The 111,545-nt window shown below is 37.3% G+C and overlaps 4 protein-coding genes and 1 long non-coding RNA gene across 13 annotated transcripts; 2 read left to right on the forward strand and 3 right to left on the reverse strand.

The window, feature by feature from the left end:
- Nucleotides 1–5,593: 5,593 nt before the first annotated feature.
- On the reverse strand, nt 5,594–14,395 carry gprc5c (G protein-coupled receptor, class C, group 5, member C). 5 transcript variants are annotated; one of them, XM_082152346.1, is made up of 6 exons: nt 14,265–14,395; nt 14,077–14,143; nt 11,282–12,334; nt 8,230–8,324; nt 7,912–8,034; nt 5,594–6,264 (listed from the first exon to the last, which is right to left on the reverse strand). In XM_082152346.1, the coding sequence occupies exons 3-6, from the start codon at nt 12,321–12,323 to the stop codon at nt 6,238–6,240; spliced, it is 1,287 nt and encodes a 428-aa protein (XP_082008472.1). In that variant the 5' UTR covers nt 12,324–12,334; nt 14,077–14,143; nt 14,265–14,395; the 3' UTR covers nt 5,594–6,237. The 5 variants fall into 5 exon arrangements, with proteins under 5 accessions (XP_082008472.1, XP_082008474.1, XP_082008473.1 ...); XM_082152348.1 differs by adding an exon at nt 7,274–7,317 and having other exon boundaries at nt 14,077–14,334; XM_082152347.1 differs by lacking the exon at nt 14,077–14,143 and having other exon boundaries at nt 14,265–14,387.
- A 144-nt stretch (nt 14,396–14,539) lies between these two features.
- On the forward strand, nt 14,540–45,599 carry btbd17a (BTB (POZ) domain containing 17a). Of its 4 annotated transcripts, none has more exons than XM_082152343.1 (4): nt 14,540–14,672; nt 16,436–16,882; nt 40,946–41,228; nt 43,377–45,599. In XM_082152343.1, the coding sequence occupies exons 3-4, from the start codon at nt 41,149–41,151 to the stop codon at nt 44,461–44,463; spliced, it is 1,167 nt and encodes a 388-aa protein (XP_082008469.1). In that variant the 5' UTR covers nt 14,540–14,672; nt 16,436–16,882; nt 40,946–41,148; the 3' UTR covers nt 44,464–45,599. The 4 variants fall into 4 exon arrangements, 3 of the variants coding, with proteins under 3 accessions (XP_082008469.1, XP_082008470.1, XP_082008468.1); XM_082152344.1 differs by lacking the exon at nt 14,540–14,672 and having other exon boundaries at nt 14,716–16,568; nt 16,660–16,882; XM_082152342.1 differs by lacking the exons at nt 14,540–14,672; nt 16,436–16,882 and adding an exon at nt 36,489–39,053.
- Nucleotides 17,915–32,402, reverse strand: gpr142 (G protein-coupled receptor 142). The gene is made up of 3 exons (XM_082152350.1): nt 31,414–32,402; nt 23,420–23,567; nt 17,915–20,616 (listed from the first exon to the last, which is right to left on the reverse strand). The coding sequence occupies exons 2-3, from the start codon at nt 23,550–23,552 to the stop codon at nt 19,664–19,666; spliced, it is 1,086 nt and encodes a 361-aa protein (XP_082008476.1). The 5' UTR covers nt 23,553–23,567; nt 31,414–32,402; the 3' UTR covers nt 17,915–19,663.
- A 1,021-nt stretch (nt 45,600–46,620) lies between the features above and the next one.
- map2k6 (mitogen-activated protein kinase kinase 6) lies at nt 46,621–75,027 on the forward strand. Of its 2 annotated transcripts, none has more exons than XM_082151654.1 (12): nt 46,621–47,272; nt 63,830–63,893; nt 64,122–64,170; nt 65,204–65,317; nt 66,123–66,242; nt 66,524–66,640; nt 68,247–68,298; nt 68,393–68,520; nt 70,016–70,093; nt 70,967–71,106; nt 72,720–72,765; nt 73,271–75,027. In XM_082151654.1, the coding sequence occupies exons 1-12, from the start codon at nt 47,185–47,187 to the stop codon at nt 73,346–73,348; spliced, it is 1,074 nt and encodes a 357-aa protein (XP_082007780.1). In that variant the 5' UTR covers nt 46,621–47,184; the 3' UTR covers nt 73,349–75,027. The 2 variants fall into 2 exon arrangements, with proteins under 2 accessions (XP_082007780.1, XP_082007781.1); XM_082151655.1 differs by lacking the exon at nt 46,621–47,272 and adding an exon at nt 63,393–63,576.
- Nucleotides 75,028–76,532: 1,505 nt separating this feature from the next.
- On the reverse strand, nt 76,533–78,384 carry LOC309485074. Its single transcript, XR_014201045.1, has 2 exons — nt 77,060–78,384; nt 76,533–76,800 (listed from the first exon to the last, which is right to left on the reverse strand). It is a non-coding gene; the product is annotated as an uncharacterized lncRNA (long non-coding RNA).
- Between the last annotated feature and the right edge of the window lie 33,161 nt (nt 78,385–111,545).

The raw sequence follows: 111,545 nt of genomic DNA on the forward strand, positions 1-111,545 counted from the left end.
CATGTCTGATTCACTCCCAGTAACATAAATTACAGTGAATTCTAAACAGGTGTCCTTGTTTACAGAAGAAAACATTGCATGATGCTACCTGTTAGTGTTTTTAGGTCATTTGTATGGGTGACAAAGTGTGTTTGTTGGCTGACAACCTTTAGTGTAATGGAATAATGGCTTGATTTGTAACATGTATGAAGCGTTTTGGTAGTTTTAGTACATTTTGAATGTGAAATGAACTGCTGTGCCGAGCTGAAAGTTGGTTAGGAGAACTGGGTGAAGTTTTGAAAAAGTGTATTGAGAAATGTGTCCTACGATTGTAAAAAAAAAACCTGTAAAATGTTCATATTGGTTCATATAAATTTTTTATACGAAAATATTGTTCTTGCCACAAGAACACCATTCATGTAATTTTATATATACACACACACACACACACACACACACACACACACACACACACACACACACACACACACACACACACACACACACACACACACACACACACACACACACACACCATTGTATATAAACGCGATATATCGTGAAGGAATATTATCATATTTTCATTTCAACAACTATAACTACATAAATATTTTTAAGAAATTTCCTTTTGGGTATATATTACAGTAACAGGAGTTAAACAGAGGTATCTGTCAAATAATTTTAAGCGAATGTCATTCAGGCATTCACAATATATAAGTACACAATATAAGAACACAAACGGCACCATTTGTTACCCGTAAGTAGTACTCAAAGCGATGATGTCATGAAAGATCAAGTAAACATCGTGGAACTACAGTTCAGCTCAACTTGTGCGCACGTCTGTTTTTATCATCTTTATTAACAAAGTTCTGTCCTTTACTCTTTTAGGACTAATTCACTTGCTGATGTAAGACAACACACTGGACAAACACCTGGAATCCTCTGGGACTCTCTTTCTTGTGCATTGCATCCTGTTTCACTGCCTAGTCATTACGCTTTCTGCCACCCACACACACGTCCACATGTGTCAACAGTTCTTTAGCAATTCTAAGAAGTTGAAAATTGTCTGCACAATTGTGTGCACTGTAAGTGTGTTATTTATAGCTCTCCACACCCCACTTGAACACACAGTAGGACCGTTATACAGCACACACCTCTGTTATACTGAGATATTTTCTTATGAATTGGATCTTTTTGTACTGCCTTTTGTTCAAATACTGCATGTTGGAGTTTTTTACTTGCTTTGTTTATGGTTTTGTTGCGTGTTTGCATTGTGTCTCTCACTGGAGGTGTTAGAGAGCGAGAGCAGAATCCAAAGGCGGGTTTGGATGAGTGTGTGTGAGGGTCCTTCAGATGTCCTTGGCTTCCAAACCTGTAGAGGAACATTAACCTGCTTTCACACAGGTCCAGCTTTGTCCAGCTCACACAAAGACGTCACTGTTCCTCTCTTTTCCTGACAGGCTCACTGAGACGGTCACAGAATGACACCTTTGTGACAGGCTGCGCTGCTTTTCTATCTTGTCCAACAGCGGAATGAAATGAACATGGATAGTGCTATTGATGTATATATCCCTTTTGCAAATATATTAAACTATATAAAAAAGACATTGACTTTTCTGGGAAAGCACTTTTTGTAAAGTCATGATTTGCTATTTAGAGTGTAAGCTAATGAAGTTACTGCTAATAGTTGTGCAGCAGCTTTCTGTGTTGTGAGGCTGTTGTGTGTAATGAAAAGTCACGACTGACAAGATACAACAAATTGAATCCCAGCAGGGATCCCGCAAGGGCAACAAGACAAACAATACATGGAGTCATGAGAACGGTCCAATTAAGACCAAAGCCAGTCAACTCTTGTGGGAATTTCGGTATTCTCTCTAAAATCGGTTTGAGGCACTTCTTTCCAGAGACAAATAATCTGATTTATAGGGCACATGATGTTTCTTTTTTCTTTTGTTCTTTCACTGTAAAAGTTGACTCATCAACATAAGTTAAGCAATTTTCAACTTTTTTAATAAGTTATATAAGATTCAACTTATTTTTTAAAGTCAGTTTAATGTATTTTAAGTTGAAATAACTTAAACATCCAAGGTGATTGTACTTAAAAAATTATTTTATTTTTTTACAGTGAATTGCTACTTATTTTTCAACAAATCAATAAAAGAGATGCTCAAAATTCAGAAAAAGTAGTTTGTATACCTCAGAAGTTCAAATGAATTATTTGTGCTCATTTTTATGTGGTTTGTTTCACAACAAATTTTGGTTCACAGTTATTGTTCAAATTTTATTTGCCATAAATTAGCCTTTTAACTGTCAGAGTCCCAGTGGGTATACTTTAAAACCTTTTAATTGGTTCTATTTTTATGATATCAAATTCAAATTTGTAACACATTTTGGTTAGACATATGCATTTAGAAGGTAAGCTATACCGAGTGAATATTTTCATCTCATGCAGACTTTAGGTGTGATTTTTAAAGCCCTTAAATGAGTATTGGACAATTTAAGATACTTTTTCAATGCAACACATATGTCCAGTCAGCACATACATTCAGCTAATGTTGACCAGAGACTAATTTAGCAGTAGCTGCTGACATAAATATCACTTTAAAAACACTTACAAATACAGTGTAACAGCTTCTATTCATCTATGTTCTTTCAGCTTGAAGGCAGCACTTTATAAATGAGTCACTGGGTGTGTTTGATGAACTGTGAGGTGAACGGGAGTTTGCAGATGTATTAGTTCTGGTTTACTGAGTTTGTATGTTTTCCAACAATTGCTTTAACTATAACGTCAAAGACACTTTGCAAACATTACATGCCCAGTGAGGTTACATTTTAAGCCTTTGATTTTCTATAGGCCTATCGTTTGAACCTTATGCGCAACAAAAAATGACAAAGGGTCAGTCTTTTGAAGTTCTGTGGTAAAGAATGAAGATTGTATAATACAGAATATAAGAATTGTTTTAATGGGTGAGTCAGAATAAGCACTGTGGTGACGCCATAAACCAGATAACTCATGGATCTCTGTAAAAAGTTTCAGCTTCAGCTGGAGTTTAGTTCAAGTTTATACAGAAAATGCCCTGAAGTGAGGATTTCAGCCATTAAAAAAAAAAAAAAAAAAAAAAAATTTCCCATAATGAATGGTTTTGTTGTTTGTGCAACATTATGAAAACGAAAAAGTTGCCCATTGCTCATTACAGGCAAATAATATATCACCCTTTTATGTTACACAGCTATTCAAGGTTGATCATTTGATACCACACAGTTTACATGTACAACTAAATTCTGATAGGTCATAATTTGAGTAGGCTGTCATATTAAAGTGCTGGCCTGCGGCCTGTACCATGAAGCCGGTTTAGGTGGCTAGGTAGCAGTTCATTACCATAAATTATGCTTCATGGCTAACCTGCTCTGGGGCAGGTTATGATCAAGAGATGATTATCTGATTATCACGTCCTGGTTATTGGAATGAACTCTTAACCAGAAAATAGATTTTCTTATCGACAAATTACGTGCATCTAAGCTTTGACAGTCTTAAAGATGTCTGACTCTGACAGGTGGCAAATTGAAATCAACTTGTCTTGTGAAATGCTTGCTGCCAAATTGCGAACAAGTTTACATAAGATACATTACATAATTTAGCCAAATGGGTGAAAATGAGGAAAACTGATAGGTCCACAACACCTACTCGTTCATTTAATGTGTCAAATGTCTTTTTGGAATCGAATAACAAACAGCTGCAAACATCATAGCTATATTCAATGTCATTGGAGAAAAGATGCTTGTGTCTCAAGGACATGTTTGTATGTCTGCTTTCTCCTTAAATACCCAGCACATTGTGCTCTCAATGTGAGGAGAAAATGCTTATCATATTACTTATAGATTCAGCATCTAGATTTTACCGGCAGCGCTTAACATTTGATACACGGTCAGGACGGGCTGCAGGGAACACATCCAAGAAGGCAGCCGGGGTGAACTTGTCTACACCGATGAAGGTTATCGGAGACAGTCGAGAAAGTGCAGACGCATCCTAAATCATATTTTATACCATAAAACCGAGAAGGTAGTTTGTATTTTTATTGGGAATTTAGCTTGGGTGGATCCTGTTATCTCGAATGAAATGTAAGACAGATGCTGGTGAATTGTTGAATATGATGAACAGGATGTTCAACAGAATTTACTCATTCCAAACCTGTATATTAGACTGTGAGATGACGTTTTGAACAACACTGAGGTCTAAAGAAATTGGACCCCATTGACTTTCATTGTTTGGAGGCAGATATGCATTGATAACCTCACTGTATAATATAATTTGGTGGTACATTTGCATACATGAAAATGTAGTGGCACATTTGCGTAGGTGAATGTTTATTTCGTGGTACACCTGCGTATAGGTGAATATTTACTGGAATATAAAACCTCTGATAATATGCATAGGAGAATATTTACTTGAATATAAAACCTCTGATAATATGCATAGGAGAATATTTACTGGAATATAAAACCTCTGATAATATGCATAGGAGAATATTTACTGGAATAGAAAGCTATATATGCAAAAACTTTAGCTACTGCTGACTCTTTATGTAGCTGCGATTAATGACCAGTCTGTGAAGCTTGATTTGAAACCTCATTTTTTGAAAAGTCTGCATTACTGGACGAGGGAGTCACCCAAAGCTACACTCAATTGATCAGCATTGCTTCCCAAAAAACAACCTGATATTTTATACACCTGCACATACTACAAAGTCTGTTCTTTTTTATTGTTATGACGTAATGCGTGGCGCGTCGCAGACCAGCACAAGACGAACAATTGTGGTTAAAAAGTATATACATTTTTATTTATTTTTAGAAAATGACTGATCGTTTCGCTAGATAAGACCTTATTCCTCAGCTGGGATCGAGCAGAGCCCTTTGAAACACTTCAGAGCCCTTTGAAACGGCATTGATTTGAACTTTAACATTCTGGTTGCCGTTGAAGTCCATTGTGTGGAGAAAAATCCTGAAATGTTTTCCTCAAAAAACTTAATTTATTTTCCACTGAAGAAAGAAAGACATGAACATCTTGGATGGCACTGGGGTGAGTAAATTATCAGGAAATTTTCATTTTGAGGTGAACTCATCCTTTAACTCTTTAACTCTGTTTGCATCATTGAATCATTATTTTCCTGTTTATCACCGTAAAGCTGCTTTGAAACAATACGTATTGCATAAAGCGATATATAAATAAAGGTGACATTGGTCATTTGTACATAGATAATACAGTAATGATACCAAAAAAAAAACAAACAAAAAAAAAGTGTGAACTTGAACTATATCTTCCATGCTTTGGTCATGTGTTGCTGTAATGGCCACCTTAAACAACCCTCCATCTGGAATCCTAACTCAGGCTGACATATTGAGAAACTTATCAGCAGCATCTATGTAAATGTAATGACTGGTTAGGGTTTAGAGAATTTTCCATTCAACTAACTTCCCTTTGGAAAGTTATCCCAATGATGTCCCTGTGACCAGGTCATATGCACAATCAGTCTCACAATGACATTTCAGAATTTCAAAAATGTAGTTTTTCACATGGTAAGCCGTTTGCAACTACAGCAAGATGAGTCAATAAATATCCTTTCAAACTGAATTTCCCATTCAGTGAAATTTTAATATTTACTGTACATTAATCAACAGAACCATTACAAAGATATTCCGCTCAGATCGAGTGTAATGCTACTTTGTACATTGACAATAAATACAAAGGTGGGAAAATAATAAATGTGTCATTAGTCCGGTTGCTGCACCCAAAATCATTATGATTGCACATTATTAATATTTTATATATGTAAATTAGGGTTTATGCATATGTATGGTGTCCAATATTTACAGCATGTCAGAATTCCATATACAGGATGAGAGGCAGAAAACCAGCACACATTTATTTTACAGTCCTTTGCTCATCTGTGCTTTCTTAGTAAACACAGGTAGCATTGCAGTAGTCTATACAATCATTGGTACAACTTTTTTTAATTTTTTATAATGTGTCCCATGCACAAACAAGCCATACTGTACAATTCCACGTCTTCAACGGCTCAATCAGGTTGAGATAACCCAACACATTGTCTTTCAGTAGAGCAAACCATCAAAATGTTGCTCAGTTACTCTGGGTTCAGACAAGTTGGTCTATGCAGTCGACCACATCGATGGAAAGAAAAACAAAATCACGAATCTTAATTTAGAAACACCAGGGGGGAAAAAACAGCTGGCTTGAGCAGATCACTGGGGTCTTCTGTTGAAATTTCCCTACAGAGAGAAATAGAGGTAGCATTAGATTACATTTCTGGGATCAACATGAAAATATTCATTTAATATTTTAATGTTACATTTTAAAAAATTAAATAAAAATAAAGTACATCTAAGAAACAAATACAAATAATATAATTTAAGTGTAAGGTTCATTTTAACAGTGATTTTTTGACAGAAAGAGAAAATAGCAATAGACCTTAATCAGGCTAGCGCCATATTTAAGTTTTAATAGGAATGAAAACAAGGCTGTGAGGGATAGAAGAACAGTGCGTTCAATGGATTGTACCGTTGTTTGACAACATACATTGTTCAGCTGACAAAATGCCTTTCCAAAAATAAAACTTTTAGTAGACAAAAGGGGCTATTTTACACAACAACATTTTCAACTGAAAACTTTTTGGCTGTTCATTTACACAACAAATGCGGTTTGGGGGCATAAAAAAACGCATACTTTTGAAATTGGTTTTCAAAGTGCAAGTTTTTGAAACCGATACAGTTATCGCCTCCATGTAAACAACAAAAATGCGAATTTGTGAAAATGGTGACATGTTCAGTCTATAGGCGTGCAGTGTTTCTTAAAGTGACATCGCCAACTACTGGCCTGGCATGAATAACACAGCGTTTTAGTCATTTTCGTGGAACCGTGTGAATGGGATCATTTTGAAAACGTTGTTGTCTGTATGCGAAAAAACAAACAAAGGAAAAACTTTTCCATTTTTAGTACATCGTTGTCATGTAAACATACCCGAAAACTCCATAAAACAGTTTTGAAAGTTGTGAGTTGTAAAAATTGTATGATCTAGGACCTTTAGTGCTTGCCATAGTAAAGACTATGGGCAAGGCTATCCTTCACAGCCTTGTTTGCATCCATGTTAAATTCAATATGGCGACTAACCAGACCAAGGTCTATACGAGAATACACAGATGCCTCGTGAAAGAGGTGAGAAAAATGGTAATTAAATGATTTTAAAAAAGAAAAGAAAAAAGGAAAAGCCAGAAAACATACAGTTCAGTTTAATAGATTTGATTTCTTCATCCACCCCCTCATACCTTCATAAAAAAATGAAAATGATTATAATTAACACAAACAAACACAAACAAAAAATTCTTAAAATGGCCTTTAAATTCCTCCATCCCAGACAGAAGGCTACAGTCACTAAGTGCATTCTAGGAATGAAAGCAGATCTTGAAAGAATGACTGACAAGACAGAAAGAGAAGAATTCCCCACGGACATGTGTGATTGAGAGAGACGATAAAGTGCGAGGCAAGACCCAGAAATTTGAGAAGAAAGTTCAAGTTGAAGGATGTTCTGAATGGGTGATTATGAGCTTCAATATCAAACCATTTAAAAATCCATAATTTTAATGGTTTAACAGCTTGACAAACTGATGTTAACAGGCCACAAAAACATCCTTCAATTGAGTTTGCCACATATGAATGGTACATATAATAGTTTTTATTTGTATTTATATATAGCCTACACTTTAAAGTCAATCGGATTAGTAGAAACAGAAAAAAATTCTGTTCAATTGTCAGTAGGTTAATATGCATGCATGTTGAAAAAGGCAGATGAATGTGAAAGGGCGACAGACTGGAGAGACCCAAAGCAAACAAACACAGCACTACTAATGCGCCCCACGTACATTTGAATATTTTTGTCTCATATCATCAAGTTGTGTTGAGGGGCTGGTGTGACCGCTTTGGTCTCTGGGTGGAGTGCCTACGGACGCTCGTGGAATTATATTGTTATACGATTCCCCCTGTGGCTAAAGCCGAAAACACAGTCCAAATAGAAATGGCAGGTGAACATACAAATGCACAAAAACAGATCTACGACATTGAAAGAAGATGTGGACTTTTGTATTTGTAGCTCTCTTTTATTTTTTGTTTGTGTGAACAGGGACCACGAGACTCGGTGGTTGTATGCATAGTCAAATCAGTAGTAAAATATGTGCACTCACATTCCCCACTCCTTTGGTGATGATGGCCAGTTCTGTCGGCTGATATATACTTCGGTGTTGGCCGTTATAGCCGCCGTATGGGGACACAGGATTACCTGAGAACACAATATTTAAAGATGTTAAATGTTTGGACTTGAATACACCCTTTCATGACATGCCTTATACAAATACTTCAGGAGACAAAAATGGCAAAGCTGCTATATGCAATAAAGGTGAACAGATCCCCCAGAATATAAGTATAATAGTTTATTTCACATTTGTTATGACTGATGTTGAAATGACACTCTTTAGAATATCTATTTAGCATATTTGTGTAATATCTGAATTTACACTACTGTTCGGGGTCAGTATGTTTTTTCTTTATGAATACTTTTATTTAGCAAGGATGAATTAAACTGACCAAAAACGTTATAATGTTACTAAATATTTCAACTAAATGCTATTCTTTTGGGTCTCTAGAAAAATACTAAGCAGCACAACAGTTTTCAACATTGACATAATAATCATAAATGCACCAAATCAGCATATTAGAATGATTTCTGAAGGATCATGTGAGACTGAAGACTGGAGTAATGATGCTTTGCCATCACAGGCATAAATTACATTTTAAAATCTATTCAAGTATAAAGAAGTTATTTTATATTGTAATAATATTGCATTGTTTAATTGATACATTTTTGATCAAATAGCCTTGGAGTGTATGAGTGTATTTGTGTATATATATATATATATATATATATATATATATATATAGATATAGATATAGATTATAGACTTTTTATATTATGTAGAATTTAAACACACTTTATTCACTTATTTTGGAGGACAAGCACAATAATAAAATAATGTTATGTTTTAATACCCTCGAGATATATGCCTTTCTTTTATAACCTCTGAACAAATATGTCAAGTTACCTCAAACACCAGACTTGTGGATTAGTATGACGCACTATGGTTTGATAAGGTTGCCCCGGTGCAGTGGGGCAGAAATGTCCTCTCGCTCTGTGAAATACTGATGATGATACTATTGCCACACCTCAGTCTCCGTGGAGACATGCTAATGTAAACACATGCTTCAGGGTCTATGTGTTCTCATATTGACTCATGCCAGGGTGGGAGAGGTCTTCCATTTTGTTCTGGGTATTCATTTACTAGTGAGATATGACTCCTGAACTTTCCAAACACTCCCTGTCAATACAAACTGACGCATTCCTTTTACTTCACAAAACCACAAACGATATGCAAATATTGATGAACATGAGGAAATGTTATACCTATGGTACGTCATTGATAGATTATTGAATATACAGTATGCAACCGTTCTGTGTATCAGTTATTGGTTGAGTAAACACAGTTGGATATTGTTGATTTATAATAGAAAGGTTTGACACACAGCTCTGAATGCATGGGAACACTCAGCTACCTGTGGTTCAACTTCATGGACATCAAAGGGCAGAAAAGATATTTGCATGTTTGGCCAGAGGAAACAAGCAGGTGCAAAGACAAAGAGAGAACCCGTCAGAGAGTGAGAAGACAGACAGAGAGGAGGAGAAAGAGGAAGAGAGGACGGATGAACAGCATGTTCAGTGCGGTACCATCAGATATTAGACGGAGTGGATTCAAACATCAGCATATCAAATTCAGTGGTGTAAGCAGCAGTTATTGTGAAATTCAGTCCTGTTTCCAGCATGTGCGGCAGCTTTGTCCTCTCTCAAAGTCACACGTTCCCTCTTTTCTTAGTATGTCAACACACACAGACATATTGGGTTTCTGAATTATATAATTGGCAGGTAGAATTAGTTTAATTTGTCATCACTGCATGGAGCTTTTGAAACCGCATAAACTAGAGGTGTAAGGTTACATGCCTGTACACAACGTCAAAGAAGTTTCAGATCCATAAACAGTAATAATTCGAGTTGGGAATTGAGAATACATCCTTTAAAATACTCGGAATGATCAACGGGATGATTTCATGATGTTCGGCTTAACAATTCTAATACGTATTAGCGCCACCTTAGGCCTACGATATATGTGAAACCTGAACACAGACACTTTTAGCTTTAAAGGCCTGATTTCATATTTTTTCTTTGTTCTGAAATACGTCAGAACATAACCCATAATGCAACAAGTATACTTTACACTCTCAGTGCTTGTGGGTGTAAACGTTCAGTTACAGTCAGTTTTCTCATACATGCCAAATATAGTACATCCATGCTAATGCGTTGGTCTTGTTTACTGTATAGCTAGCTATCAGAATCCTTCTACCGAATTTAAACGGATTGCATCTGTCAAAAGCAAATTGCTATTAGAAACATTAAAGAATCTGATCACAGATAAAATCATTATAAATGTCGGTACTAAACGGTACTAAAGATTTCTATTTCAAATAAACACCACTTTAATTTTCTATTCATCAAAGAATCCTATCACAGTCTCCTCAAAAATATTAAGCAGCACAACTGTTTTCAACATAGATGATAAGAAATGTTACTTGAGCACCAAATCAGTATATTAGAATGATTTATGAAGGATCATGTGACGCTAAAGACTGAAGTAATGATGCTGTAAATACAGCTTTTTCATCACATGAATAAAATAACATTATATATTAAAATGTATTAAGAGTAAAAAATTATTTTAAATGTTACATTTATTACTTGCTTTTAACCCCGAAATTTTAAAATGGTAGTGTATACACATTTTAGCAGATGCAGATAGCCAATAACATTTTAAAGAATGGAAAAATACATAATATTTTACCTGATTACAGAACAAAAAACAAAACCTCAAATAAATATTATAAATAATAGTAAATAGATGTACAGTAGAACATTTTATATCTGACATAGGAAAAAGCCCTTATGTTATCTGGTTCCAATATCAGCCTAATCAACCGATGCTGATAAAAACACTAATATTTCCTGATAATGATATTATCACAGATATATTATGGATCCCTAATAAAAACTAGCTTGTAAAGTTTATTAACTTTAAAGCAAAGATGATAAAGTTAGGAGGAATACAAAGTAAAAGCTCAAAAGCTTGCATTTACCTGTGTGCTCATCCATTGAGAAGGCCTTATTCTCCATATATATACTCTGTGTGCTTTGTTCCTTCAGAATGTTCTCGTAACCTCTGCTGGGGTACAGATCTTCCTCAACAGCTGGATCTTCATCTACCTCACTCAGGCTGCACACCGCCGGCACATTGTGGAACAGCAGAAACACCCATGCATTTGACACCAGTGCTATAGCCAGTGTGGGGTCATCCCATGTTGGCCCACCATTCTTTGAGTTCCCATATACATACATGACAATCCATGCCACCCAGATGCCCACTGAGAACAGTCCTGTGACCAGGATGAGGGCTCCATCTTTGCGCCAACGCTTGTGCTTACCTGCTAATATGGGTAAGGATGCCACTATGACTGCCAAGAGTAGATTTAGAACATATATGAGCGCCATGACAAAATCCTGGTTTTCAATGTTACAGGGAATAGCAGTGGCAGGAGCAAGGGTTCCGGTAAAGTTAGTTGGGTATCGTACAATTGTAATAATTAGCCATTCTGTGTTGATGACAACTTCCACCAGCCAGAGTCCCAGAGCGCCCAAACACCAAACCCAACCTCTGGGCCCCGAGTTCCTCCTGACTAGTATGTTCAACCTCACGGCTTGCATGAGAAGGCACGAGAAGCAGCCGGCGAACAACACCCCGAACAGAAAGCGGCGTGACGCGCACGTGGCGAAGTTCTTCCCGACGATGAAGGCGAACGTGAGGGCGAACAGTCCAAACGTGAAGATCAGGAACACAACGTGAAGCCCCAACGAACTGCGCCAATTCCTGTCAGTGATAAAGGGAAGGCTGGCCAGCAGCACGATCAGAAGAATCAGGGAGGCCACCAAACCAGCAGCTGCAAATGCCTCCACTACAACACCCCAGACAGCACTCAGGTCACACAGATTGAAATACAAGGAGTCCACATTAGCGGCACAGCCCTTGGGGATCGAAGTCTGTGCCAGTGATCCAGGAAGAATGCATAGAGCAATGAGGAGCAGTGGATGCAAACGTGGGGATTTGGAGGTGAGGTGATCCATGATTTCCAGCACTTGAGATCAGACAAGAGAGAAAAGCAAGAATGAGCATGCAAGCATGAAGCAATTAAGAGTGACAACAAGATAGTGAGTGACATTGACTCAAAATCCTCCCCTTACATACCAAGGGAGGGAGTGACAACGTCAAAATCGTAATATCACAGCCATCTAAACGTCACTCACAGGCCCACCCTGGACATTAGGTCCTCTAAAGGTGTGGTCTCACTAGACTTTGAGCATGCAAAATTACATTAGACTTTGCAATGAATATAGACATCAGGATTATATAACTTATATGATGATTTAAGTAGCACCGCCATTCAAACTTTTGGGGTCAGTAAGAATGGTTTTAAAAGAAATTAACATTTTTACTCAGCAAGGACACATTCATTTGATCAAAAGTGACAGTGTAATAAAGACAAATAAAGACTGGAGTAATGATAGTGAAAATTCTGCTTTTCCATCACAGGAATAAATTATATTTTAAAATATATTACATTGGAAAACAATAATTTTAAATTGTAATAATATTTCACAATATTACTGTTTTTACTGTATTTTTGATCAAATAAATGCAGACTTGGCGAGCATAAGAGTCTTTTTTTACATTTTAAAAATAATACTGACTTTAAACTTTTGAATAGTAGTGTATATACAGTAAATTAGGGTATTTTCTAGTTATAGATTTGTTAAAATTCCAATTCTCGTACAGGGGTCCTGGAGGGCCACTGTCCTGCAGAGTTTAGCCCCAACTGGCCTCAACGCACCTGCCTGAAAGGTTTGTATGCTTAGTAAGACCTTGATTAGCTGGTTCAGGTGTGTTTAATTGGGGTTGGAGCTGAAATCTTCTGGGCAGTGGTCCTCCAGGAGCAGGATTAGACACCCCTGATCTAGTGTGACTGCACTTTATGAGCAGAGATGAATCATTAAGAGGAAGAATTTCCACACCTGGAGCTCATCCAGTCTGTTAATAATTTATTAGTCTTTTAAAGAATATTGATTTTTCTTAGTTCCACTTTAAAAACCTCAAAGTGAGTGATTCAGGTAGAGAAAAATGTAAAAAGCCAAATGGACCGGCCCTTACAGAAAAACCACACGAATTTCACATGTTAAAAACATAGTTTGTATTTGAAATACATGTATTACCAGAAACAAGTGTAACTGATCCACAGTATGATAAGAAACATATGCTAACAGACATCTCGAAAGGTTTAAATGCATTTTTGCTTTTTAGCATTTACCAATCCATGTTATTTAACGTACTACTCATTTTTGACATACAGCCGTTTGAACCAATCACATAATTCAATCATATCCAACGCACCAATCAGAGCGCCGCACAGTCAGGCACTCGTGTTTGTGACTGACTGGGCGTCTCACCCATAGGTCTCACCTGGAACAGGTGAACAAAGATTCTCTTCATTACTCAAAATAGATATAACGGGAGTATTTCAAAAATAATGATTCACTGAACTGATTCACATCCTTAACACCGTGGTAAAACTTTTTATTTTATTTTATTTTATTTTTTTAAACAACCCCCAAAACAAAACGTCTTTAAATAATCGTGATATTTTTACCAACACTTTTATAAACACAAAATATTCCCTTAGACTCCATGAAACTGATTGACGCCCAAAACAAATATCTAATTAATATCAATAAGCCACAAGAAATCACAAAAAAATCCAAACATATTGTAAAAGTGCATGCATGCATCACAAACATGCACAAGAAAATAATAAAATAAACTCACCTTTTGCAATCAGACGTAGATACTATGTCGTTTCTCTGACTCTCTTTGGTATATGAGCACAATTTACCTGTTCAAGCAAGTGCATGAAAATAAATAAGACATCGCGACGCCAAAATGTGCCAGAGAGCAGCGGTAAGGTATTAAACCCTGAAAAAACAATGTTCCCTTTGTATTCCAGGCAAACAAACCTTCAAAAAGCTTCAAGGATAGTCGAGGGCAAACACTCGGCGAGTTTTGATAGCTTTCAGCCGCTACTGATGTGACTCAAACTCTCAGTTTCACTTACGCGCGCGCACGCACACTCAATCTTGGGCGTCCCTCTCGAGCTCCCAGGACTCACCGTCGGGAACGCGCCTGTTTTCACTACCTGGAAAAACGGAGGGGGGAAAAAGAGGTATCGTAGAGTGAGCACTTTATGGTGGAGAGTAGGGAGTTTGTAAGCTTCATATAATAGAATATATCCATCCACCCATCCATCCATTTATCTATCTACACATTACAAGACTCGAGCCGTTACTAACTTTAGTAGCAGACTCTGGTAATTTGAGGCCTCAATGCTGCATAGCTTTGCTCTACCCCAACACCAGCCTACTCAGGTAAATCCAACAATGACTTTGTTTCTTTTTCTTTGGTTTCTTCTGGGCCTGAACACAGATGAAGGGACAATCTGAACTTTAAACATAATCGGGGCAAAATGAAGTCACAAATTATGTCTTGCCCATTTAAGTGTATGCCCAAACTCTTAAATTATGTGTTCAAAACACGTTGCTTCTGCGTAATATCGATAGTGATATTACAAATATATATTAATATTATCTACATTCCACATTTACAAGCAGAAAAGTAACAGGTTCAAAACTAAATCCTGTGGGATTTATATTTCTAAATGTGGGAGCACACTGCCACCTAGTGTAAAATTATTAGGCAATCATTATCTAGCCTTTATCCCCGTGCTTGCTTGACTATTACTCACATTTTCTTCTGATTAATCAGATTTATTTGATATCGGCCATATGCTTTGTGCAACATTTTTTTCTTATGTAATTCAGGACAGTCAGGACAGCATGCAAGCAACCTGGGGTCAAAAACCTTGCTCAAGGTCACATCATGATCCTCTTTCACTCTCCCTTATACGGTCTTAGATTTAAACCCTAATCTGCTTCTGGTGCTATTGTGTACTCAAAGTATAACCATATGGAGGACTTTGTCCATTTTTTTAAGATTACAATTACAATTAGAAAGCTAGCAGACTCATTGTTTCTTTTCCTGTCTTTTCCTGAATGTGTTCTCACTCACACAACAGGATATTGTAGTTATCGCACAGTGTGTTTTCTTTCCTAGTTTGACAGCAAAGATAAAAGAAAGAAAAAAAAGAAGAAATTCAAAGAAACCGTGCATCACATTTTCTGAATGTTTTAATCACTGAAATGCTACAGAGCTTCAGGCTTGAGTGCATTTATTTTTTAAAGGACTCAAGACACATAAATAGATCCTCATATCCATTTAATTTCCGATCAAAATGCAACAACAGTCTATCAGTGCACATATTCAATTACACAACCAAAGGAAAGCTTGTGCGTCACAATATAAAACATGAACAACAAATCAACTCCTTTAAGGGAAAGCATCATGCAAGCGCCACATGCAAATTTGTGGGGATATTTGTAGTTTAGAAGTTACGCCACATCATACAGAAACACGTTTAGTGATACAAATCGAAGTCATATTTCATATACGAAATGATTTTATGCCAAAATTATATCACTTGATGAAACAGGAAGGTAGGTCTCATGCGGCAGACATCACCAACAAAACAGTTCTCATTGCAACTTATTTGGAATCAACTCTTATTTATGTCATTAATTTATCTACCGTAGATCATTTCAAATCAAGTCAATCACAATCAGCACCTTTTCTTGATACATTCTTAGTTTTATGGAACACGATTTAGTGCACATTAATCAAAAGAAACAATCATCAAAATGTTTTGGAAAAATCTGTCATTCTTGCTTATGGGAATACAGATATTTTTGAGCCAATTTATTTAATCAGAATACACTGCTGTTTTTATATGTACACTAACCAGCCAAATTTGTTCCCTTGCAAATGACTGCAAACTCTGGCATAACACTCCCAATTTTCATAATCCAGTCAATTCCCAATGGAAAAAAAAATCCAACCACATAATTTTACATCCATTGTAAAATTATTTTGAAGTTGTGAATAAATGCTATTTTAGTCTTTGTACAGAATTTCACATTTTATTCAATTTGTTACTTTTTAAAACTATTTGTGAAATTTACTAGCATTTCTAAGTGTCAGTAGTTTCAAAGTAAATCCTACACCTTTTTTTCTTCAGTGTACAGGGTTGTGAATGTCATTCCATGTTTATCTGACCAGATAAAGTAGAAAAAGATACATAGCAAGGACAAAACCGTGATCTGCAGCTGCTTAAGACGCAACACATCTAAAGCTGACCTCAAACAGAGCAGGTGATTTATTGTCTTAAATATTCACTCTTTCTTGCGCTGTCAGCCGTCTGCTCATATTAAGGCTGTAACGATAGATGTGCTTTCTTCTCAGGCATCTGTGTTTGTGATGCAGCGGGAGACTTTTTTCAAAGAGACAACATCTGATAACATCTGCAGGGCCAGAGGCACCCTCTCACGATAGAGAAGGGAGAGAGAGAGAGCTAGAAAGAAAAAAGGAGAGAGAGAGAGAAACAGGATGCAACACTGGGTGCTGAGAAACACAAGTGCACTAAAAGGACAAGAGAAGAGTTCGTAACCAAAGCTCCAGATAACAAGTGAGTTTTCCCCCCAGACCAAACTAAAAACTTTCCTCTGAAATTTAACAGACTAATTAAATCCAAACTTTTAATGTACCTTTTAGCCAAGACTACACGTCATTAAATCATTATAATTAAAAAGACCTTCAAAACACAATTAGATAGAGCAGTGCTATCGTTTAAGTCAAGGGCTGATTTAATTGATTCATGCGGTCTCTCTTCCATCAGAAACTCAAATTAAACTTGCACAAAGTTAAAATACATTTGTGTAAGTGGAAACATCAAGACTTTGGTCATTGTATCACATTTTACTCTGCATTTAGATTGAGCTTGTATATCTAAATGAATCTGAATCTGTTCTCTTTAAGCACACACTGGCAAGTGCTGCACGATATCTGATCAGATAACAAATTACAGTCATTTAATCGATTCTGGTCCATTCTAACAAATTGAGATTATAGCTGTTGCTGCATGGGTACGTGCACAGAAGCTCAGGGCTGGCTTTATTCAGCAGACCTTGAGCTCCTCGGATCGGCGGTCTGTTTGTACAGTGGTGTCTTCACTCGTTGTGTTCCCACGTCGAAGCCCCCTTTTAAAGCCTCATCCAGTCGCCATGTAATGAATGCACAGCTAAGCCAGCAACTGCACTTTGCACACCAGGGTTAAAAATGTCAACCATCTTGTTCTGCTTCACTGGACTGGCTGTGAAAGGGTTGAACTTAGTCATGCAAAATAACCTTCAGCTGCAAGAAAGGTCTCGATCAGAACAGTATACGCAACCTTATGTACGTTGTCTTGTGTTTGATGAGAAAGTGAAATGCTTATCACATTTGTTTCTCATATGGAAAATTACTAAGTGTATAATGATTATGATGTCTTGATTGGATTTAATTTTTAAGATGGCTTCAAATCTAAAGCTACTTTATAGTACACCCTCAGGAAAAGGCAGTACCCTAAGGTACAAAAGTGAAAACTTACCCCTATATGGAACATATTTTTAACATTTAATAAATTAATGAGTGAGAATAAAAGAAAAGAGTGTTAATGAAACACTGTTGTAAAGAACTTCATTCATTTACAATATGAGCAACATTTATAAAAACACAATATATGACATATTTTTGCAATATCAAAATACAACATTTAAATGGAATAGTTCACCCAAAAATATAAAAAAAAACACGGACAAAATGTACTCATCCTTGTAAACCTGTATGAATTTCTTTATATTAAAAGTGAAATTTTGAAATGTCCGAATGTGTATTTTGATATTTGTAAACAAATTCAAAGAAACATAGAGCATTTTCATATAATGAATGAAATTCCATCCTTTTTCTCACACAAAGCTATATTATACGGCTTCAGACAACCTGGATTATACAGCATGAGTCATATGAAACAGGTTTATGATACTTTTATGTTGCTTTTTTTGTTTTGTTATTGTGGTGATCTCGATTCGTTTCATTATATGGAAAATAGTTTTCCTCCTACCTGAGTTTCACAAAAGAAAGTAAGTCATACAGTTTGGTAACACAACCCAAAGGTGTCTAAAAGATGACAGAATATTCATATTTCCACCTATTCCTTTGAAGGTTAACCATTAATGGAAAATGACAAGACATAATACTCATTTAATGAGCCAAATATCTTTGTTTCATAAATACTGTAGTAAGTTTACTTGTCCCCGCAGAGGACAGGACAATAAATAACACAGATATGCAGATCAGTGCAAAACACACTCTATTCTGGAATGGTTATTTCTTGATTTTTAGATGCCTAGATAGCAACATAGTGTCGGCCCAGATCCGGCCCACATCTGGTACTCATGGAATCCACATGCACCAGATGTGGCCCGGATCTGGGCCGACACCATGTTGCTGTCTGGGTGTGATGTCCTATAAAACTTACTTGTTTATCAGCAAGACAAAGTTAACATTATTGGGCTTTTGTTTAATGACCATAAACTAACAAGAGGTCAGATAGGACGATGAACAGTACCTGTGGTGCACATTAGCATGAATGGATGCTAGACTGTTTATCTGGATATGTTATTATGTGGGAAACAAGTCACTATTTTTTCTATTCTATTCTGACGCCAATCACGCAGCGTTACACACTAAAGGTGCGGTCACATATCGTTGCTCTGCAAAATTTCACCGACGAAATCCAGTCATTCCAATAAGAATTTGCATAATCAAGGTTTTTGCATAAGGTGAAAAAGTTACATACTGATTTCACTCGTATTCAAATTGATTGTGTGAATTTATAGTGCTGAAAACTGCTTGATTTGAAAGTGACTTTTCTATGAGCTGTGCTTCGTACATCTCTACACTATTGACCATAGAAAATTAACCTTTTTTTGCACTTATGTGACTGCACCTTTAACCTTTCAATCCACAAAAAACACAAATTAGAACTTGTTTCAAGTTAATTATAAGAACAAGACTGGGATTTAAAGGGATAGTTCACCCAAAAATGAAAATGCTGTAATAATTTACTAAAGTAAACTGCCATTCCAAACCTGTATGATTTTTTCATCTTCAGAACACAAAAAAAGATATTCCCAAAAATGTTTCAGTGTTTTTTTTTGTGCGTGTCAAAAATATGGACAAAAAAGATAAGTCATGAACACTCAGACAGCAACATAGTGTCGGCCCAGATCTGGCCCACATTTGGTACTCATGGAATCCACATGTACCAGATGTGGCCGGATCTGAGCCGACACTATGTTGCTGTCTGGGGGGTGAGTAAATGATGACAGAATTTTCATTTTTAAGTGAACTCTGCCTTTAAGCTAGACTACATCTTGATGTCTGCCCTTTTGGGAGAGAGAGGAGTGATCTCTCGCTGGGAACGTTTGGTGCTGGAAATAGAGGAGGTGGAGGCATTGGCTGCGTTGCGCTGGTGATGAAGGGGCCGGCGTGGGTGCAACGGTGCCCCCCGGAACAACAGGACATCCCTCACTGCCGCTTTAAAGGGCTTGCTGACAAAACAGTACAGAAAGAAATTCACAGCAGTGTTTAGCATGGCTAACATGTTGGCTAAGTCGTATGCTAGATGTACCCGCCAATCGTTGTGCACCGATGACACGTAAAGATGGTAGAGCACCACTCCAGTACGAGGCGCCCACAGTATAGCAAACACAGAAGTCACTGCTAAGAGCATCGCTGTGGATTTACCCAGCTTGCCTGGCAGTGCCAGCTGTTGCCCACTCTCGTCTTGGCACATCTGCTGCCGCTGTCTCTTCCGTAGCCTCCGAATGATCAAGGAGTTTAGCACGAGGAAGATGCAGCACGGAAGAAAGTAAATAATAGTCACGTGGGTCCAAACCAGGACGGTGTCCAAGTTGTTGGGCGCGTGGCTGACCCTCCACATGTCCGACCACCAGAAGAATGGCACGCCGGATGCCAGTGCCAAAGTAAACACCACCGCGATGATCCTCCGGGCCCGTGCCGGGTAGCTGATCTGTCGGTGGAGTAGTGGGTGGCACAAAGCAACGTAGCGGTCGACCGTGAGGGGTACGGTGGCCCATATGGATGCGTGATTGGCGGAAAACTCCATCATACTGACCGAGCGCAGCAGCAGCACGGGGACCTCTCGGTGAAACACGGCCGTTTCCAGCAGGAAGCCCACGAAGATGATGAACAACTGGCTGAGGATGTCCGAGCCGGTTAGAGCAAGAAGATACACGTAGAGGGCCTTCTGGGTACGAACTGCCAGCCGGTAAAGGGCCACCAATGTCAGGATGTTCACTGGGAAAAGGTGACAACTGGAATTAGAAACAAGAATTGAGGTAGACAAGGATGGACAAGGCATAAACAGTGAGGGAATGAGGCCAGAGAAGGGAGAAACAGAAGACGGAGATTGGAATCAAAGGCATGGAGGGAGTAGACACAGCAGGATTGATGGGAAGTAAAAGATTAGGGGTCATATTTACAGAACATGGCGGCCCTCTGAAACCTTTGCCCTGATTTTCCACAAAGAAGAGATTAAGCTCAAGTGGATATGTACTGCTTTTGCTTGTTGACAAGACAGGAGATAAATGTATTTTAAGGTTTTTATTTTTATTTTTAAGTACTAGAACTATTTATAGAAAAAAAAAACTCCATTAGCTGAAAAAATCTGATAAAAATCTGGAGAATTTAACTCAGAGATGGAACTGAATCAAATAAAATTAAAATACAATTTCTTCTTGTTCATGTTGTTCCAAACCTGTACGCTGTCATTTTTCCATCAAACTTTTCATACAGTTTAGTGACCATGTCATATCACACTAGAAAAGCATGATAAAAAAATACAAATACATAATGAGAGAATTTTTATTTAAGGTTAAAATTCTGTCATCATTTACTCACGCTCATGTCATTTCAAACCTATATGACTTTCAGTGGAACATTTTGAAAAATCTCTGTGTATTTTTACATCCATACAATGATGTTTTGGACCATTCAAAGTCTTTTTTTTTTGTGTCATACTGGTTTGGAACAACAAGAGGGTGAGTAAATAATGACAGAATTCTCATTTTTGGGTTAACTAGAGATCTCATATTATTGGCCATCTGGTAAATTTGAATTGGCTGTTGTGAATACTAAGCATCTGTCCGTGACCCTGATCTGGTTTTTAGTGGAACGGGAAGCTTTTAAATGAGTCGCTAATTAATTGTGATTCGTATATTGATCTATCACCTTTCTTGTCCTTAAGCAGCTCTCAGTCTGTTCTGGGATTGGTGTAGTAAAATGTTTGTGGATGCTTAATGATTTCTTGTCTAGTCTGATGTGTGTCTCACTGAATAAATCTACCATGTCCCTCCTCCATCAAACGACTCAAGGTGAAGAAGATCATCTTCCCATGTTCTACAAATTTGTATATTATAAATGGAACAATTTATGTGCCATGGTCAAAATTCAAATAAAATCTTATTTTAATCTTATCTTAATCTAAATACTACAGTTGGAGTTTGAATCAACTACGTATGCTGAATTGAATTTTGAATGACAGAAGTCAACATTTGAAGTGGATCAAAACCTTTCATCAAAGTTACACATGAATTTTGAACAATACCCGGTCTTGTCTTAGGACAACTTTAATGAACTTTTTTGATCCACTTCAAATGTTGACTACTGTAGAATGACAGGATTGGGGAATTTAGAAAAATGTAAGTTAAAAGAAATTAAAAAAAAAAGCTTAATCATGCTGTTTTGCTCAAATTTTAAGACGCTTAACTTAACCTCCCAGATCAATGAATTAACATTTAAATTACATTAATATATGTACATCAAATGCAAAGTCTTATTTTAAATGCTGCATAATTCATTCAGAAAAAAATTACGTTTTATTTCAAACCACTGCAGTGTCTTGGAATTTCATTCCATTCCATTCCATCATCCTTTCTTTAAATTAAATCAAAAATCGCATCTTGATTTTGACCTTGATTCTTAAAGGGATACTTCAGGATTTAGCATTAAGCTTTGTATTAGTAGAAAACCTGTAGTATTTTCGAATTACCGTGCTTTCCACCCTCATATCCCCTCGAGATGAGAGATTTATGTATTTTTTGTCTGGAAAAAATCCTCCGATGACGCAAAAATCGTCATTTTGCGTCATTGGTGGATTTTCTGGCCAGAGGCTAGAGACTACAGCCAGTAGGAGGGGCTGTCCCGCATGTTTTCAACCCGCCCATAGGAGGTGGGATCTCACTCACAGAATGTACACATACATGTAGTTTCAGCCGTCTTTCTTTGGAAGCTAAGCTAGCAGGCTCTTGTTCTGTGGAGAAAGCTGAGTAGTAGGGGTTACCATCCTCTTTTTCCCGGACATGTCCGGCCGTCGAGATCGTCCAAAATGTCCGGGATTCAGCTTTTGCTTTCTGCAGTCGCCATTCATTGTTTACAGGCACACCTTTTGATTCAATCTAACTGAATTCATTCCGATTGGTGAATCTGAATGTAGTGTTTACATGAACGCTAAATAAGTGATCGGTTGATGTGCGTTTTAACATTGCTAAGAAAATTCCCGCTCCTCCGTGAGAGATAGGAGACCGATGCGTCTCAGTAATGACGCCACCGGCCTCGCGCCCCTCAGCCTCGTCCTGCTCGCCACAGTAAATATGATGAATGGCGACTGTAGAACACAAAAGCCGAATCTCTGACATTTTGGGCGATCTCGATATCCCGGGCAAACTCGTCACGGAGACTCACTAGTAGCCTAACCTTGTTGTTTTCAACTGCTCTCTCTAACCGGTAGGCGTGGCTTGGGAGTGGCCTCGTGGAGCAGCGAAGCAAGTGCATTCTGGGAGTTGTTGTCTTTCATCCACATAAGCCAAAAATACATTTTCTGGCTTTTCTCAGTCTAGAAAGCTCCAAATTCAAACATTTCTTCACATTTCTTCTACATAAATGACCTATTTTAAATACACAGTCATATTTCCAGAGGTGAAGTATCCCTTTAACTTAAAACGCTTTCTCAATTCAATGTACTTCTCAATTTCTCAAAGGTGTACAAACCTTACTCTAACCAACCCTTATATATATAGGTATTAAAATGCACATCTCGTACCTGGCACTCCAACACACAACAGAGCACTGTAGTAGATGACAGGGATGTAAGCCAGCACACACTCTGACCTCTCCTGAGCGCTGCGCTCATCCTCCCGCTGGCCGGGCGCTGTGCCATTGTGCCAGTCAATCATGGCCTCCGAGTTCCTCTTTTGAAAGGAAAGAGAACAGGAAGGAAACCTTAAAACCTCTCTCTAGTGTCTGAAAATGACCTAAAACCTCTGTCACTTTGAGCAACAACTGAAACCACTGTGAAATGAACCTTTTTGTGTGCTGAACGTGTTTTGTCACAGAGTCTGCAGTGCAGAATAATGGAGCAGCATGGAATTTTACTATGCTCTGGTCCTCTCGCCGGGTCATTGTGCTAATGACAGAGACAGCTTGCCCTCATAGGTTAAAAACAGTCGATTAGAACAGATGGAATGAGTGCACAACACTCTTCCTCATTTACTTGTCTTATCTTTCCACTTCTGTGTTTAACTTTGATTACTCCCATAATTGCCCCCTAGGATGAGGCAATCAGCTCTGTGCCAAACATGTTTATTTGCTTTCAGACCCAGTGCAGAGAGCAGAAATGATAGCTTTGCTCTGTATATTTCCTTTTATTGCATGACATCATTGAGTTTTACGAACAACTTCCCTAATGTGCTTTGGTGTCTCTCCTGTAAAAAAAAACAAAAAACGGTGCATTTTGCCTTTGCATTGTTTTGTGTTGTCATTGGAATTGACCTGCAGTATATATAAAAGCCATTCATTTTTCCTTCTGGCAAACAATATGAGAGGGTTTATGTTGTGGAACATGATTGCCTGCTATGATGTTGCTGCTTCATCACCTGTCCTGCTTAGGTGGGCAAATTCACACTGTGGGTGAGAATTGGAGAAGGCAGGAATGATTGGTCTTCTGTCACATTATAATTACTTCTGTCACCTTATAATTACTTCTGTCTTTGCCCTATTGGGGATTTATGTGGAGACCAGAGTCTTTGTGATTGCCTTAGCAGTTCTGACTGAGCCCTTCTTTACCATTTTCAATTTCTTTCATTCATGTGCATTTATCATCATTTAATTTAGGAAAATCCGTAAAAATCTATGTTTTTTATATGACAGAATGGTGGTACTATGTTTTGGGGAAACATTTAATACCCATAGAAATTATTCAAAAGGGGTATAACCAGAGCCGATCAGCCCTATACGCACACTACGCAAGGTGCGTAGGGCCCCGCAAATTACTCAAGGCCCCGCCTCCCCCTCGTGTCAAAGCGCGTTAATCAATGTTTACTATATCGATGAGAAAATGAAGCGGAACTATCCTTCTGGTCACGAAAAGAGAGAGAAAAAAACACCATAAGAGTTCATTGCAGGAACAGTTATCAGGTAGACTTGTGACTCTCCTCTCAAAGTTTGATGTCAGCAAAGAACAGTAGGCTAAAGTTAAGTTGATGTGAGTTGATTTATTATGTTTAATAAACGACAAAGGACAACGGTGTTTGTTTATAAACTGCAGCTCGGAAAAGATAACCGCGTCGCGCGTTAACATGCGATCATATCATATGCACGTGCATGAAATGAAACGCACACTTTCCAGCAGAAACATCTGTTGTGAGTCCGGACCAGTACAATACGGGCGTGATGGCACTCCTCATTATAGTTTTAAAACAAGACGATGATTATCTAGTCGCTCAGTCAAGGTTTAGTTACAACTCTGCCCAAATGCAATATGGAAAGCAATGTATTGACATTGACTATTGATAGGCTCCATTGAATTTAAAATGTTGATTGGCTGGAGATTCTGGTCAATATGGATGCACATCCCTCAGTAAATAATAACCATCAAGAATCAAGAGTATCAAGAATTACTTTTATCATTTAAAACACAGTGACATGCTATGGCGCCATTTTAGCTTTTATTCATTCACAGGATAATTATGCATTTTTGATATCAATAATTAAATTTGTACTATTTAAAATGTGAATTCTTGATATTAAGAATGAACTTTTTACTTGTAACAATGTCTTCTGATATCAGGAATGACATTTTCACTACAACTAGTTAAAGGAGGGATTGTAGTGGGAACACTGGGGTGTCAGGTGTGACTGTGTGGCAATGGCAAATGGTTCATGGCTCACGGGTCAGGTATGAGGGCCCCTAAACAGAATTTTGCTTAGGGCCCCAGGGAGGTCAGGATCGGCTCTGGGTATAACCCATAAATACATTTTCACAAATATATGGTGTAAAAAATGCTTGAAACGGCTTTAAAAATATATTAAAACAACTGGTCATTGAAAGAAAATGTTGTTTCAATGTTGTTTATCCACTTTTGTTATTTCCTAATGATAACATGAAATAAATAAAAACTACCTCTGTCAGAAAGGGTAACAGAACTAAAAATGATTTGATAGTCTGGGACCAAATGATGTTTTTTAGTGAACTTATATTTCTATTAAAGTATAAATATTTTTAAGATAATACAACATTTTCTTACAATACCAGGGTTGAATGGTTGAGCTTGTCAAATGCAGACAATGGTATATTTGAGAAGTTTCACAATGCATTTCTGAATTAATAATGATCCAAAGATACTTTCAAAAAAGTTCACTTGTACGATCTCACTGGTGAAATGCAAGAAGGATCTTTTAATTTCCACTTCCATAGGAGCATAATCCCATTATTACACACAGTTATTATGTTGTGATGAGACTTTTATGGCTCTTTGTGACCCTTCACTCTATAGTTGTTTTGATACAGAAGCTGATAACTGATAAATCTTTAACTACAGGTGAGCGTGTGCTAGGCTACAGATGAGAGGTTTTCTCTTAAGTACTTTACTACTGATATTGTTCTCCCTTCTGAAAATATATCTACAAACAAATCATCGCTCATTTAAGAAATCCACAAGCAATGAGGAGGAGCATGTGTGTGTTTATATGGGTCTTTTTGATTGTGTTTATATGATATGCTGCTTGTTCTGTGAATCTGACTCTATGTAAAAATGTCAGGTTCACTGGCAGGACCAATATGTTTTTCCAGTAAAGCATGTGGTAACTGGACAGCAGTTGAGAAATCCCAAGTGATTATGATTAAAAAGCTGTTCAAATGCGCATTGCCTCTCTCGGAATGAGGGGGTGATGATTTTGGTGGTTTCAAGAATGTGATAAAATCCGATAAATATGGGTATCACACCATATTATTTTCTCTAGAGGTTTAGATTTTTATGGAGAGGAACCTTGTTCTCATGCATTAGACAGGCCTGTTAACGAAAGCCTGTAATATATCCATATTTCCTTGGGGAAATCTTTTGTGATTAGTATCCTCTTTCTCAAAGCCAACCCTCTTTATAAGAATAATTTTAAGGGCTGGGCAATATAACAAAAAAATTTTACTTCTTCAGCCTTTTGGCGATATCACTATTTATATAATTAAATGGTAAAGTCAATTTCAGTCAGGAACCATAATTCCTTTTTGCTATAATGTACGCGTCCTTATATGGATGGTACCGTCGTCCTTGAGCTCATATATATATAAAACCAAGTCTTGTTGGTCAAATATGGTAAAAATAGGAATGTTTCATATTTATTAGGGATATTTAATAATTTTCATTTAAATACACCAATATCTCAATAAACAACTATCCGTATTTACATATATTTTAATATATTTTACTATAATGAAATGTACACACATGGACTTGAATGAACATTTAAGTGATAATGCAAATGAATAATTGAATCAGAGTTTTGAATTGATTCATTAAATTAACATTTTAACTGATTCACATGAATGAATGAATGAATCTTTTGCAGCTGAAGTTTAAATAAGATACACTATTAAAGCATCTCTGTCTACACACACAAAAATATAGGTTCTTTATTTGCGTTTTTGGTTCCATGAAGAACCTTTGACATCCATTGAATCTTTCCAGTGCACCAAAGGTTCTTTATTGGAAAAAGGCTTTTAAAATGTTCTTCACACCAAGAAAAAAATGGTTCTTTTTAGAACTGGGGAACCCTTAAAGGGATAGTTCACTTTGAAATTAATTTTTGGTATGTTTTAGCTTACCTCAAGGGCATCCAAGATGTAGGCGTCTTTTTTTCCGCAGTAGTTTCAATTTTGATATTTTTAGGTCAAACCGTTCTTGTCTGTCAGTCATATAATGCAGGTCTATGGTCACTGTCTCAAAACACAAGCACAGAGTCCAAATTAAAACAATTCCCCGTCGTCCAAATTAAACAATTCCCCATCGTAAGTACACATTGATGGCCTAAGACACGAAACGAGCGGTTTGTGTGAGAAAACGAACAGTATTTATATCGTTTTGACCTCTTAAGGGCCTTTCACACAGGACGCGGTATGCGCGGCGCTGCGCTATAAAACCCATTCATCTCAATGGCTTGCGCCGCGCAAGGACGTTTTGTTGCTGCGTCGACCAAAGCGCAAGCGCAGCGGTGCGCATCATTGGCGAGCTCGCGCGCACGCCGCGGTCAAAGTTCAAAATAGTTCAACTTTTGCCGCTGCGCTCTGTGACGATTACCAGCGCGGCCAATACAATCGGGGGATCAAGCACGGAAATCAAAATGGATGAACGTCTAGTCTTGTGTGTGTCGGAATTTCATGAGCTGTACGATACAAGTTTGAGGTCGTATAGGGACATCGTCAGGAAAGCTGTATTCACAAATCAGTATTTTATGAGGATTTGATGCTCAAGAAACATTTATGATTATTATCACTGTTGAAAACCGTTATTTACATTTTTATTTCAGGATTCTTTTATGAATGGAAAGTTCAAAAGAACAGCATTTATCTGAAATAGAATCTTTTGTAACATAAATTTAGAATGGGACAGATACATGGTTTGCTGCTGACCGAAAGGAGGAACAACAGACGTAATAGAGCTCCCGCTAAAAGTTTTACTCCGCCTACGTCATAGCGCAGCGCAAATCGCGTTGTATCTGAAGGGCAACGCAGAACTCAGCGGCAAGCGCCGCGCATACCGCGTCCTGTGTGAAAGGCCCATTATACGCAGACATGTCCGAGTGATCTGATCTGACGTGTAAGCAGACTGATGCATAGATATATACACTAGATGTCGCCTTAAAGACATTCGTTCCAATGAACTGCCATAGACAAGGCGACATCTAGTGTGTATATATCTATGCACCAGTCTGCGTACACGTCAGATCAGATCACTCGGACATGTCTGCGTATAAGAGGTAAAAACGATATAAATACTGTTCGTTTTCTCACACAAACCGCTCGTTTCGTGTCTTAGGCCATCAATGTGTACTTACGATGGGGAATTGTTTAATTTGGACGACGGGGAATTGTTTTAATTTGGACTCTGTGCTTGTGTTTTGAGACCGTGACCATAGACCTGCATTATATGACTGACAGACAAGAACGGTTTGACCTAAAAATATCAAAATTGAAACTACTGCGGAAAAAAAGACACCTACATCTTGGATGCCCTTGAGGTAAGCTAAAACATACCAAAAATTAATTTCAAAGTGAACTATCCCTTTAATGGTTCTGCTTAGGGCTGTCAAAATAGCTCAAAAATGACGTTCGAATATTCCCTCTAAAAAACACACGAATATTCGAACTATTCGAACATCTGGTTGCGCATTTTGTCAATGACGCGCATTACATCAATAAGGACAAATTAATACAAAGAGATACATAACTACTTGTGTAGGTAGTTAATTTAAGTTTAAACATATTTGACAATGTATTACCAACACAAAACCAAGTAAATAAACTAATGGCCAAGACCGCAGACCTCAATCGCAGGCACTCTCTCCCTCTCTCGCCCTCGCGCTCTCTCTGCGCATAACAGTTTAAATTAACAACAACAATAAGCACATGTTGAGTGCTGATCAAAAGTTTTGTGCAAGCAATTTAAGGTCGCGACTCTTGTCCCAAATATAGCAGGCTTCATTCAGTGATTGAAACAAATTTATTAACATTAATTGAAGTTTTACAGTATAGAACCGACATTGAAAGCTCCGAGCGAGCTGTGCTGTGGTAAACATGGAACATTTCCGTTTAGGTTCATAAAAAATAAAGTGCTATTAAAAAAACATTCTTGGTGCTTGTATAAAAAAATTAAAAAATAATTGTCATTATGCCATGCTCATTTGGGTGCACATTTTCGAGATGTGACTTCATGTTGCTAGTGGTCGAATGGTATGCTAGCTGTATCTTACATAGCTTGCATACTACTTTATCTCGCGGCTCCACAATTTTACCTTCTACCGACCAAAATCCAAAGTACTTCCAGACATGGCTTTTTAGATTTTGGGGGGTTAAAATCACTTTCTCTGCTGCGGTCGAGTTGGGCTCTGCACTTTCTGCCATCTTCCATAAGTCAACTTTCAGCAGTGACGCTGTGCTAGACAGTGCGACTCGTGTGACCTGTCCCTGACGCCTCACGGCAGCGCACCCACTCGCAAAGCAGACAGCCGCGCCTCTGCTTCCGCGGGCGTGTTTTTCCATATTCGAAATTCACATTCGAATATTAATTTTTACGTTCGAATTTCTGCTTTTTAAAACTATTCGAATATATATTCGACTTTAGAATATTCGTTGACAGCCCTAGTTCTGCTATGGCATCACTGTGAAAAAACCCTTTGTAACCTTTCTTTTTAATGCTCTCAAGAGTCATAAGACAAGGTAGGATTGTGAAATTAGACACTCTATGACCAAATAAAAAATAATGCATTAAATCATGCTGATATTCACAATTAAAGAAATTAAATTGCTGGGATTTTTTACGTAAATCTGATCTGGCCTTGCACTGTTTCCTCATAAGCAATGAGAGCTTAATTCCAAGAACAGGGATTTCCAAAGTTCCCATCCAGAGACTACCAGTATAGGGTCTCAAAAAGATTCATATAACTTGTATAAGCTGTTTAAGCTCAAAGCATGACATTGCAGCTTATAGCATAGCCATGTTTTCCATCACTGCTCTAGTTCCCATTGCGTCCTGCCTATACCCACACACTCTATGTTTGTTCAAAGAATCAGCGCATCTGATTTGCAGACAATAATGAAAAACGTTTTTTTTTCTAAATACTGAACTGTGGCTCTATTTACATGTGAAATCACCTCATTTTGCTGAAGTATATAAATAGCCACTGTTGATGTACAGGGAGTCAAATGTGTAAGGTTTCAGATCTCTCTCCATGGACTTTCTCTCCGCTCTAATGAACACGCTCAATTATTCATATTCGCCTGGTACACCTGAGACAATAGTTATAAGCTCAAGGACAATGGTATAGCAATACCATCCATATCAGGGTATGCAGGGAAAAGAGTGTTTCATTGCTTAGGAATAGAGAAGATGAAGGATACAGAAACAGGGCTAAGGATGAGGGATGGAGAAACATTTCAACAGTCTTGAAATTCGCAGTTTTTTGATTACATAATAGCGCTCAAAAACAATCTTTATCTTATCAATAGCTATCTTTTTGAGTTATATATATGGATATCCTGAGAAAATATTAAGATGACAAAACACAAGAGGACACAACACGTCAAATAACTTGAGTTATGTGCAGAGCAAATCAGTTAACACTCGTTTTTTAAAAGCTGGCATTGTACTGGCAGTATATATATATAATATTGGTATATTGTATAAAAGACTTTGCATTATTTATGTACCAATCAAACAGTATTGTGTGACACTTTCATGCTAATTTGTCTCTGGCATCGTTTTAAAATATGATTGCACATGTTTAGCCTCTCACACGATCATACAAAGTAGCTGAAGATCTTTATTGCACTATACATTTTTTTTTTTTTTTTTTATACAGCAATATAAAAAAAATAAATAAAAAAAGTGCTCCACCTGTATTTACTATTTAATACAGCAAATACTTACTAACAATAACTGTAAATGCAATTGATGCTCTCTCCTCACTTAGATAAATTCACTTAGCACTCTCTTAAATAAAAATAAATAAAGATTCTCCTAAATAAAGGCTGATAGCTTTTCTTACCCTCACAAATGGCTGCAGGTCCCCATCCGTGGACTCTTAACACCCGATGCCCAGCCAGGCAGCCCTTGAGGAGGACAGCGAGGAAGACACACACATCACTGCAACCACACACTGAGTTCAGGAGGAGGTTATGGAAGGAGCTATAGAGAGAGATAGCGAGATAGACAGAAAGAGAGAGAGGGAGGGAGGGGTTAAGCAGGGCTGATTTCCACAGGGAGAATTTTGGTAAACGAGTGAAGCATTGAGACAGACATAAAGAGGTCCATCTTTCAGAGAGAGGTCAGTATAGCAGAGACACATGAGGAAGAGGGTGTATTGTTTTACACTGCAGCGATGCCTTTAGACCCATGGGAGCTCTTATCTGGTGTGTGTGTGTGTGATCTTTATAGGATTCCTCTGGCTGTGATGTAAATTTTACTTGAACTTAAAAATAGACTCTGTGGTCCTCTTTAAGCTTTTACCATTTGAATCAATATGTAGATTTGTACATTTACAGAAGTGAATGGCGCTTGCCTGCACAGAACTCACTGTCACGATGCTATAGGGTGTTCAGGGTGGTCTTTATGTGGGTGATGTGGTGTACTGGAAGGTTGACCCAGGAAAAAGTCATAAGAGTCCACTGTTCTGGTCTCTAAAATATGTAATAAATGGTTACACTTTATTTTAAGGTGTCTTTGTTACACTGTTATTATACATTTAAGTATTGAGTAATATTAAGTAACACATGTACTTACTATAGGGTTAGGATTAGGGTTTGGTCTGGTTTAGGATTCGTTGCATGTTGTTATGCATAATTTATAGTTATAACTATAGTAACTAATTATGTAACAATGACACTGTAAAATAAAGTGTTACCTAATAAATCTTTCAATGTAAGCTTTTGGGATAATTTATAAATTGTAAGTGTAATCACTTGGCAAACTCAAGCCCCTCAAATCTTAAAAACTATTTTATTTTAATATTATTTATATACAAATTTGGTATTTTGAACCAGCGTTTATTTTAAAAATTTTCCTTTTTTATAATTTTTTTCATTTTAGTTTCATTATTAACTTAGTGTGCTTTTGTCATTTTATTCTTTTTAGTTTTTTTATATTCTATTTAACTTTAATTTATATATATTTCAGTTTGAGTAATTTCAGCATCGACGTGTTTTATTTCAGTCAGTTGTCAAGACAACATTTCAAATTTTTTTCATCTTCAAAGTTTTTCATCTAATATTTGGGTAGCAATTTATTTTACATTCCTGTTTCGCATTAACCTATTTGTACTAATTGTAGTAATGACAATAACTAGGTATAACCCTGAACCTTCCCCTAAACCTTAACTTAACCCATGTAGTTACCTTACACTACATTGTAAAAAAATTATATGATTAAAAGGTTATGACAACATATGTTTTTACATTGCTCATCAAAATAAGTTAAGCAATTTAGTCAAATAAGTTATAGCCAAGATTCTCATTTGTTTAAGACCGTTTAATGTAATTTAAATTGAAATGACTTAAACATCCAAGTTGATAGTACTTTTTTTTACAGTGTACAGTACTGGAAGTGCACATAAAGTGAAAATAAAGAGTTAATAACACTGCTCACAAAGTAGTTTTTTTTTTTTTCATTTTTCATATGTACTAGTACCAACCATCAGCCAGAAACATCATGTCTCCAGATAGATGGAACAAAAAGTACATGTAAACCACCATCTGGACAAAGAAGGAGAGAAAGGGATGCACGGATGCTTTCTCTCTCTCTCTCTCTCTCTCTCTCTCTCTCTCTCTCTCTCTCTCTCTCTCTCTCTCTCTCTCTGGACTGGCCATGCAGAAAATGAGCTGAGTAAACTCTCTTTCATTGGTCATGGTGTCAGCAGTATGTATTAATATTGCATAGGTGTGATAATAGAGAACAATCTTTGCTATAAATATCTATATTTCTCAATATAAAGCTTGTTGATCACTACAGAATGTCCAAATTCTGAGAACATACACACACCTCTGGGGAAAAAGCCCCTTTTTATATTTCGAAATATCACAGAAAACAATGGAAAAACGAAATAATAATATCGGAGTTACTTTTTTTAAATACTGTTTTCCCATTGATTGACTGACAGCTCTCCATGTTCACTTGTTGAGAGAAATTGTGAGTAAGGGCAGAGGCGTTGTGTGTAAACATGATGGTTATTGTAGTTCTAGACTAAATGTGAGCAGGCATTTACTCATCTCATTTGCACAAAAGCAGATTCAGTATTCCTCAAAATGAATAAAAACGATATACTAAATATTACGTAAACCTGCAATCATTAAATATGTTAAAAAGCACAATGTATTTAATCTCACTTTATTAGCCATTGTCTTTGCCAAGTCTTTTGGTTATTAAAAAACAAACAAGCAAGCCCATCCCAGGTACGAAAAAGTAACACAAAAGTATAACACATTACTTTCCATAAATAGTACTAAGTATCAAAATTAGTCACTTTTTCAGGGAGTAGTGCAATACTAAAACATAGACCTTTTAAAAGTAACTTCCCCAGACGTGAAACTGCTTTTAGAACAAGAAAAAAATTTAGGACAGGAACTGATTTTGTCCATTGAGGATTGAATGGACAGGTTGTGTGAAGAGATGTTGCTAGTTATTTTAATTAAAGTTTACATGAAGCACATGAAAAAAAAAAAAACATTCACAATAAACACTGTATTCCATAAAAAATAATTGTCCATTTTGATCTCATGAGATGTAGGCTATATGATGTCAAAAGACAGCTATGGGAAGTGGTCAATCTCTGTGGCCTACAAAAATCTCAACTTCCAGCACAATGCGTAGGAGTGAGATACACTTTACACAAGAGCCAATAAACACTGCTGTGATGTAGAAAGGGGTTATGTCCACTTTGTCCACTCTGAACTGATTCCCTTTGCTTTAATGTACTCTTTTGAAGAGCGAAGAAGAAAAACTGTCAACACAAACTCATAAAGCACTTAAAGTGAACAGTCATTTGGTTCAATCTAAACACATTAATTCATAACAGCACGTAATGTGATTGCTGTGAGCGGGGGTTCACGGAGGCTAACATTATGAATGTGATTTTAATTACCTGTAATTTCTGAGGCATGTGGTGGAGATGAAGGGAGAGAAACAAGATAAAAGGAAAAACACATGAATAAGTGAGAGAGCTTTTTTGTGAGTAATTATGGATTATTAATGCTCTCTTTTGTCTGGATAACAACAGAAAATGCATTTCACGATGGGGAATACATTAACAATGAGTAGCCTAATACATTTGTATTTATTCATCTGTGTTAATGTTAATTACAAATACAACTTTTCATTGTTAGTATGCTTGCTCAGGTACATTAAATGATATAAATGCAACTTTTGATTTTTATAATATATTATTAAATGTTGAAATTAACATTAACCTAAGACTGATAACATACAAGTTATGTCAAAGGTGGACTGGACAATCAAAATAAAGTGCTACCTTAATAAATGCTTTCAAAATAAGTTGAACTGTTAAAAAAAGGAATCTTATAGTAAAGTGAACTCAAATTTCTATTTAATCAGGAGCATTTAGCATACACTGTAAACAATTTCTAACCTCCCAAATCAAAAATTTCAAGTGACCGATAACATCTAAATTTTTCAATTGGCCCAAGTGAAATTCTTGTTGCAATAGTCTGTTAACATTGGCTCAATGAGAAATAATACGTCAGACTTATTGAAAAATTTTGATGTTATCGGTCACTTGAAATTTTTGACTTGGGGATGTAATTTTTTTTTTATACAGTGTATAAGCATTTTAAGCATTTCGTTTGTAACAATACTGCCCTCTAGTGACATTATCCATTCAAGTTTAGTAAAATGAGTTGTTAATAACTCCTGACAGATTCCACAGAATGGCAACCTAATGTTAAACCAAAATAATTAACACAATTCAAAGGAAAATAAAAATGAAACCAATTTATTCATGTCAGAAACAACACAATATAGTTGAAATGCAGTAGAACAGATACATTGAGGTGCCAAGTGGGTCAAACTATTATTAGATATAGTGAGATAAATCGAATTAGGCTTGCTGGGTCACTGTATCACTGGTTTTGACATTGTCATCAACAATGATCAATATACCAGCAGGCTAACCATGGCTTTCTTTTTACTGAGTGGTTTAAATGTTGGAGTATAAATTATTCGTATAATAAACCAAGGGCTCTTTGGTCACATTTAAATGATGTCGTCAGTTGTCATTGCTCTAAACATGTACATCTAAAAAAAAGTTTAAAGGTATGATTTCTGCTGCTAAATAGTCAACATACATACTCCTACAGTGTGCACATTTGTCCAAGTTGTAAAAAACACACAAAGATTATTGTATGCTTTACAAGAAAATACTACTTCAGTATTTCTACTTAAAATTAGTGTGGACTTGATAATAATATGGCCTATATACTTGACAATGACTGCCTCTTTCACCTGAATATGAAAGCTTACTGCTTTATTACACTGTCTATGAGTCACTGTATCACTCATAGTTACTGTTCTAACACTCTACAATAATATTGACTGTTCCTAGGACAGGTCAACAATGAAACAATACACACATTTAGTAAGCCATAAGGTATAATCAGATGGTCATTATCAGATGACTGTACATTATCCTGCATTCTTAAAAAGAAATGAATAGTTTTATTCTGCAAAGGTGCATTAAATTGATCAAAAGTGACAGTAAGAGTAAGACTTTCCATTTATAAAAGAATCCCAAAAAAAGACTTGTGTAATGGTTGTTGAAAATTCAGCTTTTCCATCACAGGAATACATTACATTTTAAAATATATATAAAAAATAGAAAACATTTATTTTAAGTTATATAAATAATTTAATAATATTTCACAATATTAGTTACAATTTTTACTGTATTTTGATCAAACACACACACACACACACACACACACACACACACACACACACACACACACACACACACACACACACACACACACACACACACACATATATATACAGTATATATGCACATTAAGTGCTGAATAGGTTAAAATGAAGCACATGATTATAAATATGGGTATAAATGCTCTCTGTCATTGAATTGACTGCTGTCTTTTCAGGTCTGTTAAACTTTGACTGTGCATTGTCCTAGTTAAAATCAAATCAATTTTTATTTTCACTCAACCGAATGCCGTATGATGTAGCCTTAAGAGGAATCCATTCATCACTATCAGTCTAGATCAGGATCACAATCGGGGCTGATATAGCTTTAGGGTTTCTCCTAAGTAAATGATTTACTCAAATTTTACTCGGAAGTTCATCTCACACACGCACGGCACACATCCGTACACTTGCACAAACACACACATATCTGTTCCTGCTTTTGCCTTGTCACACAGCCAAGGTTCAGGCTCTCTCAGCACATTTCTCCCGCTCCTTTGACTGGCAGTAAACAAGTGACATAACCTCTAACTAGAGGACTCTGCAGGAGTGGATGTCCTTACACACAGCGAGAGAAATAGACTCCAATCCTTCTTTTGATCCTGAGTGTGGACAGCATGTAATAGAAACAACATGTTCAGTCTGGCTGAGTGACTGGCGCAATGCTTAACAGTAAAATACAGTGTACAAGGGTGTCACATACTTCTGGGAGCCATGTTTAGACAGTCCAGTTACAACTTCTCATACAAACCCTTAACCCTAATTAAACTTCATGTTTGTGCAACAGGCATGAATGATATCTCAAATTGAGCAGTTTGTTGTGCTAATCAAGTTATGCAATTTTAAAACAATAGCTCACCAAAAATTAAAAAATCTATCACTTACTCACTCCCAAACCTGTCCCTAACCTGTTTGAGTTTCTTTTGTCTGCAGAATACAACATTCATTTTAATTAATGTTTCAACAGTTTTTGTCCATGCAAAATGGAAGCTCGTTTCTACTACGGAATAAAAAATAAATAAGCTAATTGCGACTTTATATCTCAAAATTTGAACTTTATAACTGGCAATTCTAAATGTATTGCTATAACACAATTCGGAAGGAAAAAAAGTCAGAATTGCGAGTTGTACACTTGGAATTGTGAGACAAATAAAGAAATAAACTTATGTAAACGCGCAATTTTTCTCACAATTGCAAACTCACAATTCTGACATCTTGCAGTCTTTGAGAATTGTAAGATATAAACCCGCAATTACGAGAAATAAAGTCACAAATGCAACTAACTGAATTACCTTTTTTTTTTTTATTATTACGTGACGGAAACAAGCTTCCATAATACAATGAAACTCTTTCATTATGGGGTAAATGATGACCAAATTCTCATTTTGGGGCAAACTATCCATTTAACTTACATTTTTAGCTTCTATTGGAATCTTTGGCTCCATGAAGAACCTTTAACAGCAATGATACCTTTTCAATGAACAAAAGGTTCTTTATAGACCTTATGTAGGCCCACCCATTCGGTCTTCCGGTTTGTATTTCCACAGCATGAAGGTAAGATTTATGAATGAACCGAATTGTTATGACATCTGCTTCAAACATAATGCTCATGATAACTTTTCGTACATTCTCATATTTTACCTTTAGGGGCTCCGTAGTTTTCTCTAGTCAAGTATCACTGATTTTTTTTAATACTGCATAGACATATAACTTTTATTAAAAGCCCATCTTGCCAGTGGTCACCGTGATTTTGCCAAGTAAGACATATTTTGTTGATCCTGGAACAACATTCCTATCTGAAAATTTAGTCCTAAACCTAAACCTATACCAAAAGTTATCCCTAAAATCAGAGGGAAATTATTTCCCATATAACTACACTGAAGTAGAAGCACCTAACCCTGGTTGTAAGCCTAAACTTGACATAAATGTGTCCCTCAAATATGATTGGTTGATTGTAATGTTGTACCAGAATCAACAAAGATGTTGATTCAGGTACATGTTGTACTGATCACGTTCACCTCTTGGCCAGTAAGCAACCATAGTAACTCTCTGGCATCATAGAGGTGAATTATCTACAGGCAAGTAAGGTTTTATTTTTAAAAAATTAAAAATAAATCTAGTTCGACATAGTTCCTAAAAGCATGCATTAATTTATGCATGCATATTTGCATAAAAACACTTGCAACTCTCAGTCACAATTACAGTCCGTGATTAGAATTCCACGCTTGCTCTGCCCGAACAGCTGAGGCCTCCTCTGGATCTATGTCATACAACATTCAAAAAGAGAAAAGTCAAAATCAAAGCCGTTGTCATGGCAACTGGCGTTCCTGCCCACCAAAACGAACTCCCCACCCCCCACAGGTTCCACTGATCGATAGGATATTGTGAGGGTGGAACTAACCCAAAACAACCAGTAACCTACATACTAGTTATGCACCATAGTCTATATGCCTCATAAAGGGGGCCGACAGACCATCCATCATCTACTGAAGAGGAGGAGGAGGAGGAGGAAACAGAAGAAAGACAATTAAATCAAGGAAGAGTAAAGGGTTGAAAAGAGAAAGAAAACAGACGAAAATATAGAATAGAGACAGGAAAGAGAGAAAGACATCAAATCTACTATCGGATAAGAAAAGATGGCTTATTTGTTTGCCCTGCTCTTCTTGCTGTTGGTCACCGGGTCTCATGTGCAACCTGTCCATGGAGGTAAGGTGACTTCTCTTGCACTTTCTCCCAGACGTTCGGAAATAGCGTCAGAAGTATTGGATTTGTGGATGGAGGTATCCAGAACTCCGGGTTTCATCTGCTGGATGACAGAAAAGAAATAGTCTGGATTGAGAAATCTGCACTTTGCAAACTTGCATGTTAAGAGACATTTTTTAGCAATGATCAATTGATCAAGATCATGCTTTTTTTTATACGAGAAGGATGAAAGCATGTTTTAGCATGAAAAATAATATCCAATTATTTTCTATCAAATACAAAGACTTACCTAATCATGTCTGGCTAGTAAAAGACAATTCAATTGTTGTAATCTGATGAAAAAACCCGAAGCATTAGCGATTAAGACTTTCCTTTGATTTCTGTTATTATGTTGCATTACGAACCTGTTTTATGATTCATAATGGCTTGTATTTTATGTTGTAGCAAGTAATTGGAAACCAGGGCGCTATAATGCTTTGTTCACACGCACAACACAAACAAATGCACACACACAAATGGCTTATGGCATTTCTGAGAACTCTGCAATGACACCCGATCACAGCTGAAGTCGGATGATCATTTGAGGGTGCAGAGCATTCAACACATTCTTGTTTAAAAATACTAGTTCCCTTCTGGAAAAACAAGAAGGTTAAGACCGTTCTAGTATGTGAAAAATAAGCAATGGAAAAGAGGAAACGCTGCAAATTAACGCAGAAACATGCAAGTTCAAATTCTGAGGTGATGAGATGTGCCGAAAAATCTCATTTAAACTGGAAGGTTCTGAAAATGTAACATAAAAACAATTACATAAAAATAATGAATGTTTAAGATAATCAAATGAAATATATTTAAAGTATGTAATAAATTATATGATTTTATCATATAAATACTGTTCTTTTGAACTTTCTATTCATGAAAGAATATTTTAAAATGTATCACTGTTTCCACAAAAGAAATTAAGCTGCACTAATGGTTTGAACATTTTTAATAATAAAAATGTCCCGCTTGCACCAAATCAGCATTTCTGAAGGATCATGGGACACTAAAGACTGGAGTAATCGCTGTTAAAAAAAAATCATCTTTGCACTCACAGGAATACAGTAAATAAATATGTTAAAATGGAAAACAGTTATTTCAAATTGTAATAATATTTAACAATATTACTGTTTTTACTGTATTTTGATCAAATAGCCTGAATACAGATGCACATAAGAGAATTCTTTCAAAAACATTACAAATATTACGGGTGGAAAACTTTTTATGTGTTTTGGCCGTTCATTTACACGAAAAAGCCGTTTTGGGCCCTGAAAACGCAGACTTTTGAGAACGGGTTTTAAAGTGCACGTTTTTGAAAACAATACCGTTATCGTCTCTGTGTAAGCTACAAAAATGCAAATTTGTGAAAATGGTGATGTCATGCACTTGCATATTACATTACGCATTCAGTCTATAGGCGTGTGGTGTTTCTTTACAAAGTGACATCGCCAACTACTGGCCTGGAAGCATAACACAGCATTTATTTTTTAGATGTTTTCAGGGATCCGTGTGCACGGGACCGCTTTGACAATGTTGTCGTCTGTACGTAAAAAAACGCAAAGGAAATTTTTAACATCGTTGTCGTGTAAAAAAAAATTTGAGTTACACCTGTTCTCTGTTCTGTTTATGATCTCCCTTCTGCATTTAAGCCCTTAGTTTGCCTCTGTTCTTTGTCTTACGATAATATTATGTTGTACGCGTGTAGTGCTTATATGTTCCTGTTGTCTATTAAAAGTTATTTGATCCTCTATTCCGCGCCCTGTATCTCTCTCCCTTAGATTATCTAGACACGCACACTGTGACACCCATCACCAGTCACTGGACATGAATAATTCCACTTCTTCCCCGTCGCTCTGCAGGTTTGAGGGCAGAGAGACTGGAAGAAAGCACCACAGAAGTGATCAGTCACTCGCAGGGGCTGTTGGCACGGCTGGAGGGCCTTCTAGTGCTGGGGAATAACAGTGACATTTCCCTACGTGTGGAAACGGTGAATGCGGATGAGGTCAAGGTGATCCAAGCCCACACGCTGGTGCTTTCGCTGCAGAGTCGAGTGTTTGAAGAGATGCTGAGAAACCGAAATAGTAGCACGCTAGTGCTGCGAGAAACGGCAGAATGCACTGCTGTGTTCGATAAATTCATCAGGTGAGAAGCATTGAGTTAGAGAAAGTTGACATCTCCTTTTAAGCCAGGTCTCTCACTCTCATCTCATCCATCCATCCATCCATCCATCCATCCATCCATCCATCCATCCATCCATCCATCCATCCATCCATCCATCCATCCATCCATCCATCCATCCATCCATCCATCCATCCATCCATCCATCCATCCATCCATCCATCCATCCATCCATCCATCCATCCATCCATCCATCCATCCATCCATCCATCCATCCATCCATCCATCCATCCATCCATTCTAGCCTATCTATCCATCCATCTGTTTTATTTTTCTGTGGAACACAACACGAGAATTTTTTTAATTTGTTTTAGAACACAAAATGAGATTTTTTTTTTTTACCATATAACAAGACAATGACTGCCAAGCTTGAAAAAATAAAAATAAAAAATAAAAATAAAAATATATATATTTAACAACATTAAAAGAGCATTAAAATGTCTCTTTGTGTTTCAATAAAATAAAATAAAATATATTTTTTATATTATTATTATTATTATTATTATTTAGGTCAAACCGAAACTAGAAAAACTAGTAAAGCATCATAAACATAAGCATTTGAATTGGGTGAGACTTTATTTGGGTCTGAGACTTCATCAAACTGAGTTTATAGAACTGTAAAATTGACATTTTAGGGAAAAGCCTGCATTGCTGTATCATCCCAAAACATGTTAGGACATGACCAATTATGAGAACATTCCCATCCCACACATGTCCAAGCCTCTCTCTAATGGCCAATGGTGGAACTGCAATCTTCCTGCTGTCAGCAGCTTAGACCCAACAGGAGATAAGCTCAATGAAACACAACTGCAATATTTCAAAATGAACTTTCTGCTCTTATGTAAAGCACTTTATAATGAGAAGGGCCAAACGGGGCGAAGTTACAATGGTGAAGTGAAGCTAGCGTGAGAAGATGTTTTGGTTACAAGAGCACATGCCGCCTACACATTTATTTTAAATGAGCTGGAGTTTTTTTTTGTTTGGGGTATTATTTCCTTTATAGCGATCCAAAGGATAAGACAACAAAGATACAATCCCCAGCAAAAGAGGAAAACAAGGCAAATTTGTGTTGGAGACAGATGGACAGCATTAAACTACAATGGTAGAGATCAACAAGAGAAATGCATTATTATTATGGTTTATATTTTTATAATAGAACATGATCTTATTTTATCAGGCAACAATCCAGTTTGGCTCACAGAGCCAAAAGACGCCATAAATTAGATTGTTTTGCAAAATTGTGGAAAACAATTGTTTTGAAAAAAAAAAAAAAAAAAAAAATATATATATATATATATATATATGAAGAGTTCAGATGCAAAAGCCTCTAAATGCCATCTGAAATTTTCTTATAGAATGATCATTTTTATCAAGCTCGTACATTTAAATTAAATAATTTCACTCAAATGGCAATGAAGATGACCTATTAATTGTCATTTAAGTGAAATTACTGAACTTAAATATACAAGCGTGATAAAAATGATCATTCTATGAGAAAATTTCAGATGGCATTTAGAGGCTTTTGCATCTGAACTCTTCATATATATATATACATATGAATTGAATTGGACACACCCCACAGGAAGCTGTATTGGAATTCGAATAAGAATGACAGGAAGAAAAAATTGCAATTCAATCATTTTGAAAAAGCATGCATATTTATTCCCTGATACACAACACATACAGTTTTTCTCAACCAATATTTCTGAAAGCACAGCCAAAACAACTAATAAAACCAAAATGTTGTCAGCTTTAGCTTTATAAAATAATTTGTTAATAAAGATAATTTATTACATTTAAATGTATTAAATATTCTGCTATGCATATCTCCTTTTGTTTTCTATAATAACAAATACTTTCTTAAACCTACAGCCAAAACAACTACAGCCAAAATGTTCAACACAATGTTGTCAGCGAAGTTTAGAAAAATTAAAGTTACATATTAAATATGAAATAAAATTAAGGTTTAAAAAGTATGTAATACATATAGCAAATACATATAAATTACAATTACGATTCTGTTCCTTGTTCAATTCAAGCTGAGGCACTGCAGTGAAATGTAAAATTCCTATAAAACACAGTTTGATTCACACATTTTCTTGCGTTTTGCAGATATCTGTATTGCGGTGAACTCTCGTTGCAGTTGGACCAGGCCACACCACTGCACAGACTGGCTACCAAGTACGGCATCTCCGGCCTCCAGCAAGGACTGACCCAGTACATGAGCCAGAACCTGGCCAGCGATTCTCAGGGCGGTCACGTGGTGGGTTGGTACCAGTACGCCATGACGGTGGGCGACACCCCGCTGAGAGACAATTGCCTTCAGTTTTTGTCCTGGAATCTGTCATCGGTTCTTCAGAGTGCAGAATGGTCGTCGGTTAGTGTTGAACTGCTAATGACCTTCCTGAAGCGCTCTGATTTGGTATTGAAGAACGAGCTGGAGCTGTTTGAGGCGCTTGAAATCTGGATCACCAAGAATGACCCGGATAGCCTTACAGCAGAGAACGCCCTTCGCCTGGTGCGTTACGCCATGATCCCTCCACGCGAGCTCTTCCGCTTGCAGCGACAGTCGCCGGTCATGACGCGCTACCACGAGTCGGTGCGTGATCTTCTCTATCTGTCCTACCAGTTCCACTCAGCTTCACCCCTTCAGCTGGCCAAGTTCTTCGATATGAACTGCAGCCTCTTTGTGCCCCGTAACTATCTCTCGTCCATGTGGGGCTCTCAGTGGGCCATAAGCAACCCGGCACGGGACGACCGCAGCTCCAGTTTCCAGACCCAGTTGGGTCCGAGCGGATTTGACTCCAGTAAGCGGGTGACGTGGAACGCCCTGTTCTCGCCCCGCTGGCTCCCTCTCAGCATGCGGCCCATGTACACCGAGCAGGGCGCCATGCAGCCACCGCGGCCCGACGGAGGAAGTGGAATCGCCCGGCCTCGTATCATCATCACACCTGCTACTTCCAGCGCAGATTTTGCAGGTGTAAGCTTTCAAAAGACCGTGCTCATCTTTACAAAGCAGAAGGGCAAGCTTGTGGTGAGGCATATCTTCGGTTTCCACCAAAGCACAGAGGAGGTGGGGGACTTCCTGGCTGACGTTGACCTGCAGTATCGCACATCCGAGTACCTGGTGGATGGATCGCTGTACTTGCACATCATTGTAAAGCCTATTTACCAGACTCTCATAGCAACTAAGAACTAATGTGACAGGCACATAGGAGTAGGATACACATGCATGATTTAGAAGGTCTATACTTTTTTGAATGCGGGGAAGAAAACGTTTAATGTGATTAAGACTAATGAAGTGCATCTCCACTGTCCTTATAATGTATTGTAAGTTAGAGGTTTACTTCGGTGGAAAAGTGTCAAAAATAGTTCACACGTACGAAATTAAAAGGAAGGTTCAGTCAAAAAAGAAAATTCTTAATAATAAAAGTCATTATTTACTCACCCTCATGTCATTCCAAATCTGTATGACTTTCTTTCAATCAAACACAAAAGGAAACGTTTTGAAGAATGTTAACGCTGCTCTCTTATTCAATGAAAGTGGAAGAGGACCAGGAGCTGTCAAGCTCTATAAATGACAAAAATAGCATAAAACCACATTGAAAGCAGGTAATATGAGTACTGTGTGAAGAACTAATTGAATTGTAAGTTGGAAATTGTACCTTGTAGCTGTGGTCACCATTCACTGGCATTGAGAAGAGCGGCTTGGAAATTCTTATGAATATCTCTTTTCGCGTTTCACGAAAGAAAGGAAATACAAATGTTGTCAATTGTGACAGCATTTTGATTTTTTGACAAAAATATGAATTTCATATAGGCTGCGACACACTTTGTGTGCCAAAGATTACTCATATTACTCATTTTCAACTCAATTAGGCAGAAGCCCTAAATCATGCAAGTCTAATCATGTATAATCAACACAACATCCTTTGTCCAAACTGGACTCATTGGTCAAAGAAAGAGAAAATGAACAAAATCAAAATCAGATTGTTTTATTCAGCATTCATATTGTATATTGTAAATAATATTATTATGACTGAACATAATTTTGCCATAATAACATTATTTTTAACATTTAAATTTCCATGGTGCTACTGTAAATATAACGAGAAATATCACATCTCTTTCAAACCTGTAATGTCTTGAAATGTCACACGGTTGTTTAATATCTAAAATTCTTAGTTAGTTGTTTTTCTGTATTATCTTTATGCCCTGCACACTAACATTTTTTTTAGATCAGTTTCCTTGCATGTTGGGATCATGTGTATGTTCAGTAGGCTATTCACTCTCCTGTGCAGACCACACAATAAAATAATGATGCTTATTCATGAAGTTTGAGCCCATCATTGATTAGGGTAAAAGAAATAAGAGAAAGGCTTCAGACACATGGTCATGGTCTTCAGTTCTTAAGAGGGCACGCTTAAATGCACTTATCTGCAGAGATGTAGCCTATGTACACTTAAGGCTTTTCCCATCAAATTGAACTGAATAATCCTTATATATTATTCATATTATAAATTAACCATTTTAAATGAGTAAAACAACTATAGCTCAATAAAACATTTTGTTTAAATCTCAAACACAAATTTAAACATTTTCATTTTTTTTTTTTTATGAATACGAATCACATAAACGAATTGGTCAATTCCCTTGTTCTATTGAGATTTAGGCCTATACAAAATGTTTTATTAAGGTTTAGGGTTTTTTTTTGAACTCGTTTAAATTTTTTAATGAATAATATAATATGTAAGGATTATTCAATTTAATTTGATGGGATTTTACTATTAATTGAAATGCGTAAAAAAGTACAGTAGAGGGAAATTCTCAAGTAGGCCATCAACGACAACTGTAGTGACGGTTCTTTTTACTGAATCAACAACGATTAACGTAGTTCAATGAACAAAAGAACGACTCTAATGAGTCGGTTCTTTTAAGTGAATCAAAACCACTTCTGAATCAGGGGCGGTTATAAATTAATCTGTCGGAATCAAAATCAATCAAATAAAAGTTTATTTATAAAGCACCTTAAAAACCGGAGTGTACCAAAGTACTACAATTTTAAACGGATAAGACAAAATACAATATAATACAAATAAAGGAAGACTTTTTTCCTTCTTTTTTTGGAATTAATTGTGGTAAAAAAAAAAAAAAAAAAAATATATATAAGGAAGATATATATATATATATATATATATATATATATATATATATATATATATAAAGAAAAAATATATATAACGTATTACCACAATTAATGCCAAAAAAAAGAAGAAAAAAAAAGAATTGGATGAAATTGATTTTTAATTTGTAACATCTGAAATGTATTTCTTGTAGCGATTGTCCTAGGACAAAAAGTAGGCTACTGAAATAGTTTATAAATAAAATAATTACAATATGAACAAGAACTTGTGTTGAATTATTTACGATTCTTAACGAAAAAGAATTCGCCTACACTTGCATAATGAAGTAATTCATAATTCAATTCCTCAAGCACTTCACTGACACCCTGCTTATCTGTCTGAAATACCATATCTGTCTGTTAGCCTGAAAGAGTCACATTAGCATCTGGCCTGCTCCTCCTTTTTCCCCGGCGCACAACAATTACGTGCAAACTACCAGTCCCATGATCCCCGGCGTCGTCAGGCAGGAAGAGCGTGTGTTAGCAGGGGCTCACACTGATCCAAGTTAGGAGCTTTCAGCTGCTGGCCTTGGCCCATCATGTAAGTGCCTGCCGAGGTTTCGTTGCAGAGCGGTTGCAGAAATCTCCCCGTTTTCGTTGCGTGCAATTGAAAGGCCAGCATTTGCACGGAGAACAAGTTACCCGACGCCCAAAGGCTCCGAGTGCATGAAGATCGGGGCTTGTATTTTGCACCTTTGTTGCAAGCAAGCCCGCTTGAAGCCTCACTGCGAGGGATAGATGGAAGGAGGGAGCGACAAGGAAGGCAAAGTCTTTTGTGCGTCCCCTTCCCCCAACCCAAAAGGGGAGATGTCCGTGCCAAAAGGAGGTAGGTACTTTTTTTTTACTCAACCGAACCGTGCAAAACCTCGGAAATGCAGGCAGCGTTGCATGGCTTGCAAAGTGCACGGCTGCAGCTTCATCGTGGCCAATGCATTAAAAGTTTGATGGCTCGCGAGGGTCAGTTGCAATGCATGTTTTAATGATCTGCCCTTTTGCAGATTTACTGGGAAGGCGATGCTCTCCTTAGACACTCGCACAGGCGCTATTTGCATTCTTGTTCTACCACGATTACTAAAAGAAACGCCTTCTTTCCGCGTTGAGGAACTGCCTAGCCAGCAATGCAAAAGTGATTGTGCAACGACAGCGCTGTCCGCACCCGACTTATTCACGCGCACGAGGCGATTTTCTCTCGAACAATGTTCGATTGTGACGTCACGACGGCCTCGGTTTCGTTCTGCAGATTAGATTCGTTCGTACAACTTCTGTCGTTGATGCATGCGAGGTGCATTAGGTAACACGAAACTTTGGCCGACGGTTGAGTGTGCAAGTGCAATGGGGAAACAGGGACCTGACAGCCTGGTTACATGCCATGTTGAGCATGCAACAATTTTTATTAGTTGCGCGTAATGGAAAATTATTCGGACGCTCTGTCATGCAAGCTTTGTTCCAGTAGTAATGCATAGGTAGAGGCTGCAAAAATAAGGAGCTAAATATAGTTTTGTTGCTGCAATCAGTTTAAGGAACAGGGTTCAGATGTGCTACACAAGTCTCCATGCAAAAATATTCACAAACCCTCAAGCAAAATACTGTGGAAAAACAGCGCTTCCTATCTTAGAAGTGCACGATTACCTTTTACTTGCTTGTTGGACAGACGTTGTTGTAATTAAAGTCACACAATTTATAAAACGACTTGTTTAAACCAGTTCATGCACAATCATTAAATTCGTTTTATGCTAATTTAATGCATGCATTTAATCAGTTTTCCTCTTATAGCGCCATACTGCATGAATCTTTGCATTCTGCATCAGACTAAGCTCTTAAAATGACCCACCAAGTTTTGTGGCAGTCAACCATTGTTAAGCTTGTCTAGTAACTTCTGAAAATGACTGGCGTATTATTATGCAGTTGTCATTTGTTCAAAGAAATGGCATGAAAAAGTCGATTGTACCAAATGTAATTCAGACTTGTTTGCGTTTTTTTTCTTCTTCTTCCAAATTCAGAAAGGCAGAAAAATTCCCACGCAAAAGTAAATGGTGTTTACAGTGTATCTCTAGACCCAAGCCAAATTAATGTGTATAACAAAAACCTTCAGTATATAGAGCTCTATCGTACTGGTGCATGTTTCAAACTTTTCTACTATTTACATTTTGGAATGTGCACTCTGTTTTAAGGCAAAAAAAGGTATAATAATAATAATTCAGACAAAAACACACGTTTCCCAGCCCTGCACTTCTAGACCCCTTAATTACACTCCATGGAGCCTTTGCAACATATCTAATGTCCTTGCTCTTTTCACAGAAGCGCTGTATAGAGCCCGTGTGTGAGGTTTCTCACACCGTGGGCCGAATCGACGTACATGCACTAGCCCAAATTAAAGCTACGGCCAGCAGCTGTTAAACTGGGTCCATTCCGATCCATGCAGTGACCGCAGTCGAGAGGCAGATTGCAGCGCAGGAGCGTTTAAATTCTGTGAACAGAACACTCATGAATCATATATTAGTAGGCGTGGTTCAAGAATGTTTGATTCTGACGCCCTAATGAGGTGATTTTGGCAGCATTGAAAGAGCAGTAATTGTGTTGTTGTATAACAGTGACACACCTGAGGAACATTTGAGGAACTAAATCCTTATGAACCAACCCCTCCGTCATGCAAACAAACACTGCCTTTACCTGTGCAATGAGGAGCTGGAAGGGTTCAGGTAATGGATTGTGAAGGGCAATGTTTAAGGAATACTAGTTTATCTTAAATATATTGAATGGGGACTCTTTAAAGGGATATTTCACGCAAAAATGATTTACTCACCCTCATGCCCTTCCAAACCTTTGTGCAATTTTTTTCTTTTGTGTTCCCGAATATATTTCAGACCCCATTGTTTTGGACCCCATTGACCTTCATCGTCAGTGTCCTTCCATGCATATGCATGCTTTATACTTTTGTTATGAAGCATACGTGACACAGATTGCAGTTTTTTTTGTGTGCAAATACCTTAAAGGAGAAGTTCACTTTTAAAAAAACTTTTGCTGATAATTTACTCACCCCCATGTCATCCAAGATGTCCATGTCTTTCTTTCTTCAGTCGAAAAGAAATTAAGGTTTTTGATGAAAACATTCCAGGATTTTTTCACATATTATGGATTCCATTGGGACCCAAACGGTTCAAGGTCCAAATGACAGTTTCATTGCCGCTTCAAAGGGCTTTAAACGATACCAGACGATGAATAAGGGTCTTATCTAGCGAAACGATCGGTCATTTCAAAAATAAAATAAAAAGTTGACGTTTTATAAGCACAAATGTTCGGCTTGCTCTGTTCTGTGATGCGCGTTCGTGACGTCACGTAATACGCAATTACGTTGAAAAGGTCACGCTTGAAAAATTGAAGAAAATGTTCTTTTTGGCTTTTTAATATTAAAACACTCAGGATGCGCACACGAAATGGGCATTTTAAACGATAAACTGACACAAATACATTTGAAAATGTTTATATGGTCCTCCTTCCGCACATTTGTAAACACATCAAACTTGACCTTTTCAACGTAATTGCGTATTACGTGACGTCACGAACGCGCATCACAGAACAGAGCAAGGCGAACATTTGTGCTTATAAAACGTCAACTTTTTATTTTATTTTTGAAATGACCGATCGTTTCGCTAGATAAGACCCTTATTCATCGTCTGGTATCGTTTAAAGCCCTTTGAAGCGGCAATGAAACTGTCATTTGGACCTTGAACCGTTTGGGTCCCAATGGAATCCATAATATGTGGAAAAATCCTGGAATGTTTTCATCAAAAACCTTAATTTCTTTTCGACTGAAGAAAGAAAGACATGGACATCTTGGATGACATGGGGGTGAGTAAATTATCAGCAAAAGTTTTTTCAAAAGTGAACTTCTCCTTTAAAGGTGCATAGCTCAGAAGGAAAACTAAAAGTCTGATTGCAAAGCTGATTTGAAACAAACAGTAGTTTTAAGGGGATGCACGTCGTAAACGTTTTAAAAGTTGACCGCAGTTTTGGGTGGAAGCGATTTGTTGGAAGAGCAGTTCCAATTATGTCAGTGGGGGTCTATCTTCTGTTTTTTGGGCCCTGGTTCATTGAGTTTGCACTGGCTCCAGTGGTGCACACAGTGAATCGATGTCCCCTCCATGCGCAAGGCCTTGTTGCCGTCATGTGCAATTGTCACGTTTGTCATGCTAATAGACCACAGAGATACTAAATCCCCTATTTACGACTGCTCAATTGTTGGTGACCGTCCAGCCTTGCTGTGTTGTTTTGATGCAATAGTATGAGGATTGTTTCAAGCATTGTGTTGCTGATCCCCCTCAGACCTTTCACCTTACGGCTGTGTGTGTGGAGAGTACGGCCATGCCGTCCCGTCTCTCTCCAGAATGCTTTTGCATGAATGCATGCATGCATGCTGCAATTCAGGGCATGGAATCCACACTAGGTACGTGCATGCAAATCACAGCCTGCAAGCAGGCAGGTTTGCGTCCCACTCTCTACAGCTAAGTGTAAGCAATACATTGCATGCGTTTTATAAGCAGCTAAGCTGTGTTTAAAGGGGTAATGCCAAGCCTGGGAGTGTCCTACTGCTGAATTGCTTGGGAGTGACCAGTATGATGACTCTATTGGCTCTCTGGGAGGCCCTGTCTAGAGGCCCCTCTCTGTCTGTCGTTTTGTTTTCTCTCTCTCTCTCTGTCTCTCTCTCTCTCTCTCTCTCTCTCTCTCTCTCTCTCTCTCGTGGGATGTGAGCTATGCTCGGTCGCAAGAACTGCATTCTGACATTGATCCATCTTATTGCAGACTTCTGAATAATTGACCACTTTTAGGGTTTTCTCTTGAAGGCAGCCAGGGTGTCTCTTACCATAGCATTACCAACAGTGTTGCTTTCCAAGAAAGGACTGCATTTAGCTTATTGTGATCAGGGTGTGGAATGCATCTCTAAAAAAAGATGATGTCTACCTCCTTAGATGCCTCATATGGGGGCAATAGTGTAATTGTGTTTTAAAACCCCAAATTAATTTAATTCTTATTTAGATGGATGTCTTTATGAAACCATATTATCTATAAATCTATATTATAGTCCGTTTTTGCAGTAATATATGATGCAGTTAAAAATCAGATTTTTATAAATTCTTATTTAGGCCTACATATAAGAATACACTACTGTTCAAAAGTCTGTGGTCAGGACGTTTTTGTTTTTAAAACAAATTAATAGTGACGACGATAAATAATGTTGTAAAGTAGGCTATTTCTAGTTCAAAAACATTCTATTCATCAAAGAATCCTTAAAGAAACATTTCACCGTTTCCACAAAAATATTAATCAGCGCAACTGATTTCAACATTGATTATAAGAAATGTTTCTTTAGCAGAACAACAGCATATTAGAATGATTTCTGAAGGATCATGTGACGTAATGATGCTGAAAATTCAGCTTTGCCATCACAAGATAACTTTACATTTTAAACTATATTAAAATGGAAAACATTTATTTAAATCTTAATCATATTTAACAATATTACTATTTCCACTGTTTTTGATCAAATAAATGCATTATCAAAAATATGTAATATATAAAATATGATTGCTACAATTGATTCCTGCTATTCGTCGTTGTAGGACACTTTATTTATTTGATTTGTTTGAAATTTGTGTTCTCGTCTATATTTTTTAGAGAATGTGTGCAGAAATGTCTTTCACTATGAATGAATAAACTGTGTACAATACCGACAGAAATGAAGTTCCTGGTGATGATGCTATTATAGAGAGTGATTACATCATGTATCCTTATTTAAAAAAAGATTTAGTATTTACAGCACCCAAGGGAGGACCCTTCTCTGCAGGGGGCAGTAAATTGCTTTCTGTTGTCATCCAATGAAGCCAAAATGTGTTAGATATTAAGGCAGCCCTTACTTGACCCCACATGTTGTGTAAAACTCTCTCGCATGCAGAAAATAATATTATTTTCCTGCAAATGAAATTCTGTGGTGCAAAATTCTCCTTATGAAAATTATGATTTTATTAAAGTCTTTCAGATTTCATAATAAAGCTTGTAACATTCAATATGCATAATTTGCCGTAAGTTACATTTGCCTGCTTGCTGCTGAATTTAAAATGGTGGCATCTTTAAAAAAAAAAAGGTCTGTTCTCTAAAAACACATCTGTTTGGTTTTGAAAATGGTGTATGTCTCAATCAATTATGCTAAGTGCTGAATAAAAGATATATCACATAGAGACAGAGCACTTAAGTTAAAGTGTGACTGTGGCAGTGTGTTGTGGAAGATGTCAGGGTAGATATTGAGTAACAGGTTGAGGACTCCACCCTCTGGTAGCCCTTTGCCTTGCTCGAATTCTGCCAGCCAGATCATGCATCTTTAGATTGGTACGCCTCCTAGTATCTTCCTATGCTTGGAGAAGAATATAATCGAAAAACAATACAATTTCATTCTAAAGAGGACCTATTATGCTCTTTTGCAAAGTCTTGATTTTGTTTTTGGAGTCTACCAGAAAAGGTTTTCATGCTTGAATGTTCAAAACACATTTTACATGGTTGCTGCACCTCTCTTCTAGAGGTCGACCGATAGTGGATTTTACCGATAACGATAAGTTGGACCGATAACCGATTAATCAACTGCTAGTTTTTAAAATGGATGCTGAATGAAAATAAACATAACACATAAAATAGTGCTGAACTTTATTACAAAAATTTAAAATCAGTACTGAACCATGAAAATGTACTATACTTTTTAAATATAAAAAATATTAATATATTAATTATGCCTTGATCATTCATAGTGCTTTAACTAATGTAAAGAGAACTTTAAAGTGAAAATGTTTTTAGTAAATGTTGGAATTAACAATGAATAATACTTTTATTAGCCTTAGTTAATGTTAAAGATGGACTCTTATTGTAAAGTGTTGCCATTTTGTATAAATCCAAACAGTCTTGCTAAAGATGGCCATCTTTAAATATCTACACAAAGGCCATATCATTGACATGAGATGCATATGTATATTGTATGTATATTCTTACACTTTATTTGCTTCTATTTTAGAACACTTGATGATCTAATCAAAATAGCTAAATATGTATTGCCAGTCAGTGATGATTAAAAAAAAAAAGAACTGAAATTGAATGTATTTCTGATGTTTGTTTCTGTTGGCTGCATGGTGATACAGTTTGCTTTCTCATGTCACTAGCTTTAAATATGCAACTTCGCTGCATAACGAATGCATAAAAATGACCAGCTGGATATAAACTAATGCAAAAAGATGGTAACAATCGTGTGGATTTTGTGCCATTAAACATTTGGGTCGGGCTTGCGTATGTTTTTGTCTCATTGTTTTAACCGCTTGAGGTATTAATGTTAGTCCTCTCAGCCTCGACGGCAAACATACTGCTGTTCTCCACTAATGCAGCATCTAGTCAACAAATCAATTACTTTATAATGATATGAAAACGCATACGGTTGTACTGCACAACATACTGTTTCATTGTCTGTTTTAAATCCGCATCTAAAGTGTCCCGCTCTGTGCAGCGCACTGCCTCGTGTCAAAACAAACACCAAAGTCCCTTTCACACAGAGATTCCGGAAAATACACGGATAAAGTGACCCGGGATTTGACCCGGGTTCGTTTGATTTTGGTTCATTCACACTGCGAGTGATTTTCCGGAATCAGAGAGTGCGTTCACACACAACCCGTAAAAATCCCGTAAAGACACGTGACATCGATGTGACTTGTAATGTCTCAGCAGCGTCTGAAGTTTGCTTATGAGCTGCGATTTCTCTCTCGAGAAACCACGCTTGTTTATTACGGCTTTTGTTCACACAGCGCGCGTTCCGGGACTGAACACGGCAATGTTACTAGGTCCCCAACCCGGCATCGATCCCGGCATAAATCCTGGGTCGTGTTTGCGTTCACACAGAAGTCAAGTCAAGTTTATTTGTATAGCGCTTTTCACAATACAGATTGTATCAAAGCAGCTTCACAGTATTAAATTTAAATAATACAACAAAGTTTGTTTCAAGAGGAATTTATTGATTGATAAAATTAAATTAAATATCCCCAAAATATCCCCAACTGAGCAAGCCAAAGGCAACAGTGGCAAGGAACCGAAAAACTCCATCAAGTGACCTAATGGTGTCCTAAAACTCCATCAGGTGACCTAATGGTGTCCTAAAACTCCATCAGGTGACCTAATGGAGAAAAAAACCTTGGGAGAACCCAGGCTCAGTCGGGGGCCAGTTCTCCTCTGGCATTTATGAGCTAGAGGCCAGATTGTAGTTTGAACTGTGGGATTATATGAATGCCTGGCTGAAGAGATGCGACTTTAATCTAGTTTTAAACTGGGAGAGCGAGTCTGAGCAACGAACAGTATCAGGAAGACTATTCCAGAGTTTTGGAGCCAAATGTGAAAATGCTCTCCCTCCTTTGGTGGTTCTGAATATCCTAGGTATGACCAAAAGCCTTGAATTTAGTGATCTTAAAGAGCGCGATGGATTATAGGGCGATAGAAGATCCGTTAAATAGACTGGAGCTAAGCCGTTTAGGGCTTTATAAGTCGGTAGCAATACCTTGTAAATAATACGGAACTTTATAGGTAACCAATGCAGTGATGATAAAATCGGTGTTATATGATCATATTTTCTTGATCTCGTAAGAACTCTAGCGGCGGCATTTTGGACTAACTGTAGCTTGTTTATTGAGGATGCAGGACAACCAGCTAATAAGGCATTACAGTAATCCAGTCTCGAGGTCATGAAGGCACTCCGGCAATTTGCCGGCAATTTCCTGGGTTCAAAGCGCTGTGTGAAAGGGGCTCAAGAGTGATTTTGCCTGTAGAGGCTGCTCTCGTACTGTGTAATGACAGCGCATCCTCTCCAGCAAAGGACACAACCCAGAAAAAACTATCGGTATGGATATTTGCCGATAACTGATTACTAGCAAAACCGATAAATCGTTCGACTTCTTCCTAGTCTGCCACTCTGTTTAGTTCCTGTCTCTCTGAAGCCCCTCCTTCCGAAAAGTGCAGTGTGCTCTGATTGGTCGGCTGGATCAGTGTGTTATGAAATGATCAACCACTTTGTTTCGTAAATGTCATCCCCCTTACTATAACCGCGAGATTTAACACACACTAACGGAACTCAACCAGGCCTTACCCCTTTTTTTGTGTATGCCTTGGGCGGGAATTATTTAAAGAGATTCATGTCATTTGCTTTTCATACATCTGTGCACTGCCAGAATATGAATGCAAAATAGATATATAATTACATTGCAGGTAAAGGTAAATTTATATGGTGTGAACATCAACAAATGGACCTACAAAAATAACTGTTTTCAAACAGGTTTGATTTATTAAGCCAATGTTGCTCTCTTGTGCTGGTCTTCTATCCCAAGCTGCATCTATCTGGTTGATGCGTATGCACACTTTCGTTCAGACACGAGTCTAGAAGTGTACAAGTGTAATTGCGCGGAGCATGCTGTTAGTGCAAACTGTTTTGTTAAATGGAATTACCCACTTGACTTTGAATTTATAACATTCACAGTTACAGTAAAAGATCAGTAAAAAGTTATGCACTGTGGAAATCATTTCTCAGAAAGCAGTTTCTCAGGGCTCACACGGCAACTACACAGAGCTGTATGATCTACGTTAAAGCATTTAGTATTGCTCCCAATTTAGCTTGTGCACTTTCCACTCCAGCTAGCGCTGTGGTCCCTGCCATTCAAATGCATATTTTACATAGAAATGTGTTTTAAACATTGTGTTTTTCAGTACTGTGAAGTCACTCTGAGGTTTTCAGTGCTGTGCTGCAGCAGCACACATCCAAAAGATAAATGAAATTGATTGAATGAAACTCTTTGGTGATTGATTGATCTTTTTAACAGCATTTTCTATGTAATTATTTCAGTGCTAATGTTTAAAATAATCTTTTAATTTTGTTATTAAAGGCCAACTACTAGAATTGTACATTTTATTTGACCTTTTATGCAACCTTTAAAGGTGCATTGTGTAATATTTAGGAAGATCTGTAGACAGAAATGCAATATAATATACATAACTATGTTTTCAGTGGTGTATAAAGACCTTACATAATGAACCGTTATGTTTTTATCACCTTAGATTGAGCCATTTCTATCTACAAACACCGCCGGTCCCTTACATTGAAATAGCCATTTTGCGCCGAAATGTTTCTACAGTAGCCCTAAACGGACAAACTACTACAGAGCGTGTTTCGTCACTGTTGTTCTTCCTGCAAAGAAGCTAGCTAAAGTCAGCGAATAACACATTTATGAACAAGTAACAATAATATTCGCAATAACATATCGTTTTACTGAATAATAAAGTAAACAAAATTTCTTAATTTATCTTTGTAAAGAAACCTCATTGCTTAACTGGCTACTCTCTGCTGTCTCAGACGATGACATCTTTTCCTGTCGGCCACCGTAACTTTTGTTGGTTGCAATTCGTAACCTCACCACTAGATGCCGCTAAAAATCACACACTGCACCTTTTAAAGGGGCTATAGAATTCAGAAACCCTTATTATTAGTGACACCGATGGCCGTTAAGTGAACTGCAGCCAGCAACTAACTGCTCGTGCCTCCATTCGTGCACACACAACGTACAAGAGACTGAACATGATTCCGTTATCTATCTCTAAAGATGCCATGTCATTCCTGGACCGTCTCTGTCAGGACAGCAGAGGATGCAATGAAAAGCTGTGACGACATTCGTTCTAAAGCAGTGTCCCCAGCTGCTGGAACCCAAAGGGTCTGCCATCTTTGGAAGTATAGAGTGTCTTATAAACTGCCAGTGAGGTCAGAGGGGCCAAACAGCCGGCAGCCCAAGAGAAGTTATTTTCATCTCTCTCTTTCTAATTCACCGGCCCTCCTCCGGGTCCCTGAAATTCCAGTAAAACCCTTGGGATTGTTGAAATTCTGTATGTGAGTGGGATAGGGAAGGACTAGAACTGGTTGACTTGGGTTTTGGGGACTGCAGACACAGTCCTGGACAGATGACAACCAGTCAAGCAAGCTACATCAATCGGGTCTCAGGGATCAGTCAAGTTCATGTTACACCATAGTAGGGAAACACGGCGGATTGTCCCCGATTCGCATTGCTAACAGTCACCTGAGTCCAAACCCTCTATGTTGCGAATGAAATGGGAATTAGGCATTTGATTTATTCAAATGTGTTTTGAAGGTTTCTATGCAGGCATGTCTGACATACCTGTACACCGTGTGCTTCTCATTACATTGGAAGGCTGAGTTTAAGGAAAAAAGAAATTGGTATGTGCGTTCACTTGTTCAACATAACATTGTCAACATTAGTTGTCTTATTCAAACTGTATAAAAATATAACTGCTGCAAATCTAGGTGTGCAGAAATTGAACTTAATTTACTTTCTGTACTTTTTGAACAATTCCTTTGTTTCCTGCCAATACAGCATGATTATGTAATCTATTGATCTTTTTTGCCTTTTCTCACTATCTTGTTTTCCCTATGCCAGCACTTCGTGTACTGATATTATGTGCTGTCCAGTCATATGTGTGTTTTTGTTTACTGCTATGGGAACAGTGGTTTTTAGGTCAACCTTGGGATTTGACTATGGCTGGTTGTAGTTAAAAAATTAATGAAAAAGTGCCAGCCTTTTTATATCACTGTTGTTATGTAAACCAAGTCTATCAAAGGCAGACTGAGGTGCCTTGAAACGCGCAGCATTTTTCAATGTGTTGATGTAATTTATGGGTGGGACATATCGAACAGCTCCTCCTCCTTTCTACAATAGCCAATAGTGTTTAGTTTAGATAACAGCGCAGCCAAGCCGCAGTTTCCTCCTAATCGCTAATTGTTTCTCCTAATCTCCTCCATATCGCTTTAAAATGTAGCGTTCTGTGCAGTGTTAAAATGGGGCCGATACGTTTTCTGGTTTGCACCGACTCGCGCATATGATCCGCTCTATGCTGTCGTGTCTCTGGACCGGAACAGACTATGGGTGTATTCACACCTGCCTTGTTTGGTTCGATTGAATCGAACTCTAGTTCGTTTCCACCCTTGGTGCGTACCTTTTGGGCAGGTGTGAATACAGCAATCGAACTCGGGTGCGGACCAAACAATCGAACCGAGACCCAGCTGAAGAGGTGGTCTCGGTACAGTTCCAAACGAACTCTGGTACGGTTCGTTTACGATGTGAACATGAACCGACCCAATTGCAAGAAAGCACTGCGCCTTTACGTTCATTTAATTATTTGACTGCTCTTATGCTCTTATGAGGATACTGAAAACAACGGACATTTTGCCATAATGGTTTGTGTTATTGTTCGTTCAATTGCGAAAGAGAATTCCATTCTGGCGGCGCTGTCTGGCCACACGATACTGTTGCACGTCTTTCTGCGCGTCGTGTGTGCATCATTTGAATGGAATGAATGAATGAGTGTGTGCATCAGGACATTCACATACAGAGCGTTCTCTTTAGTCTAATCGCGCATAAATGCTTGATGGAACCGTCTTGCAGCACATTGTCGTCTTCTCAATCCGAATTACAACATCGTATAGAATGATGACATTGTATCATATGATACTCATTAGTTTCTTCAGATTGCGTTTGTAGAGCATAACACAAAATCAGTAAAAGAACAAATATTGCAGTACGAAATATCTCCATGCTGAGCCTTTTTTTTGCACTTCTTGATTTCCCTACTTGAGAATCCTTGTCCAATGAATGGACGACCTTAGCACACGTGTGGTTTTGTTTACAAATTTTGGTTTACTTGCAAAAAGAGCAGTGTGAAAGCGAACCGTACCATTTTATTTGGTCCGGACCAAAGCAAGTGAACTATCGGACTTTCCTGGTGTGAATACACTCTATGTTTGCGCTGCGGTGGTTCACGTGACCTTTACGTGAAACCAGACTTCATTCGCCGCAATGAAAAGCACATTTACACTGTCTGAATAGTTCCCTATCCCCTATATAGAGCAATGTGCCATTCACCATATAGAAAATAGTAGTGACTAATTTCAGCCGCAGCTACATCGTGTATTTATAATGTAGGGGGCGGGACACTTCAGATTCTAGAGAGCATTTGATTGGACAAAAAATCTGATGAGAAGCTGACAGTGATAGACTAAGGGCGCTTTCACACTAGCACTTTTGGTGCGCACCCGGGTTCGAATGACGTCAGAGTTCGGTTCGTTTGGATGATGTGAACGCTGTTTTCCGAACTCGGGTGCGCACCCACGAACCATACTCGAGTCCGCTTAAAAAGGTGGTCTGGGGTACGGTTCATGTGAACTCGGGTACGGTTCGCTGCTGATATGAACGCAATCGTACCAAATCGCGGAAGTGAACCGCTATTGATGACGTATAATCTGGTGCGTGCCTGCGTGCATGTGTGTTTAACAACTGTAAAAGGGTCTATATACACTTACCTTGACGAAAAGCGGGATTGACGCACTGCAAGCAGAGAGATGATTTCTGCTTGCCTCCACAAAAATTGTCTTCGGCGGACGGGCGGACTTCCCGCTGTCTTTGGAACGGTTTTAATACTTTTGCGGCAGACAGACGCAAGTGTGTTTCTGTATCTTTTCTTTGAAAACAAAACCAAAGGTTCAAAAAAAGAAGAACAAATGTGAAGCGAGCAATTCTTTTGACGCCTTTTCATAGCGGTTACCAAGCAACACGAGTACGCGCCAGCTGCAGCTTGATGACGTAAGCGTACCGCGGTTCGGATACAAATAATATAATGTGAACACAGTCCATCGGGGGCAGGGGTAGGGGGGAGCAATCGAACTCGGGTTCGGAACAGGCAATCGAACCAAGTGTGAAAGCACCCTAAGTTTTGAATTCTTATCTTGTAAATGCAATTTTTTTTTATTTTTGGAGCACACTAGCTTATAGATAACAGTAAGGCTAACATATTCATACTAAAAGCCAAAAAACTTCTGTTTAGATTTCAAGAAAAATTGAAAAAAGCTAAAATAAAATACTAATATTAAACAAATCAAATATAAATTCTAATTTAAAATAATAATAAATACTAGCATAGTATATAAATAATACTAAAATAACACTGGATTATATTCAATACGTCTATATACATTTACTTGTATGTGTTTAATGCAAGTAAATTTAATTCAAATTTAAAAATATGCAATGGGTATATAGGAACAAATGGCAATGTTCATTTTATAAAAAAAATTCTTCATAATATATGGAAACATTTCTTAATGTTGAATTGTTCAATCAGAGTTTTGATTCAATTCAATGAATCCAACTTTTGTTTAGCATTTTTGCTGCACAATAAGCAGTAGATTATGCATAATAACACGATTGCAATTTGCAATAGCTTAAGTTAATATTGCTAGCAAAATCAAATATATTGTGATGAATAGTCAATGTGTTGACCAGCCCTAGTTTGAACTTCACATGGTATTTTAGTTGAATGTATACAGTGGTTCTGTCGAATAAGAAGCCTTATTTATCTCTGTTATGCAAGCAATAATTGACAACCACTTCAAGAGCAGAATTTTACAAACAGAGTTTGTTGATGCAACCAATATAAATGCAATATGTGTTTATCTGCAATTCTGCATGCATGTTTAGTTGTTCTTGATGATGCTGCTGGTAATTTCCGTGATGGCTTCAGCATGGATGAAAGAGCTTCTCCGGTCTGTTGAACACGTCTGTACATGTTCCAGCAGATAGAGCCGCCTCTGCATCTCCCTTTGCATTCTCTCTGTGCATCAAATTGCTGTAGGTTGTCGAATCGCTATAGTGCTAGACTGTTTACCATCTTGCTCTGCTCAGCTTTGTCACGTCGCCAACGTTCGGTCATGCTGCCTCCCTCATTAATTGCCAATTCTTGCTAAAAACGAATGACTTCCGGTTGCTTTATGGCTTTAATCTCAGTACTCGATACCAGGAACCTTTCACTGGGAGCGTTGTGACATGGAAGGGCACTTGTTATATTTGAAGTGCTTGAAGTGGCTGTTTTTAATGCTTATGCAACAGTTTCATAAAGTTACCAAAGTCACATAGAGGTCCAGTAACTCAGAACAGCCTTTTCCCTACATCGCTGATGTGATCATTCTGAAGAAATCTATCGGGTGTCGGCCTGTGATGTGTCAGCATGTGTGATTTTAAGGATTAGGGCTTTCACCGTGGAACATTGCTTGAGTGTTGCTAGGGAGTGATTTCCAGTTGGGGCATAGTTATTTTGGCAGTCGTGATCAGTGATATACTTTCTGCAGGAGGCACATGATCATTTTGTGGTTTTGTACCCTTCACTTTAAAAGGGATCGTAGTGCTGGTGAGTTTTTTTTTTTTTTTTTGAGTGTCAGCTTTCTGTTGCTATTGTTGTGCATGTAAAAGCAGGTGGGAGTGGTTCTGAACAACTTTTCTGCTGTTAACAATGGTGTAACGGGCACACAACAGGACACAACCCTCTTCTCACGCTGCACTGGCAAATAGCTGCTCATATTTTGTGTATAATTGTGACAATATGGGAAGTGTCTGCATTTGTTTCCTGTCTGTGGGCTCATGGTGTGGTCGGGACTGTTCTGAAGCCACACCTTTCTCATGGAGTGATTGGTGTAGACCTTTGACTATTTGTTAAAGCTGATTTGTGGTTTGTTAAAATACTTTATCTATTTCAGCTTAATATGCAGAGGTCAACTATAATTGAGACATTTGTGTATTGATTATCCTGAAAACTGTAAACATCATGGCTCTGTCAGGCTGTCAAACTTTGCTCTGTTTGAGCAGCGTGACACAATAACATTGCCTCAACCAATGATGAGAGTTTGGGGTTGGACTATCTGTTTGTCTGACCAATTGCAGTTTGGAAAGTGTTCTGGAAACTTTTTTTTTCTTTCTTTTTCTTTTTTTTTTATATTATGTATTTTATACACGCATACATACATAAGATAATGAACAAATGTAAAAAATAAATGAAATAAAAAGTATTATATTACTTGCATACACACACACACATATATACATATACATATACATGCATGCATACACACACACACACACACACATGCACATACATATGTGTATGTAATATAATACTTTTTATTTCATTTATTTTTTACATTTGTTCATTATCTTAGCTATACCTTTTGGTAGTAGTGGCACAGTAATTACATATTTCTGCTTAACTTCAATGATTCTGTAGTAGTAAACTTTGTTGTCACAGAATCGTATTTTCAGTCAGTGCCAATTTCAGTATCAAATTTCTCACTACCAATTTTGATGCAAAAGCATAAACTAATATACTTTGAACTTTATTTGCAAAGCTAAATATAAATATTAAAAAAATTAAACCAATGAATGGCATGTAGCTTAATTATTGATTCATTTTAAAGCTACTTTTTCTACTGTTACTTTTTATTGTTCAACTTGTACAACATTTATATAATGAGTATGTACATCATGAATCCATCCTCGGTCATAAGTGTATATATTCAGACTATTTTAGAGCGAGCAGGACGCCAGCGGCTGCGGGGTGGCCCCAGTACCTGTGACTCGTCATATACATAAACACAGAGAAGTAGCTCGGCTACAATGTTCTTTTGCAGGACGCATGCAGTTTTGTTGATTAAAAACTTCCATAGTGTACTTTTTAATTAAAATTAAAATTTTATTAAAAATAAATGAAAGCTTTAAGTTTTCAAACAGCTCATCAGAAATGGACGTTTTTACGAAGTGCATTTGAACTTTTTCAGAGTTTGCGAAGACAAATGCATCTGAGCGTTTGCAAGCAGCTCCGTGTCAGTCAGCACCAGAGACTGAGATTGTTACATTTTTCTTTTAATTATTGACTTACTGCATTAACATTCAGACAAACTGTTGATATGAATTGCAGAATTTAGCAGACTGGAATCAGTTAGTCAGGTGGGTGTGGACAGTTCATGTGCCATCCGGCGTGTGGATTGCCCCGCTCTGGTGTCACTCACGATGGGTAACACCCGTGACGGTAGCGCCTCCGATCTGTTCCAGATGGAGAGAAAGCACCTGACCCTGCCATCTCGCCTCCCTCTTTCACACTTGCACTCTCTCTCCTCGCACTCTCTCGCTCTTTCACGTTTACTCAGCCAGGATCTGGAGCCGCTTGCGCTGTCTGACCGTAAGTGCTCATCCGATAGGGAATCTCGGAGTTCCATGGGGAGCAGAAATAAAGGAAAGGGCTCTATATCCCTCAGGACAGTTTCAGAATGCCTCTTTTGTTTAGACAGGCCTTTTTTTGTCATGTCACATAAAGCTTTTTTTTTTCTCTCTCTTTAAAGGAACTTTTCTGACAAATGCAATTCAGAAGGTCTTTAATGACTTGGGCATAATAATGATGAATTTTTCTTTTCTTTTTTTTCTTCCCTCTGCAGGTAAAAAGAAGCCACCACTCAAGCTTCCAAAAGAGGTGTTTGAGAAAACCCCACCTGCTCCTACGTAAGATTTTATGCAGATTTCAGTGCACTGATTAAATTGATATATAATTACGCTGTTATTGATGTCACATTTATATTCATAAACTGATGGGTTTTTTTTGTCAGTGTTTTTGAGGTTCACTCTGGGTGTGCAAGTACAATAGATTTTTATAATTAAGGCTGGCTTTAGTTAATGAGTCAATTACCGTGTCAGACAAGGAACACTCAATGGGATTTCTTTGTTCCACAGACCCCCAAGAGACCTGGACTCCAAAGCCTGCGTTACCATTGGAGATAAGGTGCGTTTCATCATCCTTTCTTTAATTAAGATGGATAATCTTATGTAACTATATTGAATTGAATTGAATTTATCCTGTTGGTCCTCTGTCTTTTATTTCAGATGTTTTTTCCCTTTTCATTTTGGTCAAATTGTTTCAGAAAAAATAATTGCAGGATCTTCTGCAAGCAATATCTGTTATTCATAAATCTGTGCATCAAAAAAAAAAAAAAAAAAACTCTATGGGAATTTGAATTTAATATTTGAAGGTTTATCTTCACCTGCATCTCTTTCTCGTCTGTATTATAAAGCACTGTGAGAGGAACTGTCCTTGGGTCACCTGTATGCAAAGCATTGTGACTTGTAATTTGCATTCCCGTGCTAAGGGGATAAGACTTATCTTTTTTAATGTCATATTTTGCATTGCTTTTATGGTGATGTAACCCTGTCCCGGGCTCGATACGAAGGCTTGGCTTGGTGAAAGACCGACGGGCTGTAAAGAATGGCCCAGTGCACATTACAGCCCTTTTGAATGCGTCTGATTGTAGGCAGCCTGGAATGCACTTTACTGCCTCTCAGGCTATAAAAATATTTATTTTAAACTCATCAAATAAGTGGAATTTTCCATTGGCAAAGATTGAGGCTTTTAGTCTTGCAACCCAAGAGTAAGTAACATCAGTTTTTTGATAAAGTCAGGTTGGGGTGTTGGAGCTTTTGTGAAGAATATCTGAAGAACCAAGTTCGTTGCCTCCAGGTTTAAGGCGTTTGTTGTGATTGCTAGTGATAGGACAGGGTTTGGAAGCATGCATTCCTGGAGATAACATTTTCCTTTCTTCACACCTCACGGGAAAAAAATCAGCTTATGCACATTTGTGCCATTTTCTTTTTAGATGTCTTTGTCTGTCTGTTTGGAAAATAGGCTTCAGTATGTTAGTGTTACTGTCTGTCTCTTTTTTCTTGGTTTCCTTTTATTTGCCATTCTGTGTGCATCAATTTCGGGAATATACCAAAATTTGGTATAATACTTTTAACACTCGTGTTTGTGTTCTGAGCAGAACTTTGTGGTGAAGGCAGATGATTTGGAGCAGATTGGAGAGTTGGGGCGAGGGGCGTATGGAGTGGTGGACAAGATGAGACACGTCCCCAGTGGCGTAATAATGGCGGTAAAGGTGAGTTCACACAGGCCCATGCTAGATAAACCCATGTAAGGAATATTTTTGTCAGTAACTGTCCAAAGTTTCTTAAAGTTTGGACATTATCATAGTGGTCAAGATTAAGCTTTTCTACGTGTCGCATTTTAAAATTATTAAAATATTTCAACAATATTAACAATTAATACGAAAACAAATTTAAAGTAATTTTCTGGCTGAGTGCTAAGCAACCTGGCAACTTGCCCCATTTGGATGTGTGTTTATTAGCCTTTTAAAATAATGTCTCATTCATTCCACCATAACTATCAGTTTTATAATATTTTTATTTTTAATATTAATATTATAGTTTTCATTTCACAAGCACGCACGCACACACACCTCATGTCATATCATAAAGTAAAAATTAAACACTTTGTTAATCTTCTTTAAGTTAACCCTTGATATTTTTATTTTCATTAAAACATTAAGCAACACCTTAAGTGCCCTTCCTATAGAAAAGTGATTGTTGTGTGAAGTCTCATTTGTTCATTAAGGCAGCATTTATTTGTTCAAAATAGCAAAGACCGTAATATTGTGAAATATTACAATTTCAAATAATTTATTATAATAATCTATAATATATTTATAGTTTTCTGCAGCCATTATTCCAGTCTTCAATATCATGATCCTTCAGAAATGATTCCAATATGCTGTTTGGATACTCACTTTTTTTTTTTTTTTTTTTTTACCATTATCAATGTTGAAAACAGTTATATTTCAAAAGAACAGCATTCATTTGAAACTAACTTAATAAATGCCAACATCACCCACTTGTTTCCCGCAGCGGATCCGGGCCACAGTAAACACGCAGGAGCAGAAACGGCTGCTAATGGATCTGGATATCTCAATGAGAACAGTCGACTGCTTTTACACTGTTACCTTCTATGGAGCCCTTTTCAGAGAGGTACCACAACACGTACATTAAACACTGAGCAGTCATTTACCATTAGCATTTGCAGCTGTTTTAATACTACAGCACAAAGTGGTTATTGTATAGACGAGAGGCAGAGCAAGTCCAGTTATCTGAATCGATGTCCTTCTAAACGTTGACCCCAAAAAGAAATCCCACAGGAAGTCGTACAATGGGAATGCGTTTCAGTCATTTCCTGCTGTCTCATTTTTATGTAAGGTTGTTGTTATGTCTCAAACCCCAGTTGTAAGCTGATTGGCTCGTTGTGTTGTCAGGGTGATGTGTGGATCTGCATGGAGCTGATGGACACCTCTCTGGATAAGTTCTATAAGCAGGTGCATGAGAAGGGCATAAACATCCCAGAGGACATCCTGGGCAAGATCACCGTCTCTGTAAGTACCACCTGATTTCCCGCATCTCTCAATGGCAAGCTGTTGCTCTTTGGTCTGCATATTTGAATTTGCGTCTACTTATATTCCTAAGCGACTTATAATGCTATTAACGTCAAGCATGCAAAAAAGAGCACGCTTAAATGCACACACATGCGCATGGTAAATAAATCCGTTTTAGCATAGGTGCCACTAGTGTCACAGGACCTGCATACTTCACGTTTAGTGAAATTAAGACTTAAGGAGCTAATCGTAGACACAAGACCCGTTGGACTGAGCTAGAGGAGAACGTTTACAGAACTGCACGCTGTCCACAGTACAGTTACATATCCATTAGGACTTTCAAGCGATTACATTTTTTAAATTTAATTAATTGCATGATGTGCTGATTAATTAATCGCACATCGAATTTTTCTGAGTAATTACCCCCAAATGATAATTATAAAGTCATTATTGTGTTGAATGAGAAAAGCATTAAATAGACATTACAAAAAGTAGCTTTAGAAACTTTTTTTATTATTATTATTCAACATAGAATTTGTAACACAATTTTTTAGGCTACAACAGCCATGATTTTATTTTCAGAATCTGCACCTGAATTGTTATTCAGATATATTTATGGACCAAAACAGTTACCAACATTCTTCAAAATATCTTCCTTTATGATCCGCAAAGAAAGTAAGTCATACAGGTTTGAAACGACATGAGGGCGAGTAAATGTACATTTCTGGACAAACTATCCCCAAAATTTAAAAATTAAATTTTTTCAATGAAATGATACTCTAAAAAAGAAACTAAAACTGCCAGTAGGTGGCGATAAAGGTCTAAACGAGTAAACCATACATTCAATTGATTTGTTCAAAAGGCTGACTCATTCAGGAATGAAGTAAATGGCTCTCTTTATGAATGGACCATTGAATCGTTGGTTCACCCAATTGATTCGCTCAAAACGCAGATTTATTTAGAAACTAAACACCGCTGTGAGACACACAACAGTTCTGCTCTGGCTTAATAGGTATTATTTGTTGTATAAAATCAATATCACATCTGCACTCGTGCTATTCGGGACAAAAACGGCACTCGTGTGATATTGCTTAACTCTATCCAATGATATAAATATGAGCCAAACTCATACAGTGGCATTTTTGCCCTGATATCTTGGGCCATTCTAACTGCATTTTATAGGCTACATCACGCAGTGAGTTGTTGCCCTGCGTCATGTTCGTCACCAATCAACTGTATGAAATGTTAGACGACCTTCGTAGGTCCGGGATGAGTGCATTAAATCATTTAACTTGTTATTTTTTCATAACTAATTAATTAAATGAACACGTTAAATCGACAGCCCTATTCTCCACACACACTTTCACTTTTGTTTTGTAAATTCGTATAGGCTTAGCATTTGTAATAAATATTGTTTATATGAACAAACACCTCTATAAATTAATATGCACTGCTCTTTTACATTTATTAATGTAATAATAAAATGCGACTTATCTGTTTTTTTTGTGTGTTTATGTGGCATTCCCACTTGATCATTTTAACGCTGTGTAATTCCTGAGCCCGTGCAGTTCTGTAATGAGCCTGATGTTTTATATTCCCGTTGCAGATCGTAAAAGCATTGGAGCATCTCCACAGCAACCTGTCAGTGATACACAGAGGTGAGCTGGGACTAAAGTACAATATCGTATATATGTGCTTTTTAATGATGACAGAAACTGATTTTCCTGTTTTCCGTTTTTTTTGTTGTTGCAGATGTGAAACCCTCTAACGTCCTGATAAACATGCAGGGTCAGGTGAAAATGTGTGATTTTGGCATCAGTGGGTACCTCGTGGATTCGGTGGCGAAGACAATGGATGCCGGCTGCAAGCCATACATGGCGGTAAGCAAAACAAAAGAGGAAATGCATATTTTATTGTCTTATGCTGTGACTTCTATTTTTTTTATGCGCATCTTTATTGTCAATTAACGACAGTATGCAAAAAAAATTCAACATTGATACATTTTTTTTTTTTTTTTATATTATTATATATTATTTTATATTATGTATATTCATAATAATATTTCTATTTTATTATTTTGTCATTATTTTTACAAAAAGTTGTAATTAACTTTTTTATTTCGTGAGTTTGTCTCACAATTGTGATCGTGAGAGATAAAATTATGCGATATAAATTCACAATTACCCAGTATTGTATGGCGGAAACAAGCTTCCATTTAATTAGTTAAATATGAGCTGTTAAAAAATTCAGCCATTCAAAAAAAATAAAAAAGCACACATTGAGACACTGATGTGCTCGAAGTAGGGGTGCAACGGATCAAAAAACTCACGGTTCGGATCGTTTCTCGGATCAGAGTCACGGATCGGATCATTTTTCGGATCAGCAAAATTGTATTTTATTTTTTTATTAACACTTTTAAATTGTTAAATTAAAATATATAAAATCAACTTAAAGTGCACAAGGCATAATATCTTCTTTTTAACATAATTAATGAAAAACAACTTAAAGTGCAACATAAAAAGGCATCTCCTTCCTTTAAACATGGACCAATGCTTTGTGTTTCCACTGTCATATAGGGCTGTCAAAATTGCTCAAAAATGACGTTCGAATATTCCCTCTAAAAAACACATATTCGAATTATTCGAACATCTGGTTGCGCATTTTGTCAATGACGCGCATTAGGCCTATGTCAATAACAGGACAAATTAATACAAAGAGACATAACTACTTGTGTAGTTCATTTAAGTTTAAACATATTTGACAACGTATTACCTTGCTCGCTCGCACTCTTTCTCTCTCTCTCTCGCCGTCACCCATGCTGCGTTCACACCAAACGCGAATAGAGCGTCTGGCGCGAGTGATTTCAATGTGAAGTCAATGTAAAGACGCGTTTACGCACGTCTGGAGGTTTTGCGGCGCGAATGAGGCGTCACGCTCTCTGCGGTTCATAACGCTCGCCATGACCACGCTGTGTGTGGACTGAACATGCGCACAACTTTTTTTTCATCAATCAATCCGCGGATCACGTGAGTGCCGAACCGAAGATATTGATCCGAACGGATCACGGATCAATGATGATCCGTTGCACCACTAGCTCGAAGCATGAGACAATGCGGATCTAGAGTGCTTCACACACCTCAGACTTCAGGACGCTGAGTCTGTTTTCATGCGGCTCTGTATAAAGGCGTGAATGTTATGCATCTAACAAATAGAGAGACATGTGTCATAAAGAGGGGAATGTAGGGCAAGCAAAAGTGATAAGTATATTTTATTACTTTCTCTCAGGCTTTCTTATCTCTACCTCCTCTTATCAAACCACACTTCCTCTTTTGCCCACAATCAGAGCGATCAGTCATTTTTCTTTTTCATTCACAGCCTGAGAGAATCAACCCAGAGACCAATCAGAAAGGCTACAATGTCAAGTCTGATATCTGGAGTTTAGGAATCACAATGGTAAGTCTGTCTGAGTGACCTCACACACTTTTAACACTTGTTGCTTAATTAGTATGTATATAAAATGTTCATCAAATGTTTTTATTATTGGCATTATGCAATGTTATGTTTATTAATACTTACTAGATAATTGATGTGTATTCAATCTTTCTGAATATTAGGCATGTCAATTAATTGTTCAAATATTTAGTCACGATTAATAGCATAATTTCTTTTTATAGTTTACACTTTAACATATTTAATTTTAATTGAAAAATTATGAATTGGCCCATGTGTAAATGATAGGTAATAAAACAACTTTCCTCAGACTTTAAGGACATAAACCACATGTCAAATATATTGATTTTTATGTGAATGCCAGTGTTTCGCTTGAGCTTTAAAGTCACCATGAAATCAGTGGAATATTTCAGTATTTATTATGAATGATTTATCTGTGCATATCATCTTTTTTTAATTTTTTTTTTACGTGCCCTCAGATTCTTTCATCTAAATTACTTCCCCTCCTCTTGCAACATCTCTTTTCTTCTCTGATGTGTTTTTCGGTTTGAGTGCGGGACACATGAGATCACGGCAATAGCAAACAACCATCCAATCATCTCCTGATGGACAAAATCAAGTCCCGCCCTAAATTTTTTTTCTTTATTTGTCACAACAGGGAAGAAAAGACTATTGCAACTTCTGTTTCATGCTGACTTTAATGATGATTAAATTTCACCTTACAAAAAATAAATAAATTACCCATAAAAAGCATCTTTCTCTATTATTTACCGATTGTTACATAAAAAAAAAAAAAGTTCCGCTGTGTCTCTGGAGCATGGCATGTTGTGGTTTGTGATGTTGTGTTGTGATGGGTATGTTTTTTCGTCCTGTCAGATCGAGCTGGCCATTCTGCGGTTTCCCTATGACTCATGGGGAACGCCGTTTCAGCAGCTCAAGCAGGTGGTGGAAGAGCCGTCGCCCCAGCTGCCTGCAGACCGCTTCTCAGCCGAGTTTGTGGACTTCACGTCACAATGGTGGGCGAGCTGTAACACACATTTGCTAACTTGCACATCAAAGCTCAACAATAAGCTATGCCAACTTTCATTGGGCCAACCACAAATATGCAAGGAGTTAAAAAGGAAACAAAATAGTGTTTTTAATACTATTAATTGGCTCCAGGTCATCCTTATTGTTGAGAAACATTAATTTAAAAAAGAATCATTTGGGGGGTGATTATGCAACACCATTTTCAACTAAAAACGTACAACTTTTTATGTGTTTTGGCCGTTCATTTACACGACAACAGCGCTTTGGGGGTATGAAAACGGGTTTCAAAATGTGTACGTTTTTGAAAATGATAGTTATCGCCTCCGTTTAAACTACAAAAACACGAATTTGTGAAAACGGTGACATTATGCCAATGCGTATTACGTGTTCAGTCTATAGTCGTGTAGTGTTTCTTTACAAAGTGACATCGCCAACTACTGGCCTGGCAGAAGAATACAGTGTTTTTACTCGTTTTCGCAGATCCGTGTGAACGGGACCGTTTTGACAACTGTGTCGGTACGCAAAACTTTTCAAAAACGCAAAGGAGAAACGTTTCTGTTTTTTAGTACATCATTTTCATGTAAACATTAGTTTTGAATTGTAAGTGTTATTAAAACTTTGCAGAGTTGGGATAAACATTTTTTTTGTAAACTTTTTTTTCAGCAACAACGTTTTAAATTTGACCAAAAATCACCAAGACATTTATAAATGTTACAAAAGATTTCTATTTAAAAGAAATGCTGTTCTTTTGAACTTTTGTTTAAATAAAAATTCACAAAAATATTAAGCAGCACAACAATGTGGATAATAAACAGAAATGTTTCTTGATTAAAATATGGTGATTTCCGAAGGATCGTGTGACACTGAAGACTGTAGGAATGGCTGCTGAAAGTTCACCTTTGCCATCACAGGAATAAATTACATTTTAAAATGTATAAAAATAGAAAGCCTGCAATAATATTTCACAATGTTACTGTTGTAATGCCTTTTTAAGCATAAGCCACTTCCTTCAAAAACAAACAAACCTTTGCACCGTGGTGTATATCATCACCGTGACATTTTCAAGGCAATAAACTGTGTCCAAAACGTGCGTTTTTATAAATGCAATATAGTTTCATTAAGTGACTGAATCACTGAACTGTTAGATCTGTATACACTTCTGATTGGATCATGTGTGATGGATATTAGTACCATATGTAAATGGTGTGTAAGTTCACACAGGATGTTTTCTTTGTGGCTCGTATTTGTGGGATGACTATGACTCGAGATTCTGTAGAATTGCATTTCTGTGGAACAATGCTGACACCACATAGTTTCGTGAAAGTGAAAACACTCTTAGTAAACCTGTAGCGTAGACACGCACACGCGCATACACACACACACACACACACTCTGTACATACCTTGACTCTGCATTGTGAAGTAGGAAAGCGAACAGGATGTCGAAACCCTGATTGCATCCTCTCTTTCACGTTGTGAGGGGAAGTACTGAGGCCACCGCGTGCTGCATTGAGGTTTTTGCGTTCTCCTGCTGCACTTGTGATGATTTGTTGCGCATTTCTAACATGCATGTGCTTTGCTTTTCTCTGGTTGTTTTTCAGCTTAAGGAAGAATTCCAAAGAGCGGCCAACTTACGCTGAACTAATGGTGAGTATGATGCTGACAGTTTTTCTTTCTTTCTTTTTTTTTTTTATAACAAGCACTTCCCTGGATTGTCCTTTAGATGTCAGACTTGTGCTTTCAATGCAAAGTTGTACCTTCTCCCTATTAGCTAGTAGTGAAGTAGATGTATGATTCTGTTTGGTAGTTGACAGCAGTTTAACTTTCTTTAATTTATCTAAAACTATTGTAATCATTTTCTAATATTGGATACATTTAAACTTAAATATTTGTGTAAATTCAGGGATTTTCAAAACCTCAAAAATTGTGATAAAACACTTGCAGTACGTTAAGCGTAGTGTATTTATTTTTTCCTTTTTACATACAGTGGGGTCCAAAAGTCTGAAACCACTATAAATAGTGTATTTTGCACTTAGACCTAGTAGTTCACAACTATACATATAGTTGTTAACCATTTTGCATTGAAATATACAATGCAATTTGCTTTTTGTGTGAGCACAACATTGATATTTCAAATCTTTTCCACACCCAGCAACATCCCTTTTTCACCCTCCATGACTCCAAAGACACCGACGTCGCTAGCTTTGTGAAGAGCATCCTTGGGGACTGAGACGGTCCCTCTCGGCAAAACTGACGTGTTGCCGTGGGGGGGTGGGAGATGGGACAATTTCAGAAAAAGCACCAATAGCGAGACTAACACCTGTAAGACACGCCCACCTCAGCAGCCAACAGTGCACAGGCATTCAGGAGGATCTGGGGGGGTGGGGGAGGGCACCAAAACTGAGGGAGGGTGGGCGGGGCGGAGCGGGGCGTTTCCTAGCAACACACGAAGTAGGGCATGGGACAGGAATCTCAGCGCGTGTGTGCATGTATGTGTGTGTGTGTGTGAACGAGAGCGTTTGTGTGTGTGAGTGTGTGTGTGAATTCTTTGCCTGCATGTATATGCATACATGTGCATTAAAGGGTTTTACAGTCCCAAGTCAAACTTCATCTATTGTTCAATCCCAGTCCTCCTCCAGCTTTACCTCTCAATCCAAATAGAAAAAGCAGTTTTAGCATCAGGTGAGTGTGTTATAGATGTCTGTTGAGTTTTCCCAGTGGCACTTCAATGTAATTCTCAAAGTATTCAGCAATGTTATCCACCCCCACGACGTCCGGTTCTTCAAAAAAATATAAAAAAAACATTAAAAGAAAAAAAAGAGAGAGTGGTATAGATATATTTATCTATTATCTAGATATGTATATATACTCAAAAAATATTTCTTGAATTTGTTAAATGAGTATATGAGGATAATATTGTGTTGGCTGTAAGGAGTGATGGTTATTAAAGTGTATGAATGGAGCATCTTTCTTGTTTTCCTGGATTTGCAAAGACTTATTTGTGCATCTGTCACTGAAGGCTTATCAGTTTATAAATGCTGTCTCAATCAGACGTTAACAGCCAGAAGTGAAAAGCCCGCAGTGGTTGGTAGCAAACACTGCTTTTCACATACCCTCCATGAACTGTGTGTGTGTGTGTGTGACTAAATGGGTGTACGCTTGTGTGTGCTTTATATGCTATTCCTCTATATACCAAGGTAATTTTGGGCAAAAGGTATCAGTCTTTTGGCTACATCTAGACCTCTCTGTTCTGAGCCAATCAAATAATTCTCTCTTTTCAATTGCAATCCAACTGGAAATTATATTATTATTATTTTATTATTATTATTATTATTATACACAGTGCATATGTATTAACAGTAATGAGGTGTTCTGCAGTTTCTGTATGTGTTGTAACTGCTGTTTTTCTCATTGGAAACTTGACAATTTCTTTTTAATTTTAAAGTGGTGTGCAGGTATGAGCGTGTGGTCATTTGTGTGCATTAAAGTGAGAGAGAAAGTGTGTGTGTGCGCGTGCATGTGAGCGTTATATAAAAGTCTGAACACACATAGCTGACACTTCTTTCAAAGCCTCACTGTGACTCAGAAGCCTGATTTTGTGCCTCTATAAAAAAATATAAAAATAAAAAAAAACACCTACATTAAAACAAACTACAATAGCCACGCTGCTTTGTCACTAAGACATGCTTTGCTTTCCACATGCTTCAGATAGTGGAGGAAGTCTGTTGCTTTGCTCTCTGGGCTTCTGGTTTTATTCTCATATAATTTCTGTAAGGTGAAGATGATGAATGAATGTGCGTGTGTGTGTTTTTTGTCTTGTGACCACTGTATACAGAATGGATAACACTGCTGATTTGCCTGTAATCGTTATATTGTTTGATTCAAACATAAAAGTTCTCTTATATCTTCGCTGCTTCTTTTTAATATACAACATTAAAATGGTCAGGATTTAATTTCTGAAAAAATTAACCATTTCTTTGGTTTATAATTGTATTTTTCTGTATGCAAAATTTTTGTGTACTAGAATTATATCAACATGGTCGTGGCCTTTTGACAGGAAACACACATTTATATATGTACACACCACATATATATATATAATATAGTTTGTGTATTAGAGAATTATATCGTCAAAACATAATTTTTAGTTTTGATATAACTATAGTACACAAGATCATATATACATTGTTTGTGTGTATGCATGTACACACACACACACACACACACACACACACACACACACACACACACACACACACACACACACACACACACACACACACACACACACACACACACACACACACACACACACACACACACACACACACACACACACACACACACACACACACACACACACACACACACACACACACACACACACACACACACACACACACACACACACACACACACACACACACACACACACACACACACACACACACACACACACACACACACACACACACACACACAATGTGTGTGTGGGCTTCTGAAACCTATCAAGATCACATCATATTCAACACCCCCCAAACTATATGTACCATTATGTTTTTTTTGCATTGTGACATTTTCATTATTTTCACATTTATTATGTTAACAAAATTAATGCTCATTTAAATAGTTACAGCATTTTTACTGTAATACAATACAAGAAAATGTGGATTGCAGTAATGAAATCACCATTGAGAATAATCTGAATGATCATATAAAGCCACGGTTCATTCCGCTGGTGTTGATAATGTGGGGTTAATTGTCATGAAAATTTCACAATGCAAAAATATCCTAAAATTAATTAATATTGTTTGTGAAATATAATTTTATTGCTTTGGAGTAAAATGTGACCTGGCCATTTTCCCCTAAAATTCACCCACCAAAAAGGCAAAAACAGGCATGTTAATGAACTCCTGAAACACGTGAGAACTGACTTTTCTAGACTTTTCTGTCCTCAACTGTTCTTCCTCACAAAGATGACCGCTGGATGCCACCCAAATTTCTCCACTCCGTCTGCCTCATTCATCCAAATGAATGTTCCCAGCCGTCATATGTTTTAATATTCGACATCAGAGAGTGGACATGACCATGAGATGACAGTACAAGGGATGACATTCAGCACAAGCCTTTTGAAAGATATTTTTCATGCATGGCTGGTGGAATAAGAGATGTCTTTCTTCTACACAATTCTCTTCATTTCTCATTTGTCCTAATTTCTTTTACCTTTCAAGTGCTATTTTATCAGTTCCTTGTTACTTTATTAAATGTGTTCATTTGATGATGGTCTTTCTATTAAACAGGTGCCATTAGTATCCTTCGTGTACGCTTTTCTTTTTCTTTTTTTGTAAAGAAAGAGCTTTAAGTGATGCTTTTAACACTGTCTGTGTTAATATAGAACTATTTTATTTTTAAAAAGTTTGTTTTATGCTTTTCCAATGCTGCATTTAATCAGTTATATCAGGAAATATTATCACAATTTTCTTATTTAATACATTAAAAAAATCCATTTATTTCTGCGATGGCAAAGCTGAATCAGCATCATTTTTCAGTCTTCAGTGTCACGTGATCCTTCAGAAATCATTCTAATATGCTGTTTAGAACTATTCTAAACACTACCATCTCCCATACAGGGGAAACCTTTTTTGAGCTTTGTGATTTTATGACATGCCATCCCAGAATGCCCTCTGTTATTGTCACACCAATATATCTTTTCCATTCGTTTAGTTGATGTGACAAGAAGTTTGACTGAGAAGAACCTAACTCATGATGTCCTGCAAAGAACAACCATCTCTCTCTCTCTCTCTCTCTCTCTCTCTCTGGCAATTTACATCTTCAAAGGTTGTCTAATCCCATCCAATTATTTTTCAAGGGTTGCGGATGCAAATATATGGCTTTTGAGATTTGCTTAAAGGTTCTGTAAACGTTTTCAGCTGTTTCAAACGTCAGCACACGTCCTCCAAATCCATGGCGATAAACCTGCACATGCAAAATGACTGACAGGCTAATCTTTTCTGATTAGCTGTTTTTATCTGTAATATAGTTGGGAAGTTTTATATGAAAAAATAAATAAAAATGCATGCAGCACTTTTAATGAAAACTTCATACAGACAATTGGGCTAGCGAATAAATGCTACAATATAGCCTGATTTTACAAATAAATAATTTTGTCAACTCGAAAGTAAAAAGGCCTAGCCTAATACAATGCATCCATTTTAATACATTTTGAATTTTTATTTTGTGAATAATAAATCAAATTTTTTTATTGCAATAAAATAAACAGTACCACATTAAATACATTAACGTAAAAGGAAATTAAATTTACTGTCAACGACTCCCCCATTGCGTAAGTAGTTATAAATCTATTTTGGCCGAAAACCGCCCAACAGATTCAATCTGTTTTAAAGAGGGTGAGTAATTTTTCAATCTTTCATTTGCTTAATGAAAGCCTACTTTAAAATATTGTGTTTATAGTGCATTTAAAAGTGTTTATTGCTAAGTTGGCGCGACATAGGCTACCTGACAAGTAATCCGCGTGAGATGTATCTGGTTGCCATCATGCCATGACAACTTCACACGATTGCTGCTCTCTGTAGTCATAGTAAAAAAAAAATCACTTCAATATTGTTATATGTGGAAATATACGGATTGTGAATTTGTAGGTTTACTGTAGAAAAGCTACAATATGACTCAAATGGTGACTGACCAAAACGACCGGCTCGGTCTGGACTCCCCCTGCTGGTTTTAGCTGGTCTCCCAGGCTGGATTTAGAAGGGTTTTGGTTGGACACTATAGTTAGCTGACCAGGCTGGTTACGCTATAAGAATAAGAAAGAATAAGTCTATTCTTTCTCTCCTCTGGTCAATGACAGGAAAATGGCGATCCACGTTTCACACTGTAGGTGTCAAAAAATTGCGTTTCAAGGAGGTGTATTCGTCTGATTGTTAATTAAAGGGTTACAGCTTTCCATGTAGGTGTCTCTATTAACCAGCTCTATCAAGAGACCCACATGCTGACTGAACTCAAGCTTTATGAATATGTCACCTGCACAATACAATGAAAAACATGCCCTAGGAGCCGTTGCTGACGTTTCGTTTTGTTGGAACCAAGTGTTCTCAGAAAGAATAAAGATGATTTCATCTCCTCTTATGAGAATACGGCTTTAATTAATCACAAAGCTTCGTGTGCACGTTGATGTGACTGATCCAATGAATCTGATCCAATGAATTTCGGAACTATTGTTAGTTGACCAGGCTGGTTAAGCTAGCAGACCAGCTAAAAGACCAGCTAAAACTAGCTGAACACCAGCTTGGCCAGGCTGGAAGACCAGTTTAAACCAGCTAAGACCAGCCAAACAGCCTTTTTTTTCCGTTTTTTTTTTTTTTTTTTTTCAGCCAGGGTACCCCAAGCTCAGATGTCAAGCCATGCCCATGTTCCAAAACTAGGTTTTCACAGTGATGCCATAGAAGAACCATTTGCTTCCTCAAACAGCCTTTTAGTGATTTTAGACATCTAAAGAACATTTTTCCACTAGAGCCTTTTGTAGAATGGAAAGTTTCCATGGATGTTAAAGGTTCTTCGTTGAACTATAGCTAGATGCCAATAAAGATTTTTTTTTTTTAAGAGTGTATGCGCTCCTCTTCTTTTGCATTGATGTTCATTCCTTAATTTTTTTTTCAAAGCCAGTTGTATATACGCTTTATTAATCAGTGCATCATCAAAAGACATGCAGAAAAGAGTTCTTTCATGAGATATCCTCAGTAGGAGGTCATATAATTATTATGCTTTGTGTTTGACCATTAATGCTGTGGTTTGTCTATTCTTTCTCTCCTCTGGTCTATGACAGGAAAATGACGATCCACGTTTCACACTGTAGGTGTCAAAAAATTGCATTTCAAGGAGGTGTGTATTTGTCTGAGTGGGTTACAGCTTTCCATGTAGACCTGTAACTCTATTAGCCAGCTCTATCAAGAGACCCACATGCTGACTTAACTCAAGTTTTATGAATATGTCACCTGCACAATACAATGAAAAACGTGCCCTAGGAGCCGTTGCTGACGTTTCGTTCTGTTGGGTTTTGCTTTAACCAAGTGTTCTCAGAAAGAATAAAGCAGATGATTTCATCTCCTCTTACGAGAATACGGCTTTAATTAATCACAAAGCTTCGTGTGCACGTTGATGTGACTGATCCAATGAATCTCCACAGATAAAGAATTCAAGGAAATGTGAGGACATGTCTGTTCCTGTTCCGATGGCGTAAAAAACCTGATGGGGAAAGTCACAACTGGTGGGGTGGTAGGCATTGTGTCTTGTGGGTTTCTGTTTTATCCAAATCTGAAAAGGCCTCAGGCCTTTAAAGTACTTTTTTTTTGTTTTGTTTTTTGGGGTCAAATCTGTCCTAACTGTTATAGAGTGTTGGGGATCACATTTCCAATGCACAAGCTGCTCCTAATTCAAAGTAAAATTACAAAAGTAAAATTACAGTCAAACAGTAGCAATACTACACTGAAGTTATTTATACCAGAAATAAATAAAAATTATAGTTAAATTCTTTAATGAGTTGCAAACAGTAATGAACAACGTAAAATGATTTGCCGAAACTTATGTCAGTATTATAGTATTTTTTTATATTTTAAATGAGCTTTTATTTATATCTTGTCAGTTTTTTTCATTTTGCTTTCATCTTTTTAATAATTTCTATTTAGCTTTAATTTATTTTATCAAATTCTGTCATCATTTACTCACCCTCCATACAGTGGAGTCCAATGTTGTAAAGGTAACATTCAAAATATCTTCTTTTGTGTTCTGCAGAACAAAGAAAGTCCTGCAGGTTTGGAACGACATGAGGGTGAGTAAATGATGACATTTTGGGTGAACTAGCTTTGCTCACTGCTCTTCTACTTTTGTGTAGAAAATGTTTGTTTACAGTGTTGAACTCGGCAGTAAATGCACAGTGAGTTGGTTTTATAACAGCCTTTTCTTTGTAACAAGAGAAAAGTGAGTTTTTAGCTTGAAGACATTGCAGCCTTTTTTTTTTTGTCAGCCTTTTTTATCCTCATTTTACCCCCGATTATTTATTTATTTTTGCAATGCTCCTCTGCAGCTGAGGACAGTTGCCATTAATTCAACAGGTTCTGGGAATGAAATGGGAGCTTTGACTTAATTGTTCTCATGAATAAGACTGCAGCAATGAGAAACAAGGCAGGGAGCATAACCTTTGAAGTGTTTTACATCTCTAAAGAACTGGTGTGAGATAGTCAATGTACAGATTGTATTTTTGCTTGTCTACTGCTAAATGGATTTGTGTGCATATTTTAGATAGCAGTGACTGATTTTGTGAAGTTAATGAAAGGGCCCAATAAAAAAGGATTTTGCACTTTTTGCTTTTTCTTCTCATCCAATAAAGAAAAATACTTTGAGAGACATGGGCTTCAATCGGGGACATTTGACGCATGGCTGGGCTCCTGTGTTTAATCAAAAGCTTGGGCTTTGACAGACTTTTTTTTTTTTAGCAGAATGGGGTTTAGGCTGCAGTCACGTAGCATTGTGAGCTAGTGTATACGGTAAAGCGGCCACATGAACTCATTGAACTTGAGCGTAATACACATAATATAGACAGCCAAAACGGCAGAGACGACAGACAAAATATGCTAAAATTAAAGCCTGTCTGTCCAAAAACCCATGGGAAGCAAAGGGAGTGAAAAAATATAAACTTTTGTGGCCCTTGTGTGTGCGACATGATATAATGGGACACTATTTACAGACACCTGCTTTGATGCACTGTGTGTGTGTGTTTTGACGCACATCCCCATGACCCCCCCCCCCCCCCCCCCCCCCCCCTTTATTGTGCGTGGAAGCTTTCCATTGCACAAAAGATTATTTTATAGTGGAAAAAAGGTTCTTTAGATTAGTAAAATTTACACTAAGAACATAGTTCTTTTAGGAACTGTTCACTGAAAGGCTCTTTTAGGAATCCGAAATTGTTCTTTTATGGCATCGCTGCAGAAACCTACTTTTAGAGTGTTTGACGTAAAAAGGTTTAATGGAGTTAAAGATGAAAACATAAGTTTTTGCATGAATAAATAACATTCATGGTGTCCGTTCAGCCTTGTTGCTCATGTCTGTAGCCTATAATTTTATATTGAATTTTGACCATTATCAAGACTTTGTTTAGAAGTAAGAAATTAAAAAAGCTGAGCGGTTCTCACAGACATTGAGAAACCAATTAAAAGCCTTTAAGTTTGAAGATAATGAGAAACAAATTCAGTCAAGTGTGTGTTTTTCTTCTGCTTACCCACTTGGCACTGAATCATCAACTTGTTTCCTCTTACTTGTGAGAATTCACGGATTTGAGGGGTCATAAACACAAGACATCCAGAGGAAGTGTTAAAATATGCTCTGCACACCAGTTCTGTGGTTGAAAGGGGACATTTGAGAATATGCATGACATTTCAATTTTACTGATCAATTTAATATGTCAGTTGTCATTTGCATATTTTACATTGTTTCTATGTATATAATCAACATAGTTGATTGTTATGTTTACTAGTTTGGTTGAGTGTGAAGTAGGGCTGGGCAGTGTGATACTGTATAGATTCTTCTTATATTGTGGTATAATTTTGACAGAATTCTTACACAAGTGTCTGCAATAGTTCCCTTTTTCAACAATGCTGAGGTTACTGGGTTTGAATTAAGAATGGCATTTGACGCATTTCAGAAAGCAGCAATAAAACGCATGGTTTCATATACTTGTGTTGCAGATGTCAGGCTTTAGTTTTGACACAACACACCATGATGAAGACATAAGAAGTCTTTGGCCATGAACCAAACCGGTGAATCGCAACATTATAATCAACCATGATTACATATTTACAGCCTAAGGCACACCTGTGCAATATTCATGCTGTCTAATCAGCATCTTGATATGCCACACCTGTGAGGTGGATGGATTATCTCGGCAAAGGAGAAGTGCTCACTAACACAGATTTAGACAGATTTGTGAACAATATTTGAGAGAAATAGGCCTACATAGAAAAAGTCTTAGATCTTTGAGTTCAGCTCATGAAAAATGGGGGCATAAACAAAAGTGTTGCGTTTATAATTTTGTTAAGTATATATATATATATATATATATATATATATATATATATATATATATATATATATATATATATATATGTATTAATCTAAACTTAATTTACTGTGTTTATCCAATTGATTTGTCCAATGTATTTGAATTGACAAAATAAAAAAAAACTTGTCTCAACTTTTGGGAGTACGTAAAACAAACAAAAAAGCCCATGCAAAAAAGAAACAAAATATGAGTTGAGATTTTTACAGTGCAGTAGACACGGTACAGTGGGTTATGTGCAGTTGCCAAGAAAAATTGCTATTTGCCATTATACACAAATAATGTTGTATATAAACCACACATAAATACCACAAACAATGTGTGTACGCTATATGCTATTTCATGTTTTTTTTTCTGGCTATATCAAGCTGCTTATTATTGATTTGTCATGAATAATCTTACATTGTGGTTTGTGTCTATGAAGTTCCAAATTTTTCTCGGAATTTTTTTAAAAGTCCAATTTTTTAAGTATTTAAGTTGCCGAAGTATGGAAATGTATACATTAATAGTTGTAATATGTTAAACATTTTGGTGTTGAATTTCCTATAAAGAGAACTATTGTGTGATATCTTTTTTTTTGTGACAGGAAATGTTGGCTATATACCGTCTCCCCAAGTTTAATTGTCGTTTTTTGCAATGTATGTGGTGACCTGTGAGGGGCCGTTTTTGAATTTCCATAATTATTAATGCTATTCCATGTCTTTGTGCACACACTCACACCTTTACACACATGTGTAACATTCATCATTGTGAGTGTGTTTCTCAGTGGGACTTCTCATTGCGTGAGGGGGCTGGTTTCCTCTCTGTGCCCTGGTTTGGGTTTCACAATATAAAGGACCGGCTTCCCATACTGACAGCTGATGATGTCATGGAAACTGTTATGATTGCACTTAAAAATGGGAGAATGATTTGTAATGAATTGCAGCTCTCTCACTCGACTTTTTCCTCCCCTCATTTTCTTGAGGAAGTGGGGGGATGTGGTCTTCTTTAAGCATTTGTGTTCATTAAAGTCATCTACCTGAGCTGAACTCATATATACTATATTTATGTGTTTACGTAATCCAGAGCAGGGTGCTTTGTGGGACCCTGTACATGTTGAATTTAATTTATATATATTTTTTAAAAGTGGGCCTCCAGTAAAATATGGTTTTAATGCACATTTTACATCCGTTGCTGCTTTTCAGGCAAGACACTGTAAATTGATTGCAGTACAAAAGACCTATTGACCCGAGACACAAGGTCTCTGAAGACCTTTATATCAAACTGTCCGGTTCTCATGCCAGACCGCTCAAACAGAAAAGCATGTTGAGAGAGGCCAGGGGGCTTATGAGACTTATGCTTATGGGATATTGTTAAAGAAAAACTCAGCGGATATTCTTAATATTTGCACAAAAGATATATGACATAAGGTCCTTACATAAGGTAACAGCCAGCCATGGAAAAACTTGCATGACTAATTTACATAGACATACTGTACGTAAAAGCATGCACAACCTACATAAATATCCCATTCATTTTCTCCAAAGAGGAATTTATTTCTAACAATAATAAATAAACCTTTTAGAATAGACCTACCATGAGCTGTGAGATTAAGTGATATGCTTTATTTGTTGTTATTTTTAATAACAAATAATTGTAAAGTGCTAAAACGGAGCTTCAGTCCCCTTACATTCTCAAACTACTTGTATAATATCTGAATATTTTGAAGTATAATGTTTTATCAATAACTGTATATGGTTTAAGTTCTTCGTTCGATTAATTCATTCGCAATGATTCATGCCATGAGAAGTTCATTCCTTTGTAAAATAATTGAAGTACTCAGACTTGTCTTATTTTCACGTCTTTTTTATTATAATCAAAGTTTGTAATGTGATTCATCTCAAAGTTGTTTGATAGAACTCTTCTTTGAAGATTTAGTTTTTTAATGGATTAGAGTAATTGTGAATTCGTTTTTTTAATTTCTATTTAATTTGGGGTTTGTCTGTAATTATGTTTAATTTAGTTTTTGTTTTCACTTTGTTCATTTGTTGTCAGATTTTCTATAGTTTTCTATATGTATAGAATTTCTCTAGTTGCATTTTGATATTTAATGCAGACCATGTTTGACAATAAAAAAAAAATTTGTTTTGTTTATTTATTTAGTTCAGTTAAATAATTGAAATAATTTAAAAAAATTCAATTAGTTGTTGTTAACAATAACAACACCATTGACTAACTGAATGGTAAAAATACTTCCAGAACCAAGGCTACTCATGGTTAGTCACTGTCATGTGCATGTGAAGGCCTTGTGTACAGATTCGGTGTGAGTTTGTGCTAGAAATAGCAGAAGATGTGTTTAGTTGATAAAGAGCGTTCACATGGTGGAGGGAGATGAGTTCGGAAGAGGGAAAAAAGGAGGGGAGGTCGAAGCGGTGGGGTGATCACCACGTTGCACCTGCAGTGTCGTTGCTCCTTGGGAAAAGGGAAAAAACAGGATATAGTGCTCAAACAACATCCTGTTACAACACCCCCACCCCTTCGGGCTGTTTGTGCGTGTATGTGGATCTGTGCGTTTGGTAATTCATGCCTCCTGAACAAAAAGAGGGAATGACCTGAATTAGAATACAGTGGGGACGATGGTGAAAGGAGAGTGGGTGGTCTTGTCTTTCCAGATTGGGTTTCATCAATTCTCTCCCATTCACCTCTTATTTCATTCTACCTTAGGGGAAAGACAATGAATAGAGTGTGTGTTTGTGTGTGAGAGAGAGGGAAAGAGAAAAAAGCCATCAGAGAGATAAATAGTGAGTGTGTGTGTGTGCATATCCTTTGCTCTTAATGATAGGCTGAGTAAGTGGCCTTCTTACTGGAATCAAAGCCCTTCCAATCGTGGAAAAAATGCTTCATGCTGTAAAACTGCTGGCTAAAATAGGCAAAAAGGTGAAAGAATAGCACCATCATTTCCTCGTGGCGATAAAGTGAGGCATTACTGCACGTTTACACGGACTTCCTACTAGGTTCTCGTAGCAAGAGACTTCCTTCTGTCTGTGTTCAAAGGAAAAGCGGGATATAGCATCAGTCATCACAACAGTACGTGGTAGTGATATAGTTAGCTGACCTCAGTGTCGTTGTTTGCGTTCTATTTTTACCGAATCCTAATAGTAAAGTGATTCAGGACCTGAACCAATAGAGTTTGGGTTAATTATGTCTACACGCATGGATGCTTTTCCTACCTTTGCCTTATTTTTCTGTGTGAAGGGAAGTGTGTGTGGTGGTTGTGTTTGGCTACGGGAAGGCAAAGTGTTAAAGTTATTTGCTGAGAGGGAGTGTGGTGTTTAGGGGGCATCCTGTAGCACAAAAACTGTTTCCTGTCTCAGCTTAGGATGCCATAAACAACAACGAGAGGGAGAGAGGCATAAAATGATGTGTTTGAAAGATATAACAGGTTCACTAGTCACAAATGACAACTGAGCATAATTCAAGAGATACCATCAGCTCCATACGGCCAGTCAATCAAAAGAGCTTTTTCAAAGTCACTTTTTGAATGACCCATGCAAATTATTTTTTAATTAAAAACTGGTTACTTGTTATTTTTCAGATATTTTATATCTTCTTTTCGAAACACTAATAGCTGTGTTAAATTCAGTAATCATTAGACTACATCATTATGAATTTTACTAATAATATTTTAATCATTACAATTAATATTGTGGTTAAAAAGAAATTAATACTTTATATACTTTCTATAGCAAGGAAGCATTAATCAAAAGTGACAGAGAATACTTTTACATTGTTACAAAAAGGCCTATATTTTAAATATCAGTTTCCACAAAAAATGTAAAAAAATATATTAAGCAGCACAACTGTTTTAAACATTGATCAAATTTAATATGAGCACCAAATCAGCATATTATAATGACTTCTGAAGGATCATGTGACACTGAAGACTGGAGTAATGATGCTGAAAATTCAGCTTTGCCGTCACAGGAATAAATTACATTTTTAAATATATAAAAATGTAAAAAAGCTATTTAAATTGTAATACTATTTCAAAATATTGCTGTTTTACTGTATTTTGAACAAATAAACAGTGAGCATAAGATACTTCTTTAAAAAATACATTAAAAAAACCTTACCAACCACAAACCTCTGAACAGTAGTGTATATTATATGCAAATATAATATAATATGAAATATAATATGAAAGTCTAATAAAACAAATATTTTTATATTTGTATAAAACTAATATTATCTTTTTTATAATACTCCAATATACATAAAACTGCCTTTTTTGTTCCAGGTGCTGTATTACAACACCTACCAGCAGGGGTTAATTGAACTGTGTTAACCAGCCAAACCTTAATGTGGTCTAGACTCTTTTTTTTTGCTGCTGGTCTACACTCTTTCTGCTGTGGCCGATGCTGGCTGGATGAACAGGACCAGCAGATCTTTCTTACAGCAGCTGCAGCAGGTGCATGGCTGAAATACACACACACACACACACACACACACACACACACACACACACACACACACACACACACACACACACACACACACACACACACACACACACACACACACACACACACACACACACACACACACACACACACACACACACACACACACACACACACACACACACACACATTTATGAATGTTTTTTGGCTTGCTCACACAGTCAAACCACAAGGCTTGATCCTCGTCATTTCGGCCACCGATTACAGCTCGTAAAACATGTGATATAATTACACAATTATTAGCTGAAATAAGCCAGATGATGTAACACAGCGAAATGAAAGCTTGTTCTTGGATCAGCCCCAAACCGTTTCCTTTGGGAGCTTCCAATGTGCCCTACTGCTCTTCTTGATGAAAGGATTGATCTGTAATTGGGATAATGAAGGAAATAAGCCTTGGGACCATCAAGGCCCTAGTTAGGCCTTGACGTCTATCCATGCCAACTCTTTCCCTCTCTTCCCGTCCCTTTCTGCAACTGCCCTCATGTTGACTTAGGACGCCGCTGATAGACATTTTCTGGCACAGAAGTACCCATCAGATTCTTTTGTCCAGTCTTGGCATATGCCCTGTTTTTCTCTCTCATAAGGGTGTCCATGATGATGACTAGGTGTACGTGATGATGCATGTGTGCCAAATCATTGTGTCATTCAATGCTTGTGTATGCCATCCAGGTAGTGCAGCTGTCCATGTCTGTCTGAATACACATCCCTTCAAGCAGACGAACTGGACTGGTAAAAAAAAAAAAAAAGAGTAGGACCGTGATTTTGTCCATTGGGGATCGATTGGATCGTTGTCGTTTGCTATTGCTGCAATCTCATATGAGTGACCGGTTGTCCCAGGTTGTTTTTGATTAATTGTGATGTATGTATTTCAGTGTAAAACAGTATATATATAAAAAAAAAAAGAGAAAGTTAAATTTAAGTAACTGTTTACTGAAAATCCTCCTGACATCCACTGTATCTCGAAAGTTTATGATAGGTAGGCTATAGCCATGTCTGATGAATGAACATTATTTTCACTGCCTCAATGATGCAGTCAAAGCAATAGCTGAAGTGGGATATACTTGGAGACTTGGTGGAATATACACTTGATGAAATTGATTTTTGTTGCTTGTACAGTTTACTTAATAAAATGAGCTAGAGCAACACAATTCCTGATAATTTTTGTACTTAAATTTGTAAAATGGGAAGTTTATTTTATCCATTTGTGTGCTAAAAAGTAATTAAAAGGCTGAATTGTTTTAGAATTTATTCTCTTTGTGTACAGATGCGTCTTTTTAAACACTTGTTTGTTTTTGAGGGAACAGGTCAAGAAGAGGTTGCAAGAGGAGTGCAAAAGTTGATACGGAAAAAATCCAAATGTCTTGGATATTCATGTAGTCTGTCTGCTGTTAACTCCCTTCTTGATGCAGTATCACGTAACAGGTTTCTCCGATCACGAAGCTAAGATTTTCTAACCATCCTGGTGGATTTAAAGCCCACAAGGCATGGATCCAAATCCAAATGTGTTGTTGTTATATTCCCTCAACCCATTACGAAATATCTGGAAGCTTTATGAACGTATCAGTTGTGGTTTGGTTGTTAAGTGCTTTGGCTTTCAGGCAATGGCTCTTATTACAGAGATAATTACAAACTGCAACACTACTCTGTGACAAAAATCTAGTACCAAAAACAACAACAACAGCTTGTCCTTAATGCAAATGGGTCAGAAATCTTGACACCAACAAAACAATAGTGTTTTATCGTAAAGAAAGTTAACAAATAGGGCAGCCTAGAACAACGAATCGAGTTACGATATATAGAAAAAGGTGGATGGGGTATCTATGGCCCCAAGAAAAGGGAGGGAATGTGAGTGAGAGAGTCACCAAGAACCTAATGAGTGACCTATTGGTTAAAGGCAGGGCATGAGGTTATGTGGTGTGTGTGAAAAAAATAAAAAATAAATTCTGATCTGATCTGAACGCTCAGTCCAGTACCAAGGGCATTCCTCCTCTTCAAGTATCTGTGTGCTGAAAAAAAGGACAACACTTACCATGAATAGGGGTGTAATGTCATCATTATGATGTTGTTTTATGATTTTAATTGCTGCATAGACTTTAGGTTCAGAGGTTGCACAGGCCAAAATCACAATTTTATGGTGTGATACAGGCATTCGGTGTGTTTACAACTATAATAAAAGATGAATCCTATGTTAGATAAATGTTCATCCATTATATAGACCATGTGAAATGTGTGCCTTTTGCTTAAAATAGTACAACATTTATTTGACCATAACTTGTACCCTATTTGAGGAAAGTGTCTTATTATGTTTCAATGAGATGGTCTTTATGTGTGTGCGCAGTGGAATGAATGAATGAATGAGAAGTGTGTTTACAAAGTCTGTGTGTTGAGAGGAAAAAAAAGAGAGAGGATTTCATTTTATTGACTGGACGCGGTTAGGCCCCTGTATGGAGGGAAAAGGAGAGGAATTTCCCATGCGGTCTGCGGTGCTTTTAGGAAGCAAAAAGCTTTTAAAAAAAGACCTCAGCGGAAACTGGGAGAGGTGGGGGGAAGTCAGAAACGACAGGCCAGGAGTTGGTGTGAAATTATTCCCGCCATGAGAATTCCACACACACACACACACACACACAGACCGGATAAGAAATTTCTTTACATCTTTAGTCAGTGGAGCTCACAGGTCCATTGGCATGATCACAAGACTTCTTTCCGATCGGCTCTTTTGTATCAAATGTCTTCATCTCGTATTCTTTCCGTCGACTTGTGCTCCATGTAACTCAAGACAACGCAACACAATTTGCTGAGGCATGTGCTAAAACCCAAGCTGTACAGTGAAGAGATAGAAGAGAGGCCTAGTTTGAAATAGAGTAATGCGTGTTAGTAATGCTTGTATGAGATCATGTTCATTTCCATTTGTTTGTGTCTTTGTAGTTTCCATATTATGGGCCAAGCGATCGTATTCCGTGAATATGTCCCATTTTAGCCGAACGCTTATGAAGTGCTTAGCCAGCGTCGCTGGCATTTCTAGCTCAGAGCCTAAATGCCTGGGTGGCACCGCTATGTTAAGTTAGAAACCGTTCATTTTAATTTTTACAAATACATTAACTGATGTTTTTTTATACAACTTGATATATTAAACATGTATTAATAGGCCTATACACTACTATTTGTATTTTAAATAAATTAATGGTTTTTTTTTTTATAGCCCAAGGATGCATTAAATGGATCAAAAATGACAGTGAAGACATTTATAATGGCATTCAATTTCAAATAAATGCTGTGCTTTTGAACCTTCTATATTAAGAATCCTGAATAATGTATCATGGTCTACAAAAATATTAAGCAATACAACGTTTTTCAACATTAATAATACGAAATATTACTTGAACACCAAGTCAGTATATTATAATGATTTCTGAAGGATCATGTGACACTGAAGACTGGAGTAATGATGTTGAAAATTCATCACAGGAATATAATCATAATATTACGGTTTTTACTTTGTTTTTGATCAAATAAATGATGCCTTGATGAGAATAAGAATTCTTTCAAAAACATTTTTTTTAAAAAGCTCTCAAATGCTCTAAACAAATTATTTGTTAGTTTTATCTAATGTAACCTAATTACCTTGTTTTTAAAGTTTTAGTGTTTCCTCAAACACATGGTTGTTGATGTTAAAATCACATGAGCAGTCGAATACTGCTCACTCTGTCTCAGTTAACCTTATATTACAATTTCTACAGTGGCATTTCTAAGAAAGATTGCTTAACTCGATTTGCTATATTTGATGCACCTCTAAGAATATATTAGCTGCAACACTACTCTGTGACAACAATTTCTCATCTAGTACCAAAAACAATTGAAAAGCATAAAGCGCATGGTCTTCTTTTTAATGATTTTAGTTTTCTTGCTTAAAGGTAATGTAAAAAAAAAAATTGTTTATGTTAAAATACCTCTATCCCAGGAGATATATCTGTAAGTAAACTATTCTTGGGTATATTCTACCATAAAGTGGTATCATACTGTATATAGTTTGATGGAGACCAAAAACACAGCAACATTTACCAATGCCAATGGCATGAGTTTGGGATGGTACTATCTGTTTAGGCAGCCAAGGTTGGTATTTGGGAAACCTGCTTGAACATTATTTATGAGTAGAAATTACACACTTTGCCTTTAACACGTGCAACTGAACTGAAAGTTGCCAGCACGGGCACTTCCCCTGAATACCTGTCATCTGCGTGTGTTAGCTTGTCTTGGTTTACACTGTATTTGGTTTACATCCGTATGCAACCACTGAAAGTAATATTCCCAAATCGCTCAGTACCTCCCAGCACGACTACAGTTATGAGGTCATAATCCATAACCCTGAGAGACACGGATAGCAACATGCGTGATTTAAAGCCTCCTGAAAGCTCTGAACTTCTCACTCAGTCTTCCATTGATAGATTTGGGGTGAGGGGATACATCTGATATGCCTGTAAACACAATTGCCATTAAGTCATTCCTGATAGACAGCCGTTGACCTTTGCTAAAACCGCAGGGCAAGAGGGCTTTGAATATTTCATTGTTCTCATCAGACTACTTTAATGGTCCTATGGGTTTAATGATGGGGTTGAGCCTCTAAGTGAGGTATAGTAACAAGACCCCCGGCATGCACATACAGAGCTCTTTATCTTTGAGCCAAGTTGTTTTTGCCTATTTTTGCTATAGAGGATGAAATAGGATCTGTACCTGAGAAAAGAAGCTAAGGAGGTCTGGACAGCTGCAAAGATGCCTCTCGTGGAAAGTGCAGGCATTGGGTACCTTGTTAAAGTCACGTAAAGAACGTGCCAACAGAGTTGCCAGATTGAGCGGTTTTGCAATCTATTTTGCGGGCAAAAATGGGTTTGGGCGGGTGGATAAAAATTGGGCTGGTTTCGGATCAATTCGGCGGGTTTTTGTTGCCGAAACACCGGCACTTCAGATCCTTCTTCCTGCGGCCCAATGTTCAGCAGGCAGCAGTCTCACTCACTCACACACACTACAGCTCTGGCTGACGTGCCCCCTAAACTCACAACAGACACTCTCTCCCACTACCTTCAGCTCACGTCACGCACGCCGGCACCGCCAGCCCCTCAAACAAACAACACACTCGTGAGGTTTTCAAACTTAGCTAGCTGACTGACACTGCGGTTTCATGACAACTCTCTCCGGGTCAGCGGCGGCGCCAACACAGATTTGAATGTTGCGATATGATTTTGTCAAAGGTTTAATAGACAGACGAAATGGAAGAAGATCGCATGGGTGTTTGAATCGAGATCACAGTCTTTAAAGATGAATCGTGCATCTCTATAACGACACATTTCATCCTCTGTTGGAATGAAAGTGGCTAACTTCTGACAACCTTATCTATAAGCAAGGGCAAAAATAAAGCAATTTAATTTGAATTAATATCGGTAATATTCTGTAATAACAAAATCGATTTTAAAATCGTTAAAAAAAATCGCGATACCTAGGTGAATCTTTTTTCTCCCAGCCCTAATGAATATGCATGTTTCATGTTGCTATTTGAAATAATTGAAATGTTAAAGTGGGTTATCTTTTATGTCCATATATCCACTCAATGTTTTCTCAATGTAAAAACCTTGTGCTTTGTAATATTTTTGTGGAAACCGTGATACATTTATTCTTTGATGAAGATAAAGTTTGAAATAGAAATCTTCATTATAAATGTGTTTACTGCCACTTTTGCCACTTTTTCAATTTATGCATCCTTGCTTATTAAAAGTATTTCATATATCTGTACTTTCAAATTTTATTACAATATTAATATAAAGAAACAGTCAGGTCAAGGGTGAATAAATGGTGATAGAAATGTTATTTTCTTTGCACAAATTAGATTATGTAAATAATTGTAAATGTTGCTTACAATATGTGTCACATTTTGGTTTGGTTTCTGTTTTCATAGACTTTTAGTTTGAATTTCCTTGGTTTACATGTGTTCAGTTCCTGTTGCCCTGAGTTTCCTTAGTTACTGATTGTTTCTCTGGTTACTGATTATGTTCTCCACCTGTGTCTTGTTTGGTTGCTCATTGCTCTGGTATATATTGCCCAGTGTTTCTGTCTAGTTGTCGGTTAATGTCTTTGTTTAACAAAACTGTTACATTGCAATTTGCTTTGATTTACCTGTTAGAATTATCTTTGTTCAATAAGGGCATGTTTACACTTGGCATGTTTGGTTTGATTTAAATGAACCCTGGTGCGACTGCTCTGTGCAGTTCATTTGAATAAGTGTGAACACTGCCATCTGAACACTGGTGCGCACCAAACAAGCAGACCGAGAGAGCTGTAAAGATGGGTCTCTGTCCGCTTCCAAACAAACTCTGGTGTGGTGCGAATGAGATATGACCGCAACAAGGACCAAAGAAATGTAAACGAACCAAAAACGGGACATGACATCAAGATGCAACTCTAAAGAATGCTCAAGCATACCTGTTTTTTTTCTCTCTTCATAGTCGCGATGTTACCTATCAAAGTTCGGTACAGGCATCATAACCACACAGCAGATCTTTGTTTGTGTGCGTGACGGAGGGATTCCTGCTGCTGTTTTGACTCTTTCTTTACACATTTTATAAGCTCTTCATGAGTTCTAAGCTAGTCAAAATACCATCATATGCTACGCACATACAACAAGCGCATTTATCCCAGCACACAGTATTCTTTTGGATGTTTGGTAAGTTCCGTCACAAAATATACGTAATAAAAGCCGACCAATCAGGTTGTGAACATATCCTTTAGGTTGGGTGTTAAATTGCCAATGTGAACGCTAAGTGGATAAGGACTAAATGTTGTTGTTTTTTTTATCCGGACCTAACAAACCAAGCGAACACAACCTTAAACTGCGGCAAAATATCCTCTACTCAACTCTCCTTGCTGCAACGTGACAGTAATGGGACACTATATGACCTCAACTATCCTTCCTTGTTTTGTATTTATATCGAGTTGCCATGGAAATGTAAATGGCATCTAATTGGAAGCATTGGCAGAGGATCTGATGTATTGAGATTAATGGTGTGTGAGAGGGGAAGGTGATGTCTCTCTAGGTCATGTGGGGGACAACCCAAGAGAGATGTCACACGGTCGGCAGTGACGCTTTCTCCCTCCGTCCAGAACAATACACGGAACCAGCTGCTACTGTGAGAGTCACTACAACACCAAGGACCCGACTGAGAACCTGTTTACCCGTGTACCGTCCAGCCGTGCACAGGCCGGACATACACACACATCAGTTCCGTCACTAGTTTATCAAGCATCCTCTTCGGTGTGTGCAGGGTGACTGCTGTCATTGTCACCACAACTTCTCACCTTCTCTTTGTCTACAGTAACAACAAAGCCAGCGGAACTCTTTTTGAAGGTCTGAACAAAGAGACCTGAATTATATTTTTGTTGTTGTTTGCGGTCGCACGCCCACAGACCACCCACAGTCCATTCGCTGGCCAAATACTGCGCACAAAAATGACAAGCACTATCCAGCAGTTACTGTAAGACACCTGTCCTCATTTAGAAACTTGATTCATCCTCAATGCAACTACTTTGAACTCATAATGAACAGTCGAATTAAATGGTTTTACTGGGTTATAGATGCATGGATGTATACATGAAAGCTGATCATCATATCTATGGCAATAAAAGTACATTTCATATCCCACTTCAGTGAAGTGAGAAGCCAATTGGAGATTTATTCCTATGGCTGGTGACATTTGAATTAGCTGCAGCTGTACTCTTTAGTACGGGCACAGTTTCCATGAAGCCCTTGAGCTGTTAAAATTTCAGTTGCGGTGAATGGTGAAGCAGATGTGAGAAGAGACTTGTGCCTTCAGCTTCTGGTACCAGGCAATTTAATATATGTATTTACCTGCTTTCTTACTCTCCAAGATGCTTTAAAGGTGATGGAAGTCATTTTTGCTGTATTGCTAACTTCATCCACACAAATTCTCTCCAAAACACTGCTCTCCAAAAATGTATCCGATGTCATATTTCTGATTTGCTAAAAATTTGTAAGTTGACTTTTATTTGATCATTTATTTAATCAAATTAATAAAATTTTATGCTGATTAATTATTCTAATTAATTTCATATATTCATGCAATTTAGTGCTTCCAATGTATTTTTTACATATTGATTTTTAATATTATTTTTTTAAAAACATTTATTTAATTATTTGAATAAGTTGCATTTGGAACTACATCTGTTGTCTATTTTTAATTATTAATTTTGACATTATTTTTATGTAATTAATTATAATATATGAACACTTTAAATTGACAGTCTAGTCACAACCAAAAAGTAAAAAACAAAAACAAACAAAATATCATGTGGTTTCCTAGTGAAACGTGCTTTATGCCATAATGTACAAGGTAAAGGCTTCTATTCAGGAAACCGATTGGAGGGAATTAAGAAATGTGTACACAAACAGACTCCCTCTCTCTCTGTTTCCTGAACGTAGGATGTGGCCCTTTATATTTAGATCACAGCTGTTCAACATAATAAAAATATTCAAGGCCCCCTGTGGCCAATGGGTGGTGAGACCATACACAATTTCTTCAAAAATCATAAATGCCAGTCTTTTACTACTGTGGGTGTAATATACCTCTATCTATGTGATTCGTCAGTTAATATGCTATATCTTAAGAGTTTTGCAAGGGATAATGAACAGTAAACTGCCTATTATTGCTAAAATAATCTTGAAAGATTGACCAGGTCAGACTAGAATAAGAGATTGGATGTGAACATTGTGATAAAACACAAAGTATCAGTAAGTTTGATCTGTGATCTACAGGCATCTGTTTTAAGCATTTCAGCAATATACGGGCGAATGAAAGAGTGGGAAGTCTATGGAATTGAGGACATGTGTCTTTGCTTTCACGAGGGTCAATGATGTCTGTCCCACCATGGGATTTCCCATTATAGTGTCTGTGTGTGTGTAAGAGGAAAACACCATGTTGACCTTAGCTAAGTGTGTGTCAGTTCAGACAGCTGCTGACTGCAATGTTGGACAGCTGTTAGAAGAGAGAGTGTATTGGATTGTGTGTGGGTTTGAAAGGGACAATATCTGTTTGAGACTCGCTTGCTGTTTTTAAACGCGGCGTGTCCCGTTTTCAGTGCGGTTCCGAGTTTCCATGCAAGCCAGATAGGGAAGTATTTTAACCAGCTGAGCGGGAAAGAGGAGACAGCTGGGGTGAAATCTGAAACAGCATCAGACAAGCTTTTAAAAATAAAACTTTCATCCGAGGAGTTGTTTTTATCATGTAAAGGTCATTCAGGGGGGAAAGTGCGGTCTTCCTTTAATTGTCTTAATAATACTCCTTTTCCATAAACGAGAATATACTCCGCAACCTGACTATCTAATATCATATTCCATGTAATATTATTTTAAGGTAATCTTCAGAGATTTGACCCCCCCAAAAATAAAATTAAAAGTCTGTCATAATTGGTGTTCTAAACCTGTATTGCTATCTTTAGTCAGTGGAACAAACACGTTTTTAAATATATTTTTTATTAATGATTTTTATGAACAATTTGAAAAATATACCTCTTCATATACCTCTTAATATAGCTTATGTAAATCATTCATTCATTCCTAAAAGTCGTGGGGCTGTCATTGTTTGGAGAATACTTGCATAAAATCATTCATTCACTAATTCACTCATTCATAAATTTATTCTTAGAAGTCATGGGACTCTTATTGTGTGGAGAATACCTGCATAAAAATAATTTATTCATTCATTCACTCACTCATTTCTATTGCATTGGAAATACTATTGTGTTTTTTTTATTATTATTGATTTTTATTTTTTATCTGAAAATTATTTAAAGATTATCTTAACAATAAACCCACAACATGAATGTTAAAGGGTTAATACTGGCATTCCAAGAATTCTATCTGAAAGTGAAAGTTAAAGAGCAAACTGACATCTCCAAAATATCTTCTTGTTTTCCCACATGGTGTTCGTGATCCACAAACACTCCCTGCTCTTAAGTAGATGACATCTGTCTTCTTATGTTCTTGATTACTGTGGATTTCGCTGTTTTCGGAGTCCAGAAATAAACCTCAGTGGACCTATTTGGGTATGTAGTGAAGAGGGATGTCTTTGCACGGAAACTGCTGCTGAGGCTGTAATGTGAAAGCCAGTGACGTTCTCCAAACCAATTGTCCAAAGAGAGCATTGTTTCAAAATTAAGGCTAGAATCACCCTTAAAAAAAGATCAATCCAGAGGACAGGGTTGAATGACAGTCTGAAGAAGGTCCTCGGGTTCTTTTGGGAGTATCAAACCTTTGTCCTGGGACCATTTAGCTTAAAAATAAAAAACCTTCACAAGTGGCTGAAATCTGATTCTTGCTAAAGACGCTCTATCAGCCAATAAGTAACCATCAGTTCTGGTCAAGCATTGGTCAGGCTGAACTCACATAGATAGAACAATGAAGGAGGTTAGCATCTGTTATCCATTTTCTGCACAAAACATGTCCTAGTGAACTCTTTGTGCAATAACCTTGCTGCTTTACCAGTAAAGAAATAATTAGGATACAGACTGAAAATTCAAGGGTACATGTTGTTTTCACAGACCTGTTTTAGAATATCTTTGCTCAGCAATAGGCCTTGAATACGATTGCTGTGTACACTTAACCTGTTAAAAAGCCTGTTTTCATTTTGAAGAAGGTCAAATATGCAATTAAATTAAAATACACAGCATAAAAGCATAAAGTTCCAGGAAACAGACTACAAGTAACACAGAAAAATTGCAGTTTGATTCATAGCAGAAGTGACCGGTGGGCTTAGTGAGAGCCCTTCAGATTATATAATTAAGAATGAATCTTTAAATATTAAGCCTATAAAGCATACTGTATCATATTTGATGCAAAACTTTAAGGCCTTTATCAAATGATTCAAAACTTTGCTGAAAAACCTGTTGTACTTCTATCTACTATATGCCTTCTGCCATTTGATTGACAATTCATACTTAAGTAAAAGGGCATTTAGTGCAATTACAAAAACATCCCCCTTCAGGTTGTGGTACTGTGCAAACACAAGAATGACTTTTATGTCGTTAGTAATATTTCAAGATGAACACGTATTTGACTGAAGAAACTTAGAATAATCATTTTAACTCTTTCCCCACTATTGACAGAATTTTCATATTTTTGCACATGTTTGGGCCTCTGAATAAAACTGAGGATGAACTCCTCCTCGAGTATGAGGTCCATATTCTCCTATCATACTACATTAACCATGAAGGCCAAATTTCATTAGATTCCATAAAAGGTATTAAAAAAAACTGTTCTATTTCATTTAAAAAAAATTATTTTCTGACTATCATTTCAAATGTCAAATTGAGAATTTGTAGAGAGAAGATCATCGGTTACACTTTATTTCAATGGTCCATATTAGACATTCTACTAACTATAAGTAACTTGTCAACTACTGTACAAATAGAGCTCTGTAAGTTGTTTACGTTCATTATTATTGTAAGTTTATGTTCTTTGAGACAAGAGGTAATTTAATTTTGTGTAAATTTGCAGACTTTTCCATGTGGGCCTTGCCATTATTAATGTGGTAAATGTAGTCCTCGGTCCCTCAGATGCTAATATTGCTTTATAGCAAGTGATATCAAGAACAATTAAGCTGTTGTGATTTAATAAAAAACCAAGCCTGTTAAAACTCATCTTCAGCTGGTTTTCTCCCAGACCCTTCACACGGACTCTGCCACGGCTGCACGGAAGCGTATACCGTCAGCTTGTTTTAATGTCTCATTAACTTCCATTAGCTGGACACTCTAACATCTAACAGTTCGCACTGCCACTGTCATGGAGACCAGAGCGAGAGCAGCTCTCAGCTCTTGTGCGGGCACAGCACTTAATGAGATGCTCTCCAGAACTACTGCTCTTGTTTTTCTTCCTTGTGGAGAACGTAAGGGGATTGCTTACTAAGCTATGTGATTTTCTGTCAGACGTTTCGTAAGACTGGAAAGGAAAATAGGGTAGCCTGTAGTGTGCAAAGAACAAAGCAATAGACAGTGACTGCAAAGTAGCCGAATAAAAAACTGCACTGGCTTTAGCAGAAGTGAGCGACATTCTTGGAAATTGAGGAGCGAGAAAAGTTCATTTAAAATGAAAAGAATATTTAAAATAGCAGCTAGCAAATTAGCATTAATATTTCAAGGGCTGGTGTTTTAAATTGAGAGGTGGGAAAAATCTAAGATATCTTGTCTGCTTAATATCTGCTAACACTTTATTTTGATGTTCTTACATCCTTGCTTACATTAGTATGCTAGGATGAATTACTTCTATTCAAGTAATATATACTGTGTATATACAGTAAAATATTCTGTGTATTATCATGTTTACACTGTAAAAAATGGTATGATCAATAAGTTATGACAACATATGTTTTTACATTGCTTTAACTCATCTTTTTTTATGTTATACAAGATTCAACAAATTTTTAAAGTCAGTATAATGTAATTTAAGTTGAAATGACTTAAACAACCAACTAAAAAATGTAAGGCAACAACTTTTTATTGCAGCCCCAACAGCCATTCTACTTATTATAAGTATCTTTGCAAGTACATGTCAACTTATTCTACTCATGCTCTAATGAGAGTTATTGACTCAATTCTGGATAAATTGAGGATCTCGATTTTATAGTTTCGCACAGAGATAACGATTCTCCCACGATTCTAAGCAAACAACTAAACAAAATAACCAAATTTACCAGAGGTTCTGACAAAATGTCAGCCTGTTTAAAATGTTTAATGAATCTGAATTATTTAAAAATCATGAATGATTCAATGACTACGTTTACAAGCTGTCAATATTCGGGTTATGGTCGGGTTAAGGTCACTATTTGGGTTTCTGAAACATTCGGAATAACCCGTTTACATGCGTGAGCAGAGAGAGTTACTCCTGTATACATGGAATTTGTAATCAATTGGCAATATCCTGATGTAAATGGCGACGCACGGTTAGCGTCTGGACGTACGGATAACCTTAAGACGCAATATGCGTCATTTCCGATTCTTCTTCCTGTATCCAAAGACAACAACAACAGCAGCAGCACGCGGATAATGAATAGTTCGGGGCAGACAGCGATCGCCTTTGTTTGCGATTTCCTCCTCGCTCCAAAAGTGTGGTGCTGTGTTGCGTCTCGCCATGTTTACCTCTACTTCTTGTTTACTTCCGGTATACTGCACGCAGGTTTTTGTATGCGCCGTCTCTACTCAAAAGACCAAGATTCCTTGCGAATGGAACATGCGCAGAACACAAATCAATGACTACGTTTACATGCAGCCAATAACCCGTTCAAAACCGGAATATTAGCAATAACCCGGTCGCGCACAGCCATGTAAACACCGGCAAAAACCCGGATATGCTCATATCCCGGTTTTTAAAAACCCGGATATGACCCCTGGGGTACCCCTTTTCTAACCCGAATATTTGGTCATGTAAACGCGTATCGGCATATCCCCATCAAAAGGAACATTGATTTGTGTTCTGCGCATGTTCTATTCGCAAGGAATCTTGGTCTTTTGAGTAGAGACGGCGCATACAAAAACCTGCGTGCAGTATACCGGAAGTAAACAAGAAGTAGAGGTAAACATGGCGAGACGCAGCACAGCACCACACTTTTGGAGCGAGGAGGAAAGCGCAAACAAAGGCGATCGCTGTCTGCCCCGAACTATTCATTATCCGCGTGCTGCTGCTGTTGTTGTTGTCTTTGGATACAGGAAGAAGAATCGGAAATGACGCATATTGCGTCTTAAGGTTGTCCGTCCGTCCAGACGCTAACCGTGCGTCGCCGTTTACATCGGGATATTGCCAATTGATTACAAATTCCATGTATACAGGAGTAACTCTCTCTGCTCACGCATGTAAACGGGTTATTCCGAATGTTTCAGAAACCAAAATAGTGACCTTAACCCGACCATAACCCGAATTTTAACAGCTTGTAAACGTAGTCACTGTTCCTTTTGATAGGGATATGCCGATACGCGTTTACATGACCAAATATTCGGGTTAGAAAAGGGGTACCCCAGGGATCATATCCGGGTTTTTAAAAACCGGGATATGAGCATATCCGGGTTTTTGCCGGTGTTTACATGGCCGTGTGCGACCGGGTTATTGCTAATATTCCGTTTTTGAACGGGTTATTGGCTGCATGTAAACGTAGTCATTGACTCACTCATAAAGACTTTGCTTGTTTCATTACTGGATGAATCTGCGTTTTTTAACGAATTTCTTGAATTAATGATTCAATGACAAATACAGTAACAATGTAATTGATATAACCGTTGAAGCGCCAAGTTACTTTCAAAAGGTGATTTGCTCTATTTCGATCGCTACCGTAGACATCAGTGTTTAAATCGGAACTATAAACTTTTATGCTAGTACTTCTGTGATAAAAATAATATTTGTAACGCAGAAATAATGATAATGTGTGGTTGAAAAGACTAAAGCTGTTTCATACCTATACATGACACCTGCTCTCTCTGGGTCATCAGCAGCGCAGACGCAGATTTGAATGTTTCCGGTGTGATTTTGTCAAATGTTTAATAGACAGGTGAATTGTTGTCGTTTATAAATGAGATTGCATGGGTGTTTGAATTGAGATCGCAATCGTTTAATGATTAATCGTCCAGCTCTATACTGTTTTTATTATTTTTTACTATGTATATAATTTATACAGTGGGGTCCAAAAGTTTCCAAAAGATTAAAAGGAAAATGCTTCATTCTTTTGTAGAAATTATATTATTATTAGCATAACGATTTGAGCGAGTCACAAATTTGCTTATTTGATTAGTGAGTTTAAAATAGTGCAGATTTAATAATGCAGGATTTCTTTGTTTTATATCAATACTTTTTAAAAACTTTTTTTATTCAAAATAATAAAACTTACTGATTAAATGGTTTAAATGCACACACACACACACACAAATCTAATATTTTCAGTTTCAGTTTCCACTGCACTGAAAAAAACTAAACAAAAAAGTTCATACAATTTTTTACAGTGTAAATATATGATAATTCACAGTACATTTTACAGCTTGAATAGAAGTAATTCATCCTAGCATACTAATGTAAGTAAGGATGTGGGAACATTTGAGATTGACTGCTGTGATGAAACTAAGTCTTATCTCAATTTCCCTTTCACGTCAGCGTTTGAATCCTACACCCTCCTACACACACACACATTGATCATGTATTGCAGGGACCCAGGAAGCTGTTCCGCTTGATAGCACAAGTAGGGGACTTGATAGTGTATTTCAGCAGAGAAAGACGGACACACACACTAACACAGGGAAGCTCCGTGTTCTTTGGCCTCTCCTGTTACCTGCTTGCTGATTAGATGTGGAAAACCAACCTTTAGCATCTCGAGCACTGCTCTTATCTAATGGGATTCTCTATACACAGTCTGAGCCAATGAAGTTTACATTACATTTACAGATTGCATTAACTTAGTGGGTGTGTTGGTCTGTTCTCCATGGAAAAAGCACTTTCATTTATCAACAGAGGCTTGTGTAAATAAGATGAATCTCATAGTTTGCTGAGCTGGTATCAGTGCAATATATTTAATCCCCATTTACTTTAGCCTCCCAGTTTTAGAACCACATTTTTATTCACCGGTGTGATTGTCTCCACTGAAACATGATATACTGCAGTAACAGACCATGGTGTCGGGTATCAATAAATTCAATAAATTCGCTGCACTTCTCACAATGACCAGCAGTGCAAACATTTACTTAAGGTTTTTTTATCTAATGGTACTTAACAGGAAATTAATATAGCAGTGCCATGTACTGTGATATCAATTGATGGAAAATTCAAGTGAGCTGTTAATATGAGCAAAATTGCCTTGTCATTTTACAAATATGATTACTTACAATGCAATAGCCTTAATCTGGTTCAGACTGGTGCTCTAATCACTTCCAGTCTTACATGTAGTGGGGTACAAATGATTGAGAACACATTCAACAAAATGTTTTTTAAGCAAAACAATAGATTCTCACCAAGATATGTATGTGTGTGTGTGTAAAATATATCAAATTAAATACCATTTTTGATAAAATGCTGTGTGGATCTCAGTTTTCAGTGATAGTCACATGACTAGTGGCTGTGACCAGCAGTAGGCTTTTAGGATGAAACATTTAGAAGATAAAAAAAGAGAGAATCAATTATTTATGCAATCATAATCGAATAACATGTAATCATGCAATCAATAAAAAAGTAACTGTAGTCTGATTAGTGCTGGTAGTAACTGATTAAATGTAATCTGGATTACGTAATCAGATTCCAGAAATTAAATAATTTTAATCAGATTATATTCCATTTTAAAAATACTCATAATCAGACCTTTTTTTTTATTACATTATTACTTAATATTCACAAAATGCCAGTAAGATATCAATAATTCATTGAGTCTCCCTAATTATTGTTTTATCTTTTCTAAAAAAAACATTAGAAAAACATATTTATTATATATGCATGTATAGAAAGTCGTCTTGTGGAAATGCACTTACAGACCAGCCACTAGTCAGACAAGTCATTTTGTATTTTTTCCACCAATATTGTACAAGATTATACTACTCAAATCAAAGTTATAAACAAGTTAGGTCAAAATTTATCTAAATGTATTCAAAAAGCACTCAATTAGATTACATTACCTGAAATGTATAATGTAATAAATTACATCATGTAATTTGTATTGAGTAATAGAATACGATTTATGAGTAATCCACCCAGCACTGTATACATGTTTTTATATATTATATTTAATTATAAATATGCTAAACAAAACAGAACCATTTTTAATAGTGGTCTCATATTTGTGTGCCACACTTTAGGCTTTTAACCCATCAGCACATGGCCATGTCGCATTACAATATATTTTTAAGGGTACCTGTGTGTTTTGCTTTGCTCTAAACATTGCATTACATAACATACAACAGAACCATGCGTCAACACTTAACCCAACCATTAAATTAACAGCTGTCCATTTTCCCAAAAACAAATTTCCCCAAATTTCCTTTGCATTTCTGTTTTTGAAAATAACTGTAAAAGTATTCCACATGGATGATCATTATGCATTTGCATGCATATATATATATATATCAAATCATACTACTGTCATACTAGAAATGTTGGCCCATATTGATAGGATAGCATCTTGCAGTTGATGGAGATTTGTGGGATGCACATCCAGGGCACGAAGCTCCCGTTCCACCACATCCCAAAGATGCTCTATTGGGTTGAGATCTGGTGACTGTGGGGGCCATTTTAGTACAGTGAACTCATTGTCATGTTCAAGAAACCAATTTGAAATGATTCGAGCTTTGTGACATGGTGCATTATCCTGCTGGAAGTAGCCATCAGAGGATGGGTACATGGTGGTCATAAAGGGATGGACATGGTCAGAAACAATGCTCAGGTAGGCCGTGGCATTTAAACGATGCCCAATTGGCACTAAGGGGCCTAAAGTGTGCCAAGAAAACATCCCCCACACCATTACACCACCACCACCAGCCTGCACAGTGGTAACAAGGCATGATGGATCCATGTTCTCATTCTGTTTACGCCAAATTCTGACTCTACCCTCTGAATGTCTCAACAGAAATCGAGACTCATCAGACCAGGCAACATTTTTCCAGTCTTCAACTGTCCAATTTTGGTGAGCTTGTGCAAATTGTAGCCTCTTTTTCCTATTTGTAGTGGAGATGAGTGGTACCCGGTGGGGTCTTCTGCTGTTGTAGCCCATCCGCCTCAAGGTTGTGCGTGTTTTGACTTCACAAATGCTTTGCTGCATACCTCGGTTGTAATGAGTGGTAATTTCAGTCAAAGTTGCTCTTCTATCAGCTTGAAACATTCGGCTCATTCTCCTCTGACCTCTAGCATCAACAAGGCATTTTCGCCCACAGGACTGCCGCATACTGGATGTTTTTCCCTTTTCACACCATTCTTTGTAAACCCTAGAAATGGTTGTGCGTGAAAATCCCAGTAACTGAGCAGATTGTGAAATACTCAGACCGGCCCGTCTGGCACCAACAACCATGCCACGCTCAAAATTGCTTAAATCACCTTTCTTTCCCATTCTGACATTCAGTTTGGAGTTCAGGAGATTGTCTTGACCAGGACCACACCCCTAAATGCATTGAAGCAACTGCCATGTGATTGGTTGATTAGATAATTGCATTAATGAGAAATTGAACAGGTGTTCCTAATAATCCTTTAGGTGAGTGTATATATATATATATATATATATATATTTTTTTTTTTATAAAAGTAACCTGCAAGACACTGCAAATATTTTCCATGTCTTCAGCAGCCATTACATGTATTCAGGTCAAATACTTGCATTTTAGCTGATATATGCTAATGGCTTGGCCAGAAAGTGTCATTATCCCACTGCGCAATGTGACGTCGTAGTGACGTCATTTTCATGTAATTTTTGGACGTCCAAATTTGGTCCATTGAAGGGGTTGTTTTGTAACGCCAGGCGACGTCTTTTTTTCGACGTCTTCCGCACGTCTAATGTTGACGTCCGTCCACAAAAGTTTGTTTACAATAAATCGCGCTCAGTGCTCTCAAACAAAACTGTGGCTTTTCACACACACACACACACACACACACACACACACACACACACACACCTTGCTTTACCTGGGAATCGAACTCATGATCTTCTGTTCCAAGCGCCAACGCTCTACTGTGTGAGCTACAGCATCAGTCTTGTATGCATCTCCAGTAATCAGTCTAAACATGTTGAATTATTAAATCAAACAACAAAATTGTTGATAAATGTGTAAATAAAACACGAGGAGCATCTGATGTAAAGACGCGTTTACACGCATCTGGAGGCCATGCGGCACGAATGAGGCGAATTGAGCGTCTGGCGCGAGTGATTTGAGGGTGAGAGAGTGAGATAATTTCTGATTATCGCGTTTAGGCTAAAAATAGGTTCGGCGCTTGGAACATAAGATCACGAGCATCTTGCAGTACATTTTAAATATTTTAAATATAATATTTTAAATATTTTAAAAATATATTTTAAATAGCGATTTGGAAACGTGGATGGAGCAGTGAATAGGTTCAGTACACAGCAAAATGACATGACAAACTCGCGTTTTGGAAAAGAGCTCTTCATTTGTAAATTAAAAAAAAATTAATAATCATGTAAATTTCCTGCACCTGTCATAGACGTCCAAATGACGTCCAAAAAAATTACCCAGTTCAGGTCCAATGTTGAACGTAAATATGACGTCCAAGTTGGGTCATGGTTGGACGTCCAAATAGTGGACCTAGTTTGGACGTCGAATAGATGTCCAGAATTGGTCATGGACCGACGGACCCAATATAGACATGATCAGCACGTCTATCCGACGTCCAATGTTTAGTGGGATGTATTATGTAACCCATAGCACTTTCACTGGCCCGCCTCTTTCGTGACTTTTCTTCACAATTTCTCTCTCTCTCTCTCTCCTGAGTGCTGGTGAATACAGTGTTTACCTGACCCTCCTTGGGACTGGTTGCTATGGCTGTGTGTGTGTGTGTGTGTATGTGTGTGTGTGTGTGTGTGTGTGTGTGTGTGATGAAAGGGAGACTGAGCTGATGGTGAGAACAGCAGTGGAAGGTCAGTCAGGTGATGGGAGCAAACACTCATACCAAACCATTAGTGCTTAAAACCGCTTGACATGTCGACATTAATCTACCTCAGACCTGTAAAGTAGGGACACTTTAACAAAAGTGTACAAGATGCTCCTGTTCTCATCTGCCAAGTGTGTGTTTACATGTGTGAATGCTGTATGTCCGTGTGACTGTTTGTTACAAGCTTTGTGTGTCAGACAAGTTTAGCTTCATAGAGAATCCTGCATTGTTGGTCGAGGTTGCTGTTAAGCAAAGTTTGAATGTGCATCATCAAATTTCTAATATATTAATAGTTTCACATGTGACTGCTTCTTCTGCTTACCTCACCTTGTTCTTACCCTCCCACTCCTCAACCCTAACTGTGGCGTGTGTTGCCGTGGCGCTGGCTATGCTATTATTGGATGGCTAATTGGTTGAATAGAATGGAGGAGGCCTTGGTTCATTTAGTGCCACTTTTACACAGAGCCAATGACGACAAGTTCAGATGATGATTCACTGACATCTAAGAGGTGGTCCAGAGGTGGCCTGCGTCTCTCATTTACACCTACACAATGGTCTCATACACACAGCTGAAGAAAAGAAAGAACATTTTTATAACTGATATGCCTCTATCATGAGTTTCAAATGATCAACACATGTGCTAGATATATGTGCTAATATATGTATATATATTTGGGGGGGGGGGGGGGGGGGTTAAAAATGAATAGAACTTAATAAATTATTATGGATTTATAATTTATTATAAATAAATTATATTTATAATATAAATATTATATATTTACATTTATATATCTCGCGTTAAAGTTCCATAAACAATTTCAATATTGACTGTAAGACTTTTAGAATAGAATGAATATGAAAATGTGACCTGTAATATATATATAGATCATATCAAAGAAGTGAATAAAACATGTGCAGGCCGGTTCTCTTGCTCGTATGTAATTACAAACCTCAGGCTTTACTCTGGGCTTATCAGATATTTAAAGATGACCTATTCTTTTATTCATGTATTTATTATCCAGAAGCCTTTGTCAATTCTTCTTACAGCACCCCAAATCTGTATATATATTATATATATAATCTGTATAATATCATCCTCTATTCTTTCTGTATTTTATATCTGTAAATTTACCTCTAGCATCTTTCTTTCTGTAATTGAACATCAGCTTTATCTTCCTTTGTGTCTCTTTAACCAGTATCACCTTTCTCGCTTTCACTCCCTCTCTCCGGTGGCTAAGTCAGTCTCTAAGGAACTCCAAATTAGCTGGCAGAACAGTTGTTGGTGCTCCGATACTATCGGCGTACTTTCCACAGTAACAAAGACGTGCACAAGTGGGAGTGATTCCATTTGAACATGAATACACGTGTCAAGTTCATAATTCAAGTTTCTCAGTGGAAACTTTGTTGTTATGCTGCTAGCAAGCGGCATCTCATTGAAATGCAAATTGTTGGCATTTTAGTAAATGCTCATCTGACGATGGAGCGCTTTGAATAGTGACTGTTATGCGAACAATGAAAGATATGTATTTGTTCATTTCATTCAGGACCCCAAGCAACACCCACGGTAGTTTGTGTTGCGAATATTTCCATGTTCGGAGCTGTCATATAAAGTATGTCTGCAACAGACCGGCAGTGTCAAAGCTGGATGATATACCAGGAAACTGGTTCAATGGCCACACAAAAGGTGTGATCAGAGATGTTTGCCAGGCTCCTGGCACTCTGAGCTTACTCTCCAAAACAATCCCATCCTCGCTACAGCTGTTGTTTTCTCTCCACGCCCCATCCTTCCCATATCGTGTCTTTGCACCGAGCTCCTGTTACCCAGATGAACTGGATTTTCACATCAACATATTGACATTGACCAACATACTCTCATTGGCCATGTATCTAGTTTGAATACATTTACATTTAGTCATTTAGCAGACGCTTTTGTCCAAAGCGACTTACAAATTAGGACTTAATTTAGCGAGTCATCGTGAAAAAGCAAGAAACAACGCAAGAAGTGCTCAAAATACGAAGTTCAGGCATTGTTCAGAGTAGCATAAGCCCGATAAGCGAGGATTTAAAGGAAGAAGGAAAAAGGATTTTTTTTTGTTTTACTTTTTTTTTAAAATGAGGTTAAGTGCTTATAGAGATGGGTTTTCAGCTGTCTTTTGAAAGTTGTCAGGGATTCTGCATTCCGGATGAGGGTGGGGAGAGCATTCTACCACATTTAATAAAACAGTAAATTTTTCCTTGAATGGCCTAAAACTGTCGATAAGTTTCTTTAAACATTAAAACATAATTGGACTAATCAAACTGATTTTGAAGTATTGATACTTCTGAAACTTTTTTTATTTAGCAGGAAAATCACTCAATGCATATACTGTATATTTGGCTTACAAATATAATGTTAAAAAACATTTATTAATTTATTTTAGTTGCTTAAATTCTATAGTTGCCCACACTCTCAGAAAATAAAGTACATAATTGTACCTTTAGGGGTACAATGGCTTGTCACTGGGGCTGCACCCTCAAGGGTACAATATTGTACCGTAACCTTTAAAAGAAACGGTACATATATGTACCTTTTAATGCTTTTTGATACTAAAAAAGGTACATATATGTACCTCGAGGTCCAATAATAAGCCCTATGGGGTACGTTAGTGTAGATTGTACCTTGGGGGACAGAAATGGACTCCTACTGTACCCCTATTTCTGAGTGCATATACCATCTTTTTATTTATTTTTAAATTTGCAATTACATTTAAGCATTATTTTGATCAATTATATCATATCATAAACAATACCATAAAAACAGTACTATTACATTTTTTTTAAGTTCATACACTTTCAGAATAATATACCTGTTAATGTACCTGTTAGTGCTCTTTCTCTCTCTCTCTCTCTCTCTCTCTCTCTCTCTCTCTCTCTCTCTCTCTCTCTATATATATATATATACACACACACACACACATGAACATTATATAAACACAAACTTTTAAGTTAGATGTGATTAATCACGATTAATCGATTTCAATCTAAATCTAAATAAACATGCACATTCTTGCAAACATGCATTTCATGCTTTTCTGTAAAAGTGCATGTAAACAGTCAATGAACGTGTGTTTTCTCCTGATTAAAGTTATTAAAACAATTAAACTTGTTTTGATGCACCTTTTTGTAACACATTTAAGTTTATTTAACAGTCAGAGCTGCGGATGCTTCTCTCTTTAGAGCAGCTCACATAGTATCAATGCAACTGTGTTATTTTTACACTAGTGACTGAACTCTCACCCTCAGCAACAAGGGGAACTCACACACTTTGCATTCTTTTAAACAGATTTCGAAACCAGAATTATATATTTACATCAAGACAGTTACAGACTGGACTAACAGGATTACACCTGTCTTATATGGGTTGGGTGGGAGAGGTTTATTAACTTCTAATGTATAGTCACACAAGGGCAGTCTTCCAGCAGCCTGACCTACGTGTTGTTTACTGTCAGTGGGGATCAGTTTGTCAGCTTTGTGTTAGCTCTAGATGGCTAGCATTGGAAGGACAAGTACATTTCCCAAAATCCTTCCAGAATGGCTTCTCTCATAGACAGAGAAACCTGCGTGTCCTTGACATTATCCAAGTTATCCAAGGTATCGGTTTTAATACCGAGTGGCACCTGTTGTGGCCTAAGTGACTGTTGTCACCGTTGATAAAAGTATCAGATGCGTTGTGGGTAATCCTGGTTGATATCAAACCATAGAGAGAGAGAGAAAGAGAGAGAGACCAAGAGAGAAGTTTAAAGAGAGAGCGTGCGTGCCTCAAATTATAGTGTCTGCTGAGAGATGCCAAGAATTCTGCGGATGTCAAATGGAGCTCAGATCGGACTCTGCCAACGCATGTGAGAAAGAAGTGATACATTCTCACACTGACTGACACATACACACCTAGGATTATGAACAGACATGCATTCACAACCGTGCAGCCCTATATGCAACCACGGTATGCAACCAATACAATCGCATCGAAATTCACACATGCTAATGTGCTGTAAATGAGGTCAGCGGGACCTCTGGGGGGTCAGTGTTTAAATGCAGGTCAGTTTAGGGTTTGCTGAAATGCAGCTCATTTATAGGTGAGCCTAACTTCTCCTCCTCGTAAATAAGAAACTTGTCAGCAAACTGATAGGGAAAGTATGGAGCCCCACACATGGCATGCTGGAAAAACATATGCATATCGCGATTCGTTCCCACGACTTACTAACACGTCTTTGCTAATTCTTTCCCTCGTTTTAAGTAAATCATGTGCACAATATAATAATTACTTCCCTTCACAAAACCGTGGCCACGTTGTACTAATACGTTCCTTGTTTTAGTTCAATCAAAAAAGGGAACTAATTAGTTCAACGTGACCATGATTTACTAAAATGAGAGAACAAATTCTTAATTCGTGGGAATGAATTCTTAATTTGTGGCCACAATATATGTATTTTTGTCTGCTTGTCACGTGTTGTACTCGGTTGTACAGCCCCTGCAAAGAGATTCTTTCATTTTACTAACATTCACTGGCATTCCATTTTTTTGCTTCAGGTAAAGGAACAAGAATGGTCATGCATACATTACAAAATACATACAGGTCTTTTAGAAGATCTCAGAAATGCAGTCTTTCGTGATGTTTCTTCAAATTCACGTGTTCCTGGGGAAGTCCAGAAATTGTAATTATGACACAAAGTCATTTGAATTGGAATAAAACTGACTCACTTGACAATTCAATATTTCTCTGAATCTATTTCACTACTGTCTAAAACTGGAGGATTTTTAGGGCTAATGAAATATAATGAAGAGCAAAGGATTTAGGATGGCTTATCTATGTCATTTATCTTTCTTGTGCCTCAGAGAATGTAGTGGTTGCATAATTACTGTAAATGTTTCTCATCATAAACCAGTTATATGTGGGGGCAATTTTAGTACAGTGAACTCATTGTCATGTTCAAGAAACCAATTTGAAATGATTCGAGCTTTGTGACATGGTGCATTATCCTGCTGGAAACCAGTTATATGAGGGGTTTTTTTTGTTCAAAATTGTACCATAACACTTATATTTAAAATGTATTAACTTATAATAAATAAATAAAAATATACATATGATACAATT

The sequence above is a fragment of the Leuciscus leuciscus genome (genome assembly GCF_965113295.1).
Source record: "Leuciscus leuciscus genome assembly, chromosome: 21".
Classification (NCBI taxonomy): Eukaryota; Metazoa; Chordata; class Actinopteri; order Cypriniformes; family Leuciscidae; genus Leuciscus; species Leuciscus leuciscus.

Coding starts and splice junctions, on each gene's coding strand:
- gprc5c (XM_082152346.1), bottom strand. CDS start 12,323: ATGGATCACCTCACCTCCAAATCCCCACGTTTGCATCCACTGCTCCTC. Junction 8,325..11,281: donor CTCAATGGATGAGCACACAG/GTAAATGCAAGC, acceptor TTGTGTTCTCAG/GTAATCCTGTGTCCCCATAC. Junction 8,035..8,229: donor TCACCAAAGGAGTGGGGAAT/GTGAGTGCACAT, acceptor TTTCGGCTTTAG/CCACAGGGGGAATCGTATAA.
- gpr142 (XM_082152350.1), bottom strand. CDS start 23,552: ATGATTGACTGGCACAATGGCACAGCGCCCGGCCAGCGGGAGGATGAG. Junction 20,617..23,419: donor GTTGTGTGTTGGAGTGCCAG/GTACGAGATGTG, acceptor ACCTTTTCCCAG/TGAACATCCTGACATTGGTG.
- btbd17a (XM_082152342.1), top strand. CDS start 38,984: ATGGCTTATTTGTTTGCCCTGCTCTTCTTGCTGTTGGTCACCGGGTCT. Junction 39,054..40,945: donor TGTGCAACCTGTCCATGGAG/GTAAGGTGACTT, acceptor GTCGCTCTGCAG/GTTTGAGGGCAGAGAGACTG. Junction 41,229..43,376: donor GTGTTCGATAAATTCATCAG/GTGAGAAGCATT, acceptor TGCGTTTTGCAG/ATATCTGTATTGCGGTGAAC.
- map2k6 (XM_082151655.1), top strand. CDS start 63,408: ATGGGTAACACCCGTGACGGTAGCGCCTCCGATCTGTTCCAGATGGAG. Junction 66,243..66,523: donor ATGGAGCCCTTTTCAGAGAG/GTACCACAACAC, acceptor TTGTGTTGTCAG/GGTGATGTGTGGATCTGCAT. Junction 68,521..70,015: donor GCTGCAAGCCATACATGGCG/GTAAGCAAAACA, acceptor TTTCATTCACAG/CCTGAGAGAATCAACCCAGA.